Source organism: Lemur catta, chromosome 1, assembly GCF_020740605.2.
Source record: "Lemur catta isolate mLemCat1 chromosome 1, mLemCat1.pri, whole genome shotgun sequence".
Classification (NCBI taxonomy): Eukaryota; Metazoa; Chordata; class Mammalia; order Primates; family Lemuridae; genus Lemur; species Lemur catta.
Window position 1 is genome coordinate 100,208,034 of NC_059128.1, and position 121,896 is coordinate 100,329,929.

General features: G+C 36.6%; 1 protein-coding gene across 4 annotated transcripts; it reads right to left on the bottom strand.

Moving 5' to 3' along the window:
• Positions 1-11,364: 11,364 nt before the first annotated feature.
• On the bottom strand, positions 11,365-111,017 carry UACA (uveal autoantigen with coiled-coil domains and ankyrin repeats). 4 transcript variants are annotated; one of them, XM_045530881.1, is made up of 19 exons: positions 110,835-111,017; positions 59,756-59,889; positions 55,511-55,599; positions 44,519-44,583; positions 43,684-43,741; positions 40,778-40,848; positions 40,567-40,673; positions 38,217-38,398; positions 36,670-36,707; positions 33,419-33,487; positions 32,225-32,332; positions 28,357-28,389; positions 27,733-27,831; positions 24,210-24,246; positions 23,290-23,342; positions 18,731-21,469; positions 16,848-17,000; positions 14,636-14,701; positions 11,365-11,563 (listed from the first exon to the last, which is right to left on the bottom strand). In XM_045530881.1, the coding sequence occupies exons 1-19, from the start codon at positions 110,919-110,921 to the stop codon at positions 11,492-11,494; spliced, it is 4,260 nt and encodes a 1,419-aa protein (XP_045386837.1). In that variant the 5' UTR covers positions 110,922-111,017; the 3' UTR covers positions 11,365-11,491. The 4 variants fall into 4 exon arrangements, with proteins under 4 accessions (XP_045386837.1, XP_045386861.1, XP_045386843.1 ...); XM_045530905.1 differs by lacking the exon at positions 110,835-111,017 and adding an exon at positions 73,284-73,300; XM_045530887.1 differs by lacking the exon at positions 110,835-111,017 and adding an exon at positions 62,052-62,479.
• Between the last annotated feature and the right edge of the window lie 10,879 nt (positions 111,018-121,896).

Genomic DNA, 121,896 nt, shown 5'->3' on the forward strand with positions numbered 1-121,896 from the left:
GTCAGAGGAGAAAGGAAAAGGAAAGAATTCAAGGACTATGAGGTGGGAAGTTCCTTGTAAGGGCAATAACCAGCTGAAAGAGAGACAAAGCTCCAATTCTTAAAGTCTTAGTGTAATGGGCTCCAGTTGCCAGCAGCAGTGACCAACCTAAAGCATCAGACAGCACCGCGGGGAGAGGCCGGTGCTTTGTTCTCCCTGGCACTCACTGCGATTTGCTGCTGTCAGCACTCCCATCTGTGGACTCACCTTCTGCACAGACTAGGTATCAAAGACAACATTGCTTCTAAGGAATTCATTTTTCTGCAAAATAAAAAAAAAAATGGTTGATGGTGTTCATTCATTAGTTTTACCATGTGCCAAATCACCCAGAGGCAGCTGGCCTGATGTGGAATCATCCATATAAGAGTCAAGTTACAGCACCAGTGGGGAGACCACACCTTTTGAGGGTAGGGTGCTGATCTACAGGGTACGCTATGTGCCTGGAACCAGCAGCCAGCGCGTGGAGCCAGGAACTAGGGGTGCATATGGAGGTGTTGTGCCTCACCAAGGGATCCAATCGCAACATTGTTGCTTCCCATCCCTACAACTCGGGGCCCTTTTGGAGTGAAGTTTTGAGTCCTGAGAAAAGAACACCTCCATCAGGAGACGTAACAATGGTTTCAAAACATGGCCATTCCAATAACGTGGTCATGTGAGCTCCTGACACGACTGTGGTAACCACTGTGGTAACCACTATGTGGTAACATAACACAGGCAGATAGGAGTAAAGATAGAACCTCGGAGTCTGCTGGGATTTCTGGTACTTTGATGTGTAGAGGTAAAGACGGATGGAAACCACAGCCGGTGGTACTGAAATGCAGTGTTTGCTAATTTCCTTGATGTAAAAATCTCACCACGGCCAATTTCAAGCTATCAACGTGACATTACTGAACATGCAGCTGGGATAAGATGCACGGTAGCACTCTATTATATGGCATTTCTACCACACATATAAAAAGATGTAAATAATCTCAAAAGGACGGATAATTAGTAAAATAATTAGAAAGTGATTAGTTTAGGGTATTTATTACATTTGTTTTTAATATATTTATTTAATTGTAAGCTTATATAATTTAATTTTTCATAATGGCTGTTTTTAACAAATGCCCACAACACGGTTAGAAATTTACTAACACACTCTCACAAGCCGGTACAAGATAGATCCAGCACACCACTGACAAAGCAATTCTACAGAGAAAGGGTCATTAATGGCTCAGGTCCCTCATAAATGAAGGTTGGGGTCACCTTTCCTGGTTAAATAATCCAGCCAAGGTTCTAGCTAACAGCAAAGTGAATATTAAATATTGCAGAGGAGAAACATCACAAATATCAATTCTGGCTTTGGGTCCAGTTGCAAAAATTGCTCTATTTTCTTCCATTCCTTGTCTACATTGATAAGCTTTAACTAATTTCCCTGTGTTCCCTGTCATTATCTCCCACTCTTGGGGTAGTTGACTTTACAACTTAGTTTCTAGCTCAGATTGCAGAATTTTCGAATGTGACAGCCCCAGATGGATGGGACTCTAAGTCCTGGATGTGGATGTAGAGCTGGTCACAGGTCTTATGACATGTTGGGTTGTCTCCCTTAAGGAAATGGATGAATTCCCTCTTTATTATATGAGGGTTAAGAGGGAGGGATTTTGGTTTTGTTGTATTTTGGTTTTGAAACATAAATGTAGAAAGAAGGAATGTTGTTGATACGGTAAAATCCCTCAGTAACACACCTCCTCATACTACGAACTTGGATGTAACACCATTAGTGTTGCCTCTGTCCTCTGCTCAACCCCTGGTGTCAAATGCGGGCAGGCTAATTTTACTCTCTGCTTCTGCAACAGGATTGAGAAATATGGAGAGAGCATGAAGCCAAGTAGGGAAACAGCAGGCAACTGAGCAAGAACAAGATGCGGGGTGGAGGGCATGTCCTACATCCCTGGTACTCTCCCTGGATCAGGACAATGACATGGGAACCAATCAAGCAGTGGGGGGCGGGGTTTAGAATCACTGCAACTCTTTTGGAAAACCTTCCCCACACAGAATCCAGAATCATTCTCTTGATATTTAAGCTGGAGTTGACCGCTGCCCCAAAAGACACCATATGGCATCCAGGACCTGGACGCAATTGGATCGTGCAGTGGGACTCTCAGAACGCGAATCCACCTAGCTGTGCTGTTCTACCTGGTTACTTAATTTATTTCACAATAATGAAACCCCACATATTACAAGCTTCGATTTTTAAGGGGAATTTACTTATGGCATTGCAGCAGGGTTTTATGATACTGGACACCAAAGGCAAGGAATTCTGTAGATAAAAATTTGTTTTGTTTGTTTAATTTTTGGCTTCCCAGAACTTGAGCGATTCCATAATTTGGGAATTCCCACCTGATGAGTACGAGTACGAGGCGGTGCTGGTGATACCCAATACTCGCTTTCCCACGTCCCCAGGAAATGGATCTGCGAGCTACTGAGCCATCATTTGTTTATCACTGAGATCGTCGCCACTCTGCAATAGTTCAAATGACAAAGTCATTCACCAGCTTAGTGTGGATCTGGGAATCCACGTGGCAAACTGGTGGGCCTCCCTCTGTCTCCAGCGGCGCCCACACTCACTTCACCCCAGCATCCAAGAAGAAACTATGGCCAGCTCCGTTTCCGCAGTGTCCTGCTCTGGCTCCGGTAATGAGCACATCGGCACAAGTACAGCACGGTGATAATAATGACGATCCTCAGGTACTACAAGGTCCCGACAGACCTTGTGAATTCTCAAGGGCAAAGTAAATCTCTTCAATGCAGTTGCTTATTTAACCGCATTCTGTGTTAACCAGAACATTCCATTCCCTGCCCACATTAAAGAACAGAGTTTTCTATAATGGCAATCCCCAACGGACAGGCTCCCCCAGTCCCTGCCTGTTCATCCAAGATTGCCTTTTATTTTTTCAAGTGCAATTGCAGAAATATTTGGAACTTGAGAGAATATATAGTTTTCAAGTAGAGGTAAAAGACAGGTAGACCAATGGAACAGAACAAAGAATCAAAAATAACCCCAGATATATATACGGGAATTTAATATGTGCTCAAGGTGGCATTACAAATCAGTGGTGAAAACAAAGACCACTGAATTGGAAATAGAAGGTAATTGAATTAATTGGACAAACTGGATAACAATTTGGACAATAAACTGAATCTGTATCTCACACCATAACATAAAACAAGTTCCAAATGGATTATTTGTTTATATAGAAACAATAATATCATACAAGTACTACATAAAACATATTGAGAAGAATGTTTAAGGTGTGACACCAATGTCGGAAACCATAAAAGACTGACAAATTTGACTATATACAAATCTCAAATTTCTGAATGAGAGAAAAAACTAAGTTAAATGACAAGTGACAAAATCAAGGGGGAAAATTACAACCTATATGATAAAAGAGATTTACAGATGATTCTTAAATTAGCTACAAGCATTCAAAGCAACCTCTTTCATTCTTCCCTTCTTGCCCACATCCAATTCAATGAAGCACTCTTAACCCCAGGCTCTTAGAACAAGAATTGGAAGCCTATTTATTGGATTTCCTAGACAAAGCAAGTGGGCCCCAAATCCTGCCCCGTTATTCTTCTGCACCATAGTCTTCCTTGGACCAAATACACACAATGGATTAGAAAAGATACACCAGAGCGTTAACAGTGGTAATCTCTAGGTTTGGGATGAATTATTTTTTTCCTTTTTCCTATCTATATTTTCTAAAATTTTCTAAATTGAATATACTTTGTTTTGGAAATAAGGAGGAAAATTCATCAGCCTAGGTTCTTAATTGCAAGCAATAGAAATCAATTCTGGCTGTCTTAAGCAGCTAGTGAATTTATTTAAGATATACTGGGTATCTCACTGAATTATAGAGAAAGGCTGAAAACCAGGCTTGGGTCTGAGCAGACAGAAACAAGCTTTCAAATCGTACTCTGAAGCCTGTCTGGTGAGAAAGCAACAGCTGTCCCATCAAGCACGAAATGCTAATCTCCATCTCTGCACCAGGAACCTGATCTCCCAGTAACCCCAACCGTCCTTGCTACCAGAAAGACAGATCAGTATCACCTCTGCCTCCTACTGTTACTTACTGAAAATCGTCTTCCTCTCCCCTTAAAGTATGAATCTTTCCCCTTCATTTTATTATTCTAAGAGTCTCTGACAATGAATAAAGTATTGGGGGTTAAACATGCATTTTTAAAATGAAAATTAGCTTACAATGGTTAATATAATCTTATCAATAACATAAACCACTTATGTTTAACATTTAAGCTGTTTATTGATAACAGAGCCAACGTGTTAATAATTTACAGCGGACAGCTGGTATAAATTAATTTGGTCACACGGCTTTTTTTTTTTTTTTTTGAGACAAGAGTCTCACTCTGTCGCCCTGGGTAAAGTGCAGTGGCGTTATTGTAGCTCACTGCAGCCTCAAACTCCTGGGCTCAAGTGATCCTCTTGCTTCAGCCTCCCAAGCAGCTGGGACTACAGGCGCAGGCCATGAAGCTGGGCTCATTTTTCTAATTTTAGTAGAGATCGAGTCTCGCTCTTGCTCAGGCTGGTCTCCCTCCTCAAGCGATCCCCCTGCCTTGGCTTCCCAGAGTGCTAGGATTACAGGCGTGAGCCACCGCACCGAGCCACACTGCTTTTCTAATTCCTGCTCAGAAAGCTACACCGATTCCTACCTTTGAACGGAGGTGAGAGAGAGGAAAGAAAATGGAAGCACATGGCATCTAGGGCCTGGGTAAAGGGGTGCAAAATGGAGGATTTTAGGGTATGGTGTGTTAAAGAAAAAAAATTATTCAATGACACTTGTTAGACGTGGTGAGGAAGATTTTATTTAGGACCATCAAGATAGACACAGGAAATACTGCAACGGGATCTTGCAGTGGGGTAGAGAGATTGGGCTCAACTGTGAATACAGCATGGGCAAGTGGGAATTTATAGCCAAGGAGCAGGGTAGGAGGGCAGTGGGTGGAAAATTTCCATGAGGTAAGGGGATTCTGGCTAAACCCAGTGAACAGATTTCTTGCTGAGGACCAGACATCACCTGCAACGGTGGAGGACAAGGAACTTGATCAGGTGTCAAGGGTGATCAGGCATCAAGGGTGGGAGTTCTTGCTAAACCGAACCAGCAGGGTTCTTTACCAAGACAGGATTGTACAAGGAAGCTCACAGATGGGCCTAGGAGAAGGCTGAAGAGCCTGACTAAAGTTTGGCCAAGCAAAGAATCTCTGTCAAATGCACAGGAAGCCTTAAGGGAGGGACACAGGTAATGAAAAAGAACAGAAAGGAAGGCAAAATAAAAAAATACCAGAGACAGGTATCTACTTTAAAAATTAGTTTGAAACATCTGTGGACCAAGAATAAGAGGAGAGGAAAAAAAATGGATTTTTTTTTTTTGTCATGGATCCAAAATGTGGACTACTCTTACTCTGGCTCAGTTATCTCATAGGCTCCAAAGTATTCCAAAATAAAAAGGTTATTAAAAAGTAGCTTACGATCAAGTCCAGTGGAAGCACGATAGAAGATGGGCCATGTTTCTCCCACGCTCCCCAGAAGTGTACCAGCTGACGTGCCGGACCCACGGGGGAACCAGGAATAACTGCTCTTCCTAATGGGATGCTTTCAAAGTTGCATTGGCTGCTAGGGAGTCCAGAGTCAAATTGAGGTCAGCTCTAGGAAAACAGGACATTACAGTGTTCAAGGGCATGCTTTCTGGATCCCAAGCTGCTGCTTGTTTTCCCTATCCTTTTAGTGTTCACCATCCCCCTTCTCCTCTCCCGTATTAAGAAAAAAAGGCTTGCTTAAAATCCTTTCTGTAATGAGGTAGGGCAAAAATAATAAATATGCATATTGACATTTGCTTGGGAACCTAGAATCTAAATTCAAGACACTAGCTCTTTATTCTGGTTAGACATCAAATCACAATAAAAATCTTCCTCAAATTCTGTTGTCCTGGTAACTGCTCTCTACTTAGAGAACATGGAGGGCGAGATTGCCCAAAAGGGTCTGGAAGGAGAGAAGAGCTTATTAAGGAAATTTTTCTGATGTTCGTAACCACACAACAAGCTGTGCCAGAACGGCAGCACAGTGTTGGAGGAAAGCCCTCCTTCAGGTTATCCCAATTGCTATGATGTATTTTGAGCTCTGCTGCGGTTCAACGGTTATGTGCATTGTAATAATAAGATAGGCTGTGGCACACCAAAAGCACTGATGACAAATAGTATTTTGGATAATCAGATGGCAAATCCTCTTAAACACATTTGACTCTAACAGATATATTTAGACTTAGATGAACAGTAGCTGGGGGATTTTTTTTAAAGTGTCAATTGGTGTGAATGAATAAAGATGGTTTTAAAGGAGCTATATTGCTTAGAGATTAAGGCCAACTGGATCAATTCACTTAAAAAAGGGGGGGGGGACTTTCAAACTCAAGAGAACAGCTCACATTTATTTGATTAAGGCAGATACGCTTTGATCCTTAGGACTTGTATTGGTAGTCCTGGGATGGTTTATCTCTCTCCGTTTGTACAAAGAAGAGTGACTTTTAATTGTGCATAAACGACATCTTACAGCTCCTGTGAGACAGTGTTTGCAGCAACAACAAAAACGAAAAAAAAATTTAAGTAGCAGTCATTTTTATTTTGGCTTAACAGATTTTTAGCAGGAAGACTCTGAATATGAATCGGCTTCATTTTTAAATCCTGAAGAAAATTTCTGAGGCAGCCCATAAGGTGCCACTTTAGTCAAAGGCAATTAAAAAAAGCCTAGAATAGCAAGAAAGAAAAATCACAAAATTTGTTTGGACATTGTGGGGAAAAAAGTTATAAATTATATTAACTCCATTCCCACAACCTCCCTGAGTCTATTTGCTTTTATGCTCCCACATGAAACTCTTGCTTAGCTTTTGGAGGTGGGAATGGGGCAGGAGGCATGGTGTAAATCCTAAGAAAATTTTACATTAAGATATTGTTTGTCCTGTTTTAATTCCAACAATGGAATTGCTAGAACCACTTAATAAAAAGGATGGTGCAGACTTTCTCCCCATAGGCAAGAGATTCTTCTCAAGCCTCAAAATTCCTGTCCCTCCTTGAGAATTTGGTCATCACTAGAAAAAGTAAACATTTACTCGAACTTTCTTCTCTCTGGGTCTTTGTTTTTATGGTCCTTAAGGACCACTGGTGAAGGCATTTTCAAACTTAAACTCTTGACAATATATAGCAATCATGGAAACTATTAGAAATGTGGCTTCTCAAAGTGCAATATCAACAGAGGATGTGCAGCTACTTAGATTTCCTGCAGGTACCATTTTTAAAGTGGCCTTCATCATATTCTTCTAGACTATAAGAAAGCTACTTAATGATGCATAAAACTAATTATTATAAAATAAGACTGATTCTGTATGGTAGCTGTTCACAGTGTGGAAAATCACACTTTTTCATGGCCTATTTTCTTTTAAAATGTGTGCCCTTTTCCCATCCTTAATGCGTTCTGTATATGTAAAATAAATACTCTTCGCAGCAGGACCCTGGCTTGGAGGCCTTAAAACCCAATAAAAGAGTCCTGTAGTTTAATGGTCCTTAAATGCTCAACATCTTTTTCACTTAATGTAAAATCCATCTGATCTAATAGCCGTGACTGAATTATAGATATATAATTTTTTTCTATTAAATGTTAATCTTCTGACTTGGCAGAGCAATAGACGCTCTAAATTATTAAGAAGGCAATAACCTCTCTAAACTCTTTCCAGAATTCAGAATATTCCCAGGACTGCCATCTTGAAAAAAAATTGCAAACCTGCTTAAAATATAAAATAAAAACCAGGCCTCAAGTACAACAATTTGATGCCAAATATCAATTATAAGGGCCATTGTTTTTATTGATGTCTCTTTCATTATTTTACTGAATGGAATACATATGCATATATATATACACACACACACACACACACACACATACATATGTGACTGAATTATAGACATGAAGTGTGTGTGTGTGTGTATTATACATATATATATATATATAAGCTGGGGAAGCAACCCTCACAAGTCTTGGCTCTTTTTCATCTACATATGACATTTTTGTAACCTTCCCTTTTTTAGTGAATTCATTCATCATCAATGTTTGTTCATGCAGGCATAAATAATGAAAGTGTCTCTAATATATAAGCAATGCCACGTGCCCAATTATGCTGAACACAAGCACTCTCACTGCCCAGGGAGTCTTGTTGGAATGCCCTATCTGCTGCAGCTTGGTCTTTTTTTTAAATCTGTACATTCATGACTCACTTGAGCCAAAGGTCAATATATTCAGTAGAATCTGAAACCATGCTAAGAAGCAGGTTAATATTTACCTGGAGAGACTGGTCTAAACAGTATTGTTTCAAATAGCCAAGGCCAAAATAGAAGAAAGAATTGAATTTCCAGCAACAATGGCTCAGATCCAGTTTAGCTGGGGACATCATTGAATAAAATGAGAGCTGAAATGACTATACTATTTTTCATTTTGTATTTTGTGCACAATACATTTTATGGTGCAAACTCTGCTTTTACTCATCTGTTGCTTTTTTTCCCTCCCTCTGAAATTATTCATAAAATTTAGGGGCCAGGAGTAAGATCTAAGTTCTTTTTATTCCCTGCCAAGCGTTTGTAGCCATATTTTACATGTTCACCACAGGCAATTCTCTTTCAATCTGTATTTTGGTGCCTGAGGTACTGCCATTATATTGGGGCACGGTAACCTGCAAGCAAAAAGATCACTGCAAGGTTGCAGAATCCAGTGATTAGGAAAATAAGGCGGTAATCAGTAGTTTCCTTCCACCATGTTGAAGCAGATGTCAAGAGAAGCTTATAATCACTGCTACCTAAGGTTTGGCATTCATGCAAGCATGATGACTACATCTAGTCATCATGAACACCAAAAATTAATTTGAAACTCTTCCCTTTTCTACTTTGAAACAAGTGAGCCAAAGAACATGAACCATTCAGGTAGATAAGAAGCCTTTGTGTGAAAACAGCTTTTAGGCCGTTGTTAGGGGAAAGCTGGTCACACTGGGGGAAAAAATGCTCATGTTTAAAGCTGCAAGATTTTAAAGCAGCAAATAAGCCAATGCATCTGGCATAGCAGAAAATTTTAAACTGTATAAAATTTCGTTAGGGTCAAGAGAAAAGGTTTAAATAAAAAGTAAGCCATAGGAAAGACTAAGCCACATTCATCTGAAATTTCAGAATAATGCGGGTATAGCTAAGTGATTACAAAAACTATAACATTAAATTTTAAGATGTTCATTGCATGAATATTTGATTTTATTTTAATAGACAATTCTTTATAAGACTGACCCTCTGTCAAAAAGAATGAGCTTTTCTGATGAAGTAGGAGTGGTAAGAAAAAACCTACATAGCAGAAGAGTAAAGCTTCCAACAAAGGACGGGACATTCTCTCAGAGAGCACTCATTGCATCTTAGACAACATTGGTCTTCTTTCCTCTCACCCATAGATTCAGGTATCACAGTCTTTCTCAACGCAGAATGGCAGAGACCGGCATCATCCATTATCTAAGTTCCACTTGTTCACTAACTAAAAAGCTTTAGTCTTCAGTGTTGCAAACGCAGCTTCTGCCCTTGATATCAAAAGGTGAGAGAATGAGACAAGGGATTCATTTAAGGAAGTTATTTGATATTTGACTCTGGATAGCTAACTGAAAATGGATATCATCTTCTGTGCTTTGGACCCCATCATTTCCTACTCCAAATTCCCCAAAGATAGTAAATAAACTAGTTTAACTTGCAAATCTCTTATAAGAACGTTCAAAACAATATTCTGGAGAAAACATTTTATTGATGGTGAAGACAAAATAAAATACACATAAGGCTCTCTTCCCACCCCTAATATGGAAAGTGGAACACTGAATGTAAATGTTCAGTTTAGAACTTTGCTCCGCTGTGGAGCTTCAATAGGCAACCTAAAACTCATGAAATGGAACTCAGGCTGAAGGACAACATTAAATATAATACAGAAACCAGATATCGTTTATGTAAACTGTATATATCTACCTAAAGAACTAAAAATAAATCCAATTCTGACTTTTCACTGTTGTTTCCACACTGAAAAAATATAATGGCTTATTCTTTGGTATGAGAAGCTATATTATGGTCCTTTTACCCTATTATACAAAAATGGGATAAAAAATCTGATTCAGGATGTTCAAATTTTGTTGCTAAGGCACATTTTGCAATTTAAGAAAACTCAATTGAAATGATTCATTTGTTCAGTTATTTGATAATGGTCAAATTAGTAATTTTCAGTCTGAATGGTAAAAAAAAAAGGCAATAAAAATAACAAGATATATAAACTTCCCTCAATGAGATATAGTTAATAAAAAGTTGGTTACATCAGAGTATTTATTATAAACACGCTCAATTTTATTATTTCTTGCTACCTATATTTTTACAGTTTACTGTATTATTGCACTTTTGTCTAAAACCTCAAAAATCTTATCTAAAATCAATTCTCTAATGTTAATTTTGTAGGAAAATTACATTTCACATTATTAATCTCATTAGTACAACCTTCCTATAAATAAGTATGAAACATTTGGAGGATGCATATATAATGAGTGCTTGGTTACTATAGTAGCAAATGTCAAAATAATTGCTAAAAAAAGTCTAAAGTTTTTGACATTTTGAAAAATCTAATGTATCATTTATCATTGTTCTCTAAATACTGTGGCAAGAAAAGTCACCACAAGTAAAAATTAAGATACTGTTGTAGAGACTATGAGGCAATTGTATTATAAATTCCTGATATATTCCACCCCTGCCTGTTCTTAATTTAAATGTAATTTAGCACTACAACCCATTTATGAAATTTATTTTAAAAGGCATAAAAGTTATAAGTATAAGAAGAAAAAAATCTGTACCTCCAAAACAAGTCAAAGACACTCAGTAAGTTACCTCAGTAAAGAGATAACTTGGCCAGCAAAGTTACAATGCATTCCTTGCAACTACACTAGGTCTCAAGGTTCTGAGGATCTGAAAGGTCTTCTGATCTGCTTAAAATCGGCCACCAACCAAATTAATTTCTCTGAAAGAAATCTTTAAACAATTATTTCAGCCTAACCCTTCTTAGTATGGACCCATTCAGATGGTTCATGTTTTATTAGGGACTCAAGTGTAAAAATACATAGTCAATCCAAGGCAAAGTGTTATGTTGTTTGTAAAATTAACACATATAGAATATAAAATTTGAACTGATATTGAAAAAGTCAGTAACATATTAATCTAATTAAAAAAACCTACTGAAGGAACAAAACATGTTTTATTTTAATTATACTAGCATAGTAAGGCCCACAAAGACTGTGGAGTTGTGCACAGAAAGCTCAGCACCAGCAGGATAAAGCAGACAGCGGCCGGTCAGTGCTAACTGCTAGCACACAAGCCCCTGCCGCATCTGTATGATTTGGAGTAAGGCCTCCTGAACATCTTCATCCATGTGACCCTTGAGAAAAAGAAGAGAAGAAATATTTTGTGTTATCTTTGTTTGCACAAGAATTCTAAAGACAAAGACTTCGTAATAGAGCATAACTAGTTGTGAGTCACCAAATGCTAAAAATCTCTTGTCATTGAGATGATACTTAAAGAAATTATTGGAAAAGGGAGTGGAGCTCTATCATGAAAAGAACTCAGTAAGTACTGCACAGTAGTTGCTTTTAACATCTATTACCAGAAAACAAAAGGATAAACTTCTCTCCTCTTTTTTAATAACAACCTCAGATGACAGGAGCAGCGTAAGTCATAAGTGAGCAAAGTAAACTAAAAGGAAATTTTTTGTTGTTGCTGCTGAGGTTCTTTTTTTTTAATGAGAAAAGTGCTTGATTAAAAATCCCCATGGCCAGGTGCGGTGGCTCACGCCTGTAATCCTAATACTCTGGGAGGCCTAGGCAGGAGGATAGCTTCAGCTCAGGAGTTCGAGACCAGCCTGAGCAAGAGCAAGACCCAGTGTCTCTACTAAAAATAGAAAAAATTAGCCAGGCATGGTGGCACATGCCTGCAGTCCCAGCTACTCGGGAGGCGGAGGCAGGAGGATCACTTGAGCCCAGGAGTTCGAGGTGAGCTAGGCTGATGCCACGGCACTCTAGCCCAGACAACAGGGCAAGACTCTGTCTCAAAAAAAAAAAAAAAAAAAAAAAACCCCATATTTATATTTTTAACCTAAATATGATCATACAATATATATTATTTTGCAACTTGCCTTGTTTACATAGTGTCACAGAAATCTTTCCCTAGAGATACCTAATTATTTAAGTTATTATATAATATTCCACCGTACAAATGTATTAAATTTCTTTATCCATTCCTCTGATGAACATTTAAGGTATTTCCAATCTTTATGGGCAGATTTCTAAAGAAGACATTGCTGGGTCAAAAAGCAGACTCAATTTTTAATTTTGCAAAGTACCGGAAATTTCCCTCTACAGAAAATATAGCAATTTACACTCCCACCAACAGGCCATAAATGCCCATTTTCCACACACTCTGGCTAACACTACAGACTGTCATCTTGTTTAATGTTGTCAGTTCCATAGGTGAAAAAATGGTACTTTCCTGTTCATTTGCATCTCCCCCATTACTGATGAATTTGAGCGTCTTTTTTACATGCATGTTAGTCATTTATATTTAAAAAGAAATACGTTAAACTTAAAATGGTGGCAAGAACTGATTAAATGCAAGTCAGTATGGTGGGCTTACAACACCCTCCTACCACACTTTTTTTTTTTCTGGAGTACTTGAACAGGTTTTAGCACAACACTTCCTATTAATATAAAAAGTTCTGCATCCAAAATCTGTTTCTATAACAGCAGGATGTTTAAATTTCAAACATTAGCCATAGTTGACTAAACTGAATTTCTTAGTTAACTTTATGATGCCAGAAGGCAAGACTATTTCATTTCAGATGCCAATTGCTTTTGTTATGTTTCATTAGGACTCAGTAGAAAATAATTTCATATTTCAGAAGCATATATTACAGATAGTAGAAAGGCTTGTTAGTTTGCTGTATCTTTCAGTAAGAGCAAGGTCTTCTTCCCTTTGCTAATGCTAGGGAGTTCCTTACTCTCTCCAATATAGATTTTCTGTGCTTTTCTACTATTTTCCCACCTAAATTTCTTATTCCAGTGTCCCTCAGTAGTCTTCTCTAATAGTTTCAATAAACTTTCAAATCCTAGTTTCTCTCTCTCTACTCAAAAGACAGTAGCTAAAGATATCTTCTTTTATCACACCATTCATTCTTTTTCATTGGTTTCCCCTCCATCTCCTATAGAGAAGGCAAGCCTATTCATTTTAAAAATTTGATGTCATAAAGTATCTTTCTTTTTATTATTTTATCTAGTTCTCTTTTTAAAAATGATCTTTCTTTGAAGCTTTCTCTCAATACCCATTTTTCCTTCCTTCCTTCATATTTTTTGTTTGTTTTTACAATGTGGCCTAATACACTTCAAATCCAAATAATTCCCATTATATCTCTCCTGTTAGTCTAACATTTTTCTCTTTTAGTATATCTTCCTGAAATATCTAGTCTGAGAATTTTGGAGATGCTGCACATAGGGTTTCTACAGGGCATTAAGTATAGTGTCCTTCACATGTTAAGCATTTCTTAGTATGATTTAAAAAAAAAAAACAGCTTTCTCAGTATACCTCTAAAGAAGGGAATTCATAATCTTATGCTTCACTGAGTTTAAGGCTCAGTAAATAAATATGATCAATTATCTCTTCACAGATCAATTTTTCTTTTTATTTTTGAGACAGAGTCTCACTCTGTTGCCCAGGCTAGAGTGCCATGGCATCAGCCTAGCTCACAGCAACCTCAAACTCCTGGGCTCAAGGGATCCTCCTGCCTCAGCCTCCCGAGTAGCTAGGACTACAGGCATGTGCCACCATGCCCGGCTAATTTTTCTATGTATATTTTTAGCTGTCCATATGATTTCTTTCTATTTTTAGTAGAGACAGGGTCTCACTCTTGCTCAGGCTGGTCTTGAACTCCTGAGCTCAAACAATCCGCCTCCCTTGGCCTCTCAGAGTGCTAGGATTACAGGCATGAGCCTCTGCGCCCCGCCCAATTTTTCTTTATTACAATTCTATGCACACCCTGCTTGTTATTTTCATACTTTTCTAGTATTCTTTACAGTTCAAAGAGATACTCCTGAGCTACCAAGAAACATGAAATTCTTTCCACTCTCCTCTTTTAGCTGACACTTACGTGTAGATGTCAAGGCATCACCTCCAGCTAGCAACACCGTTAACATGTGCTGTCACCACATTACCAAACTGTCTATAAATTCAGTGACAAGCAGATGGAGACAGCACTAAATTTAAGATGCTGTGTTACCATATAGCTTTGTAAATTTTTCTGGAAGATACACAAAACCATGATTAAAAGAAATAATTCTTTTTAAATAAGCATATAGGGTACAGCTACTTTAAACATCCATTTCTTTCACATAAATTTACTTGAAAATAAAAAAATTATTTTCTCTAAAATAATATTCTTTCCAAAGGAGAAATAGTTCTTTACCTGTGCAGCACTAAGAAGGTGTGTCCGATAAATTGAGATTACTTCTTGGTGCTGTCTGTCAGCATCCTAGAAATATAGAAAGATAGATTAGAATGTCAATATTCACCCTTCCAAACACATGGAGGCTTGTGCCAATGTTGGCCTCCTCCCAGATGCTACAAAAGAGTAGTATTATTATTAAAATCCTCCCATTACTTCTTATAACAAACTACCTTGGTGCTACCAGTTGCAGAATTCCATCACATTAGTATAAAGCTTTTCTAATGAATGTGTGAGATATTCATAGTGAAGGCAATGCCACTCACCCTAAGTGACATGAAATGGTTGCCTTAGTTCACATCTAATGCCATGACCTCACGCAGACACTCATCAACTTATGCTCTGGATTCCTGCACAGGCTCCCCATCTTACTCCCCATCTTCACACTTGTTCCCTATCATGTTTCTGAGACGGAGGCAGCTCTTCCCTCACATTATTTTGGCTCAAAAACCTTGGGCGACATTTCTTTACATATAAGAGAGAATCCAGACTCATCAGCTTGGTTCTCAACAATTTCCACATTTGGCTTCAATTAGCTCCCCAATACAGTTGGCCCCCTTATCAGTTTCATTATTGGCAGTTTTGCTTACTCTGTGTCAGTTACAACAAGATATTCGGAGATAGAGAAAGAGAGGGAGGGAGGGGGAGAGAGATATCACATTCACAAAACTTTTATTATAGTATATTGTTATGTGTTTTATTTTATTATTAGTTATCGTTATTAATCTCTTACTGTGCCTGATTTATAAGTTAAACTTTACCACAGGTATGTAAAGTATAAGAAAAAACATATTAATAGTATATATAAGGTTCAACACTATCTGCAATTTCAGGCATCCACTGGGGGTCTTGGAACGTATCCCCAGTGGATAAAGGGGGACTACTATATAGGCAGGCATTTTCCTGCCCCTCAGCCATGCCACTTGCATTCTACCTCCATGCCTTTTCTAAGACTATTATGTTTACATAGAAGATCTATTTTCCTTGCACCTACCAAAACTCCATTTATTTTACAAGTTCAGGCCAGGTACTCCATTCTTTGAAACTAGCTCCCACCACACCAGTAACCTTTCCTTCCTGAGAACCCATATCACTTAGAATCTGGTACTACATTCTCAATTCTATATTTGACATCTGTCTCCTGGTTATTTTACTTTTCATGGATCTGTATTTTGCCTCTCTTATGACCCAGAACTCCTTGGGGACAGGAACAGTAAACTCTCTTTATCCCTGACAGGGCTTAGCATGGGGTCATGAAATAATAAACAGATATTTCTAATTATTGAAGGGATACCATATCCTTTTGGTAAGCTCCAAATCAGCAATTTGCCATCATTAAGATTAATGGCTAAACAGTGTTAAAAAATAAAAACTTCAAAAAAAAACTTTCTTTTCAAAAATAACTCATAAGCAATTCCTACAAAATAGGATATTAGCAACAATTTACATTTGACTGGCCCATGTTTTACTTAGCATTTCAATGTATATTAGCTCATTCAATTAAAAATATAAACAAGTAAGAAATCAGTTCTTATTATCGTATTTTATGAATGAGGATGCCAAGGTTTAAATGGTACGTTCCATGCTACTTGCTTGTCAGTGGCAGGGCTTAGACCAGAGTTCCAACTTAAGCTTTTAAATACAGATGCTTTCTTTTAATAAAGGAGAGATGGAAATCCAGATGCCTTCTTTTAATATATAAGGATATAAGGAATAAAACCATAGGAATGTCTATCTTTGGTCATAAGAATAAAAGATTATTAAAAACCTCCTTTAGTTTAGTGGACCAATATTTTTAGAGAGTACATTGCAGTGAGGAAGATGCTGGATTTGGAGTCAGCCAGTCCCAGGTCCATATCCCAGCTGTATGACCCCAGGCATCAAGTACTTCAATCTTTGTTTCCTTAAGAATAAATGGAGCGATGAATAAAATCTGCTTTGCAGGATTGTGATGAAGATATAGTATGTAAAATGTTTAACGTAGTGCCTGGCATATAGCTGGCACCAAATAAATGATGCTATTATACCACAAGTATAGGTAACTTTTGGCAAAAACAAATTATAGTCTTGGATCTGAACACAGCTATAAGTCAATTTAATTTCTAAATAAGCTTTACGAACTAACGTGAGTCAGCTCATACTAGCGTAGAGTCCTGTACATCTGGTTACTCACAGCCAGCTGCTGCTGCAGGGACTTCACTTGGTGCTGCAGAGTGTCAATCAGTTGGCTCTGCCTCTTGGTGGGGTTCCCACTTGTGTAGGTGAGTTGGGAAAGGCCATTGAGTGCTTGTTTTAGTCTTTCTACATCATTAAGCAGTTCAGTTATCTTTTTAAACAAAGGGAAAAAGTTGTGGGAGAAACATATTATTCACTTATTCATTTATAATGAACATCTTTTGCACAATCATTCCTTTGTTAAGACACAAAATTTATACATCAAAAAATTGAGGTATGAATATTGCCAAGATTATCAACAGTATATACAATATATAATTTAATTCCTTTAAATTCCTCTCAGCAAATTCTTTATAAAAGCAATACCAAATTAAGAATAAATATTACATATTTCGAAAGATTTGAGCATGACCTTAGTCTTTCTACATTTAGATTATACATAATTATCTATAAAGATATATAAACTATCTTCCAGGTAATGTTTGGAACATAAGAAGGGAGGGTGGGATTCCCGTCAACAAAGTGTGAAAAGAAAAAGTAGGTGTCTCGTCTAAGTCTAGAATTAACGGGCGTGCCTTGTTCCCTTTTCAAGAGTTTAATTATTTAAGATTACTTTGTTGTATAGAGGGGAAAACGATAGGGAAGCTGTTTAGAGTAGTGGAAAAAGCACAGGCTTTAAAGTCGACAGGTCTGGCTTGTATGAGCTTGGCTAATTTCCTTTACTTTTCTGAGCATTTGTTTCCATACTGGTGAAAGGCAGAAAATCTTTCAGAGTTAAAAAAATCAAATGCAATTACAAATATATGCCTGGTACATAGTACATGCTCAATAAATGACAAGCATAAGTAGATATTAATAATTAGCTATTATAATTACATAGTACTATATTCATAACCACCTTCCAAACAAGTTTAAAGCATTTAAATTCTGGGTCATAAAAGAAGACATGCCAGAGGTTTGTACTTGTACCTCTCCACTGAGGTGTCTGTCTGCTTTTACTCATCACTGCATCCCCAGCACATAGCATGTAGAAGGCATTTAATAATTACTCGTTGAATGGATAAAATAGCAGTCATGGCTCATCTCCATAGTACAAACTTTATGCAACTACCAGTTGCAAAAATATTGTTGAGTATCTATTCTATAAATTGTACCATGAGAATGAAAGATAAGAAGAAAAGATAAGTTTTAAAAACTGACTGGGAAGATCAACCACATAATTCTAACATGGTAATACAAATGTTTCAAATGCAAAGTTGAAACAAAACATGCATTTTGAAAGAGGAACTGTTTACTGTAGGCTAGATTGGACAATGAAGATTTTTAGGATGGAAGATATAATGTTAAAGAATGTACAGGATGCAACTCAGGAGAGAGGAGGGGAAGGACATTCTGGGTGAGGGGACTAGTCTGTAGAAAGATATGGGGGACAGAACATACAATGAATTGGGGGGCTCAGTTTGCTGGCATAGGTGAATTCCAAGATCAAGTTTGGGATGCTCCCCAGAATCCTCGGTTTCTTGCAGCCCAGAAAACATAGCTTTTTTTCATCCTCTCCATTCCTAGCCTCCAGATGCTAAAACCCCCTTGAATTTTGACTGTTCATCTATGAGGGAAGTGAACCATGAGTCACCCCATCTTTCCTCAATTAAAGGAACAGAAGGAAAAATGCTTTTGATTTTTGTTTGTGCTACTTTTTTCAATTCAGAAATTTTTTCATACCAGTAGTCAAACCAAAAGGGAGCATTTAATGGTCACTTTGTTAATACTTTTGTAAACTTCCACGGGATACTATGGTAAAGAGTTCTATTCTCCTTCTACTCTGTTAGTTCTGCTCTGGGGTTTCCAACCTATAGCCATGCAGACTACTTTGTGTCCTACCTTATTATCCTTCGCTTCAATTTGTTTAGCAGATTCTTGTATTCTTCTTTGTAACTCTGTGATTGTTGTTAAGGACTTATCACATCGTTCCTTCTGATCCTTGATTTCTTGCTCAATGCTGAAATGTAGTAAGTCCTTCTCATCTTTTGCAGATAGTTCCTTCTTTTTGGCATGTAAAACTTCCTCACATACTTCCTCGTACTTTCTATTCAGATTGGCCAATTTTTCATTTAAGTTGGAAATCTGTGCCTCCAAGTCACTTTTCGTTGCTTTATATTTAGACAAATCAACTACCTCTCTAGTCTCCAATTTTTTTAATGCTTGTTTGGTATTCTGAACCTCAGACTGAAGTTTGGAGACTTCTTCAGTTTTGTTTTGGCTTTCTTCTTCCTTTTCTCTCAAGCTAGCTTTTATGATTCCAACTTCTTTCTCAAATGCTTCCTTAATCTGCAAATGCTCTGCCAGGGGCACAGAAGAATTCTTTTGATTCTCCAACAAGTGACGCAGTTTGGTCACTGTCTGCTGCTCTTTCTCATAACACCTTTGCATATTCTTTAGTTCTTCCTTTAGATTCTCAATTGTGCCATTGAGAGATTTTTTCAGGGCCTCAACCTGTTCCGTTGGAACATGCTGTTTTTCCAAAAGATTTTGCACTGCAAGTATCTCAGAAGTTTGTTTGGCATTTTCTTCTACTAGCTTCTCTTTCTCGTTCTTCACTTCTGTGTATTTCTGTGACAGATCCTTTAACTGTTTGGTTAGCTCTTCTGTTTTTCTGCTTAGTGCTCTTTCCATTTCATGAGAATTCTCAATGAGAACACTCTTATCCTTTAAATCTTTCTGAAGAGTAAAAATCTCCTTCTTTAACTTGTCATTCTCTTGCTTGTTTTTCCTGGCCTCTTCTTCCCTGGCACTGTACTTTTGTGTCTGCTCTGATAACTGTTCTTTTAGTTCCTTCTCTGTTGCTTTAAATTTTCTCTCACACTCTTCAAAGCTGATAATTGGTGCATATTTTAGCTTAATGCATTCTTGTATTGTGTCGAGTTCCTTCTTCTGGGCTTCGATTTCAGCATGCAGTGTCACAATCTCTTCTTGGCCCTGTCTGTATTTAGCCAGCACTTCAGCATTATCATCCTGTACCTTCTTCATGCTCCTACTTAGAGCACTCATCTTTTCCTCATGCTCTTCTAGGCTGATGTACTCAGCTTTTATTTGGTTTTGAGTGTTTTCCAGGTTTCTTTTCAATATTTCATTCTCATCTTTTATTTTTATAAATTCTTTATTTATATCTTCACATTTTTTCTTCACATCTAATAATTCTCTGTTAGTTTTATCTATGGTGTTATTCAAGGCTATTTTAATCTCTTCATGGGTTTTAACTGGCACGTACTGATTACTCATAGTCTTTTTCAAGTTAGCGCTTTCAGATGTGAGTGCATGTATTTTCTCTTGGTCTTCACCACATTTTTTCTTAAGTTCAGACACTTGTTTTTTAAGTTCAATAATATTGGATTTCAGAGCCGTTATCTCTTTTTCATGTTTCTCAGGAGGAACAAACACGGCTTCCAGGCGACTAACGTTCTTACTTAAACTGTCATTTTCCTTCAGCAGTTTCTCTATTTCCATGGTCTTTTCTGTATATTTCCGTGTTACATCTAAAAGCTTTTTGTTCAGATCATCAAGAATGACATCATGTGACTTTTTCATTTCTTCACTTACTTTTAAAGGAACATACTGATTTTTCATTTCAATTGTTAAGTTGTGTACTTGCTGGTTGAGGAGCTTATTATCCAGATACACCTTTTCAATTTCCTTTTGTAATGTCTGATTTTTCAGTGTTAACTCGGTGATCTTCTTCCCAAGTTCTCCTGATTTTTGCTCCAGTCTGTGCTTGAGCTGTTCGTGTTCCTCCGGTTTGACATGCTGAGCAAGCTTGGCCTTAACATTCTCAAGTTCTCTCTTTAACTGTCTCATTTCACTAAGTGACTTTTCATACTCTCTTTCCATTTCTACTAATTTTTTTGCTTTCTCATTCAGTTCGTTCGATAATAAGCTCTTCATGTTTTCGAATTTTTCTGTTGGAATGGAAAGGGCCAACTTTGCTAACAATTCTTTTAACTGGCTTTCCATCTCTGTGACCTTTCTTCCTTTCTTCTCTCGCTCCATTTCACACATACTAAATTCCTTCTGCAATCGCTTATTTTCCTCTATCAGCTTGCCTTCATCCCTCTTAAACTCTTCTACTACCATCTCATTTTGTTTGATTTGGTTTCTTAGTTTTCCCACTTCTGCTGAAGCACCTTCATATTTTGCTTTCATGTCTTTCAACTGATCCTTTAGTTCCTCTGTCAGTCTGTGATTCCCTGTAGTTGCTTCACTGGTTAGATGTTCTTTAAGGGCAAGAAAATGGGTCTGCATTTGTTTCACTTTACCTTCTGACTCAAACATCCTCTTCTGCACATCTTTTAATGCATCTTCTAATTGCTTTATCTGTTCATCTGAATCCTCCTTGACCCTTTCACACTCTAACGCTAAAGCTTTGCACTCCGCCACCTTGTGAGCCAGTTCATTTTGGAGCTTAAGTCGGTCTTGTTTTGCTGAATCACAGAAAGTTCGCATTGCTTCTAACTCCTTCTTTAAAATTTCATTTTCAGAATATGAGGTTTGACTGCTTAAAGATAGCTCCAGTGGTCTTAACATAGATCTGCTTTGCATATGGGCTGGCATACCTGTGGGGGTACACTAAAAAGGAAAAAAAAAAAAAAAAGACACCAATCACAAATGCCTATAAAAGACAACAACTTTACTTAAAAGACATTAACTATATTTACTTGCCAAACTTATAGAAAGTTCCCACATCATCAGGAGTCAAAGGGTTTTCAGACTACATAGTACGATGGAAAAAAAACACAGTACTGATTTTTGTGGAAAGAAGAACAGTTTTGGGTATGATTTCCTTAATACATTCAGAACATTTTGAGGGTTCTGTTCACTTAATTCTATTTCTGGCAGAACAAAGAAGGAAAATAGCTGTGTCCATTGGGTGCTATTTTCTCTTTCTTTCCCCATTGATAACACCTTACCCCACACATGAATATCAACTTTATCAAAACATATTTATTATTTCTATATTTTATGGCACATAATATGCTTAGAAGTTGAAATTCTGAAGAAAGCTATAAGACTCTTGAAAAAAAAACAAGTATTGCAATTTTAAATATGCAAATAATTTCACAGAATTATAGATTATTTAACTTCTACTAAGATATATGATTTCTGAGTATGTTCACTATTAATTCCAATATAATATTCTTTAAATTACAAGAATATCATCAAAATAAACCTAGTTAGTATGAAAGTTGTCAAGAGAATGTTAGTCAATTCACAAAAAAAACTAGTTTTCTCCTCTCAAATAGGAAGATAAAGTAGAATTTAGCAGATGATCTTAGTATAAAATTCAATTGGTATTGTATTCCTTCTATTAAGTGCTGATAAGAAAAGAAGTATCATTAATCTTCTCGGTGAAATAGTTTACAAATATCAGAACATACAATCATGAAAGGCTAATGTTTTCATTTTTCCCATACAGCCTAACACAATAAGGGCTCTTTACAAGTACTAATTCATTGATAAAAGCTGTGTGCTATGAGTACATCCCATTATTTTAATAAGCAGATTTTACTTGTATTCAGTTAAATCTGAACTGCTTTGCCCTGGATCAAGAGGAAAAAAATTGACAAAATAGAATAATTTCCCAGCCTCAGTCTGCTTCTAAATTATCTTTCAACTTACCAATTACGTAGACTAAGACTACTGTAATTTACCAAGAAATTACTTATACACCTTCACAACTTCTGTGCTTGTATTGTAATCAAATATTTATCTAAACTTTTTAAATACTGGTCAGTTGATAACTATTTTCTCAACTTAGAATCTTAAGAATTTTCCATCGTAGGCATCATCTAAGCTAACTCACTCTGGCTACACATGAAGGGATATAAGAAAAGCCTTCAGAAGCCCAAATATTAATCCATTCTGCATTCCATAGAAGGTGCTAGAAATGCAAACCTTGTATCTACTAAAAAGTAAACATGAGAAGCAGATAAACAGGTAAGAAAATCAGACAATACTCTACCTCTAGAAGATTTATTTTGAGGCAAATTGTCAAAACATAGAATACATATTTAGTTACAAGGGAAAATACATTTCAAAGCCAAGAGAAATTACTTTTGAATTATTCATATCTATCTGCTACTTTATATGGGCAAATAAGAACAGTTAACTGATTACTATTAATGAATGGAGGCTCACTATCAAAGACAATGAAATTGTAATTCAAATCTCTTATTATAGCCACTATCATCAAAAACTCTCTAGAGGGCACCAGAAACAGCAATATCTGCTTTTATTAAATTCAAGAAAGCAAGACCAACTTTTCCTTGATAATGAAACACTTACTCAATGTATATATACTTAATAAATATACAATGCTGTTTTCTTCTTTATATAAAGGCACAAATATTTTCTTTAAATATTTTTTAAAATTAAGAAAACAGTATTACCTGTGAGTCTGTCATATACATTTGACCTTGTTTAAGAAGCATATCTTCTTTTCCTAAATAAGTCCAAATAAATGACATCTTAACTTAAATATCCATACCAGAGTAGGCTAAGTATTAATTTGATGTTATTTCCTCTCCTTTATTATTCAAACAAAAGAGAAGCAGGAGGTACAACATAAAATTATTTTTGTTCTAAAATACCCATATTTTTCCTTATTATTTCTTTAAACATAAGGGAAGTACCTACAACCTACTGAAAAATAGATTCTAAGTTGTTTTTTAGAAATATGTAAGACTGTTAAACTAAATAGGCTAAATGATTATTATAAAATATATATCTTATAATCCATCAAAACAAAAATGCTATTCTTTTAAATTCATAGGATTTATGAAATATCATTATTATGCTAGAGGACAGGTTAGTATTCAATAGGAAATAAAAATAGGTTTTCTAAAGAAATTGTTTAAAGTTGTAGAAAAAAGAAGACTTTATAGTCTAAAATAATTAATAAATAACTGTTTATAGAACTTACAATTTTAAAATGCTTACCTGCATTGAGACTGATTTCTCCAATTTAGAAAACTATGTTTATATTTCTTTCCATAAAAAGCAAGCCAAGTATCACAAGACAAATGTCTACTAATCAACAAGGCAAATTTGGTAATTCCTACAATATACAAATTAAAAATAGAGGTGGCTAAAGAAAATCAGAGACTCGGTGATTATCAGATTTTATGTTAGAGGGTACAGTAGTCATCTTAATCACTTCCTAGTTCCATCTTTTGAGGTATAACACACGAGTATAGTTGGATGAAATTTAGCAGTAGGATTATCATGTACGGTTAGACAAATAAGAATAAACATTCTTCTTTGCTTGAACTAGGTGAACTGTAATGATAATCTATACTTTTATACTTACGGTTACTGAAATGACTTCCTGATCCTAAATGATCACTCTGAAATGAGAAGCATAAATTAAAACATTTTAGGTGAATGCTGCTTCGTTTTGTTAAATTTTGTATCTATTTTAGCTCTAAATGATCCAGTCATTAAAACCACATTTTTGACATTCCTTGTTTCTCCTGAGTATTATTCTACCAGAACCCACAAAAAGACACAGTGCTAGCAACAATTAGAGAGATCAGTTGGGAATAAACTAAGCATTTTAATAAAAGCAGCCAAGTGTTCCAAGGAAAAACTTTATTGCTCAAAAGAAAAAAAGTGAGCCCCAAGTGAACTGAAACAACTTTCAGTACCTACTGTTAGCTGCTGCTTTACCACAAAAGCAAGTGCCAGATTTGCATCAAAAACGCATTTTACTTTACCACTGTTGGGAGCTGACTATGAAATATTAGCATAAACCCCTTCTTTCAGAATTTATAAAATTCTGATTACATTTGAAGGCAAAAGGAGACAGAGCAGGAAATGAAACTGAGGCAAAGATCTACACACAGTAATAAATCCATCAGTGCATCAGTTAGGAAAGCAGAATACAGAAACTTCAGATACTCTGAATCACTATATACTTGGATTGCTCCTTTTCCCAAGTAAGCCAAATACAAAGAATCTAATATATGAATTAAAATACTAAACTTCAATAGGAAAGACATGCAGATGTAGTTCATATTCGTGTACTTGATTGTACTAACAGCTACATATCAAATTCTGAATTAGGTGACCACAATAAAAACAGTCCACAATTCCAAGACTAAATTAATGCCACCTCCATTAATCCTTAGTGCTCCCAAGGGTATGGAAAAATATCTGTAAGCTTAGTTAAGCTATTTGTTCTATGCAATATTTAATATTAAAGTTTGCAGTAACTACTAAATGGGCTTTTATATGTATGGGGGGAGCTATGCACATAAGGAGCTCAAAAAGCTTAATTTGGTTTTATTACCTTTCCATTATTACTCAAATGAAAACAAATGCACAAGTTATAACATAAAACTATCTGTATTTCCCATTTTTTTCTACACATAAGGGAAATACCTACCTATTAAGCATTACACATAACTCACAACACAGTAATTCTATTGGCAGTTTATGAAGTTTTTTAAGCATGTGAGATAATACAGTAGTGGATATTCAATGTTTGTATATGATGAATTCTCAGTTTTTAATGGCTGCTTTTATAATTACTAGGTCACATATAAAGTGGGACCCATAATTTTCTGTTTGGAAGTAAAAAATCATTTCTAATATAAAAACTCATCACAATGAATATGTACTGACTGAGGAAAATGGCCCCATTATATTGAATGAGAAAAGTTACAAAACAGGATGTACAATATGATCCTACCTGTTGAATGAGTATTTAACACATAAATTATGTGCAAAGGTCTGAAAAGATATTGGTCAGGTGCTAACAGTGTTAAGAGTACAGGTGTCTTTATTTTAACTAAATTTTTAGAAAAAATTTATAATTTCTCTAAAATAAATATGTATTGTTTTGTACTAAGAGAAATGTTCCTTATCTATAGTTTATTATCACCTTATTGACAGTTATAGACTTGACAATTTAGACAACTAGAGTTTGTCTGAAGCTACAGAAAAACATCTTATTCTTAAGACATGCAAGGAGTATGCCTCTTAGAAGAAAAGAAATACATACATAAACAGTACACAAATTATAGGTGCCCAACTTTGACGAACACGTCAAAGTTCTGGCTCTGCCACTTACTATTTGTGAAAACCCTCACGAGTAAATCTCTCTGTGCCTCAGTCTCTTCACTTATAAAGTAGAGATAATGATAAAATCTACCACATAGGGTTGATGTGTTTATTAATACATGTACAGTGCACAAAGCAGTTTTGGCACATGGTCAATTGCTAAAAAAATGTTAGCTATTACTATTTTCACAATTAACCTACAAGAGATTTCAAATGTGAAAAAGATACAACCCAGTATAGCTAGGTAATTCTTTGGGTTATAAAATGATGTTTCTGAATAATCTTTAGAATTTAGTCATATAAATATACAAATACTTTTGTTCGATTTTTAAAAATTTATCAAGGTATAACTTATGCAGTAAAGTACACAAATATTAAGTGTACAGCACAATGAATTTTTGTATATGTATACCTTGTCTAATCACAACCCAGATCAAAATAGAGAACATTTCCAGCATCCCAGAAGTTTCTTCATGCCTCAACGTAGTCAGTAACCCTTCACCAAAGATTAGTTTTATCTGCTTTTGAACTTCATAAAAACAGAACTGTGCAGTATATACTTTGTGTCTCATTTCTTTCATCCAACATTATATCTATGAGATTCATCCATGTTTTATATTCTTTTTCATAGTGCACACATAATTTTTTATTTAGAAAGAAAAAAATTATTTTTGCTATGGTCTGAATATCTTTCCAAATGTCTTGAAATTAATTCCCATTGTGGTAATATTAAGAGATAGGGCCTTTTGGGAAGTGAGTTAGTCACAAGGGCTCCACTAAGGCCATGTGAGGACAGAGTGCTCATCATTTTTGCCAAGTGAGGATGCCGCAAGAAGACCCTCACCATGAATGCCAGAGCCTTGATCTTGGACTTCCCAGCCCTCATAACTATGAGAAATAACTTTTTCTTCTTTACCAATTACCCAGTTTCAGGTATTTTGTTATAGCAGCACAAATGGACTATGGCACTTTTTTATTTTTTAGTGTACTTTGGCGCCATATTCCCCAATAAGGATAAAAGATTCATACTGAATCAGCCACAATTTTCAGTGACGCCCAGTGATGATCCTTTCTGAGATAATCCTGGACATATCGCTATTCATTTACATAACACTTTTTTATTATTACCATCATAATCATTGCAAATTTACAGGTAAAAATATGAAGTTCTGAAAAGGTTAGGATGACAACAAAGAGAAAGTGGAACAAACCTAAATGTCAACTACATGCTAGTCAATTTGAATGATCTCATTTAACCTTTACTCTGTGGAAAAAGAAACAATCACTCAAATTTTTCCAGAGGCAACAAGCTCAGAGACTTTAAGTAAGCAGCCCAGCCAGGCACAGTGGCTTGTGCCTATAATCCCAACTACTCAGGAGGCTGAAGCAGGAAGATCACTTGAGGCCAAGAGTTCAAGACTAGCCTCAGCAACATAGAGAGACCCAGTCTCTAAAAAAATGAAAAAAATTAGTTTAGCATAGTGGCATGTGCTTACAGTCTCAGCTACTCAGGAGGCTGAGGCAGGAAGAATGCTTTAGCCCTGGAGTTCAAGGCTCCACTGAGCTATGATCATGCCACTGCACTTCAGCCTGGGTGACACAGTGAGATCCTTTTTCAAAAATAATAATAATAAATTTTTTTAAATAAAAATAAATAAGCACCACAAGGTCATACTTTAAATAGATTTATAATTCAAGTTCAAGTCTGATGCCAAGTCCCTTACCACTACCCATTATGAATTATAGAAAATAATTTAAGCTTTCTATACCTCAAAATATTTATATCTGTTTTTCAGAGCCTCAATGGTTCTTAAACTTTCTTCATGTTGCTTTTCTTTAGCTGCCAAAAGGGACTTCAGCTTTTCTCTCTGAAATGGAAAGGAATAAATACAGAATAAAATTACCCTGTGCTTAAAATTGGGTTAAAAATGTGTTTTAGAAAACGTGAATTGGAATTACTTTGAGGACTAGAGTTAGTGAATTCTTCAATCTGGTGGATTTTAACTACTAGTAGGGTTGATAATTTCTACAAATATACCAATAAAACATATAACATATCCAAACAATATAATGAAAAATTTAAATTTCTGTTTGTTTTAAATTTTAATGTTTTCATTTTCTATATAATATGCAGAATTTTATATTTTTTCATGACAATTTTCATAGAAAGTAAGACTTTCAGAGGCAATAACAACAAAATGCCTACAATAACCCATGCCACTACATTCAAAACATACTTTTACAGTCACATACAGATTTTGTTTTTCCCTTTCAACAATAACCAGAAATGGAATCCTGGTCTCCATCTAATTCAAGACTTAAACCTTTACTACAATATCATCCTCAATTTACAAAACACTTTTACAGCTTTAAAATAAAATTTATCACCCTACCTCACTTTCCAGATCATCAGCAACCATTACTTCCTAAATTTAAAAAGAAGAAATGTATTTTAATTCTTGAAAGTTTATTTTAAAAGGCATAAGCTTGACAAATATATTTTTAAAAGACTGGCACATGTCTTTAAGATTAGGGTCAAGGATGTAAGAAGAAAATGTCTATGTATTTACCAACTTTGTTGTATGAGTTGTCATTCATTCTTCTCACTAACCAGGTTCAGAAGCACTTTGGATTCTTCTGAGAACACACAAGTCCTACTTGTTCTTTCTTCTTCTTTACATTTTTTGTCTACTCCTTCCTCTCCAATCCATGGCCCCAACTATAGATCAGTCCTTTATTATTAGCACACACCTAAATTATTGATACCTGTCTTCCTTTTTGGTATTAACTTTTTAATTGTGTAATATATCACATGTGAGTATACATAATGTCCTAGTTTAATAATTATTTAAGCATAATAAAATGAGCATCTATATATATCACTATCCCTGTATACTTAAAAGGAATATATACTCTGTATTTCTAAAAACAATACAGGGTTAAATACATATGTTAAATCAAAATTGTTAATTTTGTTGTTCAAAGCTGCTACATCATGAGCTGTCCTATGGAGAAGTCCTCATGGCAAGGACCTACAGCCTCTTGACAACCGTCACATCAGTCAATTTAAAAGCAGATCCCTTAGCCCTTCAGATAGTGCAGCCCCAACCAACAGCTTGACGGCAACCTTATGAGGGACCTTGACCTAGGACCATAATGCTAAGCCACTTCTAGATTCCTGGCCCTCAGAAAGTATATGAGATAATAAATATCTGCTGATTTAAGCCAAGTTTAAGGGCAACTTATTACACATCAGTAGATAACTAATACACCGCGCATGTCTGAAATCATTTTTTTTTCCATCCTCCATTTGAATGGCTGGCTATAGAATTCAAGTAGGAAATTTATTTTCTTCAAAATTCTGAAGTCCTTGCTCCATCATCTTCTCATTTCCAATGTTACAGTTGAGATATTCAAAGCGATTCGGATTTCTTATCCTTGAACATGTGACTTGAAAATTTTTGGGGGGAGGCATTTGTATGATTTTCTTTTTTCTCGGAAATCTAAAGTTCAACAATGATGATTGCTTTGGTGTGGATCTAGCTTTACTGACTGTGAGTCCTCTCAATCTGGAAATATGATGTCTTTCTGTTCTGGGAAATTTTCTTGAATTACTTTATTGACGATTTTCTCCTCCCCTCTGTTCTTTCTGGAATACCTATTATTCAGATGTTGGACCTCTTAGTCTGTTCTCCAATCTTCCTACCTTTTCTATTTGCCAAGTCTTTATCTTTTTCCTACACTTCCAGGTATTTTCTCAGCTTTATTTTTGATATCAGAATATTTCCTTTTTAAAATATACTGTTCTCACTTCAAAGATAAGATATTCTCTTGTTTAACTGAAGATAAATTAATACCAGGCAGTCTTTGTTTATTAAAATTTCCTTTCCTGGCACAATCCATTTCTTCCAATTTTCTCTTGTGTCTGTTTAGTATCTACCTTTCATGGTTGAAACTCTCCTCAGATGTCTAGCACCTTCGTTTCTGCTCAAGTTTAAGAGTGGAGCACTAAAGAACTGACTGGATGGTCTAAACCTGTGTGTGACTAAGGGCTTTATTGAAGATGATATGGTTGGGCCATATCACTAGCTAAGGAATCCCTCGTTTTCAGTGTTTTTAAGTTATTTACTTCTTGGGCTGGAAAGATTCCTTTGGGAAGATTCCCTACCTGGCTGCTGAAGGACTCACTGACAGTATTCTGGCTAAGGAGGGTGGGGGAGAAAAGGAGGGTCCCAGCACTCAGAATGCCAATAGTCACTTACTCTAGTTGTGTTTTGTATGGTACACCCACCCTCAGCTATACTCAGTGTCCCCAGTTTAGAGACTCTGCTTTATCTCTCCAGAGATTAAATCTCTAATCTTCTATTGAGAGTAAAACAATAAAGAGGGGCAGTTGCAGCTGAATGGAATGAGTGAGGGGATTTAGGAACCTGATCCTTAATTGGACTTTTAACCAATAATTCTGCTTTTACTCCCAAATCCAGAGGTACCTGGTACCACCAACTCCTAAGCCTTTTAGGAGTTCTGCATTATAAATCATTTCACTTTCCCCATTGATGGCCTCAGATCCCAATTTCTCAAGTGTATGAAGTTATTTATCATTCATTCGTCTGCTTTCCAGAGTCAGTATTTTCTTACTGTGGTATTGGCTCCTGCTCCTTGTCCTGAAGGATGCCTTTAAAATGTCCCTTTATTGTCCCTTTAGTAGGGATTGGGAATGTAAAAGAAAGTAAATGTACATGTTCAAACTGTAATCTTAACCTAGAAATTACCCTTTTTTTAACCACACCAAAGTTAGTATTTAATTTTTATGATGAACACTTAATTTTACCAACATATTTTATCAATTTTTGAGCTCATCCGTGTTTCTTATATTCCACATCTTTCGTCTGTGTTTACATTTCTTTATGCGTAAGTACATTCTTTAGCAGGTCTTTTCCCAAGGATCTATGGAGGCAAATTCTCTATGTCGTTGGAAATCTGGAAAGGTCTTCACTTTGCCCCCACTCTTGTTTGGGAATAAAATTCTAGGTTCAAGGCTCATTTTATTAGCATTTTGCAGATATTAATAGTCCCTCTTTTTCTCAATATAAATAATTTTCCTAATAGTCTGACCTCCATTTCTGACCACTTTTAAGATCCTCTCTTTAAATCTGACAGTATATAGTTCCACAATGTGGTATCTAGCTGTGTCCATATTTTTATTTATACAGCTTGGTACTCAGAATGCACTATCATCTGAAATCATCTATTTCCTCAATTCTTAGAAATTATCAACAATTATCTCTATTTTCTTTTAACTAGATTTGCAAATTTTTTATGTCTTTTTCTCTCTGTGCCACATCTGGATGAATACTTTATCCTATCTAACAATTCACTAACTTGCTCTTTAACCAATCCAGAGTTTAGCTGTCACAGTTTTAATCTCAGTGACTATTCTCAGGGCAACTAAATCAATGTAGAGGGAAGAGGGTATAGGAAAGGAAAGACTCAAAGATGATTCTAAGGTTAGTGTGGGTAACAAAGACAGTTGATATTGCTCTTAGAACAAAGAAAAACGTGATGACTGATTTGGGAATAAGATAATGAATTTGCTTTTGAAGATAACTGAATATATACAGTTTCAGGAAAATCTGAACTAGATAGCAAGATATTAAAGTGATAGAGAACCAAAAGGACACAGCTGTACCAACCACATATTTACTTCTTACTTTTGAAACATAAATATCACACAAGATTTCACCTGTGACAAGTCATGTGCATACTGTGTATTTAAAGAGTGATCTGATTACACTGGATTTTATATATATATTCTACTTGCCTCTAAAAATAATGATTTATAGATATTTCTTGCATTTCTCATTTTTTATACAACAGAGATTACAGATTATTGCTTCTGTCATTTTGCTCATGACAATATTCTCTGGAATGCTCTCTGATACCCTCTTGCTTCCTTCAAAATCCCACGGAAGTACAATCTCCTGCAGGAAGTGCCCCCTCACAGACAGTGGCCCACAACGACCTCATCTCACTTCCCTGAATGTCCCTCGTACTGTCCTTACCCGTTAGTTGGCTTATGCTACTTTATATTTAACATTAAAAGTTACACATAAAGGGCCTGGTCCCCACTAAGATATAACTCTCCTCAAGGGCAATGATCTAATTTTAACTGCTTTAGCACAATCATTAACAATTTGTTATTGATGATGATTACCAGTCGGAAAACTGTGTTGGACTTTTTTAATAATGCAGATTATTTACCTCATTCAGCTGTAACTGCAAACCATTGACTTTATCCAATAGTATTCTTTGTTCTTGCTGAATTTTTCTCAACCTCTCTTTCAAATCTTCATTTTCAATCTCTAGATCCTTAAATAATAAAGATAACATTTGTTAGACCAATCTTAAAAGAGCAATTCTTATAGAATAAATTTTTTAAAGTAGTTCACTACCATGTACAGATGCATACATATATAAAACACTTTAAGTACAAGGATACAATAATTTCAATGATACTCAAGTGATTTAAAATCTACAGATCAGAAATAACACAGAAAATTACTATTCTATCATATCTAATAAATGCAAGTATATACTACCAGAAGGCAAATCATGATTGCAATAAATAAAAAGTAAAAGCATCACCTAGAAACAGAAAATAGCAGAAGAATATGACATTTTAACTTTTGCTTAAGACATCCCAAGTTTATGAGGCTATTCTAATGCTTTTGTTAAACTAATCATCATTTCAGTGTTCTGATAAAACATTAAAGGCTCCAACTTAAGAATATAACTCACTTTCTTAACACTACATAGTAAACTAAGAAAACCCAAATAAAATGCTTTTGTTTTTATTATATTGAAAACAGCTGTTCAATTTATAATTTAAAGGTGCTTCACTCATAAAATATTTAATTATGGGTTCTTCCTCTAAAATAACCCACATAATAATTATTTTTTGAAAACTTTGATCAACATAAAAGGTAAAAAGCACCATGTGATTAGTTTAACAAAATTATTTTTCTTAATCGAAATAAAATCAAAATAAGAAAAAGTTCATATTTCATTTTGTTTACATTAAGACTATCACTTTTATCACTGTAATTAATTTTGCAAAATGAACATAAATGTGTGATTTATATAAGACTCATGTAAATCAGAGAGTTGTATAAAGTTGTTAAATTATTTGCTTTTTCTACTATACATTAAAAAATACTTCCTATACCATACTTCTAATGTAATATAATTTAATTATATAATACTGACCCAAACATTAGTAGCAAAAGCAGATTGTTCAGAAGGAATTAGGCAAGAAAACAGAAGCACAAACCGTTTTAATGCGTGTCCCTTCCTTTCTCCCACTCTCTTGATCCCCTCCCTCTCCCCCATCCCACTACAAAAAACACTGGAATTATTTTTAAAGGAAGACACCAAATACGTTTTTTTTCTTTTTACCTGAATGTTTTGATGCTCCCTCTGATTTGACTTCATGTTTACTTCATCTTGCATGTGTGTCAAATTTCGCTTTGGTAAAACATAAGAAAACACAGGTTAGCAAGTATGAAAATATAGAGAAGTATATTTTCCTCAATAGACCATATGCCCAGTGATTTTTAGTTTATCCAATATTAAATTTTGCTGCACAAACACAAGGTGGCAGTATTTCCACTTACAATCCCCAAATGGAAAGCATCTTTAAGGATACAGGTTCTAAATATATCAAATATAATTTTAAGATACTAAATGATAGAACTTAAAATACTTATGAAAGATTTATTTTAACTAAAATCACAAATTTTTAAAAAGGAGAATTTGTACCTGACAAAACTATTCCCAGGAGAAGAATTTAGTTTAAAAACTATTTACTTCTCTGAGCTCTGCTGAAATAAACTATGAAGAGGCTTGGTAAGGACGAAACTAACAATCCTCTGATCTGAGTCATGTAAAAGATCTCTAAATAATTTGGTTGGGTATATGTTCTGTTTTTTACACTTACTGATTTGAAACTTTATTCCAGCCTAGAGATTTGCTTTAACAAAAACACAACATGATTATTAAACAAGAGAAAAAAATAACTTTTCACCCAATTGATCTTTAAATCTGTACAGTAACTAATTTAGAAAGCTATTTCTTTCTTCCTTTCTTAGAAGTTTAAAAAAAGCTACTATGTTAATTCTCCAAGACAAGTTTCTCATGTTTTGTATTCCTTGAGTTTTGTTTAACCAAGTTTTTAAACTATCATGAGTTTGGATCTAGAATAAGACAGATAGGTCTCATTAAAAAGATATTCTACATCCACAATTTGTCCCAACTACATTTCTAGTCTCATTCCTTCTACTAAAGGACTGTTCTTAGAGTGGAATCTGACATCTTCTCACATGCCACTTTCCTTTCCAGCCTTCCCTTCAGAAGCGTCACCTTCTGTGTTCACTCTCCTCCCTACTGTACTTCAGACTACTAAGTCAACCCCGGTCCTTTAAGATCCATCTTCTTGACAAAGCCTTATTAGCACACCAAAAGAACCTCTCTTGCACCTCTGGCTCCTTGTAGTGGTGATATGATCCCATGAACCACTGATTGAATGCTCACATCCTGCTTTCTGCTGTCTGTTAGTTACCAGTGGATATATATCCAAAGACCTTACCATATTAGGTTCTTTTTAATCTGACACCTGGTTACTTTTGCAGTCTCTTCTCCTGCTCCTTCCACCATGGGCATACCACTGTCACAGTGGCCTTCTGCTGCCCCATGGACATGTGAAACATGCTCCCTCAGCAAGGGCTTGGTACCTGCCCTTCCCTTAGCCTGTGAGGCTTCTCCCACAGAGCCCCCACCCTCTCTTCACCCCTTAATCCTGTTTTGTTTTTCTTCATAGCAACGGCCATGATACTAAATACTCGTTTGCTTATTGTTCATTCCCCACGCTAGGAGCTCTATGAGGGCAGGGACTTTGTACACAACAATATCCCCAGCACTTAGAACAGTAATTGGCATATTGTAGGTGTTTAACACATATTTGTGGAACCAATAACCAAATAAGTCTTACATTTACAACTACACTAGTCTTCTTGATAACAGGGATTACATGCCCCTTAGTATAAGAACAAATTCTATTTATAGCAGATATTTACTAAGTATATTCAATAAATAATGGAAACACAGTAATTAGGAGCCAGTAGTCTTTCTGTTCCTAATAGAATATTAGCTCCCTGTATTCAATTAGATAACTGCTAGAGCACTGAACAAAGTACCCTTTCCATATTAATATTCAATAATTCTTTAAATATCTGTATATTTTAGAACTCATTTTTCTCTGATTCTATGTGAGATAGCTGGTACAGACATAACAGTGTACATTTTATTTCATTCTGCTCCCACGAAGGTTATATGAGGAACAAGGGAGAAGGTTGGAACAGTTGTTCCAGATGGAAAAGTGTCAACAGACATGACCATGCATGAACATATTGCTAAATTCAGATGGATTGAAAAGGAAAACAAGCTTTACTATAGCTTTCAGATTCAGGTGAGAGGTAGAGAAATGATGCAGAATGATGATGATCAGAATTGCTCAGAAGGTACCTGATTATTTTCTCTTCAGGGTTTGGAAACGCTCAGGTTCCACTCACTAGAGAAAAGCTGAAAGCCTGGAAGGGAACAGCCAGCAGGAGAGGAAAGCTGCCTACACTAGCTTTTGAGCCAGAGTGCTGTAAACCAACCACTTACTTCCATGTGAAGAGATTAGAGAAAAACATAAGATAAACTACAATACAAAACCAGGGTTAAATAGTGATTTGATAATAAAAATTAGTACAAAGTATTAATTATTTCATGTATTATGCTATTTTGTAAAGTCCTCAATTAAATATACACAGAGAAAAAGAATGAAAAGAAATAAAAATGTTAACAGTGGTACTGAAATCACAATATATAATCAGTTTTGAACTCCGTTTTCTTCATTCTTACTGCATTGGAAGAATGTGCCCGTTAACAGTAAAGATTTGGCTCTGTTATGAAGAAAGAATAAGGGAAACTGTCTATGATCTGCCAGGCTAAAATTCATCATTTAACATCTAATACTTGAAATAGTTAGATTTTTTTTTTTTTTTCCTTGAGACAGAGTCTCACTCTGTTGCCCCGACTAGAGTGCCGTGGTGTCAGCCTAGCTCACAGCAACCTCAAACTCCTGGGCTCAAGCGAACCTTCTGCCTCAGCCTCCCGAGTAGCTGGGACTACAGGCATGTGTCACCATGCCCGGCTAATTTTTTTCTATATATATTTTTATCTGTCCATATAATTTCTTTCTATTTTTAGTAGAGACGGGGGTCTCGCTCTTGCTCAGGCTGGTCTGGAACTCCTGAGCTCAAACAATCTGCCCGCCTCGGCCTCCCAGAGTGCTAGGATTACAGGCGTGAGCCACCGTGCCCAGCCAAAAGTTAGATGTCAAAGGCCCTAGACAGAAGGCTATTTATTTCCCATTAGATACATTCATTGTAATTAAGGTCCATTGTCTCAAACTGAGTGACAGTATCTTGATAGGACTTCATGATCTTAATACCTAGGTTCTATATAGGCATGATTAACTGAGAAGAGAGACAGAATACATTTAAACTCAGAACAGTTATACATGATCATTAACTAGTTTTACTAAGCACTTTGCTTAGATTGCATAATACATATAACTTTTAAAAACTAAAGTTAAGATCTACCTGTTGCAAAGATGGTCCTTTCTTCCAAAGTTCTCTCCCTAAAGATTTAAAGAAAGAAAAAGAGAAACTCAGAAAACAGCAGGTTAATTTGGGTAGATATGCATTCCCTAACTATACAATTGGGTGAATATCAAATAAATAAATTTTAAAGTTTCCTCTAAAGCTTACTACTTTTTAGTTGTATTTCCAAAACTTATACTTAAAACAAAAGGAAAATATCATTTTTGGCTACCAAATTAGCAAATTTTTAATAACAATATTCAGGTAGATAATATTCAATGTTAGGGAGGAGAGGCAGGTAAAAAAATAGGAAATTTAAAACACTCCTAAATTGCAAGGCAATTTATCAATATACCAAGGTCTTAAAGAAACGTACATCCCCTGAAAACCAGTGATTCAATTTCTAGGAATTGATCCTAAAGGGTAACAAAAATATACTAAAATATTTATGCATAAGTACAGTTACAACATTTTAATATTAGTGAAAAACTATAAATAACTTAAACACCACCTATAGAAAACTGCTTCATTAAATGAAATTCAAATAAATGGAATTTTATGCATCAATAAAAATCACACTATAGAAAAAACATTTCTGAGGGAAAAGCCTTCAAAATATATCACATAAAAAAGTAAGCTACAACTCAGTATTACAGGAGACCTCAATTTTATGCATAGGGAAAAGATTGGAAGGATATTCCTCAAACTGTTAACAGAGGCTCCTCAGCAGTAGGATGAGTTACTCACTTCATTCATTGTGCTTTTCTGTATTTTACAATTTTTCTTTTACCATAGGAAAATACTTGGAATAGGCATTTGATAAATATCAGTTGAATATTTCGTGTTTAAACAATTCTTTCTGCCAGGCGCGATGGCTCACGCCTGTAATCCTAGCCCTCTGGGAGGCCGAGGAGGGTGGATCGCTTGAGGTCAGGAGTTCGAGACCAGCCTGACCAAGATCCTGTCTCTACTTAAAATAGAAATAAAAATTATCTGGACAACTAAAAGTATATATAGAAAAAATTAGCTGGGCATGGTGGCACATGCCTGTATTCTAGCTACTCGGGAGGCTGAGGCAGCAGGATCGCTGAAGCCCAGGAGTTTGAGGTTGCTGTGAGCTAGGCTGATGCCACGGCACTCACTCTAGCCCGGGCAACAAAGTGAGACTCTGTCTCAAAAAAACAAACAAACAAACAAAAAAAAACAATTCTTTCTTTAAAACTTTATAAGTATCAAAGTTAGAACCTTCACCCCTCTTCATAAAAAACAATTAGTAAAACACTTGAATTGACTCTTCCTCTTCAGTTCTTAAATTATTCCACAGTATATTAGCGTTCACTTGATAAAACTAGACAATACATGCAACACACTGCCTCAAAAAAAGTGACTATAAGTAAGTAAAGAAATTCATGGAATAGAGGGAGATGAACCAATACTGTTTAACAGTGAGGAATGTTTTGCTTCTCACAAACTGTAGTTCTACTAAGTTTTTAAAAAACTGTTCTTTATTAGCGTGGACTTTTCTAGTTACAGAAAACTGCTGATACCTTTGTTGGTATTTTCTGAAGCAGTCTTCAACAAGGTTAGAATGTCCAAGTTGTCACCAATTCTTGCGTAGTAAGAACTATCATGGCCAAGGGCATCCAGCAAGTTTACATCAGCACCATTTTTAATTAAGACTTCTACTGCATCCCTGCAACCATACTCGCAACCCAGCATGAGAGCAGTTCTAAAACGGAAAATGAAAGAGTCAAAAAGACTTTGAGAAAAATCCAAGGAAATACTTCAGAAATATTCTGTCAGATGTCAGAGGCCCCCTACTTAAAGAACAGATACTACTTTTAGATAGATATGTTCTAGATACATATTTTATTTTATATTATCTTATATTTTAAGTTCATTGCATTTATTAAAAGATTTGCTTTGTGTCTTAGGTTGCAAAGCTAAAATCTTTTGTCATCTCATATACTTTAATTACTTCTGCTACCAAACTAACATTTATTCCACTTCAATATCCTACAGGTAAATAATCTCTAAAAAAATCCTCCACAACTGATACTGTCACCCCATCTGCTCAAAATCCAACTATTCAAGTCTCTTCACGAACCAAAGCACGCCATGCAAACCTCCCCTATAAATCTCTTCTCCTCCCAGAGACGAACCAGATTCCATTCCTGATGTTCCTTGTTTCTTCTACCTGAAGACTTCACATCTTCAGACTTCATTTAAGTTTCCTCAAATAAACTTTCCTCAACCAACCCCATGCAACATGGACCACTGCTTTATTCTGCTGTGATGGAACCAACAGCACTTAAACATTTCACAGTATATTAGCAAAGAGTAATCAGACAACAAAACAGTTAAACTGTCTTGGAAATTTAGAAGGACCCCAGAGATTATCTTGTCTAATCCTCTATTTTTACTGGTGAGGGAACTAACAACTAATGAAATGAAATGACTTATTCTATACCTATGTCTTCAGTTGTGAATACTGGATTTGCTTACCTGTACTCTGCTATGTAGGCTCTGTTTCTTAAATCCCCATCCCACTTTCTAACTCCCTGTAGTTGCTGGTATAAAAATCTATACACAGCAGGCATTAACATTTTCATTATTAGGTAAAAAAGAAAATGCTACAGATAAAACAGGAAAAAAATGAAACAACTATAGAGTGTCAGAAACTAAAGTTATAAATTATTTTTAAAACCATCTCCTATCTAGTCTATATGACCTATACTGCCCTGCCTCATCGGCTTTTTGTGAACTTCCAATGAAAAAATATAGACAAAAGTTCTTTGAAAAATATAAGAGCTATAAAAATATAAGGCATTATATGTGGATCAACTAAGACCATACCTTTCTGATCCTAAATTTAATTTTAAAATCAAATTTCCTTAGTTATGCTTGGAATCAGATTATAATATCTACAAAAACAAAGTAATATAAAAAAGCCACTTTCCTAACCACATTAATGATTTAATTACTTAAGAATTTCCTCCTTTGAGATATCTGAAAAATAAAAACAGAGCTATAAAATCTGACAACTAAAGACTATTTTTTATACTTATCTACTTCCAATGAACATTAACTACCAAGGATACATGTTTAGAAGAATAAAATTAAGTCAAAAGAAACAATTTTACTAGTAATTAATTATCTATAAAATATCAGAAATTTTAGTATAATTTATTATACTTCAGCTAATGGAGATGTATTTCAGATGCTTTGTGACTATAAACATCAGAATTTTAATACTGCAAGGACCATGATACACTAGTCCTAGAGAAGGGGTAGGGAGAATTTTGGACAGAAATTATTAGAGCATACCAACTAAAATAATATCAAATACAGAAGCAAAAATAAACAAAGGGAATATTGGGGTACAGAAATGGACTTAGTTCAGACAAGGAGACAACATTGTGCCCTGGCAGGGTAAGGAGAGAAAAACACCCCAAGAAAAATCTATACTGAAACGTGTCAAGCTCCAAGACACCCAAGAACTATTTTATTCTCAAAAGATTCACTCATGTTCAAGTAGAATATAGAAGTAAGTTTTTTATTCTTCTACTTTAGTTCGTATTTGCACCCATTTCATTAAAGCTTAAAATAACTTGGATACAATTCCTCTTTCCTTCAGTTCCTTGATGCAAACATAGGCCAATCACTGTTTTTATTCAGCATTTACCCTGTCATCTTTCCCTCTCTCTCTTTCTTTCTTCAGCAGACTCTGAAGAAAAATGAGAAGTGGATGCTAATTCCGAGGAAGAGCAAGCCAAGGAGGGGCAGGAGGAAGGGGGAAGAAAAAGCCAAGTCACAGCACAGAAGTGGTGCTGTGACTTGGCCTTGCCATCCCTGAACAGCCAGCTGGTACCTGGGGAGCCATGATAAAAGAATTACCTGTTTTGTTTGTCTCTGGAATTAACATCCGCTCCTCTGTCTATCAGCATTTGACATATTGTTGGCCTACACATCTGAGTAGCCAGAACAAGTGGTGTCCGCCCATCCTTAGCAACAGGAAAAATAAAACAGCATTAAGACAATGAATCTCCCAAAACATAAAGCTTAAAAATACATGAGTTGAAATGAGAATAAACATAAACTGACTTACTACATCTTTGGCATTCACAGAGGCCCCATGGTCGCAAAGCAGCTGTATGCTAGAAGGACAGTCTGCCATTGCTTTAAGGAACAAAGGAAAATGATAAATGGTGAACATCTGTTGGTAAGACACATGGTATTTTTCTAGGTTCATATAAGGCATAAATTCTTTAATTTCTAAACTACCAACCTTCGCATCCTTCACTTAGCCTAGTATTATAAGCATCAATTTTCTATCTGAAAACGAATTAGACAAGATCATTTTATAAATTTTTTATAATTTATTAGGATCAAGGAATATTGTCAACCTTGTAGAAGACAAGACTATACCACTATTCTAAGGGTAAGCATAGACAAAAATCAAACTTAAATTTTGTATCTACAGTATATTTTTGAACACGGCTGTAACTGACTTGATCCTTAAAATGTTAGCTCAGATTTTTTAAAGAATCATATTCATTTTTTCAAAATACTCACAGTAAATACAGTATGAATCATACAATTAATATTTCTTTATAAAAGCAAAGATTGCAATGTCTATCCTTAATGATGCAAAGTGGGATTATTTTGCTAAAAATTATAAAAGCACATTACGTTCCGTTGACCAATGCTAAAGTTGATATTTATATCAGGAAAATATTGTCAAATTTATAAAATAGGATTGTGGTTATAAGTCTTATGAGTTGACATAAATTATCAGCACAAAATTTTGTTTTCTTGGTGAAACTCAATAGAATTAAACCAAATACATATAAGAAAATCAAGCAAATTTTCATTGCTCATGTCTCTAATCCAGCAAATGCTTTATATAAAAAATATATAATCAACCTTAATAAAAAGATAAACTGAACCTGAATATATTAATTCAGGAATTATAAAATTAACAACCATTCAGGCCCAATTATTGAGAATGAAAAAATGTAAAGCATAATAAATTCCAGAATTATAACACATTGAAGACGTAAAGTCAGTATTAAAGGTACTGGATGACAGTGAATGTTTGCTGTTCACCAAACTCTGATTGTCCTCTCTTCCATGGTGACATGGTGACTCACCTAGAGACCATATTTCCTAATCTCCCTTGCAGCTAGGCTTGGCCATGGGACTTATATCTACTTCTAAATCTAGATAGGCCTTATAAGACTGGTTATGTATTCCTCCATGATCTTTTCCCTTCCTGTGAACAGGAATACAGAGGTACCTGCTACCAACTTTAGCCTCAATGTTGAGGACAACACCTTAGAAAACGGTAGAACTGTAAAATGGAAGAAATCTGGGTCCCTGAATGATTCCATGGAACAGAGGCAGCCAATCTGAACATGAGGACTGTGACATGAAAGAAATAAATTCTGTACTTTTTTTAAGCCAGTGGTATTTCTTTTTTTTTTTTTTTTTTTTGAGACAGGGTCTCACTCTGTTGCCCAGGCTAGAGTGAGTGCCGTGGCATCAGCCTAGCTCACAGCAACCTCAAACTCCTGGGCTTAAGCGATCCTGCTGCCTCAGCCTCCCAAGTAGCTGGGACTACAGGCATGCGCCACCATGCCCGGCTAATTTTTTTTTTCTATATATATTTTTTTAGTTGTCCAGATAATTTTTATTTCTATTTTTAGTAGAGACGGGGTCTCGCTCAGGCTGGTCTCGAACTCCTGACCTTGAGCGATCCACCCGCCTCGGCCTCCCAGAGGGCTAGGATTACAGGCGTGAGCTACCGCGCCCGGCCAAGCCAATGGTATTTCATGGTCTCTTTGTTACAGCAGCCTAGTCTTAGCGCTAAGACAAAAATTGCTGTAAGTGTAGTGTTGCTGTAACAAATAACTAAAATATACTGTACTGGTTTAGTGGTTGGGAAGCAGATAAGTGAGCAAATGTATTTCAGGATAGTGAATAAACACTATTCTATATAAAAATAAGAGAAGAAAATACATTGTGTGAGAAATTAAACTATCATAAAAGTACATAAAATGCAAAAAGAAAAGTGAAAAAACCTAAGGTATAAAAATTTAAAGAAAATTTGAAATATAATACATCTTTAATGCGGACCATTTTAATCTACTCATATATTTCATACACATGCAAAGAGATGGCAGACTGCTTTCTTTCCTTTGGCCTTCTATAAACTGTAGGAACATCAGACTTAGAAGAGTTAGGCGATTGGTCAGGCTATCTTACACCAAAAATACGTAAACATGTAACTTTTTTCAAAGTACTTTAAGATACTTTAAGAACAATACAGACAAATTTAGACACACAAGTATGATTAATAAAATCTGTGAAATTATTAGTATAAATCTTTTTTAAAATATAGCACATAACAGTGAAATGGAATTCAGAGTTCATATTTATATCAGGAAAAAATTACTGTCAAATTCATAAAATTGGATTTTGTTTACTATGCCTATAAATTTGTGGACACTTCTAAATGAAAACAATCACCAACCACCACCATTAATTAAGAAATTAATATATGCAAGATACTATTTATGATTTAATTATAATTACCTACTGCAACATTATTAACTTTATTTTGCCAATCAGAAAAATTAGGATCAGACATGTTAATTAAGTAAACAGTTTTTAAGAAAGAGAGGTATCTTCCTCCTTCCCATTTCTCCTACAAATTCCCAAACATAAACACACACACAGTGCTCAGAACTCCTTGAGAACAGGATTGTGATTTATTCATCTTTGTACCTTTATTACAGTATCTAGAAAACATGGCTGTAAATATTGGCTGAATGAATATTTTTAAGCTATATAATCTAATAATTAAATTTGAGTATACAAAAACTTTTCAATATTCTTTGTTTCTTCATGAATTATACAAATACATAACATGTTAAAACTCTGAAGTTAATTTAAATTACTAGACATTTTAACAAATACTTGCTTGTGTCCAAGACAGAAACGTTTGCTTACCTGCGTCATGAAGTGCAGTTCTTCCCTGCAGGTCCACATGTTCAGTGGGACAATTATACTGTTAAAACACAGAAACTTAGTAACCTAGGAGAGTTTTATTTTAAAATTAAATATCCAGACTCAAATGAACAGCTGTTATTTAATCTTAAAATATTCCACTTATCAAAGAAACTAAAGACTATTAGACAATCCACTAAATATTTTGACATGAAACAAACGTAACATTATATAACTAAATTAATAGTATTTCACCAAACAGGAAACATATGGTACATTACAATGGCATGGAATACAGAAAAAACATGTATTGTTTGGGTTCTTTTTAGCAAGAATTAAAGCGAACTACTTAATCAGAAAAACAAGAGAGTTCTGCAAAACTTAGCAAAAATGTTTATAGAAATGTATGACTAGAGCCTTTGATTGAAACCTTAATTCAGCCAAGTAGGTCACAGAATTCTGTGGCTGCCTGATTAAGTTTAATTAATGATGTTAATATTATGCAGTCCAAGTTACCTATGTTTGTATAGATTCTATGTTGTATCACTTTATCTGTCATATTCTAGACAACAGAAAATTTGAATCCCCAGCTAATGTCAACAGGAAGGTCAACTCTTTGTTATTTATTTTTAATACACTGAGTTATGCAATTCACTTCCCTCAGACTTTTTGCTCTTTATTGTTCACATTCCTTCACAGACGAAGGAAAAAATATGCAAGCTAATAGTCAAACCTGGTCTACCATTTTCTTTGATCTCAAATTCCAAAAACACATTAAAAACACATCTATTATTTGCAGTCAAAATAATAAAGCTAAAGTATTAAGCACTTTTACTACCTGTAGAAGTTTTTGTAGGCACAATGCATGTCCATACTTAGCAGCCAGGTGAAGAGCATTTCTCCCTATGAAAGAAATAATGTAAACTATATGTGAAGGATTATTTTCTTCATACATGAATTTTCATAGGAATATTCTTTTTTCAAAAATTAGTTGACAGGATACTTAATTTGTAAGCATGTTTTCTGTTTCTAAGAAGTTTCACCAGTTTGATATTTTAAGAGAGACAATGTATATCAAAACAATTAAGGTAGAAAAAAAATTAATCATACTAATCCATAACGAGCAGGAACTTTGTCATATTCACCACTGTATCCCCAGAATCTAGAGCAGTATCTGAGACAAGGAAGTAATTATATACTGACATAGGGAAGAGAGGAGGGAGGCATGGGGAGAAAGAGAAAGAGAACATGGAGAGAGGGAAAGAAGTACCTAGATTTCACATAACATTTCCACATAGGCAGTGTGGACACTGAAAACAGAGAAGGAAGTGTAAGCCATAGAAAGGGTATTCCCTAATAATTTTTATATTTCAGCTAAAATTCAAAGTTATGAAATTGTATCTCTGAAAATCAGACTTGTTCAAATACAATGTGTTAAAATGTGCAATTTTAAAGGAAACCCCAAAGGTGATAGGGAGGAAAGCTTACCAGATAATCTGAAAGCTTAACTCTGAATACCGGAAAAATAAACTTGCAGAGAACCTCCTACCTCCAAACACTATTTTTCCTGTCTTTCTTTACACATACATCTTCTCTCGGATGGTGAAAGATACAAGGGTTCCCACCAGGCTATTCCAACTTCTGATCTTTAATGCTCTTAATTTCCGTCTAATCTCTCAAACTTCTTAAAATATAATTTTACTTCACAAGGAGACCTGTCTGCTAGAAAAGAAGCAATTTATGTTTTGCTCATCTTGGATAGATAAATTGGCTTTAAACTCTCAGTTTTATATGAGTTTAGATAAATGGGTAAGTTTTCCTGGGTCTGATCGCTTCTGTGTAGCTGACTAACCAGGTTCCAAAACAAAACACAGTGAGGCCCAGTCTTTAAACGGGTAGAAGTACAACATATTCCACTATACTCAAATACCCTCTAATTACAAATAAGTCAGATCATTTCAAATTTCAATTTGCTACTGTTCACTGACAAATGTCTTAGAAACATTTCACGTCGTGAAAAGTGACTAACATAACTGGCGTTTACATGTGAAGTAAGAGAGCATAGAGTGGGAAGGGTGGGGTTAGGCACAGTGGTTGACAGTCCCTGGTGTTCAACAGAATGTTACACAGAAACTTGGTCACGAAACAATGTCAGGTCAGGGCTAAGAAAATACCAAATCCAACCACTTGAGATACAGTAGCATAAAATCAAGGAAACATCAGATCTAAAGCATATCAACATAAATTACAACAAAGGTGCATACCTGGTAAGACCTAAGTAACAAATACCTCAAAACTGCACTAACTTGAAATCTGGTCATTTTAAATATACTTTTGTATTGAAAAGAAGTTAAGATAATATACATAAAGATTTATGACCAAAAATTTATCAAATATCCACATTTGGATTATAAAAGACACTATAGCAAGTGAGAAAAGGTCCTTGTCCTCAAGAAAGGACAACTCTACAGACAAACATATCAAATGAAAATATAACTAAATAGCACCAAAAACAAAAGACAAGAAGAGTTAAGCAGAGTACGTTGGGATGCAATATATGGAATAATGTCTGCTGAGCTTGGGAAAGCATTTGAGCTTAATCTGCACTGAAGGAGGGAAGGCAAAAGTCACTAGATTAGCCACTAGACAAAAACATCCAGAGCAGAGAGAACACGGACAAATATAAGAAAGATACTTGTTTGAATTGGAATCAGCACAATAAATAAATAAAGTCTTAAGAGTTCTGAAGAGGTATAGTTAGTCCAAAATTTCTTAAAGTAAATATTCCTCTACATGAATGGGAAGCACATACGAGCAATAAACACATTTCTTTGTTTACTCAAAGGTGGCAGATAAATTGAATTTGGTCTTCAGTTTAGAATCTGATGTATCTTTAGGTAAAGATTTTCCTCACTAACTCAACTGTGATCTCTCCCTCCCTTTCATTTCTAAACACAATGCTGGGTAATATTATGTATTTGTTTGCCCATACATGGAGTCATACGATAAAAACCTGTAAAGAAAAATCTGTATTCTAGGGCAACTCCTATATTTAGTTAAATAAACAAAGTAGAACTGCAGAGAACTAAGCTGTCAAGAAGCCCACAAAAACGAGAATGCATATCTCAATGAACAGAAAACTAGCACTCTCACTGAAGAAAAGCGATAGCTACATTCAAATACTTAAATGTCTACCTTTGATGGGCAGACAAACTTATGCTGTAAAATTTTAAAGGACAGACATAGGTACGAATAAGTGTAAGCAGAAGACCAAGTAAAAAACAGATTTCAACTGACTATAAAAAACAATATTTTATAAATATAGCTAACCAAACACAGAATGGGGTCCTTGTGAGGAGTAATGGTTAAGAATATAGATTCTGATTGCAACTTATCTACTTAAGGGCCTTGGGCAAGATACTTAACAGCTCAGTACCTCACAACCTCACTGGGTTGATGTAAGGATAAAATGAATTAATGTGGGGGGTGAGCAAAGATGGCCAACTAGAGACATCACTTGTCGGATCGTCCAGCTGGAAGGTAGAATACTGGACTGAAGAAGTGGAAAGCAGTTGCAGGTCAGGTGTGGATCACAGGGAGAGACAACAGAGACATCTGAGGACCCAACCAAGAAAAACTGCAAAAGTGAGTAAACAGAAGATAGAGAGGAGAAGCCAGTGGCACAGACCAAACCCAGAGAGCCTCACAGCCCAGTGAAAGGGTAAGGGCAGCTTCCCCTACCCCACCTAGGTACCTTCAGTGAACAGTGGGACATAAAACATATTTTATAGGCGCCCTCCACCTTCCATGAGCCCAGGCACAGCAGCTAAATAGGAATAGTGGGGTGAACCAGTGAACCCCTAGTGAACCTCAGAAGTTCAAAAGGGACACTCCACGGGAGAGCATCACTAGAGACCGGAGTGCTGGCTTTCCTACAGCTAGATACTTCCTCCTCTGCACCTCCTCCAATCACAGCATCAGAGAGAGTAAGTTTAGCTCAGCCGGTTGTTAGCCGCAGCACCTTGCCGCCGCGCATTCCAACAGTGAGAATACTGTGAAAACGAAGAGACGACCAGCTGCTTCTCTACAGCAGGTGCATGTTCCCAGCTGAGACCACCACTGAGAGCAGGGCTGCTGCAATTAGTGAAGTTCCTGCTCGCCAGCATTTCGCAGGATCATGCGGGATCATGCGATGGCGTCTTAGAAAGGTGGGTCAGACCCAGTGGCCCCCGGACATGAGATTGGTGCAGGCAGTCACAAGGAAGAGATCTTGTTCTCAGACTTGGGTGGCAAGGAAGCCCTTGTGGACATAACCAATAGGAAAGTGTGGAGGGGGCCTGAGGAACAGAGATCTGTGAGCATGCCCATCATCCACTGCCACTGGAGAACTGCCATATTGGACAGGCGTGAGACACTGGGAGTGAATTAGGCTAGACCCTGGTTCCTATGACAATCATATGCCTTGGGCACACCAGCCAAACAGGATCAGCAGCCTCTCCCCCGACTCATTACAATAATGAGTGCAGTTTGAGCCAAAAAACCCAACAGCAGTCATTTCTCCCCAGAGGGAGTGTGCCCTGGCAGAGGCCCCTGTGAACCAAGAGGGCTACCTCTCTCCCCTTGGGGTCTTATGGTGGAATAGGCATACGCAACTGGGGATCCCCTATCTGCCAGCATCCTGTGGAGACACACGCTGATGGGTCACACACACAGACTGAGGGGGAGTTCGAAAGCCAGTCTCACAGGGTGAGGGAACTCACATGGACTGATCTGATAGGAAAGTGCTGTGGAGTTCCAGGGAGTGAATAGGGAGGATGCTAACCCCACCCCTCAGAGAAACTGCACTGGAGGACTAGGGCAAAAAGAGCCTGGTCCGGGGACTGAGCACTAAAGCTGTTAAGCCCCTCCCCTGGGAACAGCATTCCCAGCTTGGAGAGATTGTCCTAAACTTCACACCAGCAGCTCTCCCTAGCAGCCAAATAAGCAACCTCTGAGCCCCACCAAGGCTTTGCAAAACCTCTCAGGCTCTCACAATCCAAGCCACAATTTGTCTTGCTTCTCCCCCACCTCAGGGGTAGTAGAGATCGAGCAAACCTCTGGGAGCTCCCAGGCTACAGGAGTAGTTTCAGACATTCGTGTGTCCCACCTAGGGGATCAGAGCTTACCAAGGGCACAAAGACCATCTTAGCAGCTGTCTCTCCATGCAACTTCAATCAATGAGAGGGGAAACAACCCCATAGCTAAGCATAGTGCCTTCCAACTCAAGCAAACAGGGAGCAGCTGATACGTACCCACAAGTACCACCCACCATCTCTAAGATTAAGCTGGGGACCTAACTCACTACACATTGTTGGGAAAAGGTGAAGACCTCTTCATAGGTAACCCAAGAGGTTCAACAACCCTACTAGAACATGCCTATAAGCAACTCAGGATCAGCACTCCTCTCCCTGGCATGCTCAGGGATCGATCTTCAGGGACCTGGAGACAGGCCTGTAAGCCAGGCCTAGTACCCCTAGATCTTGACCGAGAGGCTAGATGAGAAGGAATCACCGAAAGAACTCCAGAAACATGAAAAATCAGAGGAAAAGGACACCCTCAAAGGAAAACAATAACTCCTTACTAATGGATAACAACTAAAACAAAAAGATTGAAAAGACAGATGAAGAATTTTGAATATGGACTGTAAGGAAGCTCAATGACATACAAGAGAAAATAGAAACTCAACACAAAGAAACCATAAAAACAATGCAGAAAATGGATGAAAAATTCACTAACGAAATTGAATTATTTAAAAGAAAACCAAACAGAACTTCCAGAAATGAAAATTTCATTCAAGGAAATATAAAACACAGCGGAAAGCCTTAAGAATACGCTAGATCAGGCATAAGAAGAGAATCTCAGAGTTTGAAGACAACACCTTTGAGTTAAACAAGTCAGCCAAAGAGAAAGAACTGAGAAATAAGAGGAAAGAACAAAGTCTACAGGAAATATGGGATTATGTAAAGAGGCCAAACATAAGAATTATAGGCATCCCTGAGGGTGAAGAAGAAAACATACAAGGGTTGGAAAACCAATTTGCGGTAATAATTGAGGAAAACTTCCCTGGTCTTGCTAGAGATTTAGACATCCAGGTATAAGAAGGTCAAAGAACATCTGGGAGATTCATTGCAAAGAGGCAATCACTAAGACACATGGTCATCAGACTGGCCTAAGTCAACACAAAGGAGGAAGTCCTGCAAGCCAAGAAGCAAAAACATCAAGTAACTTACAAAGGAAAACCCATCAAGCTAACTGCAGACTTCTCAGCTGAGACCTTACAAACAAGAAGGGATTGGGGCCCCACTCTCAGTCTTCTCAAACAGAATAATGGCCAGCCTAGAATTTTGCACCCTGCAAAAAAACTTTCTTATCTGAGGGAGAAATAAAGACTTTCTCAGATAAGCAAACACTGAGGGAATTTATCAAGACCAGACCTGCCCTGCAGAAAGTACTCAGAACTGCATTATACACTCATCAGCATAATAGACACCCACCTGTGTAAAATTACCCAAAAGCTAATGGTCAGAGGCCAGATACCATAATGACTCCAGAGGTAAAACAAAGCAATTAAGTCCTACTCAACAAGATGAACAGAAATCTACCCCACTTATCAATTCTTTCAGTAAATGTGAATGGCTTGAACTCCGCACTCAAGAGACATAGGCTGGCTGAATGGATAAAAAAAAAAAAATACAAGCCAAGTATCTGCTGTGCCAGGAAACCCAAAAGGACTCATTCAGACTCAAGGTAAAGGGATGGAAACAATATTCCATGCAAATGGAAACCAAAAGAAGGCTGGTGTAGCCATTCTCATATCAGATAACATACAATCCAAATCAGCAAAAACAAAGACAGACAATGATGGGCATTATATAATGATAAAAGGAACAATTCAACAAGAAGACATAACTAATATCCTAAATATCAGTATTTATACACCTAACATAGGTGTGCCCAGATTCATAAAGCAAACCCTACTTGATATAAACAAAATGATAAACAGCACCATCATAATAGCCAGGGACTTAAACACCCCAATGACAGAAGGGGACAGATCTTCCAAGCAGAAAATAAGCAAAGAAACAATGGACTTAATTAGAACTCTAGAACAAATGGGCCTAACAGACATTTCCAGAAAATTCTACCCCAAAACTACTGAATACATGTTCTTCTCATCAGCTCATTGAACATTCTATTCTCAATGATTGAGCACACCCTAGGCCACAAAACATGTCTCAATCAATTTAAAAAATAGAAATTATACCATGTATCTTCTCAGATCACAGTAGAATAAAATTAGACATCAATTCCAATAGAAACATTCAACTCTGCACAAAGTCATGGAAACCAAACAACCTACTGATTATTGGCTTAAGGAGGAAATTAAGATGGAAATGAAAAGATTCTTTGAACTAAATGACAAAGGGAACACAAGTTATCAAAATCTGTGGGATTCAGCAAGAGCAGTCTTAAGAGGAAAATTCATAGCTTTAAATGCCTACATCCAAAAGAAAAAAATCACAAATCAACAATCTAATGAATCATCTCAAGGACTTGGAAAAACGAGCAAACCAACCCCAAATCCAGAAGAAAAAAAGAACTAATGTCAGAACAGAATTAAATGAAACCAATAAAAGAATTAAACAGAAGATTAATGAAACAAAAAGCTGATTCTTTGAAAAGAAACAAAATTGACAAGCCTCTCACTAGATTAACCAGAAACAGAAAAGAAAGGACCCTAATAAGCTCAATCAGAAGTGAGAAAGGAGATATTACAACTGATACCACAGAAATACCAAATATCATATCTGAATACTAAAAATATCTATGCACATAAACTTGAAAACATTGAGGAAGTGGACAAATGCTTGGAAACACACAACCCCCCTAGGTTCAAACAGGAAGAAATAGAACTCCTGAACAGACCAATATCAAGTAACGAAATTGAAGCAGAAATAAAAAATCTCCCAATAAAAAAATGTCTTGAACCAGAGGGTTTTATAGCCAATTCTACCAGACCTACAAAGAATAACTGGTACCTATACTACAGACATTATTTCATAACATCAAGAAGAAAGGTATCCTCTCCAACTTGTTCTACAAAGCCAATATCACCTTGATACCAAAGCCAGGAAAGGACACGGACACAACAAAAAAAGAAAACTATAGACCAATATCCCTTATGAATATAGAAGCAAAAATTCTCAGTAAAATCCTATCTAATCAAATTCAGCTGCACATCAAAAAAAAATAATCTACCACGACCAAGTGGGCTTCATCCCAGAGATACGAGGATGGTTCAACATATGCACATCTATAAATATGATTCACCACATAAATAGAAGCAAAGAAAAAAAAGACCATATGATCCTCTCAATAGAGGCATAAAGAGCATTTGACAAAATTCAGCACCCTTTTTGATAAGAACCCTTAACAAAACAGGCATAGTGGAACATATCTGAAAAATATAAAAGCCATATACGACAAACTTACAGCCAACAGCATACTGAACAGGTAAAAATTGAAAGCATTGCCTCTTAGAACTGAAACCAGACAAGGTTACCCACCATCACCACTTCTACTCAACACAGTGCTGGAAGTCTTGGCCAGAGCAATCAGGCAAGAGAAGGAAATCAAGGGTATCCAAATAGGGAAAGAAGAGGTCAAACTGTCACTCTTTGCGGATGATATGACCTTATACCTAGAAAACCCTAAAGATTCTGCCAAGAGACTCCTGGAATTGATAAATAAATTTAGCAAAGTCTCAGGCTACAAAATCAACGTACACAAATCAGTAGCAATCCTATACACCAACAACAGTCAAGCTGAAAATCAAATCAAAGACTCAATACCTTTCACAATAGCAATAAAGAAAAAAAAACACCTAAGAATATATTTAACCAAGGAGGTTGAAAGACCTCTACAAGGAGAACTATGAAACACTGACAAAGGAAATCACAGAGGATGTAAACAAAGGAAAAAACATTTGGAAAAGAATGAGCAAATCGATCATGCTAATGGATCAGCAGAATCAACATTGTTAAAATGTCCATACTACCCAAAGTGATTCACAGATTCAATGCAATCCCCATTAAAATACCAACATTACTTCCCACAGATCTAGAGTAAATAATTCTATGCTTTGTATGGAACCAGAAAAGACCCCAAATAGCCAAAGCAACCTTAAACAAAAAGAACAAAACAAGAGGCAGCACTTTACCAGACTTCAAGCTACACTACAAGGCTATAAGTGACCAAAACAGCAGCATACTGACACAAGAACAGAGACATAAAATAATAGATCAAAACAGAGAACGCAGATATAAAACACCCTCTTATTGCCATCTGATCTTTGACAAAGTAAACAAGAACATACACTGGGGAAAAGAAGCCCTACTGAATAAATGGTGCTGGGAAAATTGGACAGGCACATGTAGGAGACTGAAATAGGATATGCACCACTCACCACTCACAATTAATTCATGATGGATACCAGACTTAAACCTAAGGCATGAAACTATAACAAAGCTAGAAGAAAATGTTGGAAAAACTCTTCTAGATATTGACCTACGCAAAGAATTTATGAAGAGGACTCCAAAGGCCATCACAGCAAAACAAAAATTAATAAATGGGACTTGATCAAATTAAAAAGCTTCTGCACAGCCAAGGAAACAATCAATAGAGCAAACAGACAACCTATAGAACGGGAGAAAATATTTGCGTGCTATACATCTGATAAAGGCCTAATAACCATAATCTACAAAGAACTCAAGCAAATCAGCGAGAAAAAAAATCAAACAACCCCATTAAAAAGTGGGCAAAAGACATGAACAGAAGCTTCTGAAAAGAAGATAAGACTAATGGCCAATAAACATCAAAAATATTCAACATTGCTAATTATCAGGGAAATGCAAATCAAAGCCACAATTAGATATCACCTAACTCCAGTGAGAATGGCTTTTATCAAAAAGTCCCAAAACAACAGATGCTGGTGAGAATGCAGAGAGAAAGGAACACCTTTACGCTGCTGGCGGGAATATAAACTAGTAGAACCTCTATGGAAAATAGTATGGAGAGTCCTGAAAGAACTAAAAGTAGGCCTACCATTTGATCTAGAAATCCCATTACTGGGTATTTAGCCAAAGGAAAAAAAGTCATTTTATCAAATAGACACTTGCACTCAAATGTTTATTGCAGCACAATTCACAATCACAAAGATGTAGGCTTTGTATGGAACCAGAAAAGACCCCAAATAGCCAAAGCAACCTTAAACAAAAAGAACAAAACAAGAGTTTTGTTTACCAGACTTCAAGCTATACTACAAGGCTATAAGTGACCAAAACAGCAGCATACTGACACAAGAACAGAGACATAAAATAATAGATCAAAACAGAGAACGCAGATATAAAACCACCCTCTTATTGCCATCTGATCTTTGACAAACAAAACAAGAACATACACTGGGGAAAAGAATGTAGGGAAAAGATGTAGGATCAACCCAAGTACCCATCAATTCATGAGTGGATTATTATAATAAAATGTGGTATATGTATACCACGGAGTACTACTCAGCCATAATAAAGGTGAACTAATACCTTTCATAACAACCTGGATGGAACTGGAGACCATTCTTCTAAGTGAAGTATTACAAGAATGGAAAAACAAATACCACATGTACTCACTATTAAATTGGAACTAATGGATCAATATTCATGTGCACATGTGGTAGTAAAACCCAATGGAAATCAAGCAGGTAGGAGAGAGGATGGGTAAATTCACACCTAATGGGTACAATGCACACTATCTGGATGATAGACACATTTATAACTTTGACTCAAACTGTACAAAAGCAATTCATGTAACCAAAACATTTGTATCCCCATAATATTCTGAAATTTAAAAAATAAAAATGAAAAAAAAAAAATTTTTGCTCCAAAAAAAAAAAATGAGTTAATATGGGTAAAGTGCTTAGCAGAATAGCTATATAAATGTCAGCTATTCTTATTATTATTATTGATGTTGTTGTTATGAGGCAGTTACTTCTCTGCCACAAAAAACATCCAAATACCAAACGATCTCACAATAGAAACGATTCATAGACTCAATAGTATATGAATATAAACTAAATAGCCCCTAACGGTTCTTCAAAATCTGAGATTTTAGGATCCAATAATACTACTAAGACTAGCACTAGACTTCCGTCTCCAAATGCTCATCAGTGAAGTAATCCTTTCTCCTAAATTCCCAATACTTGACCTTTCCCCACAATAATACCTCAGAAGTAAACCTTTTCTCAACTATTTAAAAACAGAAACTTAAGGACTTCTCTTTTTATTTATTTATTTATTTTTATTTTTATTTTTTTTTTGAGACAGAGTCTCATTTTGTTGCCCAGGCTAGAGTGAGTGCCGTGGCATCAGCCTAGCTCACAGCAACCTCAAACTCCTGGGCTTGAGCGATCCTACTGCCTCAGCCTCCAGAGTAGCTGGGACTACAGGCATGTGCCACCATGCCCGGCTAATTTTTTTCTATATATTTTTAGTTGTCCAGATAATTTCTTTCTATTTTTAGTAGAGATGGGGGTCTCGCTCTTGCTCAGGCTGGGCTCGAACTCCTGACCTCAAGCAATCCACCCGCCTCGGCCTCCCAGAGTGCTAGGATTATAGGCGTGAGCCACCGCGCCCGGCCAGGACTTCTCTTTTTAAATCACATTTGGGTCTGATTAAAAATATTAGCAGTGAACATTTGTATCCTCTTAATATTTTGTAATTGACTATGGAGGCAAACATACCTGCAGTGTCACTGGTTGTAATATCAACTCCATGTATTAGGAGAGCATTCAAACACTCAAGATTCCCCTTTGAGGCCACAACGTGGAAGCTAAAGAAAAAGAAAATATTTGAATATTTGTTATGCCATGGAAACTACCATCAATGTAAATGTTACATTAATGTCACCCTTTATTCAATACACACATTTTAAATCTATGTATTTAATATAATAAAAAAGAAACCAAACACTCCTGCTTGGAGCTCAATAAATGCACTGAGAAATTTCTATCAATCATTTTATTTAGTTTCAAATATTCTGAAACTGGCAAAAGGAATGAAGTTACAGCAGAATGCTGAGGCCAAAGACAGATCAAAACATTTGTCCCTTTTTTTGGAGTTATCAGACTAAACCTGATATAGAAAAGCCTTCAAAACAACAAACTAAACTACCCTTAAAAGCCACAATAGAATTGGTGGCTTCTTCTTCCCAAACAGTACCAACGACTACCACCTAGTCATAGACCTGTATGACTGGTTGAAGTTTCACATGAACAATCATAGAACAAGTTTCCTAATAAGGCAAGTCAAGGCTGTTTAAAAACTAACCTAACGCCATCAAGAATTCAAGATGCTAGTTAACAAAATATTCTATTATTTCCTTGATCATCTAATACTTTATTATTTAACAAACATTTACAGAAATATTTTTTGCATAAGAACTGACATTGACTGGTACTCTATCAAATCCAAACTGGTAAATATAATAGGAGTTGTTGGAAAAGGATGTTGAACTCAGGTTGAAATAGAACTGAGGCCTTAAACAAGTACAATAATCACTCTGAAGATGCCAGGAAACGAAGGACGTGAAAGTGCTTGGCAAGGTGCCCAGATACAGATACTCTCTGCAGCACACTCTCAGCAAGGGTCTTCCCTGACCAGACCATTTAAAAAGTTTACATTTCCCCATTCCCTCAAAATTTTACTTCTAATTCCCTCATCCCTGCCATTATTATTCTATATAGAACTTAATATTTTGTAATATAATATATAAATTCATTATTTATTTTCTTTATAGTCTATCAATATCTTCCCACTTAACTGCAAATTCAATAAAAGCCAGGATTTTTTAATCTGTTTTGCTTTCTGTTATATCCCCAGAACCAATGACAGTACCAGATAGATGGTGGACCCTCAAATATGTGAATAACTAAATCTTGAAGACAAAATCTGAAGATAGCTTGCAAATTCATTTCCAGATATTACAAGACTCAGTCATGCAACTCTATTAGTATTATGATGGATATAAATGCAAACTAGAGACCAAGCACTAGTCAGTAAATCAGTTTTGTGTACAATTTGAATTAGAAGGAATAATGTTTCTGGTGAAAGGAATATAGTGTTCTTAAGAGTCAGATAAATTTCCTTACACCAGAATAATCAACACATTAACTGCCATGAAAGTTGTATTTAACTCACTTTAGTTTTGACCCCAGGAACATGTGAAACATATATAAAATCTTACTTGCTGATGTTCTGTATTGTTACAATTAATATTAACAATTTAATTCTAAAAACGTGGATTAAATAAATAGAAGTCAATACATTCCTTTTTTCTATTTATGTTTATCTTTGAATTACACTCAAAGTTTTTATTCTATTTTTGTAATAAAACACTGTGGCCCCAAGGAAAAGTTTCTGATTTTTTTGTGTGGCAGTCAATGTGTTCAATTACTATAAGGGTGACTGTATCGTGTAATCTCTCTGTAACACTGAAGATGGGAATTATACTATGCAATGCATCATTACAGGTTTTAGAGGAATGCCAGTTCCTTCAAGCAAAGGTACTAAGTCTCCCAACAATCTTGGAGCCATTTTTTGTTTGTTTGTTTATTTTCATTTCTTAGCTCACAATATTTGGAAGACCTCTTTCTTTAAAATATATCAACATTATAAAGATGATGTACAAAAAAGGGCAGAAATCAAAACAAATCTACAATGCATTAGTAATGCCAATGTGCTGTAAACAATATATGTGCTTCGGAAAGAAGATATATCAATGATTAAAATGTATACAGAGAGTTGTAAAGGAAATTTGAAAAATTGCTTTATAGAAATACTCTTTTGCATTTAAAAAATCAACTCTAAGTTTTCTTTTTTTGAAAACAAGACATGGACTTCTGGTCCCATAATGGGAGATACAGGTAATTTGGACAAACAGTACCTCTGAAGACAACTAGAAAAGCTGCACAAAATATAATACATCTGCTTAAAGGTATCAGTGAGCTAACTTGACAGCTCACTTCCTTCCAGGATGCAAAGGATGGAACCCTAGAGAGGTGAGCTTAGTGTTTGAGGTCACTTTTTCCCTAGGAGCATTTGCTGATTCCAGAGAAAACAGCTGGGAGGCTGAACAACACTTGACTGTCTTAAGGAGATGGGGAGACAGGAACTATAGTCCACAGTTCTCCAAGTGGCAGTGAGGATCCTCAGTGAAACTGCCCCATCCTAGGTGGGGACCTCAAAGGGATGTACCCTACAAAAGAGGTGAAGAAGAAGAAAACAGATCCTTGTAGTGACTATGGCCAGCTTTAAAATATTTCTATTTTGAAACCACATTGAGGTCAAGAAGTACATGTTACTTTCATCTTAAATTTCAAAATTAAAAACAAAAAAAATCATTTGATACAAATTGTATTTGTAATTACAAAATAAACATTTTGTAACATGTATACTTAACTAAATGTAAATTGCTTTAGTTAAGGAAGAATAACTTATGTATAAATAAAAAAAGGGAAATATTTTATCCTATGAATCCCAGAAAGAATTCTACTTCCTACAGTGGAAAGACTCAAAGACTAATACAACTCAAATATTTCACAAACTAAAGCTCATAGTTCATCAAATTATACTAAATTTTTATAACCCTATTAATATAAATAGTCTCACTGAAAACTAAACCTTAGATCAAAAACTCCAAACTCAAGCAAGCATTCACTCAAAATATTCAAAGTATGGATGGGCAGAATTGATGTGCATTACAGTGAAGAGTTTCAGCCCTTCATCTTTCAACATGTTAGTGTTTGGGGAAAAACATGAAATACAATGTCATTTATAGATACTAAATTTTTACTATTTATACTGTGACCCCTCTAAGTAGGTTAAAATTCAGCAAAACTATGGCCAAGACTAAAATAACCAAAGTTTCTGTAGCTATCAACTTGCTACTTGACAAAATTGAAACACTATAAACTTGAAACTTTTCAAACTTTATTCCTCTTAAAAACTACTTAATTTATGCTTTGTATCTTTACTCTATTTAAATATCTGACCATTGCAAGATAGTGACCCACATCAAACACTAACTATTCACTTCCTAATATTCATTTCTATACTTAGTATCATGTTTCCACTTATAATATTCTGAATAGACTCATGCAAGTATAAAACTGAGAGGAATTTTAGGAAATGAGACTTTTCACCTCTAACTTTGGAAGAGTTCCCAGATAAGGTTTTAACTGGTATAATTATAGAGGGTTATAACAGAACCTAGATCTACCCTTTAACCCAATTGCTCCCCACCCTCAACAGGAAGGGAGATGAGGAAGATTTCGGATGATTGGGAGAAAAGACCTACATACAGTGCATAAGCATATAAACAAGCCAACAGTCCTCCTCAGGTCAACACAAAAACAAAAGGGTGGGATCCCTACCAGTGTCTCCATTAGCTACATTAGTCATTCTGTTTCCTTTCTGTTCTAAACATTCTCATTTAAACAAATTACCCAAGTATAAAAATGGATTGGGGGTTGTAGGGGAGAAAGGCAGTGTAATTTACAGAACTCTTCAAAGACAGAAAGCTTGGGTTCACATTCCAGCTCTGTGACTTTTCAAGAAATTAGAACAAGTTATTTAACCTCTGTAAATTTTTTTCCTACTTCTTTTGTCAAGCTGCTTCAAAGATCAAACATGATAAGGAATATGGAAAAAGCTTATAAATGAAAATACACCAAATAACCACAGGCTGTGGTTTGCCATATGGCCTAAACAACTGGACCACTGAATAGTAAGTATTCTGGTGTTCTCTCTCCCGATTGAATTCCTGTTAAATTGAGCGCAATTATTAGTTTGAAAGATTCTACAGTGCAGATTTTGGTAAAGACTTTCTAAATAAAAAAGTTGATAACCACAATTCACAAATTTCATTTGTATCCCGAGGTTCTACTCAAACTCCCTTCAGACGTGCTTTAATCATCAGTAATACTCACGCAGATCTGCCTTCCACATCTAGTTTGCCTGGATTGACCCCCTTTTTAGCAAGGATTGAGGACACTTTTTCTACATCTCCCCTTTCTGCTGCTTTCATCAAGCGGTCATCATACTTATTCCAATCTGCTGCGTGCTACAAAAAGGAAGAAAATAAACATGGCATACTATATTAGTAATCTTTTCTAAAGAAGGAAGGAAAAAAAGAAGAGAAAGCAGTATCACACAATACATCACTTATTTTTTAATTGCATCCCGAATTTCTATCTCCCTTCTGCGCTAATTTCACTAGAAGAGCAAAGTTAGTTATAAAACCTTCCCAAAACATATGATATACAAGAAATATTTTAAATTACACTTTTGAAGAAAAGCATGTTCCTAATGTTTTCCACCTGGTTCTCTTGCCTTCAAAGCAAAAAAAAAACAAAAAAGGAAATTAATAATTGTTGCACACCCACCCCTGTGGCCAGGCATGAATGTTTTAAACAACCGTAGTAAACTAAAATTATCATTTCCATTTAACAGATGAGAAAAGTCAAGGTTCCAGGGACATTAAATGACTTAAGTGGCCAAGCCCATGACTTGTATAGTTTCAAAATCAGTGTGCTTTTCCTGTTCCCTAACTCGCACTTTCAGATTTGTCTCTGGTTACCTATCTCCCAGGACCCTTGTTTAATTCTGTATACATTTTAAGAAACTACCCCCCACCACACACTTATTTAAAAAGTACTGTTGGAAATATATTATGGAGGCAAATTACACACACATACACACATTCAATAAAGCAATTCATTATGTTTAAACATTAGGATAAAAAGAAACTTCTTTATAGACAAAAACTAAAAAGAAGGACTCAAGTATTAACTACTTAAAATCCTGACGTATGAAGATTACAGGTGACTTTCATTTTCTTCCTGTTTACATTCAACATGTATTGCTTTTGCAAAAAAAAATTTTTTTTAATTTTAACAAAAACTCTGTGTACATGTATTTAAAAGGTAAATGATAGGCAGTTTTTAAAAAAAATAAGAGGACATATCACATACTATATATTTTAATTGTGTCAACATTAGCTTTAGCTTTGATTGGAGAAAATATATTCAAGACATTGTAAGCCAATAACTGGGATCTTTTCTCAGTAAACAAAAATGTCAGAACACAGAACCAAAATACATGTTATTTAAACAGGTAAGATTTTAGCCTTTTAAAATATTCTACCAATTTACTGCTAATTTGTATGCTAAATCTAGTATTAATTATTTCTAGGACAAAAAAAAAATCTGTATATTTTTCACTTAACTTACAAAGCAAATCCTATTCCCACAAATACCATACCAAATCTCTGGGGAAAAATAATCACTTGCTTATCCTCTAATGTTTTATCAATATGATTATTTTATATCTATTATCCCCTCCAAACCAAAAAAAGAAAAAAAAAAAATCACCATTACCAATTTTCTAGTTAAAAAACAGTGTACTAATAAAATACTTTAAGTAAAATATGAATATGAAAATTGAATATGAAAAAAGACAAATACATTAAAATTTTAACTCATTTCTGAAATTTAATATTTTAATGAAACCTGGTTCAAGTAGATTTCAGAATTATCTCTAAATCAGTGAAGTTTGGTGGACTTCAAAAGTCCAGACTGCCAACTATGAGTACAGAATAGCCCTACTTAACTGGCTCAAAGTCTAAACTACATTTTAGGCATCACCTTTCTTTAGCTTTAAAACAGTTTACTGACTCTAATTTGGGAAGTGGTAAGGGATGTAGGCTTCAGAGACATTGTGTTTTCAAATGCCTAAGGGATTAAGTCATGTTTAGCACACAAATACTTGCTCTAGATTGATTCATTTATCCTTACAATTAAAACAATCTCAACTTTATTTCCAGGCAAACTTTCTGGTAGAGGAAGGAGCTACTTAAATCACTTAAAAGTTGTAAAAATCCAAAGGTAAGGCTTTTTTAAGAGATAAATATGAATAAAGTCTCACATTAGCATATGATTTTCAGTTCTACTCTACCAAACATACTTTTCTTCAGTTCTGGTCCAATGTCAGTTAACAGTAATTCTGCTCAATTATTAAGATTCTATCATGTGCTTTTTAAACCTAGGAAAAGAAATAAACTTTTGTTTTCTATTACTAACCCTAATCTGCTAATCAACTAAATCAGGAAGAAAACAACAAAACAAAGAAACCAACATTAATAAAACAGTAATAAATTTTAAAAGAACACAGTTCAGAAAGCCTAACCAAGAATCTTTTGTTACACTGGACTACTGGGATACCTACTCTGTTCTTAGGAGCACAAGAAAACCAACAGTTCATCATAGACAGGATCTAGTTTCTTGTTGCTAATGGCAAACTACTTTGCATTAAGTTACAAATCTCTGCAATTCACAAAGCAAGCCCTCAGACAAGCTCCTAACCAGTGACTCAGTCCCTCACATGCTGTGCTACACTTAGCTTGGATCTCTAATGATATTTTCTTCGTCTTCGGGATCCTTCTCCGCCTTCATAACGCTCAAAAATTATCTTCCTTGCGGCGCAGCACTTGATTCAGAGCAACCCCACGTCAGGTACTGTAACTCCTTCTATTTCTTTTTCTTTAAAAGCTGTCTTTCAAAGTTGTCCCCTTCAGGGACCCCACCGGAAAACTTGAACAGCACGCTGCATCCTGCTGCCTAAACACTGCAACACAAGACACTGCAGTGCAGGATAAAACTGTCCACTTTTGAACTGTCCAGTAAACAGTGTGTAGCCTGCCTCCCATTGGTCGAGTTCTATTTTAGATTCCATAGGACTTGACAGCTGAGTGACAGAAAGGAGCAGCTAAGAATATATTGCAAATGCATGCTTTTCCTCTGAGTAATTAATTTCAGGTCTGCTGGGGAAAGTGACTCAAACATATTGTAAAACACGCTTATTATATCAAAACAACTTGTGTGACATAATGACAACATTGTTAAGAAACAAATTTGGTTATTCTACAAAACAATATTTAAAACCAGTTTTAGTCTTAGAATCATCTAACATGAAGTCATAATAGCCTTGACAAACAGAACATAAAATTCTATTTTAAGCAAATGTGTCACACTTTAAATTAAGGAAACACACACAGTAACACTTTCAAATTTTCTCCATTTTATTTCATACCCCTATCAGTCTCATTCTGCATACAACCAGGTTTCAGCTTACAACTGCTGCCAGTCTGTCTCCTAGCATGTTAAATGAGAAGAGCCAGAGGCACTGCCAAAACATTAAATAGAATACATCATGAGGAATACTGTTCAACAAATTTTAAATTTAACTCAGTACTCTTTATTTCCAAGTTTAGCGCCCTGCCTAATATGACAAGTAAATATTTTATCGGTGGAAAGTCAAGTTATCTGGATTCAGTGGATAAAAACAAACAAACTGATTAAATACTAAAAAGGAGGCAAATACACATTAAACACTGAGCTAGACTATAAATAAAATTCCATTTGGAGACAGAGCAGACAATTTCTCCACATTCTCTGTGATATCCATACTTGTACCCACATTCCTTTTATTACAAGGCCAGTATATACACAAACTCAGGCTGGTTTTTTACCATGTTCTAATTACCACAATAACGAGAATAATTTATACTTCCTCCAGAAAGACACGCTCAGGAAAACTGTTTCATGGGAATGCAAAACATACCAACCCGAGTGTTTATAGGAAACAGGTAGCTGCTATACTGTAAATCAGGCTGCCAGTTAAAAATTGTTATGAACTTCCACAAGAAATCCGTTTCCTACTATTTAAACTTAAAACATTAGGCCCATATTCTAATTATAAAATATATAAGGTCATACATAACGTATTATTTTTGAAACAATGATCCTTTCTCCAAACCATGTGAGATATGACAATGGATTCATTTGGCTGGACCCAGAGACTCTACCCAGTCTATCTCACCTTTCTTCAGAGGAAATCTGGGATAGAACTCAGGCCCTGTCATTTGGTTAACAAAGCAAGCACATTCTTTCTAGAAATAGGACAGCAAAAAGGAAAGAGAAAGGAAGGGAGAAACCTGTAAGGAGTAACAAAAGCCATATAAGGAGCTACCCAGGCTCAGTAGATCGGGCTTTGTGTGTCCTGGTGTACTATAGATGCCCCAAACTGCCGCCTCCCAGCCTCTGTGGCTTAATGTCCTGCTCCTCCTCTCACACCCTTTTTCACAGCTATTTCCCAAGAGCTCTAAGCAAATTCCCCACCTTTGCTGTCCCCTGTGCCCATAAGGTTCTTCTCTCTCCTATGTTCAGGATCTTCTCCAATGTCATTTGCTCAGAGAGGGCTTCTCAGACCTTTGTATCTAAACAACCCCTGCCCCGCTCTACTCCACAATTTTTCATCCTGGTGCCCCATTTTCCTTTCTGCAGAATGTTACCAGTATCTGCCATTGTATCACATGTTTACCTGTTTATTAGCTTACTGCCCGTCTCTCCAGTAGCTCTCTCATTTGACTAGATATCCAACATCTCTGTTATGTCTGGTTTGAAACTATAAAATTGATTTTTACATAAGCAATTTGATAGTCATTAGATTCTAACTCATGTTAAGGAATAGAATCCAAATCTGCTTCATGAATCCTCTTTTCTCTTACACTAAATTGTTAACTAGGCTGTATCTGGAACAAACATATACTAGCCATATTATTTCCCAGTAAACAGTCGACATTCAGACAACAAATATTTATTGACCTGAGATGATGGCAGGAAGGGTAAGACTGGCTCAGCTGATTGCAACTGAGCAAACAGAACCTATTCCTTATAGTCAATAAAAGATCCTTCTTAACACTCACCCCCTGTACATCCAAAACCTCAAGTCTTTCTTTACCACTCTATAAATCCCACTAGACCTCTCAGAAAGCACAAGAGATAGCGGTTAAAAAATATGTTTTGGAGTTAGGCAAACCTGGGTTCAGATTCCAGCTCTGCTACCTACCTACTATATAATAGTGGGAGAATTTATTTATACTTTCTAAATCTCAGTTCCCTCAACTACAAAGCAAGGATAACAATGGAGAACCTACCTGCATAAAATAAAATAGCTAATGCCTTTGAAAAGTCTCGGCACTGTGCACGGCAAATATTAATCAAAAATGGTAGGACTCGTGATAGTCACAAGTGCTCCTGCTCCTGGTCAGAGATACTAATCAGAAGAAAATTCTTTAAAAAAATAATAAAGTAAAAAAATTCCAGCCATTTATTCTGCCTTTCCTGTATCAACTGTACCTCAGGGCAACCGACTAGTTGATAAGGGTAGGTTTACCTTTTTAAAGGTATTACAGCAAATAAACAAAAGAGTAATAAAATTTGAGTTTCACCATTTTTTAATCCCTACTCAATTAATGGCTTGAACAATGATCCTCAGAGGCTGTTAGCATCACAGAAAGATAACCAAATCTTAAGCATCTCCTGATGGTCATATATACCACCACCTATCAAGTAATCTAAGTAAAAATTTAAAAATAAAAATCTAGCCAAATCTCTAGAACTAACAATTTACAAAAAATATGGGGGACAGAGGAACATAATAGACTACACAGGATGCAATCACAAAGATCCAGCATAGAGGAAACTATGGTTTCTTAAACAAAATATGGTAAGAAAGAAAAGAAACGAATCTGTAGACTAAAAGTAACTTCAGGAACATATCAACCAATCACAAGACATAGAACATAAGTACACTGATTAAACAAACTGCATTGTTTTAACAAAAAAAATTGGGGAAATTGACTACTAACTGGATATTTAACGATATTAAAGAATCACAGTAAATTGAGCTTTTTGGTGTGCTAATATCACAATTATTTCTTAAAATTCCTATGTTTTCAAAATCCAGACTGAAGTATTTTCAGGTAAAATGATTAGATGCCTGCTATTTGCTTTAAAAAATAATCAAAACAATTAAGAGGCAAACCAAATTCAAAAGCACATTTAAAAGATTATAAACTAAGACCAAGTGTAATTTATTCCTGGAATGCAATGATGGTTCAAGATATGAACATAATCAATGTAATACACCACATTAATAGAATGAAGAACAAAAATCACAAGATCATCTCAAATGATATAGAAAAAGCATTTGAAAAGATTAACACCATTTTCTGATAAAAACACTAAAAAAAACTAAGAATAGAAGGAAACTACCACAACATAATAAAGACCATAAATGAAAAGCTCACTGCTAATATCATAATCAGCTGTGAAAGACTGAAAGCTTTTTCTCCATGATCAGGGACAAGATATGGATTCTCACTCTCACCATTTCTATTCAACATAATATTGGAAAACCTGAAGAAAAATTAGGCAAGAAAAAGAATTAAAAGACATCCAAATTGGAAAAAAAACAGTGAAATTATCTTTATTCTCAGATGACATGATCTTATGTGTAGAAAACCCTAATGATTACACACATACACACACAAAAATTATTAGAATAAATTCAGCAAAGTTGCAAGATACAAAATTCAACACACAAAAATTAGTTGCATTTCTATACACTAACAATGAATAATACAAAAGCAAAATTAAGAAAACAATTCCATTTACAATACCATTAAAAAAGAATAAAATACTTAGGAATAAACCTAATCAATTAGGTGAAAAACTTATGCACTGACAACTACAAAATATTTCTGAAAGAAATCAAAGAAGCCACAGGAGGAAAAAAAAAAAATCGAAAAACATCTCATGTTCATGGATTTGGAAGACTTAATATTGTTAAAATACCAATACCATCCAAAGTGATCTATAGATCAGTGCAATCCCTATCAAAAGCCCAATGGCATGGTGTTTTTTTTGGTTTTTTTTTTGTTTTTTTTTGCAGAAATAGAAAAATCTATCCTAAAATTCGTATGGAATCTCAAGGGACCCCAAGTAGAAAAACAATATGGAACAAGAACAAAGTTGGAGGTCTCACACGTCCTGATTTCAAAACATATTACCAAGCTACAGTAGTCAAAACAGTGTGGTACTGGCATAAAGACAGACATATAGACCAATGGAATAGAATAAAGAGCCCAGAGATAAATGTTCACATGTATAGTCAAATGATCTTCAACAAGGTGTCAAGACCACTCCAAAGGGAAAGGACAGCCTCTTCAACAAAAAGTGTTGGGAAAACTAGATATCCACATGCAAAAAGATGAAGCTGGACCCTTACCTTACACCAAATACAAAAATTGACTAAAAATGGATTAAAGACTTAAGTGTAAGACCTGAAACTATAAAACTCCTAGAAGAAAACAATTAAATTTGGCTATAATTTCTTGGATATAACACCAAAAGCTCAGGCTACAAAAGCAAAAATAGACAAATGAGACTGCATCAAACTTAAAAACTTCTGTGCTACAAAACAGTCGACAGGGTGAAAAGGCAACCTACAGAATGTGAAACAATATTTGTAAATCATATATCAGATAAGGTACTTATACACAGAAACATAGTTTAAAAATCCTAAGACTCAATAACAAAAAAAAGCAAATAACCCAATTTAAAAATGGGCAAAGGACTTGAATTTCTCCAAAGATAATAGATAAATGGCCAACAAGCATAAAAAAGATGCTTAATATCACTAATCATTAGAGAAAAGCAAATCAAAACCACAAGGAAATATAACCTCACACTCATTAGAAAAACTACTACCAAAAAATAAAAGAATAAGTATTAGCAAGGATGTGAAGAAATTAGAAAACTTGTACACTGTTGGGATTGTAAAATGGTGCAACCACTAAGGAACACATATGGTGGTTCATCAAAAAATTAAAAATAGAACTACTATATGATCCAGCAATCCCACTTCTGAGTTCAAGATGGATAACAGACTTAAGCCTAAGACATGAAATTATAAGAACTCTAGAAGTAAATGTTGGAAAACTCTTCTAAATATCAGTGTAGACAAATAATGTATGAAAAAGACCCAAAGGCAATCACAGCAACAAAAATTAATAAATGAGATTTGATCAAATTAAAAAGCTTATGCACAGCCAAGGAAACAATCAATAGAGCAAATAGACAACCTACAGAGTGGGAGAAAATATTTGCATGCTATATGTCCAATACAGGGCTAATAACCAGAATCTACAAAGAACTCAAGCAAATCAGCAACAAAAAAATCAAACAAAAGATATGAATAGAAGCTTCTCAAAAGAAGATAGACTAACGGGCAATAAACATATGAAAAAATGCTCAATATCACTAATTATCAGAGAAATGTAAATCAAAGCCACAATGAGATATCACCTAACCCCAGTGAGAATGGCTTTTATCAGAAAAGTCCCAAAACAACAGATGCTGGCGTGGATGCGGAGAGAAAGGAACACTTCTATACTGCCAGTGGGAATCCAAACTAGTACAACCTCTATGGAAAATAGTATGGAGAGTCCTCAAAGAACTAAAAGTAGACCTACCATTTGATCCAGCAATACCACTACTGGGCATTTACCCAAAGGAAAAAAGTTGTTTTATCAAATAGACACTTGCACTCAAATGTTTACTGCAGCACAGTTCACAATCACAAAGATATGGAATCAACCCAAGTGCCCATCAGTTCATGAGTGGATTAATAAAATGTGGTATATGTACACCATGGAGTACTACCCAGCCATAAAAAAAAAATGATGAATTAATACCTTTTATAACCTGGATGGAACTGGAGACCATTCTTCTTCTAAGTAAAGTATCACAAGAATGGAAAAACAAACACCACATGTACTCACTATTAAATTGGAACTAATTGATCAGCACTCATGTGCACACATAGAAGTAAAACTCATCGGTAATAAAGCAGGTGAGGGGGGGGGGGGAGAGGATGGGTGAAATCATACCCAACAGGTACAATATACCCTATCTGGGTGATGGGCACACTTATAACTTTGACTTAAACTATACAAAAGCAATTCATGCAACCGAAATGTTTGTACCCCCATGATATTCTGAAATAAAAAAAAAAAAGAACTGAAAGCAGGGTTTCAAAGAGATATTTGCATACCTATGTTCATAGCAGCAGTAGTCACAATAGCCAAGAGATGGAAGCAACCCAAAGGTCCACTGATGGATGAATGGATAAATAAAATGTGTATATATATATATGCAAATATATATATACATACACACATATATATACACAATGGAGTATTATTCAGCCTTAAAAAGGAAGGAAATCCTGTCACATGCTACAACATGGATGAACCTTGAGGACATTATGCTAAGTGAAATAGCCAGTCTCAAAAAGACAGATACTATATGATTCTACTTATATGAGGTATCTAAAGTAATCAAATTCACAGAGACAGAAAATAGAATAGTAGTTACCAGGGGCTGAGAGGAGGGAGAATAGGGAGTTGCTTAATGGTTACAGAGTTTCAGTTTTGCAAGATAAAAACATTCTGGAGATTTGTTACAAAAACACTAAACACTGCTGAACTGTACATTTAAAAATGGTTAAGATAGTAAATTTTATGTTATGTGTTTTCAACACAATTAAATACAAAAATAAGAAGAGAAATGCAATGTCTTACCATAATACCATTAGCATGATTAATATTATTTAATAATAATTTTTTAAAAAAACAATCAGGGGGTTGGGAGTATACACAAAACAAGATTGGCCATAGGTTTATAACTGTTAAAGCAGTTACAGGTTCAGCCAAGCTCATTATACTGAATTGTCCTCTCAACTCCTGTATATTTCATACACTGCTGAGACATGGTCCAACAAATCTGGTTGATGTATACATTTTTAAGCTGCATTACACGGTTATCACCAAGGCCCTTCACTGAATCATTAATGCGGCAGGAAAAGTGGCATATCTCTTTCCACTCTAATCCTTTAACAAAAGCCACCTCTCTGCTTTAAAAAGCAGCTACTAACATTCCGACATATCTTGGTGAGTCCACAGTCATACACTTACAAGGAAAGCCCTGTAATAGCAAATGAAAAGCCTCCTAAAAAGAAGCAGTAAGTTTTTTGAGGAGCACCAATGTTTACCATATGTTAATAATAATAAATTTCTATAGGCAGTTACTACCATTGGTTTGAAAAGGAGACATTCATCCAACTCAGAATACAGCAAACCAAAGTATCTATGGTAAAAGACAAACTACAGTTAATTCTAGAGAATAAATATAACATTCTAACACAAATCAGTTATTTCACTAGGTGGATCTAACTGGATGATAACTTCAAACTCTAAATCAACATAAAAGAAATCACTTGAACGTTTTGACAACGACCCTCATGATATCAATTAGAAATTCATAACTTTTTCAGAAATGATACAAAAATTTTTTTAATTTTAAAAATAATATATGCTCAGTGTAGAAAACCTAGAATATATTTAAGTTTATGAATGAAAATAGGCCAAGCACCAACTATAATTCTAGCACTCTGGGAGGCCAAGGCAAGAAGACTGCTTGAGGCCAGGAGCTGGTGACCAACCTGAGCAAGAGCCAGACCCTGTCTCCACAAAAAATAGAAAACTCAGCTGAGCATGGTGGTGCACGCCTGTACTCCCAGCTACTCATGAGGTTGAGTGAGGCAGGAGGATGGCTTGAGCCCAGGAGTGTGAGGTTGCAGTGAATTATGATAATCCACTGCACTCTAGCCCAGGCAACAGAGTAAGAGTCTGTCTCAAAAAAAAAAAAAGAAAGAAAAAAAAAGAAAAGAAAACAGAGATAACCCATGATTCCACCATCTAGAAATAACCAGTATTAAATATTTTGCAAGTAACCGTTAGCCTCTTTTCTGTTAAAGGGTCTAATTCTGATTTTCCCTAAACCCATATAAGTCTAATATTAAATATTGATTTATTCAATATTTAGGATATTGTCTCTTGAAAAGAAATTTAGAGGTGCAAATAAACAAGTAGACTTTAACATATATGCAAATCCATATAAAATGCCTTATACCATTTAACAGGTACACTCAACAGATCATAGCTAAAATGATCTAGTGACCAGTTTTAGCCTAAAGGCAATTTTTGATATATTATCCAAAAGAGAAATATAGAGGATGACAGCAAAACTTTCATAGAAATCTGCTTAACACCAAAAGCAGTCACACTGAACAAAAGTACCTAATTCGCAGATCTTAATAATTTTGATGTCACAGACCCCTTTAAGAATCTGATGAAAGAAATGGACCCTTTTTATAATTCCATATAAGCACTTGTGAGACAGGAAAAACCAAATTGTTTTCCCTACTCTCATACCACAAAATACTTCTGTGACCAGATGCATGGAGGTTTTTCTCTACTCACTAAGCAATTCTCCAGCATTCACCAACTGGGCACCCTACACTTTAACTCAGTTCTGACACTACCTGGAGACAGTGGCAGATCCCACAGGTTAAGGGCTCAGTTCCAAAAGACTGCCACCCCTACCCCTTCAGATGTCAATTGCAAGCCCCAGGTGTGACCTGTGCTCCTGACCAACTGGCTATAAATCATCAGAGTTCCCACTATCCATGATTAATTTGCTAAAGCAGCTCACAGGACTCAGGAAAACACTTTACATTTATCCATTTATTATAAAGGATATTACAAAGGATAAAGATGAACAACCACATGGAAGAGATGTGGGAAGGGGGACAGAGCTTCCTTGCTCTTTCCTAGCTCACCATCCTTTGGTACCTACTCATCTTTGGAACCCAGGAAGCTCTCTGAACCCTGTCCTTTTTGGGGTTTTATGAAAGCTACATTACACAGACATGAGTAATTACATCTTTGGCCATTGGTGATCAGCCTCTCTCCCCTCCCCTGAGGTTGAGGAATGGGCTGAAAGTTCCAACCCTCTAATCATGCCTTGGGCTTTCTGGTGACCAGTTCCTATCCTGATGCTATCTAGGAGGCCCCAGTCATCAGCACACAAATGTCACTCTTATCATTCTGGAGATTCCAAGGGTTTTAGAAGTTGTGTGCCAGAAACCAGGGGCAGGGACAAATATTTTCAGGGGGCTCACTGATCTCCTTTACACAATATACAGTCCATAGACCCCAAGATTCTTTTAAAAACCTAATACAGATAAAGTAGCAAAAATGTTTTATACTTTACATAATATTTATAAAATAAGTACTGAAGAATTGCTAGAAAACTGGGTAATTATTTGTTCAATAAAAATTTACTGAACATCTATGTGCAAAGGGATATAAATATTTTGGCTCAACATTAAAATATGTATGGTCAGTTGATATGTGTGCTTAGCCCCATTTTGGACATTGGATATACCATGGGGAACAAAACAGACATGATATCTGGCCTCACACAAGTCACAGGAACAAAATCTAGTCACTTTCTTCAACTATCTCACAATATAATAAGGCAGACAGATATGTATATAAACGTGCACACAACAATAATACAGTACATAACACCACAATAATTATGGGTAGGTACAAAAGTAGTTCAAAAGAGGGAAAGTCAAAAAAGTTCCATAGAAATGACTAAACCATCTATTAAAAGGCTAGTGGAAAGTCACCAGGTTTGAAATAGCACCACAAATTAGGAAACTACAAACACAACCATGTGGCCTTTTATGGGCTACAAAGCACTTCATATTCATGATATATTTATCAATTAAAATCTGTACACAAATAATTCACAAACACATCTGCAACTCAAGTTTCTCTAAGCTCCAGGATTATATATCCAAATACCTTCTTGAAAGTAGCTCCATGTCCTCAACCAAAAATACGCTTTTCCTCCAGAAACCAGATCCTATTCCAAATTTCACTAACAGCAAAAACACCAGAATCCATCTGGTCGCATGTAGACAGAAATCTAGAAATCAGTCTTGACACCTTACTCTCCTTGGTCCTCCATCACCAATCCTGGTAACTTCACCTTCCTGTTATTACTCAAATAATAACGCTCATCTCCATGTCCATCGACATTACCCTACTCAAGTGCTAAGCACCATCCCTCACCAGATGGCTGCACTAATCTCCTAAATGGTCTATCCCTGTTCATTCTAGCCCCTTTCCTTATATTCTCCACACCGTAGTCAGAATGATTTTTCCAAAATGGAAACCTAATCATACCACCACCACTACTCCCACTCCCTTCCATACACCCTCTTCCACCTCACTTAAAATCCTTCAGTAGGCTTCTATTGCTTGTAGGAGAGACAAAATTCCTTGACTGAGCCTATAAATCTCTCCACAGTGATGCCCCTACTTACCTCCTAAGCATCGTCACATGAAAAGTTAACCCTGTTTCTCATTTTATATATGCAGAAATTGAGTCAGGAAATTAGAGGATTTCATCTGCTATAAGGCAACTGTAGCTAGCTGCAAAATAAAGAATCCTGTTGTTTTGACTTCTTGCCCAGTGCTCTTTCTACTAATTAAGCTATTTCCACTTCTCTAATCATCTGAAAAAAATATTCAATGTAAAAACACAAGTACCTTTTTAAAATGTCAACATAATAAATTTAGATGTCCTTTACAGCAAAAAAGAAGAAAAACTTTCATACTTGCATATGCAAACTTACATGAAGCACCTACTACTGTCAGGCATGGCACTGGGGATACAGCAGTGAGTAAGGCAGCTAAAGTCAACTCTTCTCGTGGAACTTGATGTTCTAACAGGGAAAGACAGAAAGTAAACAACTAAGGAAATCTAGAAACTATGAGGTAAGAATAGGGAAGGAGATGTGATGAAAATGCTGGGGGTTGCCCTTTAGGTTGGGTAATCAGAAAAGCCTGTTCTAAGAAGGTGATCTTGACAGTGAGATCTGAATGACAAAGAATTTACATTCCAGACAAAGGAAACAACTAGTGAAAGGAGTTTGGCACATTTGAAAGAAGGCCAACACAGCTGATGCATAGAGTAAGAGGAATCCCAGGATGAGATAAGGGCAGAAGAGAAGGCAGGCACCACCAGATCTAAAATACGGGATTCCCCAATTTTATCATGAACATTTTTCAAAAGGGACTTATTTAAGGATTAAGGCAACTGCCTTTTCATGAAGTTCTTTTGACCACTTGTAAAGAATTAAGTCTAAAAAAATAATTCATCCTGACATACTGCTATTTTTTTCACTTCCAAGAATTTATATTGAGCAATAATAACCAGCTGATTCCTAACTTGCCTGGAAATGTTTACAAGATTAATCAATTATCTTAACATAATAGATATCATAATATACTTCACCCACTTCAGACCTAAAAACCTAAATAAACTTTGCAATGAGTTGTACTAAAAAATCTACCATAAAAAATAGCACCCCCCAAAACAGAATTCATAAACAATCACATCCTCAAGATAAGGCTCTTCAAGAAAAAGAACATAGCAGCTACTAAATAAAGTTTTCTCCAGTGGAGAAAGAAAATAGCCTAAATAAAAACTAAATAACATATATGTTTAGGCAAATTCCCCCAAAACATCTAATTAACCAAGTACAACAGGCTTCTACAGTACCCCATAATTACCAACATTCTCTGTTACTAAACCTAACACAAGCTCTACTGCAATTCAAAACGGCAGAGAGCAAAGCTTATGAAGCATAAACATTCCTTGAAGATTACGCTGCACAATTAAGAACTGTTCAACAGTTCATTGGATTGATGATGGTTAGAAATATTTCCGCCATTCCATTTAGTCCGAAGGTTATTTATTTCTCCCTCTTATATAACAGCAAATTAGAGCTTATGTAATGGAAAAGGAAAAGAATGTTAAAACAAACCAGGAAAACAAAAGCAGTACAACCAGTTTCTTTCTCCCTGACCTGACTCTCTTCTCTTTATGATTTTTCTTGATCCTTATTTAATTATGCTTCATTCATTTCTCTTATCCTTCCACTGCATGATTTGAAAGTATGCAGTCTGGACTCAATAGAACAAATAGAGGAAAGGGAAAATTATATCCTATCTATTATTTTTCTGACTTAATAGGCTTAATCTCGCTTTATTGGATTCCTCTACATAAAACTATCAAGGACAAAAAAAGATGATGATGAATTAAATAATAAACCTAACTCTTCAGCATCTACCATGGCTATGTATAAAACCTGAAAAAAAATTTTAAAGAACTGGAGTCAGAAACACTCAGAAAATACTGCTTTGCCAAGATTTCCTAACCACCCAGTTTGATGCTATTCTAGTCTGACGCATAAATACCAGACTGTCTATCCCTCCCCTACTGCAGGTATTTGTTCCTTTATTAGAACTGTCTAGGCACCCAAAAGAGTTTATTAAAAATATAAAGATGGTGCTTCTCCAATTTTAATATGTATCACTTGCTTTGTAATATTACTTATTTCACCCTTCCTCAAAAGAAGATGCATTAAATTCCAAAGTAAATATACACATAGATCTTACACAGAACAAATTATAATGCATATCATATAAGAATAGACCTCTCAGGCTGGTTAAGTAAGATTTTATTTAATATCCCCTTAAAAATGTTAAGCAATAGGTTATTTGGAAAAAATAAACTTTGTTCCTTGATATTAGAAAAATGTATTCAAATTAGAGTTCTTAAAATGCCTAAATGTTAAGAGCAAAATTTTTAAAATATAAAGGTGAAAACCAAAGAGGTCTATTATGCCTCCCATCCCTATACATACCAATGAACAGAGTAATACCTTTGGTGAGTTTTAACAAATATTTTTGCCAATGTTTGACATATATCTCAAAATAGGACAGTTTTAGGAAGCATTCTATGTTTATTCTCAGCAAAGTAAAAAGCAAAACAGACATACTTGTTAATGTGCCTCTGATGAGGTTTGACCACAGTGAAAACCGACAAAAGATATTTTTGTTCCTTTGGCTTTCTACTTTCTCTTGGCTTTGCAAAGAAACATTAATTAAACAAAAATATGTTCGCTAGAACTCAAAAGACTCTTCAAGAATGAAACTGAAAACAAACCTGACACTTCTAGCTAATATTTTTAAATTTTAAAATGGGAAATATAAAGATATAAACAGAGGGCTATAGGAAAGCATAGATTTTTAAGAAATACTTTACTTAATTGCTTTTCTTTTCATTTATTAAATGAATAATACTTGTACATAAATGCATAACTTTTCCCACACAGCTATTTTACACAGAACGTCCTTTCAGTGAGTCTTAAGATATGTCTCCCATATTAAAAATACAGGGCCAAATTGTTAATAATAACAAGAAGAATGCTTATTCTCATATTTAGGTCTACAGTAAAAACATAGCATTTAAAATAAGGATTCTAGGCTGGGCACAGTGGCTCATGCCTGTAATTCTAGCACTCTGGGAGGCCGAGGCGGGAGGATCTCTTGAGCTCAGGAGTTTGGGACTAGCCTTAGCCCTGAGCAAGAGCAAGACCCCATCTCTATTAAAAACAGAAAAAATTAGCCAGGCATAGTTGTGCGTGCCTATAGTCCAGCTACTCTGGAGGCTGAGACAGGAGGATTGCTTGAACCCAGGAGTTTGAGGTTGCTGTGAGCTAGGCTGATGCCATGGCACTCTAGCCCAGTTAACAGAACAAGACTCTGTCATTTATTCATTCATTTGTTCATTCATTCATAAATAAATAAATAATAAGGATTCTATTTCAAAAATGTTTAAGGAATACTTCCAAGTGCTTTACTTACATAATTGTTAAACTTTAAGAAGAACCCTTCTAGTTAGGTCACACTGTTATTACTATTTTCCAAATGGGGCATAAAGAAGCTAATTAATTTATGGTGGTGGACTGTGGATTGTGCAGCAATCCTGTAAGCCCATCCCTTGGCAATGTGACTTTGCCACTTTTCCCATCACAAGATGGCATTTATCTCCTCATCTCTTGAATCTGGCCTGGCCTTGAAATTTATTTTGATGAGTAGAATGCAGCAGAAGTGACTTTGTGGGACTTCTGATGCTAGGTCTCAAGAGACCTTGCTGCTTCCACTCCAGCGCTCTTGGAATGCTTCTGGCACACTGTTGTGAACAAGCTAGCCCCCTTGAGGATAAAAGATCATGCCAGAAAAAGAGCCCAGCCACATAGTCATGCCAGCTAGCATCAAGTGCCAGACATATCAGTGGAGCCATCTTAAACCATCCAGTCCTAGTGGAGACACAGGATGACTGCAGCCACATGAGTAACTCCAGACAGACCAGCAGAACAACCATGTGGCAGAGCCCATCCCAAATTGTTGACCTATGGATCACTGGAAAATAAAACAGTTGTTTAAGGCCACTAAATTTAAACCTAGAACTGTCTGAATCCAGAGCCTAGACTCTCTCTACTAACTAAAGTTGCAGTTTATTCTTTGGTTTGGAAGCACATACATCTTGTAGTCTAATTCAATTTTATAGACAAGAGTAACCAGACTGAGAAATAACTGTTTCCATTTTTCTTTATCCATGATCTAAAAATAGGGGATGAGTTGGGTACAGAAATATACCTTTTTACCCTTTTAAAAGAAGGAAAATAGATACAGACATTGAAATCTGTAATTATAATAATAACATAAAATTTTACAGAAAACATACTTTTTCTTCTTTCCTAAAAATATGCAAGTACTCATTTAAAACCTAACAACATTCGTATATGTTTTATTGACAAAAACGAAACTCGGCATGTGATCTAAAAGAAAATTTGAATGGCTATTCAATAAAAATAATTAGGATATTATTTTTAATCTAATAAAATTTATTTCTAATCTAATAAAATTTGTGATTTAAAACAATGAAACTCTGCTACTGTAATGTCTAATCAGTACACACTCATACTTGAACGGAAAACTAAACTACGAGTGGACCATAACAAAGCAAGAATGGCAAGCACCTTCTCTATGTGTATCTTTTAGGGGTTGGCAAACTTTTTCTGTAAAAGGCTAAATAGTAAGTATTGTAGGCTTTGCAGGCCATAGGGTCGCTGTTGGAACTACTCATCTCTGCCACTGTTGAACCAAAACAGCCATAGGCAATATGTAATGAATAAGCATGGCTGTTTTCCACTACAGATTTATTTACAAAAATAGGCAATAGGCCATAATTTGCCAACACTTGTTTTAGGTGCCCAGTGATCTTTGGCCAAAATACACCTACTTTATTACCTCTGATCAAGCTAATTTGTGCGCTGTTTTATTAGGAGATCCTATTAGAAAGTACTCTCTATATTCACATTTTACTGTCTACAAAATAGCACTATGTATACATGGTAGTTAAATTTTATATGTTAGCCGGGCATGGTGGCTTATGCCTGTAATCCCAGCACTTAAGGACACTGAAACAGGAGGATTTCTTCAGGTCAGGAATTTGAGAACAGCCTGGACAACATAGCAAGACCCCCATCTCTAAAAAAAATTTTAAAATGATGGTGGCATATGCCTGCAGTGCTAGCTACTTGGGAGACTGAGGCAGGAGGATCACTTGAGCCCAGGAGTTTGAGGTTACAGTGAGCTATGATTGTGCCACTGCACTCTAATGAGTAACAGAGTGAGACCCTGTCTCTAAATAAATAAATAAAATTTATGTATCAACCTGGTTCAGCTATAGTTCCCAGTTGTTTAGTCAAATACAACCTTAGATGTTACATGAAGGTATTTTGTGGTTATGATTAACATCTAAAATCAGTTGACCTGACTTATAAAGATTACCCTCTCTAATGTAGGTAGGCCTCATTCAATCATTTGAAGGCTTTAAGAGCAAAAACTGAGGATTCCCAGAGAAGTAATTCTCCCTTAAGACTTTAACACAGAAATGCTGCCTGAGTTCCCAGCCTGCTCTACAAATATCAGATTTGCCAGCCCTCACAGTAATAATAGAAATAAAGTGCATAATAAATATAATGTGCTTGAATCATCCCAAAACCACGCCTCCACCCTCCACCCTCCACAGAAAAATTGTCTTCCATGAAACCAGTCCCTGGTGCTAAAAAGGTTGGGGACCACTGCTTTAAAAGATAAATCAGTTCAGTTTGGATATTGGAAGTGAGATTGTGGCAAAAAATAAAACTAAGGTTGCAAACCTGGTAAATTAACTTTTATTGAGCACACACTTCACATAGTCTTCAACTATAATCAAGATGGACTTTTATTACCATCTTCATTTTACGTAGGAAAAGAAACTTAGAGAAGTTCAATAACTTGCCAACATTACACAGCTACTAAGTGACAGTTAAAATTCAAACCCAAGATCATCTATTAATAATTCTAAAGTTCAATGTTTTTTCTACACCATGCTGTCAAAAAATGGGTGTAGGCTATTTAGTAAACATCCCATAAAAGTGGTTACTTGATTTTATACCATTTACCAATTCTATAGGATAGATACAAGAGAAAGTTGATACCATGAAGTCATTTTAAGTCTGGATTCCATTTTAAAAGATACATCTTCTATCTCTACTCAATAAATTTTCTTAAATTCAGAGTATAATAATTCAGAATTTTGAAGATTCAGATAAATGATGGCTTAAATTTACCTTTTCAATACAAAAAAGATTTTCCAGCCAAATAAATAGTATATTAAAATGACAGGTAATGCATTTTAGACATTTTAAACACTTTATAAACCATTTTAGTAGCCTTTAAACTCCCCATATAAACTACAAATGTTATTTTTTATTATCTGATAATATATTCATAGCAAAAAAAATAAGAAAATGCTACTAAGAAAATACTAATATGTATTCAAAACAAAAAGGAGGAAAGGAAGGCAAGAGGGAGGAAAAGGGGATACACAACCAAGTAAAACCACCATTAAAAGTAACAGTAACTTTATGTTTGGTTACATGTTTTTCCACATTTCTTTTCAATACCTAAATACACATTAAATTTTTAAGTCAAAATGGGAATATACCATATACAAATTTCATTTAAAGAAATATTCTTAATGTAAGTTAATTAGAATTGCTTACGGCTGAATGAATAGTCCTGATTTTGAGAACTTCAAACCTCAATCTTTCTTGCTCCCTCTGGTGGTAACTAAAAGAAGCTATTTTCTTTAATTCAGCTTGAAAAGAATCAAAGTGGCCCAATGCAGAAAGACTAGTTTATTACTAAAAAAAACTCTAAGAACCTATCTGAATATATACTTGGTCCAGAAAGTGTACATGGACAATTTTTGAGTTAATTCCTATTATCCAACGGGGATCTGACATCAGAAAAACCCAGACTGAGTCTCTAGCTTGACACTTGTTTGCTAGCTGACCTCAATCAAATGACTTATTCCCTCTGAATGGCAGTGTCCTCATCTGTCAAATGAAGCCAATAACAACCACTTCATTAGTTATAAGAATTAGAGTTAATATATTTGTACTTGGGATATGCTCCAAAGGACTGTCACAGAAAGAAAAAAAAATAAAATAAAAAATAAATGGCAGTTAAGCACCACCACCACCAGCAATAAGATGCTGATTTGTGGTTAAATAACAACGAATTATAACACAGCTACCAAATTCAAATAGATTAGCTCCTTAAATGCAAATTTACTGTACTTACACTCTTTTAATAAACTACTTATTGTTCTCAAGACCAAAAGCCTTAACATGACCTCTAAGATTCTCCATGTTCTGGTCCCTTCTGACCTCTGAAGTGTAATCTTGAAGTTGCATACTCTCGTAGCCTCCAATTGCTTTCCACAGTGAAAAGTACCAAGTTTTCTCACAGAGTACCTGGGAACAGTGTTCCCTCCCTCTATGCTACTTAACTCATTTTTCAGATCTCAGCTCCTTTACCAGAGAGACTTTCTCTGACTTCCCAGATTTAGTCAGGTCCTTTCTATTATAAATTCTGGTATACTTGTCCTTCATAGAGCTATTACATAGAGCTCTAGCTTTTTATTTAAACGTGTTAGCATTCTAATCCTGTCTCTCCCACTTGTCTGTCTACAAGTTACTCAAGAGCAAGGAGTATATGTTCTGCTTACCACCATATCAGTAGAATCTAGTCACTTGTCTGCATAAAGTAGGCACTTAAGTATCTGTTGAGTGACAAAATAAACAGAAATTAACAAATACTGAAATTAAAGAGTTCTTTCTAAACCTACTTCAGATAAAAGGTGATCATGTAAATGTAAAATGATATTCCAAATATTATGCCTTGTATTTCTTCTCAGGCTCACTAGTGTTCATAAATCCTGATAGAAAGTAGAATAAAACTCAGACAGGAATATATTTAACACATGTATTTATTACAACTCACAGAAAAAGTTGTGTCCTTCAAAGAGTCTTTGAGAGCAGAGAACCTAAATATATAATGATAGTCCTTTAACACCTCAGTTTTAAATTTTTAAAAATTTTATTATAATAAATATTCAACTGAAAATTTGTCTGAAAACTGGGTGTTTTATAAGTGTACTAGGGAGTTTTACTTTTCAAGGAAATCTGTGGTGAATGAACTAGTACTGCTGGCAATCACAAGCTAAAAGGTGTGCTTTGTGATTTCTTTGGGAGGTATGTACACTGCACTATTTTAAACCAAGGTGTGCCTACAATTGCCTCAAAGAGTGTAACCTTTTCATAGATTCTTTCATTGCACAGGAAGCACTCCCAAGTATATAGCAAATTTTGGTCCCCAATGGCTTTGTCCTCTATTCATTTTTACCAAGCCAGAAAAAAAGGAGATACAGAAATCCCCAAAGAAAGTTACAAGGTTTATAATACATCTCTTATACTGAAATCTTTATTTGACAGATAGATTTATCTGGTAGATTTTTAGCAAATCCTATGACTCCAAAACAACTGTTTTTTTCCCTACAAGTTGCATCATAATGCATAAAAAAAATCTAAAAATTAATTTCTTTCCTTGTAGGTTAAAAGAAAATAGATTTTTAAATATAGCTCATATTTATAACAGAACCAAGCATTTGGCGATCATCTTGTCCAGCAACACTAAATATTTGGCAATATATGCAGCCTCCCTCTCCTACAGTGAAAATGGATTAATCAATCTTACCACTCTTTCCTCTGACCAAGAATGTTCACAGATGTCCCAGGTTCCTGAGGATATGGCAGTAGTCAGTAATGTAAGAAAGGCATGGTCATTTTAATTTTCACAGGGAACATTTGTTGCCAGTGGTTGTGAAACAGGTAGCCAAAAACTTCAGGGAAAACTTCCTCTTCCCTATGTGAAAAGGAAATCTTTCAACTTTCACAATGTCCTTCCCACCTTCAAGAGGGCCTCTCACGAGGGATTTCTTAATTCTCCAGTTCCCATAAAGGTGGATGGAACTGTGAACTTAACAATATATTCCCTATATTATCATTTAACCAAGAAATAGAAACCAACAGTGGAGGCACAAGTGTAGTACCTATGAATGTACCTGAGTGAGAGCATAAGTATATAAAGAAGAAAGGTTTTCCGGCACTGGCCATGCAGAGACAATCCAAGGAAGATGAAGGAGATACCAAGTCATCAAAACAGGATAACTTTAAACAGTTGATTCTTATCACTCATTTCCACTGTTCTTATTGTACCTTCACCAAGTGAGCTTCTGAGAAACTTACTTCCCTACATAGGACAGACAGGATGTAAGTACCCGACCCACTACTCAGCTATTTAGTTCTCATTATACATTAATAAGATGACATTCATATCAGTGGACTTTCCGTGTAACTCAGCACCACCAAATCCAATCAAGATTGAGTTTCTGCTCAAACAAGCTTAAGGCGAACTTATCAAGGTGACAAAAGGGCTTCCCTTGGCAACAAGGGATTGGATCTCTCCCAACAAAACTTTTCATTAAAACTTTCACAAGATGTATATCTGAGCAACACAGAGGAAATTGGAAAAAAAAAAAATGTAAATGGCACTGACTTTCTCATTAGGTTAAAAGCATATTCATTGATGTTCATTTTATAATGAAACTAAATCTCTCAAAAATTCAGATCTTAAAAATACATATTCACTAAATATTCATAGCTTCTCCAATTATTCTCATTTCACTTTGCTTTAATTTGCTTGTCAACTAGAAATAAGATCACAGAGCTCAGCACATTGAAAAGGTTGTAAGATCACAATTTTAAGAAACACTCGGAAAAAGAAGGGAATAAACAGAGTTAACAGCTCCACTGGGGATGGGGCAGGGAGGATTGGAGAAAACTTATTTTCTTTATATTTTCTGTATTTTCTACAATGAATATTTTTCTGTCCAGGCTTCTTTACTTGCAAGGAGCAAGTACACATTCAGTTGCTTTAAGAAAAATGAGATTTATCATAAAGATATATACACAGCCACAGAAGAAATTGCTCAGAAAACAAACCCTGAGACCCACAATCAATGCTGAGCCCTACAAAAAGTTAGAGGGTGGCCTGGGAGTCAATTCTCTACCAGGAATCTCAAGAAGAGATTGTGGAGCTGCCGCCAGTGCTGGGCCACATGCACTGCGCAGTTCTAGTCCATGTGCGATTCCTGTCTATCAGGGGTAAACATTCTTTGCTTCCATCTTAAGCTCCAACAAATTTCTTTCATTTTAAATATAAGGCTGTGGTTGAAGTACAAGGAGGTTAGAAAAACATGCAGTTTCTTAAAGATTAAATTTAATTTTTTAGATTATAAAAGGAATATATATACACAGTTTTTAGAAAGATCCAGCAGAGAGAAGGGTATATAAAACAGAAAAGTCTCTTTTCCTTTTCCTGGTATTTTTCAGGGTGATAGGGCTTAATCTACAACAGGAAAATTTATATGTGTCCAAAAATCATAAAAATATTATTTATCAAAACACAATACCACATAAAGTTTTTCTCCTTATTTTATTACATAATTTAAAAATTATTCTATAACTAGAAAATGCAGATGATCAAAAAACAAAAATAGGTCACTTTAAAATTACTTGATATTGTATCATATAGAAATAATACAAAGCACTTTAAAACTGATTGGTTCTATTTTAAATGGATATTTTTTGCTGGGCGTGGTAGCTCACACCTATAATCCTAACACTTTGGGAGGCTAAGGTGGGAGGATTGCTTGAGCCCAAGAGTTTGAGGTTGTAGTAAGCTATGACTGTGCCACTATACTCTAGCTGAGCAACAGAACAAGACCCTGTCTCAAAATTAAATGTTTTAAAAATAGATTGTTTTCTGATCTTTACTGTCCAGAGTAGATAAATTTATTTTAACAACCTATTTATAAATTACATAAAATACCTCGTTATAGAAATATTTTAATTCCCAGTATACTTTTCATTTGTCCTCAGGTTTAATTGGCTACAATTAAAATAATTGTGAAAATGTTCTCAAAAATTAAAAACACCAAATAAATATAAGGTAGCAATATGTAAGATATTAATTATTGAATAGCTTCAAACTGCCCTAGAACTACTACTTGATATGGTCAATAATCTTGGACAGTGGTTTTCAAAACTTTTTAATTTCAAAAATTTTCTTCAATGGATCCCTGAAGCGAACAAAGAAAGAAGAGTTGCTGTTTGAAGGCAGGGCTCCTTCACTGCCTATATTCTTTCCTGTAGTCTCTGAACCACCTAAGAGACTTCACAGAGCAGCTCAGACAGAGTATAGTAGTCAAACCATTTGCCTGAAAATAACCCAGTGCAAATTTTTTAACAATGCAGATTCACAGACACCACTCTATATCTAAATCTCTCTCTGAAGGTGTGGTGTGGGAACATGTTTGAGAACTTCATATTCCTGAACCCTTAAACATAGGAAACTATTTTTAAGCGTTTTATGAAGAATTTGGTGTATATTTTCCCAATTAAAAAAAAAAACTCCACTAACCAAACTGGGATTATACTAATAGAGTGTGCTCCAACTTGTTTTTCACATAAATATACCCTGGATATCTTGACATGTCATATATATGTAAATACAGACAATTTTCACATTCCAAATGATAATTTCTAAAGATTTATAATTTCCTATAGACACAAAAAAGATCTTTAAGAAAGAATAACAAATGTTTTAGCTTTACTATTTTTGTAATTTAAAGTTCTTTGAATTGACTTTAGAATTTAATGTTGAGGATTATAATATCAATATTGTACCTGTAGATATACCAGTATAATATTATGGGAAATACCTCTGGTATGGGGTTTGGAAGTTAATTGCCAGATTTCTGAGTCGGTTAATTAGTATGACAATAATTGTATAAAGAAAGAAGGAATTGAGAATGCACAATTTTAAGGCCCTTATATTACATATAAAAGCAGACATGTTAGGTTGGTACAAAAGTAATTTTATGTGAATTTTAAATCATTATAACTAGGCTCAAACACATCTTTATTAATCAAAATAGGAACCACTACAATCAATACATTTTTGCCAATGAGAAATAAGTTTGTTTATTCCTGTGGCGTAAAAATCTGTGCTTCGGGATTCGACAAGCAAACTTTCTCAGATGTAATGGTTTCACTGGATTCAGAAAGCTGTATTAGATCAGATCAGCAGCAGACCACCAAACAGTGACCATGACCTTTTTGTGGTGCAAGTTTGGCTTTGGGAAGCGCTTTGAAGCTTCTTCTTGGTCCAACCACTGAGCTGGTCACCCACTTTTCCTCGCACGACACAATCTGATCAAGCAATGGTTCGTTGTTGTTGCATACAAGAAAAGAAGATGACACTTCAAAATGACGATGCTAGGCCAGGCGTGGTGGCTCACGTCTGTAATCCTAGCACTCTGGGAGGCCGAGGCAGGTGGATCGCTCGAGGTCAGGAGTTCGAGACCAGCCTGAGCAAGAGCAAGACTCCTTCTCTACTAAAAATAGAAAGAAATTATCTGGCCAACTAAAATACATATAGAAAAAATTAGCCGGGCATGGTGGCGCATGCCTGTAGTCCCAGCTACTCGGGAGGCTGAGGCAGTAGGATCGCTTAAGCCCAGGAGTTTGAGGTTGCTGTGAGCTAGGCTGACGCCACGGCACTCACTTCTAGCCAGGGCAACAAAGCGACACTCTGTCTCAAAAAAAAAAAAAAAACAAAAAAAACAAAAATGACAATGCTTTTGATTTTCAGTCAGCTCATGAGGCACCCACTTATCGAGCTTTTTCACCTTTCCAATTTGCTTCAAATGCCAAACTGTAGAATGGTGAAGGTTGAGTTCTTCGGTAACTTTTCGTGTAGTTTTAAGAGATCAGCTTCGATGATTGCTCTCAATTGGTCATTGTCAATTTCCTATGGCCACCTACTGCGCTCCTCATCTTCAAGGCTCTCATCTCCTTTGCAAAACTTCTTGAACCACCACCGCACTGTATGTTCATTGGCTGTTCCTGGGCCAAATGCATTGTTGATGTTGCCAAGGGTCTCCGCTGCTTTACAACCCATTTTGAACTTGAATGAGAAAAATCACTCAAATTTGCTTTTTGTCTAACATCACTTCCATAGTCTAAAATAAATATAAACAGCAAGTAATAAGTCATTAGCAAAAAAAAAAATAAGGGAAGAAATGTGCATTAAAATGATGTATAACATAACCACATTTATTTAAGAATGTATTCCAATATCAAAGGGCAAATTTCAACAATGCTAAAACCACAATTACTTTTGCACCAACCTAATATTATATGAAAGTAGAAGGTGAATAACAAAAGATAAGTATTTTCAATCTTAGGGCCATTTTTAAGAATTTTAAAGTACTTTTGATTGATGTTTAATATACTTGCAGAAAAGTAAACATGTCATGAGTACAGCTCAATGAATTTCCACAGAGTGATGGATAGCCTTGTAGGAAGTATCTTTTCAGATCTTGAATTTTCTTCTTTGAAATTTTTTATTTTAAACTGAAACAATAATTGTACACATTTATGAGATACAATATGATATTATGATATATGTATACACTGTAGAAAGAGTAAAGCAAGCTAACACAAAAAAATTGGTTAATTAGTTTAATTAATTTTGGTTTTAGAAATATTTAATAACACTTAAATTTGAATGTTCCACACAATAGCCTGATTTTGGCATGAAGTAATAAGTAGTTTCCATAGTACTTAGTATGCATTAAGTATTTTATCTTTACTGTCAGATTCTTATTTATAGCAAACTCCTCTAAAAATTATATTTCACTATATAATTGGAATATTATATTTTGCACTGATTTTAATAGAATGTTTAAGTATTCAATATGCTTTCAAGTAATACTTTCTGTATTTGAGAAATTATGGAGCTTAAAAGTTCAACATCTTTATTATCATCTAATATAAGATTGTAGTTATTTATATTGAGGTGATTATCCTAATTATAATAAGTAGGAGGTTACCCTTGTAACCTCTTGGCTAATGGTGACAGAGCTCATAACCTTTGCTTATGGCAGAGCTAGACATTGTACCTACCAGGAATTTCAGCTTACTGGTTCTCAAATATTGATTCATGGCACTCAGGTATTATAAGAGGTATGGGGGTATCTCATATCAATCAAATTATTTTTTTAAATTATAAGGATATGGCAAATTTTAATAATGAGCAGACCTGAGAACCCGGTGAGTTGTGGTGCTTCAAAATCATTACTGTTCTGAGCTGATAGGCTAATTTGAATAGGTGGCCATAGGGGGCTCAGAGTGTTTGAAGTCAAATGTCTTAGAAGACTTCTGTCCCTTTTGAGAGTAAAAATATTCTATTTACGAACTCCTATATTATGAAGAGATTAAAAAAGTGGGCTATTTTATCCAGAGTATTATAAATGTATATATTAAAGTAAAAAATAAAAAACTGTGCTGTTTTTCTTGAGGTCAAAATCTTAAATTTTATGATAGATTCTAATAAGTTTTATTCAGTTGTAAATTTGCACAGGGTTTCTTCCTATACTTAAAAACACTAGTTTGCCTATTTGCTTATATGTACTTATATAATGATTGTTATATGTAAGATATTTGGATGTTTTGAAAGTCTTTTATTTAAGATAAAAGTCTTTTATTTAAAATGAAAGAAATTTTTTTTAAAGAAAACAACACACAACAAACAAAGCATCAACCACACTTATAGGCCCATTCTACAAATCAATGATTTGCTTAGACTTTTCCAGTAATATAGAGACAACACAGCCTTACACATTCTGTAATTTATTATTCCCTTTCCATATCTCTCCTGAACTGTCATTAATGTTTTGAGAGGAAGACAATTTTTTAAGTAAGTGTATTATTTTTAAAAGTTGATTTTTTAATTTTATTATTTCTAAAGTAAAAATCTATGAAAAAATACAAAAGAAAGCTTTTAAAATATCCTAGAATAAACTTAATTTATATTAACCAATAGTAGTAAGAATATTATAATACCTTATTTTTTTCTGGTTTCTTTTATCCTAGACTATTATAATAATCTATTAACTGGTCTCCCTGCTCTGCTTCTACCTTTTCCCTTTCCCTACAGTTTATTCTCCACACAGCAGTCAGAATGTTTTTTTAAAACACATCAGATCATGTCACCTTTGTTTAAAACTCTCAGTAGTTAGTATTCTTGCCATAAATGTTTAACCTAAATCTAATAATTAGGAAGCAATCAAACAAACCCAAATTATAGGATATTCTTTAAAAAAAACAAATAAAAAAAAATCTGGCCTGGATTCTTCAGATTGGGATCCAAACACAAACCAAGCTTCTTACCCATATATATCCAGACCCCCAAGAGATCACTAATATGATATCCTTCCACCTTCTTCCTCTTGCTTACTTCAATCTTAATGGTCTCCCTGTCTTTAAAACATGAAGACAATAAATAAAATCCCATCTGAAGATCTTTTAGCATGCTATTTCCTCTATCTGGAATTATTACTGATTAGAGGGAAAAGCGGAAACATACATTCCAAAAGAAAAAATACTACTATGTCATAATGTATTAATTGTCTATTGGTGCTAAATCAAAACACAGTGATTTATAATAGCTACCATTTATTATCACTCATAAATCTAAAGGTCAACTGCACAGCTCTGCTGGGATGGGCCAGGCTCAGTAATCTCTGCTAGGTTCATGCATTCCTGCTTGTGTCTGCCGTCAACTAGCAAGCTGGTTGAGGGCTGGCTGGTCTAGGATGGCCTCTTTCCATGTCTGATGATTGACTGGCTGTCAAGTGGGGCAATAAGGACAACTCGTAACCAGCAGCCTAGCATGTGCTTGTTCACAAAAGACAACAGAAGCATGAAAGACTTTTTGAGACCTAGGTTCAACATCACTTCCAACACATACTACGGTTCAAAGCAAGTCACAAATCCAACCCAGATTGAAGAGGCAGAGAAACAGACAAAGAAACATGACAAAGACTATGGATACAGGAAGCGGTAAAGAACTGGGTTCTGTAGATGTGGGGCTGACTAGAAGGGCAAAAGGTGGCAATTTCTTGGGGTGATGGAACTGCTCTGTATTCTGATTATGGCAATGATTGCATGATTGCATGCATTTGCCAAAACTCCTTAGAATTTTCTCCAAAAAAAAGTTACTGTATGTAAATTTTAAAAATGAATAGATGTTATATTCTAATAAAAACCACAAAAACATAAAAAAAAAGAATTGGGTTCATTTTTGTAATTAATCTACCACATCTCACTATTTTAAAATGCTGGTTCATCTAACATGAGGGAAAAACAAAAAAATACAAAAGATGACATAAACTATACTTTATACTTATAATCGTATAAGCCAGGGTTTCTTAACTCTGGCACTATTGACGTTTTGGGACAGATAATTCTTTATTGTAGAAAGGCTGTCTTAAACACTGTAAGATGTTTAGCAATATCCCTGGCATCTACCCACTAAACACAAGCAATACTCCCTAAGTTGTAACAACCAAAAATGTTTCCAGATATTGTCGAATGTCCCCTAAGAAATAAAATCACCCCTAGTTGAGAATGACTGTGACAGATAGAGGGATGAACTAAAGTAAAAACAACTTGGTCTTACTCTTACCAATATAAACTAAATGAATTTTGCTTTAAAAAGCTGCTAAAATGATTCTAAAATGCAAACTTAATTTATAGATATGTATGATATATACCAAATGTTCAATAGTTCATATATTAAAAATCCAAATTTTTATCAACAATTCTTAGGCCAATGCTAATTCATATAAATTTAACCAAAAGCATTTCCATACTTTTGAAGTTAATATAAAAGATAATGGTGTCAGAAATTAAACTAAATTAATTCTATTGGCTTTAGAATTTGGTATGTGGTATACATCATCTCATCTCCAATTCTCCTCTTCCCAGTTCATGACACTAGCAATTTGCTTCCCAATCCCACCTCTTACTCTATCACCAATTACAAATGTAAAACATACCACAGAAAACCTCTATAAAAAAAAATCACAGCTGTAGAAAGTATTAAATTTTTAAAAAGTGTAATATAACAAATCAAAATATTCCTTAAAGAAGTTTTAAAATAAATCAAATAACATAGGAAAACCTAAAGTAATAAGCAGTCCAGTCAAGAAATATTAATCTAAACTGTTTTCACAATACTTAAGTTCCTGAAATACTGTCTATAAATCAAACTACTGTGAACTAAAATAAAATTTTAAGGCTCACCCCCCCACTGGCTGACTAAATGGACCCCCTCGTGGCCAAAGGAATATCCTAAAACTAAATTGCCTGCCAGGAGGAAGGGGGTCAGACATGCCTTATCATGCCCTCTGTCCCTTCTTAGGGGACATCCTTTGTAACCCATTAACAGGCCTAAGGGTATGCAAGACAAACCTGCAGGTCCTCAATTTACACAACAAATATATATCCAGTGGCTCATCTCTGATAAACAGCAACTATGTTAAAACATTCCAAGCCTTTAGACAAAGCTTCATGTCTTTAACCAATTACAAGCCAAAGAATCTTTAAACCCACCTATAACCTGTAAGGCCCACCCCTCCCCTTCAAGATGGCCCACCTTTTCAGGCCAAACCAATATATGTCTGCTACGTATTGATTTATGACTTTCCCTGTAACCTCCATCTCCTTGAAATGTATAAAACCAAACTGTAACCCAGCCACAGTGAGTCCATTTACTCAAGGCCTCTTGGGTGTGGCTCCAGGTCATGGTCCTCAAATTTGGCTCAGAATAAATCTCTTTAAAATTATTTTACAGAGTTTGGCTTTTTTTCCGTTGACACCACTTTAAATGCATAAGAAATATTATGAATCTTTATAAACCAAATATTCTCTAACATTCAGTTACAAATCTGTGATAGTATTGGCCAAGTGAAATCATATACATAAGAACCAATCTGGAGTCTTTGGGCAAAAATAAGAGTTTCTCCTTTAGAGTTTCTCCTTTACAGAACCAAGTGATATACCAATGTTCAGGGCTGAAAGTAGGGAGAGGGGAGTAAAGTGCCTAGGGTGCAAAATTTAAGGAAGGACCCTCTCTCAGGGCCAGGCAATGCGACAAAATGTGAGGCAAGAATCTGTTGTTTTCATCTCACCTCCAGTCCAGCAGGAATTACACTGAATAGCAGGCAAGTAATAACATACCCCACTGCTTTCTGCACCCCCAAGGTCTGTCCTGTATTAAGCCTCTGCACTTACACCTTACTTATCGTCAGTTCTCTGTTCCTTCAAAGAACCACAGGGCCTGCCCACATGTGCTAGAGTGATAGTTTCAAACAGGGAATCAGGGAGCCCAGCAGAAAGGGTCAGCTAAAGCATACAATCAGGATACTTGCCAAAGTTTTAAAATTATGAAGGTAGAATAAAGGGGCATTCTAGAAGTTTCCAAAACTTTGTCCTATATAAAGTTGGCCTTGTGTTTAAAAGGGGTTTATAATTTTTAAGCACATCTTTCATGGTTTCAATGGAAATTTTATCATTTTAATAGTATACTAAGTGGTTAGGAATGTTAGTTTTAATAAATCAGTTTTGTGCAAAAATGACTGTAGAATAGGGTTTCATCTTCACAATACAATAGTATTCCTCCCCTAATTATGGTCCTCTTTAAGTAGTATATTCAGTGCCAAGTCAGGAGTGGCCACAAGAAAGTTTATCTTACAGGTTAGAACCAAGAACAAAAAACTACATGATAGTCACAATGCATTAAACAGAACACTTCATTTCTTTTAGGAGTACACACAAATACCCCACCACACCCAAGTGTTTATAATGGGTCCTAAGTGTAGTTCCTTCCTCTTTTGTGACTCACCCTTTCCCATGATATCAAAACACTTTAACAGAAGGAATGCAATTAGATCTAAGCAATTAGGAAACCTGATGTTCTATTTCCTCAATATGTATACAGAAAAGGCTTTGCTTAATAAAGCTTAAGTTGCAGTTACAGTTCTTTCATTAAGGCTAAATGAAATTAACATGGCTATAAGTAATAATAGGCACAAGTCCTTTCACATCTTTATTTCAAAGGCCATACCATACATAAGCAACTTGAAATCTACCTTTCCAATTGCCACTTCTACACCTCTACACATAATCTCTTTTCAAAAAAAAGTGCATGCCTGTGCATCCTCCTAAACAACACAGGACAGCAAAAGCTGTTTCCTCAGCAAACTAGTGAACTGGTGAATGTTATGGAATATAAGATTTTTAGTTTATTACCTACAGGTTCTATATTCAGTAATTAAGCAAAATTAAGGAAAACACACAGAAGTTTTTCACATCTAACACTTGCCAGCAAGTGTTTTAGGCCTATGAATTTACATGTTCCCAATAATAAATTCCAAAAAAAATTAAGTTCTTAGTTTTATATAAGTTTATGTTATATTAATATAAATCTATTTTACTTATAAAAAGTAACATAAAAAACTGAAAAATAAAATTTCATAATTATACCATACCTCCATAACTATGATCACCTTTGTATATCCCCTGCAGTTCTGTTTCCCAATGTGAATGTTTTACACGACTATTACCAAGTTGCACTATATTTTTTATTCTGATTTTTTCACACTAGATTTCCAGGCCAGGTACGGTGGCTCACACCTGTATTCCCAACACTTTAGTAGGAGGCCAAAGCAGGAGGGTCGCCTGAAGCCAGGAGTTTGAGGCCAGCCTGGGCAACATAGCCAGTAAGACCCCATCCTCTACAAAAAATTTTTTAAAAATTAGCTGGGTGCAGTGGCACACTCCTATTGTCCCAGCTACTTGAGAGGCTGAGGCAGGAGGATTGCTTGAGCTCAGGAGTTTGAGGTTACAGTGAGTTATGCTCACACAACTGCACTCTAGCCTGGATGACAAAGCAAGACTTCGTCTCTAAAAAAATAAAATATTAATAAAGTAAAGATTTCCATTTCTCCCATAGAATTTCTTCATATGGTTGCAACATAGTCTTGCAATTACTTTTTTATTGCTATATGGCAAATCACTACAAACTCAGAGGCTTAAAAATAACAATCATTTTAAGTTCACAGTTCCGTAGGTCAAAGTCCAGGTGGGGTCGACTGGGTTCTCTGCTTACAGTGTAGTCTCTCAAGGTCAAATTCAAAGTGCCAGTCAGGCTGGACATTGTCTGGGAAAGAATCTGCTCCCAGGTTCATTCAGGTTGTGGACAGAATTCAGTTCCCTGCAGTTATAGGATTGAGGTCCCTCCTTCCTTGCTAGTTGTCAGCGGGGAGTCTCTCTCAGCTAAAGGCCACCTATATTCCTTCTCACATGGCCCTGTTCATCTTCAACCCAGCAACAATGAGACAAGTCCTTCACATCCTTCAATTCTCTCTGACTTGTAGTTTTGCTCTGAGCCACAGAAAAATCTGTTTTGAAAAGGCTCGTGGGATAAGAATAGCCCCACCTAGATAATCTCCCCTTTGGCTAACCCAAAGTCAAGTGATTAGTAACCTAATTACACCTGCAAAATCTCATTTGCCATGTATAACATAATCATGGGCATATTTTCTCCTCATATTCAAAGTCCTAGGAATTAGGGTGGGAAATCATGGGAGGCCATTTTTATAATTCTGCCTACCACAACTCTGGATCACAATAGAAAATGTATTTCTCACTGTGGGTTGTAGTAAAAAGCTTAAAGGTCATCTAGCCACTTGACTAGAAAACTTGAAGGTCCCTTCCAATCCTAAAAATCTAAAAATCTAGTATTCAAACATGTTAAGGAAATAAAATGTAAAGTTATAAGAAAATAAAAATTATATAAATTTAAAAGTTAGTTAAGGCTGGAGACATCCAAGATGGCTGACTAGAGACATCACTTGCAGGACCATCCTAGTGGGAAAGCAGGATATCGGACAAAGGAGAGGGAAGAGTCACAGCTCAGGTGTGGACCACAGAAAGAGAAATCAGAGATGTCTGGAGAGCCCACAGAGAAAACTGTGAAGCCAAGAAGATAAAGAGGACAAGATACCCGCAGGATCAAACCCTGAAAGGGCTTGGAGACCAGCGAAAGGGTAAGGGGGGGAATCCCCCTCCCCCTCACAGGTGCCTTCTCTGAACGGTGGGACACTAAGTATACTGAAGGCTTTTCCACCCTCCAGGAGCCCAAGCACAGTGGCAAATACAGAACAGTGGGGTGAACTAGCCGAGTCCCAGGAGTTTGGGCAGCCTGAATGGGGCACCCCCTAGAAGAGTGCCACGAGGGTCCAGAGTGCCAGCTTTCTCCCATCTAGACACTTCCCCCCAGCACCTTCCCCATCCACTGCAACTGAGAAAGCAGTGTGAGCTCAGGCTGTCCCGGAGCTGTGGACCCTCGCCTACCCAGCGCAACCACAAGCGTAATTTGAGCCAAGAAGTTCATGTACAGCCACTTCTCTCCAGCAAGCACACAACCCAGGCTGAGGTCTCCTCAGAAAGTGTGACCCACACCCCACCTTCCCCTTGAGGTCTTGTGGTGAAATGGGGTGAACAATTTGGGAACTTCCTGCCCGCCAGCGTTTCCCAGGGTAGCACATCGGCGGCTCAGAAAAGCAAACTGGCCTCGCTGCACCCCGGACATGAGAGGGGTGTGTGGGGACGCAGGGGAGAAGTCTGGGAACTGGACTCAGGTGGCAAGGAAGCCAGCACAGACATATCTCACGGGACAGTGTAGTAGGGTGCTGAGGAATGGAGATCTGGGAGTGCACCCATCCCCGCCATTGGAGAACCGCCATATTGGATAAGTGCTTGGCATTCGGAGAGGAATAGCCTTGCCCCGGTTCCATGACAACCGAACGCCTCATACTCAGGTGTGCCAGCTAATCGGGTCCTGCAGCCCCTGCCCCCAATCATTGCAACAGGGAGTGCAGTTCATGCTCATAAGTTTGTGAGCAGCCATTTCTCTCCACTGGAAGTGTGCTACAGGTAGAGGTCTACACAGATAGAGGGACCCACACCTCTTCCTCCAAGGGATGGATGTGGAATAGGGGTGCACAATTTTGGAACTCCTCGTCCTCCAGTGTTTCACTGAGATACATGCAAGTGGGTCAGACACACAAAACGAGGGAGAGATTTGAGAGCTGGACTCAGGTGGTGAGGGAGCACAGATGGACTGAATGGACAGGAGTGTGCTTTGGAGATCCAAGGAATGGCAATTTGGGGGAGTGCTCACCCCTCCACACAGAAAACCTTGATAAAGCCAAAAAGATTCCAGCCCGGGGCCTCAGCACTCAGTATTTGGCCCCTCCCCTGTGAACAGCCCTCCTGGTTTGGTGAGCCCACCCTGACCCTCATACCAGTGGCTTCCCCTACTGGCTGGAAAAGCATTTTGAGCCCTGTTGAGGCTTTGCAAACCCTTTCAGGCTCCCACAACCTAGCCACAAACTGCCTTGCTCCTCCCTCCACCTTCCTTAGTGGTGGTGGAGATCAAGCAACCCCCTGGGAGCTTCAGGGTCTCTCCTACAGCTTGGGGCATCAAATTTCTCTATACAGAGAAAAACAAAATAGAATATTTTGTGTTAAAAACATTAATTTGATAATAAAAATCCTAATGAAATAATATATTCTTAAATATCAGACCAGATGATTTTTAAGTTGAGAGAAAAGGATTCAAAGAAAATTAAACTTCAAATATTCACAAATATATGCTAAATTTTTTATGTTCCCTAGGCAACATAGTACCTGGCATACAGTAAATACTTAAAGAATATGTGCTGAGTTTTAAAAATGTGCATTCTCCAATTTAAATGGCTGAATAATTATTTAATTAAGAACTTCAATAAATTATAATTCTTAGCTTTAAAGGAAAGTTAAAAAAAAATCAACCCACAAAACAGGAAAAGTACTTAGCAGTAGAAATTAAGCATCTCTCCAAGTGTGGGCTATACACTACTATGCAGGTAACCCCCTCAATGGCACAAGGACTTCTGGCAGTTCCTTCTAAGGTTCTAGAATCATTCAGTATCAGCCTTCAGCAGGGATAGAGCAGCAGTACAGTACAGCATGGGGCATGAAGTTAGAAATAAAATAAAAAGGCCCAATCGGTGCCAGCTCCAAAACTCTGGTCCCTGACTCACCCTAGTGACAGGACCAGTAGAGTGCAGGTATTCACCTGCTTGCACACCCACATTCTCTTCCCTCTCTGCCCCTCCCTTTACTACCGCTCCTTCCCTAGAAAGGCTGATCCTAGAGATACTCTGCAGCTCACAGGGCCACTATGATCCTCTTCATACAGTCTCCCGCATATAGTCTCCTTTCTAAATGTGCTGATATTTAAGTGTTTTTTTAAGGGAGCCATTCTAAAAGAATATTACCAACTAGCACAGATGTTTCATGCATATGACAAATATCAAGATAATGCATTAATATTACTAAAGTTTCAAAGAAAGTGTTATCATATACGACGCAAGGTAAAGGAGTCTGAGGAACTAGAAAACATTATTTCTTCCAACTCTGCATCATCTTCACAAATCATATTATACCTAAATTTCCTCACCTATAAATAAAAGTTACAGTTTCAAATATCACTATTACACTGTAAATATTTTAGGTGACTTATTAAGTCATACATGCTATAGAATTTAAAGGCAAGACTGGGCGCGGTGGCTCACGCCTGTAATCCTAGCACTCTGGGAGGCCGAGGCGGGTGGATCGCTCGAGGTCAGGAATTCAAGACCAGCCTGAGCAAGAGTGAGACCCCATCTCTACTAAAAATAGGAAGAAATTATCTGGTCAACTAAAAATATACATAGAAAAAATTAGCTGGGCATGGTGGCGCATGCCTGTAGTCCCAGCTACTCGGGAGGCTGAGGCAGGAGGATCACTTAAGCCCAGGAGTTTCAGGTTGCTATGAGCTAGACTGACCCCACGACGCTCACTCTAGCCTGGGCAACAGAGCAAGACTCTGTCTCAAAAAAAAAAAAATGAATTTAAAGGTAAAATATAATTCTACAACTTACTTTCAAATGGTTCAGTGAAAAATATGTGTATATTTTATATATAATTACATGTATTATATATAAATTATATATATTATATACATACATAAAGCAAATCAGCAAAATGTTAATTTTGGGATCTAAGTAGTAGGCAAGTGGATCCTAGTAATTATGCTATTCTTCTAATTTTATGTACATTTCAATTTTTTCATAATAAAGAGTTGGAGAAAATTAGATTATCTGCTAAAAATCTGTGCTTATGATTATTAGCACAGTAAGTTAAACTTTCCAGTTTTCTTCAAACATCATCATCAGAACATTGAGCTATTCATCCAAATCAATTATAAATAAGCATACTTAAAAAAAATCACTAAGTTGCTAACATATGAGAAGATGTAGACAGTGTTCTCTCTCCCCCTTAAAATATAATTACCATCCAGGCAGGGAATGCATAGTGCATCAAACCTAGGGGACTTAGTGGGAATCACACAGGGCTAGCAGGCAGGGGCTCTAACCACTTGTCTGTTGACTATGGGCCTTTTGTAAGTCATAACTTTTCAGGGTCTCAGGAAGCGCAGGTTTCTCTGACTTGTGCCCTCCTCTCCATCCCTTCCAGCATTGTAATGATTCAAGCCCTTATTAGTCCTTGCCTATATCATTTCCGTAGCTTCATAAATGATCCTCCTGCTTCCAGGCTAGAACCCTTCAAATCTATCCTGAACAGAGCTACAACAGTAATCCTACATCTAGATTACGGAATTCCACACCTCTGGAACCACAGTGCAATGCCCAGCACTCTTAAAGATGGCATATTTTAAGTTATTCCAAGATCTAGCCCCAACCTCCTCTCTTTTCTATTTCCCATCCAATCCCCTGCTATTAATTCTAGGCTCCCCCCGAATGCCCCTCCCCCAACTCCATTATATTAAGTCATTAAATATGAAATGTCCGATTTCAAATCAAGAGTTTAGTTTATTACATCTCAAACAAGAAGCAGTACAATTAATCAAAGTATGCACCTAAGCTATTATCACAGTTTTGCCATCTTAAAGGTAGCTTGTTTACACCAGCAGCAAAGAAGCCTGGAGAGCAAGTGGCAAGAAAAATCACAAAAGGCATTTTGCACAGCTTGTTGAGAATTGAATATTTTTCCTTGCAAGAAGTGGTCCAAAGCCTGAAAGAAGTGGTAGTCAGTTGGTGCAAGGTCTGGTGAATACGGTATATCAGCAGTCCCCAACCTTTTTGGCACCGGGAACCAGTTTCATTAAGGGCAATTTTTCCACAGACTGGGGACAGAGGGGAATAGTTCAGGATGATTCAAGCATACTACCTGTATTGTGCAGTCAAACCTCTCTACAAATGACAATCTGTATTTGCAGCCACTCCCCAGCACTAACATCACTGCCTCACCTCCACCTCAGATCATCAGGCGTTTGGTTCTCATAAGGAATGCACAACCTAGATCCCTCACATGCGCAGTTTACAGTAGGGTTCGTGCTTCTATGAGAATCGAATGCCACTGCTGATCTGACAGGAGATGGAGATTATACGATGATGTGAGCAATGGGGAGGGGCTGTAAATATAGATGAAGCTTTGCTCACTAGCCCACCGCTCACCTCCTGCTGTGTGGCCTGGTTCCTAATAGGCTACGAACTGGTACCAGTCCACAGCCCATGGGCTGGGGACCACAGCAGTATATGACGGAGAGTTTCCAAGTCCAGCTTCTGTAGTATGAGCAGGTTGTTTGTGCGACAGGTGGCCGAGCACTGTCTTGCAAGATGATTGGCCTGTATCTATTGACCAATCTCGGCTGCTTAATTGCAATCATCTTCATCATTTCGTCCAATTGGGTGCAGTTGACATCCGCCACTGTAATGGACTGACCAAGTTTTGTGAGGCTGTAGTGGATAATACCAGCACTGGACCACCAAACAGACACCATTAGCTTTTTTTGATGAATATTCACTTTTGGACTGTGTTTTAGTGCTTCATCTTTATCCAACCATTGTGCCACACACTTGTGATTGTCAAAAAGAATCCATTTTTCCTTATACTTCGCCCTTATGTCATGACAGCAAAGAAAGGCAAGCTTCAAGATGATTTCTCTTCTGATTTCTCTTCTGACACTCATTTAATTCATGTGGTACCCATCTATCCAGCTTTTACCTTGCTGATTTGTTTCCAATGGTCCACTGTCATTGGAATAGTAACATCAAACCTTGCTGGTAATTCACATGTAGGTTGAGATGGATTCACTTCCACTACAGCTTCCAGCTCACCATTATCCACCTTGGTCTCAGGTCACCCACGTGGCTCATTTTCAAGATTAAAATCACCCAAATAGAACTTCTCAAACCATCAACATGTTGTGTATTCATTAGCCACATTCTTCCCAAACACTTTGTTGATATTTTGAGCTGTCTGTGCTCCATTGTTTCTAGGCTGGAACTCATATTCGGAAATAACATGAATTTTTGACTCATCCATGGTTTCACAAAAATTGCTCTAAAGAAACAATTTGAAAGATAATCACAAGCCAAACCATGTGTTTGAAAGCATGAGGAGGTACTTTCACAATAAAAATAAAACAAGAAGTGTCAAAGTGAAATGTCAGAAATATCAACTGGCTAACTTAGTACTGAAGGAAATCGGATATTTCATACTTAATAATCTAATATTTCTCTTCTCCATGCCTTTTCTCTTGCTGTCTCCTCTGAAAGGAATTTTATCATTTCCTGGATCATTTCTACCCACTTCATTTAAGCCTCAAATTAAGAAGTTCACCCTGTAGATTGGTGGTTGCCAGGGGCTAGGGAACCACCCCTAGGGTAGGTAGGAAGCAACTGTTTAATGGGTACAGGGTTTACTTCTGGGGAGATGAAAATGTTTTAGAACTAGACAGAGATGGTGGCTACACAACATTGTGAATGTACTAAATGTCACTGAATCATTCACTTTAAAATGATTGATTTTATGTTACATCAATTTCATATCAGTTTTTAAAAGAAAAGTATCAGCTTACTTTGCAAAAAAACAAAAAACAAAAACCTCACTGACTCCCCTCCCCACTCCTCAGCCTCAGACTGAATCAGTACCTTGTATACTCCTCTATGACAGCACTTATTACTTTAAATTACCTCATAGAGATCCCCCTCAAAACTATGAGCCTCTTATTATCTTCCTCATCTTCTCATCCCCCAGTGCCTAGCCCAGGCCATCAAAAAATAGGTTTTTTTTTTCATAATTGGAAAATAGAGACACCACTTATCTCTCTTGGGGCAAGAGGCAGAGTAGATGATCTTTTGAAGATCTAAAAGCCTGTAAGAGTTTGTATTAATTGGAAAGGAAAAGATCAGGAAGACTGCTGTTCATCTGGTTATAAAGGACAAGAGAGTGACCTTTGATGAGATTTTTCAGTTAGTAATAAGAACTAACATTTATTGAGTTAACTATATGAGAAGTACTGTGCTAATAAGCAATCTCTTAGTATACCTTATATCATATAATGTTCACAACTGCTCTATGAAGTACAGTTACTAACCCTATTTTCCAATGAAGAAATGAATATATTCAATAACTTGCCTAAGGTTACAAAGCTGGTTACCAGGAGTGGCAAGACTCAAAGCCAAGTTGCCCAGCTGCAGAGCTTGAGCCTGTAGCATCAACATGTTACCCTTCCCCTTCATACTGCTCCAGGTATGGTTTGTAGAGCTCTGAATGGGACATTCTTTGGCCCACAATTTACCTTTTTAAGGCTGAGAAAGCACTTCATTTTCTTCATTTACCTACTTACCCACTGCCATGAATGTTATTTATATTTCATAAAGTGTTTTAAAATATAAAATGTTAATTTAAAAAAATATAACAGTCAAAAAGTAGAGATGAATCATAAAAAAGATTTCTCATTAAAAAACTTCTCACATGTAAATCAGCAAGTGTTTGTAGGCTGTTCTTGTCCACAGTTGAAAAGTTCAGAGTGTGCTAGCTTCACTGGAACCATACCCTCAAGGCCTCCCCACTGGAGACTCATTTTCAAAGTACCCCAATCTCTGCTAAGAAGGCACCTCCTAATGAGAAAAACCATGAAATAACAAAAACATGCTGGAAGAAGAATTATACACTCTTTTTACTTTTTTAGTTTAGAAAGCATGATGTATATGTATTCTTTCTCTCTCTCTCTCTCTCTCTCTCTCTCGCTCTCGCTCTCGCTCTCTCTCTCTCATAATCTCTCTAATAAAGAGAAAACAGCACAATCTGGTAAGAAGAAAATTAACCAAGAGCCACTGAGATTTAAAAAATATATATATTTGTGCATCTGAAAGTGAAAATCTTACTACAGAGGTAATGTCATAACTTGACAACATATCAATAAGGTCAATATTAAAAACATGTCATCTCCCCAAAAAACATACACCCTTTTAGACATACATACAAACACACCCAACCGTCCAGACAGTAAGCCAAAAACTTTTAAGTACTATTGGATTCATAGGACTTATTTCACCTATACATCCTCCTTAATATCTAATGCTAAAACCAAGGATGATAGGATAATATACTGGGAAAGCATACACACACACACACACACACACACACACACACACACACAAAGGCAGAAGGGGCAATATGATAGTATTAATATCAAACAGTGTAGAATTCAAGACAAAAGTCATAATGAAAAAATTAAAGGCTTTTAAATCACTAGTTACACTCTACAATGAAGATAAAATAGCCAAGAACCTTAATGTATCAATTATCACAAAATACATAAAACAAAAACTGTTTGAAATATAAGGGAAAGTGACAGAAACACGACTATAGTGAGAGACGTGCAGTACTCTAAAAGCTACAATTGGCCAAGTAGTAAAAATAAGAATGTATAAAGCTCTTACAGATCAATATGAACAAAGTAGAAAAAAATGGTCAAAGAACATGAAAACACAATTTCTAAAACACATGAAAGTAGCCAATAAGCAGGGAAATATGTTCACATTCCCTAGAAAGCAAAAACACGGCTTAAAGCAATATTTTTTTCTATCAGGTTGACAAATATGTTTTAATAACAGTATCCATTATTGGAAGGTTTTATATATACCACTGGAGGGAACACAAATTGAGATTTCCCATAAAAGGTCTTCTTTCCCCCTAAGCACCGCTCTCCCCAATTTTTTGTATGTGGCTTAAGGTACAAATCCCATAACTCTAAATTTGGAAATTATGTAAGTTCACAATGGTAAGGACATGGGTTTCAGAGCTAGGCTACCTAGCTTCCACTCACTAGCCATAGCACCTTAGACAGGTAGATCATTTAACTTCCATGTTAAATAACTTCCAAATGATGGCAATAGTACTCACTTCTTAGAGTTGCTGTGAGGACCAAGTTAACATAAAGCACTTAGAATAATGCCTGGCACTTACACGTTCAATAAATATCAGCTATTGGCACATGGATTTCTTATAAGCAATTTCTTTCCAAGCAATTCACTAGCATTTACCGAGTACTACTAATGGGACATTTGTATCTGCTCAAATCATTTCAAATTTCTTATAATTTTTAAGTACAAAGTTTATTAGAATGAAATATGATTTAAAAAATTGTACATGTCATCATTGTATTATCAAGGTAATTAAATGCTAACTGAATAAGAAAGGGGTATTATGGAATCTTTAAAAGGAGCATAATCAGTGGTTTATGGCATAGTGAATGACATTATGGGTGACTTGTTTTATTCTTTATCTTCCACTATATTTTGTTTTCTACAATGAACATGTATGATTTTTATGGGACAGCCACTTATCGTAACTGATTGAGTTATACATCTACTTTTTCTCAAGGACACTTGCCAGGTCTGAGTCAATTATAGACAGTCCCTGACTTACAATGGTTTGACTTAGGATTTTGTGACTTTACAATAGTGCAAAAGCTGTACACTTTCGGCAGAAACTACACATACTTCAAGCACCCAAACACCGGTTCCGTTTTTCACTTTCAGTATAGTATTCAATAAATTATATGACATATTCAACACTTTATCATAAAATAGGCTTTGTGTTAGATGATTTTGTCTAACTGTAGGCTAACATAAGTGTTCTGAGCATGTTTATGGTAGGCTAGGCTAAAGCTATGATGTACTCTAGGCTAGATGTCTTAAATGCATTTCCATTTACAATATTTTTGACTTAAGATGAGTTTATCAAGACATAACCCGATCATAAGTCAAGGAGCATCTGTATATAAATACAACTCATCACATCCCATCCTTTGCCAGAGGCTTTAGTCACTCAACCACATCAGTTCATCTTCTGCACAGCATTTTGGAGACTATACCATTTGAAAATAAATTAGTCAATGTCAATAATATTTAGGATTTTTAAGAATAAAACAAAGTCAAAGACAAACTTTTTGTGACTACAAATAATCCAATTTATTTTTGCAGTTTGGGGTTGTATTTTTAAGCCTAGAAGAGACACTATACTTTCCAACTATATAAAAGCCATATAAAGCTTTTAATTGTTTTCTGATTCAAGAAAATAAGGCCATATGAGTATAATATCCTATTGTCCTTTTTACAATTACAGGAAGTGCATTTCAACCATCCATTGTTAGTAAAATTCCTACAGAAATCAATTAGACTTCTCTCACATAAATAAGCTCATGCAAGTGGAAATTTCAACAATTTGATATATTCCTTAGGTGACAGGACAAAAAATGTTTGCATAACTACAATGGGACAGCAAAAGTTTTCATATGATAGAGATGAAACAGAGGATACATCATTTATAATGTTCAAATCTATTATTCTTAGATCTAGCTTTCTTTACCAAGGATACAACTGTAAGTTAAACAGGGCTGATAAAAACAAAATTTTGCTGGCTAATAGCTAATTCGATAGAAGGGAGGAGAAGAGGGGGGAAGAACTTGGTCACTCACTAATAGGATAATTTCTGAAGATGAAACTTTAATGACCCTAGTCAGGGAGCTCTCTAAACAATGATTTAAACTTGTGAAGTAATTCAAAATTTTAATTCAAGGTAAGAAAGAAAAGAAAAGAAAGAAAAGAAAAGAAAGGAAAGAAAGGAAAGGAAAGGAAAGGAAAGGAAAGAAAGAAAGAAAGAAGGAAAGAAAAGAAAGGAAAGAAGGAAAGAAGGAAAGAAGGAAAGAAGGAAAGAAGGAAAGAAGGAAAGAAGGAAAGAAGGAAAGAAAGAAAGAAAGAAAGAAAGAAAGAAAGAAAGAAAGAAAGAAAGAAAGAAAGAAAGAAAGAAAGACTTCCTTGACTATAACCCCCAAGCTACAGCCCTGTAACTCCTTACTCTCACTGAAATTCTTATTTGAAGATTAATCTATGTCTCATCTCCACCATCCCCTACCATAAAACCAGAGTTAGTTTCCAAATCTGATGCTCCCTCAGTGGGCTATATAATTTCATAGCTCCACACTACTGCATTTGCTGTTCTTTTGCCTGGAAAGCCATTCAAATTGTCTTTCTGGCCCAAGCTCAAGCTCCACCTTTCAGCCTTTTCCTGACCTCATCCTACACATCTGTGCTACCACAGCAATTTATACAGACCTATATTATGATACTTAACATATGGTATTATTATTTTTTTGTTTAACTCTTAAAATTCTTGAAGACTGTTACTAGATCTTTCTAATTACAGTATAGAACATATGCTAAATACAATAGCATCACTAAAGTAAATACAATAGTATTTCATGAACCACCCAGGTACAACTACTAACTCATGACCAATCCCCCACTCACTACCCCCATCCACCCACCCACCAGCCCCCATATTATTTTGAAGCAAGTCCCAGATTTCATATCATTTCATCTGTAAATGCACCTCTAAATATTTCTTTGAAAGTTACTCTTTATAAACATAACCATATTTAAATTTTTTAAATAATAATTCTATATCATTAAGTATCCAGCTAGCATTTACATTTCCTCAATTGTCTTATAAACTTTTTATTTTTTATAACTATTTAATCAGAGTCTAAATAAAGTCTGTCATTGCAGTTAGCTAATATGTCTTTTAATCTCTTAAATCTCTTGGAATCTCTAGGTTTCTTCTCACCTCTTTCCTTTTCTTAAGATTTGTTTTTGAAGAAACTAGGTCATTTGTTCTACAGAGTTTCCCACAATCAGAATTTTGCTGATTATATCCCCAGGTTTCTTTGTTTCCTGCCTTTTCTATAAAATGGTAGTTATATCTAAGGAGCTATTCTTTTGGCAAGACTACTAATAGGCAGTATTCAGTATTTCCACCAGGAGATAAATTATGTCTGCTTCTTTCTTTTTGAAACATTAATAGCCCCTGATGATCACTGTATAGACTCCAGATTCATTAATTCATTAGGAGCTTAAAATACCTTTTATAAAAGAGGAACTTCCTCTTATCAACTATTTGGTTACCTTGAGATACAGTTCACATAGGAAAAGCACAATAAATGTTTTATTTTTTCCCTTTATTTTCCAAATCTTAAAAGAATGCCATCAGTTCCCTAGCATTCTCCAAAAGTGATTAGCTTTTATTTTTTGAGTCACCATGAACTCATGGATTTAAATATTTCAATCCACTTCAGTTGTTATCCTTACTCATGTTCAAATTGTCCCATCCTTGGCCAAGTGGGAGTCTCTTCAAGTTGGCTCCAGAGTCCTAATCTTTAATAACCTCCTTGCATTCTAGCAGGACAAGGGATTTCTAAGTCTGCTCCTGACTTGGAATGATCCATTTCTCAAATAGAACCTAATTGTTAATCCATTCTCAAGCCTAACTTACGTGTTCCATAAATATTTTCCAAACTAAATAAGGCAACTGCTGAGCAAGGTCCACTTCCTGAGCTAATTATTTTCAATTTGAACAATGTGTATGATGCACAATAAAGATATACAATCATTATATCATCCCTATTAAAAGAAGTAATTAAAATCCTTAGCTACTCATCACTTAAGTTGCTGGATTCATTATGTACCAAACGACAACTCTACTTGGTATTATAATAAAATTCAGCAATTCAAATCAGCATAAAGATCTAGGTAAACCTGCTGCTGGGTTGGGGTTGAAATTCAAAAGTATAAAAACAGGCTTCTTTGTTGTAATCCTCCTTCAAGAACCACAAGAAATACAATGCTGGGATAACCATAGGAAGTTGTCTAAATAAAGCCTTAATAAAGGTAAGCATTTTTAATTAAAGGTTGGAATCTTTAATGACAACGAGTAAACAGTGCTCAGTTAAGTATCATGAGTTTAAACTAAACATAACAATTTGTGACCTTAATTATTCACATTACCCAAAAGTCACTGTTATGATAATAACATTAACATATTTTCAAACTCACCCAAATCCCTGAGCAGGAAACACAAAGCCAGCTGCATTTTCAAAATCACAACTAAAACAAAATCACGTTTATGGGGGGGGCATGGGCAATATATATAACCTGAACTTTTGTACCCCCATAATAAGCTGAAATAAAAAATAAAAAAAATAAAAAAATAAAGAAGTGCCATCCATACATGTAATAAAATATTCAAAAGCTAAAAAAAAAAATCACGTTTAATCCTTTATGCTTTCTAAACATTTCAAACTAATGTTCTTAGTAGGAACCAAAAGAAATTTTTTGAAGATGAGTTGCTATGTTTGTAACTCTAAAATCTTTTAGAAATACCAGTATTTTTTCAGGACGATGAGGCATTAACAAGATGCTTTAGAACTTTAGTTGCTGATTTATAAAATTCATTGCCCCATTTTAGGATTAGCCTAGAGAAGGAGCAATAAAAATAATCATTGCAGAACCTCCCAGGTCAGAGATTACTTTTACAATCAAGTATTTACTCAGCTACAAATGTTGAACATAGGGTACAATTTAAAGTGGGACCCCCTTCCAAAATGTCTATTTACAATATTTGTTTACAGCACTTCTACTAGTTATGGAATTATAACCCCTTATTTTTTTTTTTTTTTTTTTTTTTTTTTTTTTTTTTTGAGACAGAGTCTCACTTTGTTGCCCGGGCTAGAGTGAGTGCCGTGGCATCAGCCTAGCTCACAGCAACCTCAGACTCCTGGGCTTAAGCGATCCTACTGCCTCAGCCTCCCGAGTAGCTGGGACTACAGGCATGAGCCACCATGCCCGGCTAATTTTTTTGTATATATATTTTTAGTTGGCCAGATAATTTCTTTCTATTTTTAGTAGAGACGGGGTCTCGCTCTTGCTCAGGCTGGTCTCGAACTCCTGACCTTGAGCGATCCACCCGCCTCGGCCTCCCAGAGCTAGGATTACAGGCGTGAGCCACCGCGCCCGGCCTCCCTTATTTTTAATTACTCAAATTTCCTAATCTGAACTAGGTGAAAACAACACGTCTATTCTCACTGTACATATAATTGTACATATAATTGACTAGATCTGATATAGCATTTACAGTCATTTAATTATCCCTTTCAGAAATCTGAAGCTCCAATTTAGTGAGTAATTAAAAAATAAATATAACAAAAATTAATCTTAGTTCATGATTAATAGATGCAGCTACCTCCAGATTTGACTAGTAAAGGACAAACCCTCAAATGTATTTACCCACAATTTATAATGGTGAACTACATTTACTTACATATGCACAAACATATATAAGTGAACCTTAAACTCACTGGCATATTCATAATAATGATACTATTCAAAATATTTAAAATTACCTTTCTTCTACACATAAACTGCACATAATTACAATTTAGCATGTTATTAGGGTAACATGCTATATTTCACATCATAAAATATTTGCATACCTCACATACCTCAGTCTATTGCTAATGTGTCTCCTTCAGATAACAAGCTCAAATAAATATACAAAGAAAACTATTTTTGAAATAAACATTTTTAAATTTTACCTAAAGTCAAAGTTGTACAGAGCAAATTGTGATTGTTTCCATGATAATTAAATGAATGCTGTAACAATCAAAATTACGAACCCATGGCAAAAGGCAGGGAGAAAAAAGAAAGCAAGATGTATATTACACCAGAATAAATACCACAGGCATCAAAGACTTAAATGTAAAAAAAAAAGAAATAAAAAAAGGAGAAGAAACTAGAAAGATTTTGTTCGTTTGTTTAATACTGCAGAGTGAAAAGGCCAAGATATAAAGCTAAAAGTCACAAAATAAGAGGTTATAAATTCAATTGTATAAAAATAACTACTTTCTGCATAGCAAATGTCACCACAAAAAAACTCAAGACAAATAACAAATTGAGAGATAATATCAGTTATTAATATTAAAAGGTCTAATTTCTGTGACATAAAGTACATGCAAATAAATAGGGAAAAATCAACAACTCTATAGGAAAATGGAAAGGATAAACTTATCACAAAAAAGAACATGCAAAGGGCTGGTAAAAATATGAAAAGATGCTCAACTTCATTCATAATAAGAGAAATACAAATCTAAAATACCCAGAGATATCATATTTTAGCTATCAGGCAATAGCAAAGATCAAAAAATTTGAAAAAACTTTTAATAAAAGCATGGAACACATTTCTCACAGATTGATTGCATGATGCATAAAGGGAAATTTGACAACATCCTTCAAAAATACAAATGCACATAACCTTTAACCCAGCAATTCCACTTTTAGGAATTGATCCTGCAGGTACATACACACATATACTTGAAATATACACAAGCTTATTCATCATAGCATTGTATATTATAGCAAAAGATTTGAATGGAGAAGCTCTGAATGGGCTCAGATATTTACAGTAAAAAAAAAAAACCAAAAACCACCACCCAAGATATCAAACAGGGAGTACAGGGGGCTACCATTTATGTAAAGGATGAATACTAGTATTCATATTTGCTTGTATATGCTACAGCTTAAGCTCTCTATGGAGGGAAATGCAAGCAACTAATAACACCAGTGCCCTCTGAAGAGATGGGGCAGGGTGGCCGAAGGACAAGGCGGGGAGACAGACATTTTGGGGTCAATATTTTTGTTGCTTTCAAATATAAAACCATGTGCTATATTATCTATTCAAAAGTAAACAAAACTTAACTGTTTTTAAGGCAAAAAGAAAAAAAAGAGAGGCTCAACCATACACTATGTACATAACAGGGATTATGACTGAAAAGCAGAAGGAATCTATTTCTTCTGTACATTAATTTTATTCTATCACTGTTTGGTTTGATTAGTCACCATACTCATTTACTTTTACTTTAAAATCTTACAAAATTTATTGTACTATTTAACGTTGAAAGATGTTCATTTTTCTACAGAAATGGGTTTAATACCATATACTTCTCTTTATCTTTATGCTGTTATTTAAGAATATCAAAATGCTCAACTTAGTGAGTGCTAAAAATTTAAGCTCAGAGTAATGCACTTCATATTTCAAATGTATAAAATGCAAACTGGCACGCTGATAATACCAATAAACACCAAATACTCTGCATTTCTAGAAGAGAAAACAGGATAAAATTAAGGTATATGAACCTCTAAGTAGGATGTAAATCAAATCCTTAGTGTAGACCAAACAAAATCAGAGAAAATATTTAGCTAATAAACCTAGGAAAGTATGTCTTCTATAAAGCTGAAATCACAACCTGCATTACAAAGAAGTTGAATCTTAACTGTAGTGACCTACAATATCACTAAATGACATTTCTGTCAATTATTGTTTTTTTAAAAAAGTGAAACAAATTAATCTCTTTCTAAGAGCTTATAAAACAACTTAATGCTTTATTAAACATCATCGATTAGCAGGTCATCTGAATCTATTCTTTTTTTTTTATGGGAATTTAAAAGTCTTGTTCCTCCACAATTTCCTTTACGTACAAGTAAAATAATCCTAGAAATAATCTAGTGGAGAGGAAGGCACAATTCTGAATTAACTCAAAAGCAGAAGAAGATTAATTAATATTCTCATAAAAACCATATAATCCTTTAGTAAAATCTGTGTAAAATTATAAAGGTCCATTTTAATTATCCCAACTAGGTAACTGGGCAGTTTGAGCATTACATCTCCTATACATATTTGTCTCAAGACTTTTTAATAGCATTTATTTTAATACCATAGAATTTTTATGACATCGCCATTCTTCTAGCCTGCCAATTTATCTAAATCACAACATCTGCGGTCAGGCTGTTTCTCAAGATTTCTGTTCTCCTACCAAGTAAAGAGAGGCCCAGACTACTCCTCAGCGCGCACACTGAGGCCGCGCTGCAGATCAGCACCAAAGAACTGCCCCGCACGGATCTGCCCCACCGGAGAGATTTACACGGCCCAACATCGCCACCACCATCCCGACTTCACGATCTCTAGGGTCACCACCCATGTGGGGCTGTGTCTTTACAGCTACGCCGATTCCCTCTGCCTCACTCAGCAATCCAACTTCCCCAGTGACAGCGACAGAGGCCAGCACGTCGTGTCCACCCGGCTGGCAGGCTCCACGCTCAGAGTCTCAGACCCAAGGAAGGTCCGGAGTCCAGGTGAGGCGGCGCCCGGTGCGCAGCCTTGCCCACCTGGACTGCCTGGCGCGAATCCCCGGCTCCTGGGACGCAGGGGCACCAGCCTCGGGCCCCCGGAGCCCGGTTCCAGCGCCGGGAGAGGACAGGGACAAGGTGGCCAACGGGGACCGGCAGGGCGGAGGGACAACCCAGAACGCTGGAATTATAAGTAAGGGGCGATCAACCCGCGGCACTGGGGTTCCTCCAGCAGCTCGGAGATCGGGAGTGAGGCGTGGGGAAGGGACCGTGGAGGCTCGGGCGCGGAGGCGGGGAGGGTCCCCAAGGTCTCCGGGCTGACGCGGAGCCCCGTCCTGAGAGAGAAGTTGCCAGGGCCGCGGGAGCAGGACGGGCTGAAGGCCAGCAGAGGGAGGCGACGGGCGGGCTGGGCAGCCGAGGAGGGCTGCGTGGCTCGCGCGAGCGGAGCGCGGGGAAGCCGGGGACACGCGCGGGCCGCGGGACTCACCGCGCTGGCGGCGGCGGCGGCGGCGGCGCCGGACGACGCAGGGCCGGGCGCATCCTGCCTCCTCAGGCGGGACTTGAGGCTCTTCATGGCCAGCTCTGCAGTCCCGCTCCCAGCGGGAGCGGCGCGCCTGCTCCGCGCGCGAACCCTAAAGTTGCCGGCTGAGAGGAGGCGGCAGGGGAGGCGGCGCGACGTTACCGGCCCCACCTGCCACCTAGGGGCCCCAGCGGCGGACGGCTCCGGGCCTGCGGCGGGGCTCCCCTGCTGCAGCCAATCGGCCGGCCGCCCTGACGGGGGTGGGCTGGCGCCAGCCAATCGGAATCCGGGAAGGGGGAGGGACTTCCCTTTTAAACTTAATAACACCCTTCCTCTCCCCACTGTAGGAAAACTTTGGGAAGTGTAGCTGGGGAAGTGGCGGGGGTGGGTTGCCAGGGGTGTGGGGAGGCGGGAGGGACTGGTTCCCGGCGCCCGCCCACCTGGATGGTAGAGCCTAAGGTCTAGAGAGAGCGCGGGATCCAGCCTACCTGGCCAGCTTTCATCTTCCCGCACTCCACTCCCCTCCTTTTCCCACCCACGTGCTCTTTACCAAGTAGTTTCCTTCCTTCCATCCGGTCCCAGAAAGGACTCTTGGTTACCTGCGCAATCGCCAGCTTTCAGGAGCAACTTCTCTTCCGTCTCCTTGTGTTTTGATACCACATCCCAGTACCTGGAAACAGCCACACACATCAAAAATTCCAGAAACAAACAGCCTCTTAAGAAATAAGGCGCTGATTGTACAGGACATGCAGTTAAGAAACAGACTTTGAAAGACGTTAGAGTAAGTCATAGTACGTGTTAGGTGCCCAATTATTTGTTGAGTGAAGAACCCACTGCTTTGGAGGAAAAGAGATGGAATGGGGATGGGAGGAATAGTGCCATCAATCAGAAATGACCCACATTACCAGTATATAAGAAGTTGCCAAAAATATATAGCTTCTTCTTCAAAAAAAGTTATTTGTTTCCTGTAGAAACGCATTACAGGTAAATGTATATGATGAAATTAAAATAATTCATTCTACCTAGAAATCTGGGTTAATGACAATCATTTAAGAGAAGGATGAAGAAACAGGTGAGCAACACCCAATAATTTGCTATTAATGTAACATCTTCAGAAGTCTTCCTAGGAGTCAGTTTTTCCTATCAAAATGTTTATTGTAGCATGCAACCATTTGAAAAGACAAACAGTCCACCTTTCTGACTAACAAAGGACTTTTTGTATGAAAGGTCACTTTAGAATTTCCTTAGAGTAACTCAAGGTTTTATTCAAATACTGTAAGAAAGTTTTCACAATTTTCTTGAAGAGATAGCATTCAAAGACTGTATTAACCCTAAACAAAAAGTAAATAAAAACTAACTACCTGAAATTATTAAGTTTTATCTTGATTAGATCTTTGGAAAGAAATTTTCTTTGACTCCTCCCCCTTCTTCAAGATACACAGCCATTTAATTCTTGCTGGCTCTTTATAGTGTCTGTGTAGGGTCAGTTACTATCCTCACTGCCACTGCAGAGCGAAAATTACCTCATATCTGCACTGTTATTATAAAAGCTTCCCAACCAGTCTCCTAACCTCCAGTCTCTCACCTCTCCCATCACCAATATATTTCAACCATCATCAAAAAGTCTTACAAAATACTCCTCCCTTGCTCAAAAACCTTCAGCAGCTAACAAAGTCTAACTCCTCTACTTGGCATTTAAGGTTCTACAATATAGACTCAACCCTGTTCTCCAGTTGGTACCCCAAGCAAATTACTCTTCAGCCCACTCCTCCTCAAACATGGGTTATGCCTTTCAATTTTCACAACTTTATGCATGCTGAGCCTTCCTCTAATAATTTTCTCTGTCTACATTCGTCTAACAAAATCTTATGCCCCCAAGAGTGATTGGAAGGGGGCCCAGGGAGTACTGTGCTATTCTCTCCGGGTGCTGGTTACATAGGTAGTGTTTACAGATTGTGAGAATTCAGTGAGACTGTACTCTTTATGTAATGCACACTCTTTTATGTGTGTGCTACACTTTAACAAAAAGATTTTTTTTAAGTGTATGTTCTTTCCAAGTGCCTTCCCCTATTATAGAACTTTGCCTGATGAAATAACTGGAAGTGATCTCTCCATCTTCCGAATAGTTAAGAGTAATCGTACCTCTCATGTGATACTAACACATGTGATCTGAGCAAACCTTATTTCACTACTAGACTTCAGACTCCTTAAAATCAGGGAATAACTGACATATATTTGAATTCCCTCTAATGCTTAGCATGTTATAGGTGTTCACTAAATATTTCTGAATGAATTGGTGCATCTTTTTTATTATTATAGCGAATTATGGTTGTTTGTTCAGTGTATTCATGTGACACAAGATTGGGACTCCCCCCTCCTATTGTGAACACAGATGGAATGATCTGTGTTATGGTGCTGCTCACACACTTGTACTTCAATCAACTCCTTTGTTCTGAACTTAAGATAAACACCCATTTATCATCTAGTTCTCTGACCAAATCTTAAATGTTAATTGCCCCTGTCTCCTCTAGGTAATTGGCTATTGAGTTATTAATTGCAGCCTGTGTTGTACTGGGTGTCTCCTGTAACACCCAAGTTATTGTAGCCCTGGTGACTGGCTTCTTTTCAGTTGTTATTGGATAAAGCAAAGGAAACAGACAGAGCCACAAGTATAGCTTGCATCAGGTTCCAAAAATGTTGGGCAAGTTATTTTTATGAACTGTCTGCATGATGTCCCCATGGTGTCTGTGTCCAGTGGCCTTTATGGATTTTTCCAGCCTAGAAACTTGATAGCTGATGTCTGCTTATTCCCATTTGAGAGCAGCTAAGTAAATAGCACTGGTTTGAATATTCAGTAAAGCTTTTTTATATCGATCTGAAAGCCCTCTATATGAAGTAAAGTCACTATTATTAGCATTTGGCCAGACAGGTTTGGTTTGGTTTTGTTAAAAATTATCACTATTATTTATTTTTACCTTCCCTTCAGAGCAAAACGTACTTATCAAACCTAGATGAACTTCTGGTTGTTACTATATTGAATTTATAAAGTACTTTTTTTGTTTTGCTTCTTATTTTTTATAGTATATGCAACCAGGAAGGGTAATGCATTTTTAAAAAATTATTTTAATAGATTTTCCATACACATGGTAAAGAAATCTCAAATAATACAAAAAGAGCAAGTTAGTCTCCTTGCCACCCCTATCCCTTTGATCCCTGCCTTAAGTAGTTTGTGTTCTAGATTAGGGAAGAAAGCTAACACATATAGCTCAATTAGATAACTACTTAGTAAACTCTACAGTAGGATTTCAGATGGTATTCAGGGAAGGAAAAGATCAAGAAGTAAGTTTGCCTGAAGGAAGGAAATCCAAGTTTGAGTACCATTCAGTGAATGCACACAGGTGAGAAGTAATACCAGAGCATACCCAGGAGTCCTGCCAGAACAGGGAAGAGAACACAGTTGAAAGATGCTCACTGATAACTCAGATGATGATAATGGCAAAAATGATAACCAAGATCATTTATCAGAAAGAGAATGAAGAATTAACACACAAAATCTAAAATTGACACATAAAATGATCCCTTTTCAAACATAAACATCTCCTTCCAGCCAAGCTTTGGTTATAAATCCTAAATCCAGTGACTTTTCTCTTCACCTTCAGAGCTTCCTGTCACTCCTCGTAGCCCCAGGGACCCCAGCCAACCACGCCAGTCAATAATTCCATGGAGGGGCCCAGGACATCAGTCATTCTCACCCAGCTCAGATGCCAAAGCAGGTAGCTGGCATAGCCACGTGTGACCACAGGGTCATAAGGAAGGGCACCCTGACCAAGAATTCATACGGCAGCCCCAGGAATGAGAGACCTGAGGCAGTTCTCACACCCTCTTCTCTTGCCACATTCAAAACTAAAACATTGTGTAAGAGAGCTTTAAAAAAATAAATGTGTCATCTTTGGCACTAATTTTAAAACCATCTGCATTTCAAGTAGCTCTCCAATGACTCCATCCCAGAAAACTAGAGGGGGAAAAAGAAAAAAGGGGAAGAGAGATCTTCTGTTCCATATAACCACAGACACTCAGCACTAAAACTCCTAGGGATAGCAATTCTCTCCTACAGAAACAACTTCTTTAGTCTCCCCTGCTGAGGGTTGTTTTGCATTTAGCTACGTAGCAATCTTGAGTTTAGCAGTTATCTCCCAAAGTGGGCTGCTTTCTATCTATCTCTCTGTCTTGCCTGGCATTTATAGACTGTCATTCACCTATGACACATTGAGGGTGACATTAGTTTCGATATTGAAAGAGGGAGGTGAAAACATGGGGAGGATCACGGTCTGGAACAAAACTAGACTTCCCCAGCATAATTGACCTCATACCTAAAAGCAGTTGAGATACCCACCATTATCTCTATGAATTCAGGTTTAATGTCAAGGAAACCCAACCCGTTTCATTTGGTGAAAATTTACTGTTGTTATCAAGTCTTGATTACACAAAGCTCCAGAAATATCATTGGCTTCACTTTAATGAGAAGATTGATGGCCCTAAGTGTGCATGGTTCAAAGGCAGAAACTCTTGATTGCCTCTTTTAAAACAGGCTACCCAGCCTGGAGCCCAGATAAACAGGAATTTGGTTCTGGGATCAGTAACCATCTGACTCCACAGTAAACTTTCCTGGACCTTGGAGTTTTCTTATCTTGGCCAGGATACCAGGATATGAGCCAAAAGACTTTCAAGACTTAAGCACTGTCAAATAACTTAAATATAAAAAGTTTCTTGCTTTGGAGTTGAAAATATGGCAAATAAAGTCTATCTCTACAGATTTTTAAATGATCATTTTACTTGTCCTGCTTATACTTTTCCCCCTCCAGATTTCCAAGGGGCCTTTTAAAATTCTGGCAAGGTATACAGTAAATATTCTCAACTGAATGATTAAATTACTAGTAAATTATGTGGCTGTTTCAATACCACCAGTTACTCTAAAACAATCTTTGTGACCCATCCTAACAGAAGAACACTGCAAACAGAATAAGTCAAGGTAAATCTTACTTTCAAATGCACGGGGAAAATGAGCCAAGCTTTATGATGGACGTTGAACAATGACTTTACAGTCACTTTAGTTGAAATTACTACTGATTATATTGGTTTAACTTATGCCAAAAGGAAGATCATAGGCAAAATACTGGATATACAGATATTCTAATAAAGTCATATGTAAATGCATTTTATCATATATTATTATATTTAAGATAAGATTATCAATAATATTTTATATATTTTTAAGTGTACTATTTGGAATTCTTTCATCAACTATCCTTACAAATTAATACATCTTTATGTAAATCCTGATTTTTGAATTAAAAAGGAACCCATATAAATGTGGATAAAATGTATATTTTGAAAGGTTAATTTTAAAAATTAGTTCCTTGAATGATATATGATTGGTTGATTGATTGATATTTTTTTAATTGATTACCAAACACTCAAACTGTTGCTTCCTGGAAGAGAATAGTTAGTGAAAATTTTTTTCTATATGTCCCTTCTTCAAAACTACTTGCACCAATGTTTAAATTTTCATTAAAAATTAAAATACAATTTTGTATCCAATTGCTAAGTAATACTTAACTGCAGTATTTTAGGGGAGAAATTTTTTAATTAGGTACAATTCTTACATACAATAGCATTATTCTATATTGCATTTAGGCAATCAGGGCTATTTTTAAAAAGCATATTTTATTCAAAGAGATTTGTCTACTTTCATGCCCTCATAGATTAACCGTGTATATATTCTTTATATCATCTATATTTGTTTAGTGCAAATATCAAAAGATATTCGATAATAGTGAATCAATGCATGTTTTTCTTATTGCTGTTTTATGAATGCTGTTGCCACAAGCAAAATATATAAAATAACCAGTAAATTAAAATACCAACACATTCTAGACTTCAAAAGAGCTACATTTTATTTTGCCACGCTGGGGGGAAGCATGTATTATGCTCCATAAACTTCAAAACCATCCCTGGACCTAAACAATAATTAAGAACAGTTCCTTTGAACCTTAGAAGGGTGTAGTCCATGAGTTTACTTAAAAGAAAGGCATAGTATTTTAAGGCTAAACTAAAAGGCTTATTTCTTCCACTGCCGAGACAGGGCGCTCTGAGAAAATAATACAGTCTCAGGATCCATCAACTTTTTGGTTCACAACTCTGAAGTGACATTCACCAACTCAACAAATGCAAATAAGCCTAAAATTCCTAACACCCAAATCATTGGGATCCATTTAGGAAATCAAACCTTCACTAAAGCAACCCTGAGGAATTTCCAAATATGAATCGCAGCAAATCACCCAACATCAATAAAGGTTGCTCATAGTATTACATAATAAACTCTTACAGCCGGAAAGGTCCCATCCAAAACTACATTCTCCAAGTCAACATCCCTGACAGGCAGCTGTCCAGTCTGTGCCTGGTGTTAATACTCTGGATGCTTTTGTTTAAATCACACTTCTATCCAAAAAGAGATTGAGGTGACTTGGAACCAATTTCATTACCATCCTTCTGACAACAAAAGTAAGCAAACCTGAGGAAGAAAGAATTTATGTTCACTATTGGAGAGACTATGACTGTGGTCCTTGAGTTTGAAATTTGGCTTCCAGCTTTGTAATAGCCAGGGCAAAACAAAAATGAAAGCTATCAGTGAGAGCTTTGATACTGGAAAAGGGAAAGGTGCAGCAAGTTCTCAATGGAGGTAAAGTTTTGCTGCTGCTGCATTCTGAGCTAAGTTTCTCCTATGGGTGTTCCTTTGCATATAGGACAGTGAACAAGGTAACAGACGATCTCCTCAACTATGAGAAGTGTCTCTGTTGAATGTCCAGAGTGTTCATTCATTCCCACAGCAATGGTTGGTTAGTCACAGACGATGACAGTGCTGGGGACACAGCAGGGTGCAAGACAGACAAGGGGCCCACTCTCAGGGAGCTCAGTGCTAGCAAGAGTGATGGGAGGGAGAAGATAAACAAACAAGTAAGTCAGCAAGATAAATTCAGATGATGGTATATGAGGAAAATAAAAAGGATACTATGCTAGAGAACAATGAAGCAGGGGAGACTACTGTAGACTGGGTAGCCAAGGAATGTCTTTCTGGAGAAGTGACTTTGAACTAAGGTCTAAATGACAGAAAGGAGCCTGCCAAGCACATATGTGAAGGCAGGACACTCTAGGCAAAGGAAACAGCAAATGCAGAGGCCCTAATTGGGGATGAGGGTGGTCCAGCTTGGCTTGTTGCAGGAGCACCTTGAAGGCTAGTATGCTGAAGCACAGTGAGAGAAAAATATGAGCAAGATGAGGTTGGAGAGCCAGGCTGGGGCCAGCACAAGGATGGCCTGGCAGGCCAAAGTAGAGATTTTGAATTGTGGTCTAATAGGAAGCTAACTAAGCAGGGGGTGGTGTGATCTTATTTATATGCTAAAAAGATCTTTCTGCTGCTAGGGAGAGAAGTGACTAAAGGGGAGAACAGGAAGGTATTAACGGAATTGGAAGCCTAGAAGTAGGGCTGACTTGCTGGGAGGTTAGATACGGGAACTGAGACGTTAAGCAACTAGGTAGATGGTGGTGTTTACTGAGTGGGGATGACTATGGGAGCTATGTTTTCAAGGGAAAGTCAAGGGTTCTGTTGGTCATAGTGGTTTGAAGTGCCCATTGAGCACGCAAGTGGGGACATGTTAAGTAGGAGGCCTAAAGAGCAAGAGTGAAACTCACTAGGGAGGTGGGGCTAGAGACACAGATTTGGGAATCATGGGCAAATAAATGGAATTTAAATCCATGGGGCCAGATAAGATCTGTTATGGAAGAAGAGAATCCATAGATGTGAGTACTACAACGTTTAGAAATCAAGCAGAGGAGAAGGTGGCGGCAAAGGAGACTGAGAGGGAGTGGCTAGAGAGCAGGCAGAAACTGGAGAAAGTGGTGGCACAGCAATCAAAAGAAGATGGCTTGTCAAAGGTCAGTCTTGCCAAATCCTGCTGAAAGATGGACAAGCATGAAGACAGAGGAGTTGACTGCAGGGTTTGGCATCATGGACTTTACTAATAGCCTTGACAAAATAGTTTCATCAGTTTCATCAGAGAAGCAACTGATGAAAGTAGATTTGAGAGAATGGACGGTGATAGGGTGGCCCAAAGGAGAGCAGAGAAATGGCATGGCAGTTGGGGAGTGACGAGACACCAGTGGAAGCCTTTGTACTTTAAGGTGGGAGCTACTAAAACTTTTTTGCAGGCTGGGAGGAGAATGATCCAGCAGAGGGGAAGGAGAGGGGGAAGAACTGATGGAACAGTGAAGGGGGACATCTGTAGGAGTCAAGTCCTTGAGAAGGTGGAAGGGGATGTGATCCTTTAGATAGGAGCTTAGACGAGTCATTTGCAGTAACAAGATGAAGGCAAAAAATACAGGTACACGTATATTCAGTAGGAGTGTATATTCAGTGGGAGAAAAAGAAGGTCCCAACCAGATTGCTTCTATTTTCCCATGAATTATGGTGATTCATGAGATTGTCTAAATGGGATATGGGCAATGCGGTAACAGTGCTTTTGGAAGTTGAAGGTGAGATGAGAAGATAAGAAATGTCCAGGCCAGCACAGTGGCTCACGCCTGTAATCCTAGCACTCTGGGAGGCCGAGGCGGGAGGATCGCTTGAGTTCAGGAGTTTGAGACCAGCCTCAGCAAGAGCAAGACCCCATCTCTACTAAAATTAGAAAGAAATTAGCCAGACAACTAAAAATATATAGAAAAAGAAATTAGCCGAGCGTGGTGGCACATGCCTGTAGTCCCAGCTACTCAGGAGGCTGAGGCAGAAGGATCGCTTGAGCCCAGGAGTTTGAGATTGCTGTGAGCTAGGCAGACACCATGGCACTCTAGCCCAGGCAACAGAGTGAGACTGTGTCTCGGAAAAAAAGAAATGGCCAGTATTTTTCAGTCTTACAACTCCAAAATAGCAACTTGGTCTGACCTATCTATGAAATACCCAAGGTGATTCTGAGAGTATGAAGATAATTTCTCAACTGATATCTTTCTACCAGCAAAGGAATCAGCTTGGACAGGGATCACCAATATCTAAGTCACCAAATAGCAAATGGTTAATTTGTGTTTTTAAACTATACTGAGATTGGTCAAAGTATTTGTTCACCAAAGCACCACATCTCACCCTTTTGTGTGTGTATACCTCACAGCACAAAGTACTACTACTACTATTACTATATAACAACTAAAGTTTATTAAAACATTACCATGTATGAAGCACCGTGCAAAGATCCCTGCTCTCCCCCCACATACCCACATGACTAACTGCCTTACCTCCTTCAAATAGCATCTTTGCTATTTGAGTCCTACAGATGAAAACTATTTTTGGAGTTCTTAGTATACCTCGACCTATTCTGCCTTCTCCCACTCCTGCCACTTCTGATTCCCCTAATTTTTTTCCATAGCACTGACATATATATCACCTTCTGATGTGCTAAAAAAAATACATTATACACAGTATTTCTGAAAGTGCTAAGTGCTAGAGTGATTGGAACAGGATGAGAAAAGGCAAGAGATGGAGGAGATGACCTGAGAGACGTAAGGTGGGACAGGAGTCTAGATCATGTAGTGCCCAGTAGGACATCTTAAGGGCTCAGGCCTTTCTCTGAGGGCACTGGGAAACTTATCAGGGTTTTGCAGTAATCCTAGTAAGAGGCAATGGTGACCAGATCAGGACAGTAGCAGTAGAGAAGTGACTGGATTCTAGATAGATCTTGAAGGTTGAGCCAATAAGAATTCCTGATGGATTGATGTGAAATGTGAGTCAATTATGAACCTGAGCAGCCAGAAGGATGAGATGGAGAAGACTGCGGGTGGAGCAGGTTGTGGGGAGGATATAGGGAAGAGCAGGAGTTCAGTACTAGACATGTTTAGCATGAAATGTCCATTGCATATCCAAGTGGAGGTGACAAGTAACAGGTTGGATATAAATCTGGAGGCCAGGAGTGAGTCTGAGATGGAGAGATAAATTTGGGAGTCACCATCATATAGTTGGTATGAGACTGCATGAGGTCACCAAAGGAGGAAATACAGAGACAAAGGACTGAGCTGTGGGGAAGTCTAGTATTAGCAAGGTGGGATAAGATAAGAAAGCTACAAAAGAGAAGGAAAAGTGTCATCCAGTGAAGAAGAAGAAGAGAAACCAAAAGAGTGTGGAGTCCTGGAAACCAAGTGAAGGAAGTGTACCAAGGTAGAGGGCCTGGTCACTGCTGCTGATCGTTGTGCTAGGTGAGGACTGAAAATTAGCACTGCATTTAGCATCATGAAGTCATTGGTGACCTGGACCACAGGCAAGTAGCGTTCATGGGGTAGTGGGTACAGAAGCCCGACTTGGTGGCTTTAAGAAGAAATGGGAGGAGAAGAATTGGAGACTACAACAACAGACAATTCCTCCAGGGAGTTTTGCTGCAAAGCGGATTGAGGAAATAGGGAAGGAGTGGTGGAGAAGTTTTTCTAAGATGGGAGATAGTAACAGAATGTCTCCAATAAATTTTATATGCATGACTCCATGTATGCACCCCAGTATTAGCACATTTATCATTCCATTTACATGTCTCCTTCCCCCAATAAATTGTGATGATATATAAATTCTTGAGGACGCGGACATTGTTTTATTCAACTTGATACCCCAACAGGCTAACCCCAAGTATTTGTTTTCCATCACAGCTGTAACAAATTACCACAAATTTAGCAGCTTAAACCAGCAGAACTCTGTAAATTAGAAGTCTAACACAGGTCTCACTGGGCTCCAATCAAGCTCTAGCAGGGCATTAATTTCCCTGCCTTTTCCAGCTTCTAGAGGCAGCCCACATTCACTGGCTCATGGCCCCTTTATCCATCTTAAAAACCAGCATCGTTGCCTCTCTCTGACCATGTTTCCATGTTTCCATCTCCCTCTGACTCTGAACTCAGCTAGGAAGGGTTCTCTGATTTTCAGGAGACACGGGATTAGATTGGGCCCACC

What these genes read in the sequence shown, in the direction of transcription:
- UACA (XM_045530881.1), bottom strand. Translation starts at nt 110,921, where the DNA reads ATGAAGAGCCTCAAGTCCCGCCTGAGGAGGCAGGATGCGCCCGGCCCT. An exon ending in GGGAGCATCAAAACATTCAG is followed by an intron (nt 32,333 to 33,418) that starts GTAAAAAGAAAA and finishes TTATTATTTAAG; the next exon opens with GATCTAGAGATTGAAAATGA. An exon ending in AGGAAGTCATTTCAGTAACC is followed by an intron (nt 23,343 to 24,209) that starts GTAAGTATAAAA and finishes GGACTTATTTAG; the next exon opens with GAAAAGAAGATATGCTTCTT.